The 144,179-nt window shown below is 36.3% G+C and overlaps 2 protein-coding genes across 15 annotated transcripts in view; both read left to right on the forward strand.

The window, feature by feature from the left end:
- MYT1L (myelin transcription factor 1 like) overlaps positions 1–7,607 on the forward strand; it is a 288,588-nt gene extending 280,981 nt beyond the window's left edge. For 13 of the 14 annotated variants that reach the window (XM_088530569.1, XM_088530567.1, XM_088530572.1 and 10 more), the window contains 2 exons: positions 4,351–4,494; positions 4,818–7,607. In XM_088530569.1, coding sequence (XP_088386695.1) covers positions 4,351–4,494; positions 4,818–4,958 — 285 coding nt within the window. In that variant the 3' untranslated portion in view covers positions 4,959–7,607. Of the gene's footprint in view, positions 1–4,350; positions 4,507–4,817 lie in introns of those variants that run through there. The other variant, XM_088530580.1, reaches the window with a different exon arrangement.
- Positions 7,608–20,592: 12,985 nt separating this feature from the next.
- Positions 20,593–89,534, forward strand: PXDN (peroxidasin). The gene is made up of 23 exons (XM_088530603.1): positions 20,593–20,819; positions 42,446–42,517; positions 44,090–44,161; positions 50,333–50,404; positions 56,860–56,931; positions 57,464–57,535; positions 59,545–59,714; positions 61,033–61,150; positions 63,220–63,389; positions 64,379–64,651; positions 65,686–65,802; positions 65,900–66,058; positions 68,296–68,408; positions 68,641–68,797; positions 71,369–71,477; positions 71,914–72,071; positions 75,941–77,444; positions 78,275–78,409; positions 79,684–79,892; positions 84,022–84,142; positions 86,575–86,707; positions 88,244–88,357; positions 88,890–89,534. The coding sequence occupies exons 1-23, from the start codon at positions 20,608–20,610 to the stop codon at positions 89,013–89,015; spliced, it is 4,458 nt and encodes a 1,485-aa protein (XP_088386729.1). The 5' UTR covers positions 20,593–20,607; the 3' UTR covers positions 89,016–89,534.
- The last annotated feature ends 54,645 nt before the right edge of the window (positions 89,535–144,179 follow it).

The following is a 144,179-nucleotide window of genomic DNA, read 5'->3' on the forward strand; positions in this document are numbered from 1 at the left end:
ACAACAAAATATATTTTATGAAATAATGACAAAAGCATGACCTGTAATGATCAGCTTTGTGTTTTACCTTGATGAGGATAGATATATACCTTATTAATAGCAGTTAAACTGTTGGGTTAGACCATGGTCACTTACATAAATTGCAATGTGAAGAAGCCCAGGTGAGGAACATCTTACCAGGATTGTGTTACAGAGGAAATCAAAATAGGGAAGGGAACACTTGTTACACTTCACCACACTAAGTGCAGTCCTTGGCAGCAATAATAGAATACTACTCACCGATGTTCAGAACTAGTTTAATCCCTTTTACATTACACATAAATCTGTTTTAAAAAAGGAGAGGGAAAAACCCTCTAGAATATTAATTAAAACCTCATCTTACTGTCATTCTTGACCAGTCCTAAAACTAGATGGAAAAGGAAAAGGAAGGAATTTAATTGAATTATTTTCCTGGCATTTTCCAATGTCCACAATAGCTTGTGGTTCTTTTTTCTTCCCATGATTTGAGCAAAAAATGAATAGCGAGATTTACAACAATTCTCGCCATTCATCAGCCCTTAAGTCCTACAGTCGTAATCATAAAATGATTATTGTGTTGATCTTGATAAAGGTAATTAGAGCTAACTCCTCCTTGTTTCTTCTTTTTCTGTTGCTTTTAGAAAAGAGTGCCCTTCCCATTGTCCCTCTCTTCCTTTTGTATCATAAATAAATGATAGGATCTTGCCCTTCAGCTAGGGTTTTCTTCAAATACTAAATCTTAGCCAAACTGATACTGAAACTGTTTTTTTTTTTTTTTTGTATGCCTGTCTTCAGGGTTCTCTTGTCATCATTTGACCTTTCTGGGATTTGATTTATTTTTTACACAATTCTGTGATTTGATCCAGCATAACTGTAATGTAATGAAAACAAAATCTGCAAAAATGTAAGGCAAGCAGAATAATTAGTGGCAGGACAAATTTACATACTTGTTTTGGTAGGATTTGATCCTAGACTTCGAAGTTGTCAGTTTCTAATATGAATTATTTATTATTATTATTATTATTTTGCTTAAGACAATTCAATAGGTGCTATTCACATAAACATTGATTTAGCTGAGTTTCTCTGTTTTAATGCCAACCATTTTGGCAGTTATATAAATGTTAGGTAAATCTGTTGGCAATCTTCTGTATTTTTTATTTTATTTTTGGACAGATTAATAAAAAATAAAGACATGGAGTTTCAGGGATTTAGCTGGGAGTTTTAGATTAAAACTTGATCTGAAATGAGTCCAGAAGCTGTACCGTAGTGATGTTAGTTCCAGCTTTCACAGCTCACATCATTGCGCATTCTTAGGAAATCATATAAGGGATTACTTGAGACCGCTTAGTAATTTTGGAATAAAGCTCAGATGTTATTTTACCATACAGTGCAAATGATGTTTTTCATATTTTGACACAACAGATTTTAAAAAAGAGTAAAACTGACTGTGGCACATACCTATTGTCATTGAAATAGTTAATAGAATCCTAGAAAACAGACGTAGAGGAGACCTCAAAAGCTTTTTTAGTCTACCAATCCCCTCTTCCCCTCTCCTAAACCAATCCTGACAGATGCCTGTCTAACCTGTTCTTTAATGTCCACAACACCAGATTCCACAGCTTCCCTAGGCAGTCCATGCTAATGCTTAGCTCAAATAAGAATCCGATTAACTACTGATACCAGGAAATCTCAGCTAAGTAAAACTTTGCAAAAATTCAAGAGCCTCAGATCTAATTTCATGCACTCTGCTGAAGGTAGGCAGTTTACATTTCCAACCTGTAGACTGTCACATCATAGTTACTATCAATCCATTAAGGGGATCAAAGTCAACACTCCCCCTTTGCAACACTAAAGTTATAATAAACAAAAGAAAGCAAAATGCTTGCTGATGCACCTTCAGAAAATCATTGTGTGACCTAATTTTCAATAAAATTTCATACTTGCATAACATACAGTAGGAAAATAGAATTAGTTCTGTGAACACTGGAATCAGCATATGGTTCATGGTAAATGGATTTATGTGCTATGGATGAAAAGTGTCAGTGAAAGTTTATCCTACAGCAGGGATTGCCTTCCATGTAGAATATCTTATATTTAACGCAGCATGAATTCAAACTGCAACCTTTTTACATCAAATTTGGCAGAAGTTTTTTTGTCTGAATAGTTTGTTTAAAGATAACAGGCAGAGCCAAAAGTATGAGAGAGGGAGAAAGGGAGAGAGACAGAGGACCAAGAGGGAAAGAAAAATTGGCAAATAAACCCATGTCTCATACAAGCAACAGATTATCCTGTCTTACATTTGAACAGTCTCTAGTTTTTGGTTAAAATGCCATGAGAGAAATTTCAGACATGAGGTAAATTAATAAAATAATTAAGAATTCCAGTTACTGATCTTAGGATTCTTTAAGAGGACAATTACTTGAGATTGTGCAATACACTGCTCACCTGCAACTAAATTTTCAGATAGTCAGTGTCTTATATGAAATTGTCCAAGAAAAAACAATCAGGTAGCAGTTCTCAGCTAGCTAAAAAAATCGATAAAATGTCAGTCCCACTTTAGTTTCTATAAGACAGCAGCGCTGTGCTATACTGAACTGGACTGTTGCTTTTTTCTTGCAATATCAGAAAAGTTTTTAGGGTAAATATCGCAGGACAGCTGACTTCAGCTAGCACCCATGAAAGATGCTTCGCAGTCCTGAATGGAATTGCTCTTGGGAGGCAAATTCCAAACAGCCCTCTCTGCGTCTGAAACATATGTTTAGAACATGTATCTGAGCTGTTCTTTGATGTACACAAATGGAAAGCATAACAAAAGAGGAGAATGTGTTCCCAATCCCAGCACTGAATATTTTTGCCTATTCTAAGATCTTGTAGAAATAGCCTAAATCAATTATTTGTGTAAAACCTGGGTTACTGACAGCTTGGATTAACTGCTACATAAACATCTGTAGTCAGTCAGAGCTACTTAGAGATTGTTTTATATGGCCACATCACTTGTCAAAGTTATTTCCATCAACTAATGGTCTGTATATCCAAAAGCAGAATAAAATGTCTTTGAGGCATCTAATGACCTGATTGTGCCATCGAATTCTTGAAATCTACTGACCCTGGTCAAATAGTCATAGAACCACTTCCTCTTCCGCCTACTATTACTGCACAGACCTGTAATCTTCCTGTCAACATCTACATTCTATCAGTCCTTTCTACAGTTCATTGTCTGTGCAAAATTAGAAATGGATAAAGCTCATATTGAGAATTTAAAACCTTGTATTCTTTGGCATTATTTCCTCTTCTCTGGCTTCTGTGGATTTTCTGTCCTCTTGCCAATGTACATTTTAACCTACACACACGAACACACACAGCGCACTTTGCAATAGCTGTTAACAGTTGTCATCCAGCATGGAAACTAAGGACAGGTCCATGGGGGAAGGTGTAGACAGACACAAATTAGTTTTGCGTGCACTCGCAATGGGAAGGACATAAACCAGTGCTCATCCAAAATCCTGATAGCTTTATTAGCCCAGTGCTTTGTACAGGCTTGAGCAAGCTGCCTCTCAGCAATGTTTATTAGTTCAAGTCTGTCACCTCTCAAAGCCGGAGCTAACCTGAGTCTCATCACTTGGGAGCACAGGCAGACCAGGCTCTCAGTTGTCTTCTCTCATACATGTAGTCATGCCCCAGGCACCCACTTCCCTGGCTACATGCAAATTTTCTTTCTTTCCTTCTTTCTGTTTTTTTTTTTTTAATACCTTCAGAATTTGTGCATACAGTTCAGTAACGTGTAATCCTTCGGCTTTCATAAACAGCCGTGTGAATTTGCACAGAATCAAATGATAATTGCAAAGAGCTAAACACTGGTAGTGAGAAGCTGTGCAGTTAGCTAAAAAGATATACATTGCAGAAAATGCAATAAATTACATGACCTACTGGCTTGAAATGTCATGTTAACTACTGATAGGCTCCAAAGAGTGGAAGACCATATAGGTCAACTTTATGAACTAATGTCATTAAGCCTTTAGATTCAAGAAGCTTATTTTTCTTTTAAAAGCTCTAAGCTGGCGGATTCAAAACTAGTAAATTCTTTAATTTTTACCAACATGGAAAAGACAAGCTATTCAAGTCATACAACATGCAGTTGGATCAAGAAACCCTTAAAAATGCTAAAAGTTGCAGACTTAAGCAAAACCTTCTGTTTTTTTTTTTTTTTTTTGTAGTTTGAATGAAAAAGTCTTTTTCTATTTCTGTGATATTTTGTTATCACTCCCTTCAAAGAGTGCATGCTTTATAACAGCTTGCCTTATATTACATTGTACACAAATTTGTCCATTTTAGATTACCACAATGGAGAGCAACCTGAAGACGATAGAAGAGGAGAACAAAGTAATTGAACAGCAAAATGAGTCTCTTCTTCATGAACTGGCCAATTTAAGCCAGTCTTTAATTCATAGTCTAGCTAATATCCAGCTACCACATATGGTAAGTGATTGAGAGCACAAGTTAAGGAATTTGGCGATCTTCAGTTCACTTCATACAATAGATGTCTTTTTTTATGTTTATGGTTCATCAACCAGTTGGATATTTGTGCTAACAACACTGAACCCATAAAGATACATTTAACTGCTAACAGAGACATGGAGGGCCTGTTCCAGTGTATCCTGTAAAATTAAGTAAGATCTAAATAGGCATTTTAAATATTATAAAAAATGGTGGCAATATGCCTTGATAATATGTTATGCTTAAATGAATATACAGTTAAGAAAATAAAAGTTGTATATGAACTACTATTTAATATCTCGTAGGAACCAATCAATGAACAAAATTTTGATGCTTACGTGACCACTTTGACGGACATGTATACAAATCAAGATCGTTATCAGAGTCCAGAAAATAAAGCCCTACTGGAAAATATAAAGCAGGCTGTGAGAGGAATTCAGGTCTGAACAGCTGCTATAGTGGTGAAAGTCTTGCTTAAAAAAAGGATGCCTCTTGTTTTTTGCTGCTGTAATTTACCAGAAAGTGTTATATATTTATTTCTGTTTGAAACAGTGTTATGCTTACAAGACTTCATAATGATTTTATGTCTTGCTTTAAAGATAGTAACTGCAGAATAGTTTTTTGAATACATTCACATTTTGTACGTTTTCATATAAGCTGACATAGTGTGATATGCCATGTAATGTTTATAGCTGCTAATGTATGCACATTTTTGGGGTATATATATTTCTGAAGAGGTAAGCTGATCAAAATAAATAGAGTGTAAATTCTTTTTAATGCTTTAGTGATTAAATGTTTTAGTATTTTGAACTGAAATGGACGAAAAAAAAAACAGCTTTGAATGACAATGTTGCGGTCTGCAGCCACTTTTTAAACACTATCATTTTGCCTCATGTTGGAGGATTTTATGGGATTTAAGAAATACATTTTGTGTGCATATTGTTTCATAGCAAGAATTGGTTGCAAAAATGCTTTATTTTTGAACAATGCTTGAAAATATTATGTGACTTTTGTTTTTGGAGGATGGTGTGTGGTGGGGGCAATAAAATGAGGTTTTTTGAATTCCAAGAAAATGGCATGGATTAGATGTAAGATACAAAATGGGTAATTTATTGTAAGACAACATCAAGCCATGGAAACTTGACAGAAGATTCAAAGCAGCTTAAACAGCACTTTTTAATTAACTTCTAAGCATTACATGGTATGAATATGGGAACTTCCATTATGAAAAGAACTATATCAGAGGTGGACTACGTGAAGATTTCAGCTTTTATTTTCAAATAAACTTTGGAGCCAACATTCTCTTATCTCTGCTGGACTGCTTGTGCCCCTCTGAACTATCTGTTATAGCACTGTAGTTCATCTTTCAGAAATCCTGTGTTTTCAATTCAAGATGGAGGACAATATTTTAAAATAAATATTGCCTTTTCACATCCTTAATTTTGGAATACACACAAATGATCTGTGTCTCTTAAAGTTACTGAACTGTATTCTTTGCTTTCTGTAGTAGGAATGCAGCTCAGTAAAGATTTTTCCTTTTGCTTTGCCAAGCATTTGATCCCATTTTTAGTATTTTAACATTTCTGTTTTGCTTTTTGTTGGAGAACAATCATTACTGCAGCATTCACATATGCTTTGTATTTGTTCTACTATTACCTATTGCAAAAATGAATGCAATCAAATTTTTAATGTAACTAAATATACTTCAGCACTTTTTTTGCTTTAAACTGGATCATTTTAAGATAAAACTTATTTGTACCTTCAAGATTTGATTGTTTTCTTCAAAATGACTGCACTATATGTATGCATAAGACCACTTTTTATTACTACATTTTTTTTAAGTAGTAAATTTGGTGATGTGTTGTGTTTTACGGATGTTGAATTTATTTAAATTTGATAGCATATCTTTTCCTTCCATGTCTTGATGTTATGCAGAAAGTACAAAAGTACTTTAAAATTTTGTTATGAAAAAGATGGGTTTTGTAAAAAATAAAATATTTTTAGCAGAACAGGACTTACAGGGTCATTGTCCCCACAATGTGCCAGTTGACTATTTGCACTTACCTTGCCCTATATATCCATACGGAGGTGTGCAATTTCTTGTGTCATTAGCCTTGTGACACTAAATCTGAACAAATTATAGTGGAAGCCATTATGGCGAATCCAATTAATATTGCTAAGGGAGACTACAGGGATCTCACAACAAATATTCTGATACAATACTCAACCTCGGTATATATATATATGTATAAATATATGTATATCCCAGCGGCACTTTATACTATTCACTGTACAAAAGCTTACAGTTTTCCACGAGGACTTTAATAACTAGCTGGGAAAAGATTATGTAATTACTTTGGGGCTCTGCAGTATCTTATCTGTACAGTGCCCTTTTTCTGTTGTGCTATTAGTTGTAGCTGCCATGCTCAGAATTGCCTTTTTGAGAGCTGAAGCAAGGTGCTTGTTGTTCACCTTCTGCCATATATATTGTACTTTTGCCCTAGCCTCCTTTTAGGGCTTTCATTGTTCATAATGGCATATGCATTTTTCCACTGCATTGTGTCTGCAGCTTCTTTGCCAATATAGTAATGCTTTCAGTAGAGTAATAGATAGTATCAGTTTTGGATTCTTATTGTTATCACCTATGTACAATGGAAAGGGATTTTAAGCACAAATCTGCTGCTCATCTAATGTTGGTACATAATATCAAATCAAAAGTTATCTGTGACTATTATATAGGGATCACAAAAGTGTCACATATTAGAATGCTGACCTTTCATATGAAATTATTGTGAGTCATCAGAGTTTATTTATTATAACTTATTGTTCATATTCATTTCTAAGTTAATTTAAGTAATCATTTATTAAGACAGAATTTTGTATAAACTATTTATTGTGCTCTCTGTGGAACTGAAGTTTGATTTATTTTTGTACTACACGGCATGGATTTGTTGACATTTTAATTTTGCTATAAATGTGTGGAATCACAAGTTGCTGTGATACTTCATTTTTAAATTGTGAACTTTGTACAAATTTTGTCATGCTGGATGTTAACACATCTTACTCTAAATAAATAAAAAAAATGTGTTGCCACATTTGTAGCACAGTGGTTCTATGATCACTTTCAACATTTTCACTGTATTTACTTTTATGGGATCTATAGCAGAGAAATCTCCAGAAGCATTTTCTTTTTTTTTTTTTTTTAAACACAGAGCCTTGTTCATTTACTCCTTGAATCTGCAAGCTGGATGTACAGCTGCCTCCTCTAACTGTGCAATCGCTGCTCTGCAAAAATGTGGAAAGCCAAGAAAAAGCAGCTTCTTCCAACATTTTAGAACTTCCTTGAAGTAAATTGAATAGATTTTCCTTAACCTGAATAGTAAAACTGAAGTATTGTGTGCAAAATATTTAAAATTAGGTACATCAATAATTAGGTTCGTAAACATGATGAATAAAATAGCTGAAAATGGTGGAAAGATTTTCCATTTCCTTTGACCCACACCAAGGACTCAAGTTGCTTTTAGAACAAGTCATCTGAAGGGGCAGATGACAGTGGTGACGTAGCACTGTCTGTGGTGGAAACGAGGACCTCCAGTAGCTGCAGCCATGTGCAACATTAGCTCAGGGTCACCACTGCAATGTGCCAACAGCTGGTTTAAATGGTATCATCACTGCTGAACCATCTCATTAAAAACAGTTTCCTGGAAAATAAACAGAACTAATTATGGAGGAAAATAAACAGGACTAATTACAAAGGCAAGTGGTAATTAATTGATTTATAGGTGAAATTATGACTTTACTGTATGCCTGGGTTCCTGTATTGAGTGTATGTTATGCCTAGCATTATTCAGTGGTATCAGTAATTAATTCTTTTTGATATTATCCCTGCAAGCCCTACTTCTTAATTACATTCCTTAGAGATTACATTCCTAAGTGACCAAGGCAGGAGCAGCTGTACAAGGATGAGGCTGTCTCCTTGTCCCTGGAAAAGGCTGGTTGAGGGAAGAGGAAGGTACAGAGAGTTCGGGACAATTTGCATGAGGGAATGCAAAGAAGATAGGCAGCTAAAATCACGGAGTTAACAAAGGACATCACAGGAAAAAAGAAGAAAATAATTTGGTATATGAATTTGAATATGCAAAATATGATATACATGTTTTGGGTAAATAACATTTTTTAAAAGCTGATCTCATATTTTTATTATCACTTATACAGGGTTATTCTTAATCACTCTCCCAAATTTGTTTCTTCTTAAGCCTATGGCATTATGATCATAAACTCATAGAAGGATTTTCACATGATAACTTGAATTTGTCCTCTTACTGTTAGACTTTGCCCAGAAGAAACATAACAAAATGTCAAAATTAAAAGGGGGAAAAAAAGAGAGAAACAGCAATAGGTGACCAGATGGAAAAAGTGAACATGCTTTGGGGTATAGTTGCATCTTTTCCAAAGATCTCTAGCAAATACTAATCCAAGGCATGAAGCCTAAACACATAGCTGGTACCCTATTGTTCTTCATATATCCACAGGGTATATGGGCTATTTTATTGCCATATCAGTACATGCTAGAGAGAACGAGGAGGCCAAGAGAATCTCAAGACCATGGAATAAAGGGAGAATGAAAGAAATACTGAACAAATTTGAGTATGAGAAAACTTTTAAACACGCAGAAGAACTCTTAAATGCCATTGAAACACATTACAATTTTTTATCAGAAGAGAAAGAAATTTAAAACATTTCTGTTGCATTAGTACTAAATAGTAAGATATGAGATGAATGAGGGTCAGTAGACAGTTCTCAGGTTGGGAACAATTTGTGGGGAATCAGAATTTAGCTCATCAAGACATATGGAGAATATGTCAAATATGTTTGGGGCCTAGCTTTTAAAGAAATAAACAAGAAGAAAATTCTCTGGAGTAATAAAAAATATTAAAGATTAAAGAATCATGACAACTTGTCAGCTTTGTTGTTACCCCTCCACTAAAAGCTGCTTAGAATGTAGAAATTGCTATACTACATCCCGCCGGAGATATTGGCGGGTTAAGATCAGCCTCTTTGCAGAAAAAGCCCTGAACTGCTTAGCAGGCAGCTGAGAGAGAACTTTCCCAAAGAGAAGTTCCCCTCTGAATCTCAATAAAAAGTTCTGGCTAGGGAACATAATACCATAAATCTCCTTTTAAGCTGTGCCACTGTTTTATTTCAACTATTTATTATTAAACATCTGCTCAGATGTTTTTTTCCTGCTCAGATATTTTTAATGGTATGCTTGAACAGCACATATTATCTGTAAGTGCATGTCCTTGTGCTTTCTACTTAGATTTACATGTCCCCAAGTTCCCCATGTGCAATGTATTTAATTCTCTGCTGATGAATCCTCCCATCTTTGGACACTCCTGCTTTTTAATTTAAGATTGTGAATTTGTCCCATTATTTGCCTCATTAGTACTAAAAATAGAAGGATGGATGGCAAAAACTATGTATTCAAATAGCTCTGAGCCCTTTCTTGTCGATACTTATAAAGAGATATTTCCCTTCCATTGTAAGGGGAGACTTGATGTCGAGTGGGGCATGTGAAATCAATGTATTCATTTCACATTTTTTTGCAGAGAAAAACAGATTGAAAGCTAGAGCAACAAGTTTTCATCACAAACACATAATATATTTCAAGGGAGACATTGATTTCAAATTAGAACATTTAACCCTGCTGACAATAGACTTGATTTCCTTAACCACCTTTCATGGGCTGTTAAGAGTAATTTGTGGATCTCTGGGGTTCGCGGACCACAGGTTGAAAATCACTTCTCTAGTAAATACTTCCAAATAAAAAGGTCAGCCAAGCTGCCTGTGGAAAGGATCAAAACAAACGAATCAAAGCCACAGAACGAGTACATAAGGTCAATAAAAAGCAATAGAAGCATGACAGAGTTAGACCATCTAAATGCAGTACATATGCTGAAGAAAGCAACAGCAAAGTTTAAAACATTCTTCTTTGGGTACAAAGAAGGACACAGCTGAATGTGGAGATAGAGGATGCAGATACTTCCAGGGGAACTCACTCAGAAATCTTTCTGGGTTTTTGAGATTCAACTGTGTAGCACTTGCACGTGTAATTCATTTTTTGCATTTGGCTCTGGGAGGCTGGGCTCAGCCGTGTTTGAAAAAAAAGTTGAACTTTTTTATAATTTTGGCTGAAATCAAGGAGGGCTTTCATCTTAAGTTAGTTTCAAATGGTCCTCCTGTTACGGTCTGACAATAAGAAATGCTTTGCTCTGGAAAGTCAAACATAAAGCTTCCCCCCCAAATTTCTGTCTCCCAATGCACATCTATTCTTATCAGAGCACAAATGAAGACAATTCAAGAAGATAACTTAAGATGAATGTAAATACCAAAAGACAGGTCTGGAACACATACTTTCTGGAAGATTAGTTCATTCCTTGAGAAAGAAAGGCAGTTCAGCAATTGAATTGCTGTAGAACAGCTAATGCAGAATATTTAAAAGGAAGAGCAAAATCTTTATTATATATATATATATATATATTTATATATATTCATATATATATATAAATGGATCCATCTATATATATATGCATGCAGATATATAATGTTTGAAAACACTGTGTATGATCTGTTGAGCTGCCTAGCTTTTTATAGTCATAATAAGTGTTATGACTTTGTATGGTTATATTCCCTTTGGCATTAACTAGTATAAAACAACAAGAATCCTTTTCAGGGCAGGTACGTAGGTAAATAAAGCAGAAGCAATAGCAGAATTCATGGTAAAGGTTGCTTCTCTAATTGGACATGCTGATTCAAGTGAGGCTGCTACCATGTGATGTTATCAGGATCTGGCAAAGCATCACCCTTCTGTGTCTTGTTTATACACAATCAGGAGCAGTTTGAGGAGAGGTGCTTAGCACCAGCAGAACTGTTCTCACGTGCCTCAGTTTGGAAATCCCTGATAAACTGGGATTTTTCAAACTGCAGTTTGCATTCACCCACTATTTCCTAAAGGATCTGACACGTGCAATTACATTCTGATTGCGAACAAATAAAATTACAAACAGACAAAAGGTAAAATATATGTGCTTTGTGTTGTTAATAGTTCTCTAATGAATGTTTTGTTTTGAATTTACAGTTTGATCTCCCCCAAGCTTCACTGAAATTCAGAGGAGCTGTGACTTTTCTGTGCAGGACTTCAAAACGCAAGTGTGTCAACTCCGAGCTGGCTTTGGTGAGCTCTCTCCTCTCGGTCAGCTCCATCAGTGAATACCAAAAAGCTTTTAAAAGTAAAAGGAACAGATTTTGAATAGAAGTCAAAATCTTACTTTTTTAAACAGAGAGAGCAGATATAGAAGACGGAAGAGAAATAAAACCTAGTAGATAAATCTCCATGTTCTCCATGCAAGCATGGCCTTGCTTTTAAGCTGGCCCATGACTCTGGGAGCCCTTTAAAATATAGTGGTTCTGTGGAAACTATATTATAAGCATAAGAATATTGTGATGCTAATATTAATTATATCAAGATTTATTTTTGGCAATGAAGTTTGATTTTTAGGGGTAGTAGTTTCTACTTGTGAGTTTGTTTCTCAAAACAGATTTTAATTAATTGAACTTTAATTAAATTATTAATTAAATAATATTTCAGTATAATTGGATATTTGTTATTTTGCTAACAGCTTTTTTTTTTTTTTTTTTTTGCTAAAATGCATTCAGTGCGTATTTATGACAAAAAAATATTTTCATTGTTGGGGGAAAAAAGACATGAGTTAATGTTTCAGTTTGAAATATGACATATATCATTCTTTAAATCAATGAAATATTATATATTCAATTAAAAAATCAAATATTTGCTTTTTTGATCAAACAAGCAAAATATTGTTTTTGATTTTCCTCTCTGATTTTCCACCCTTATTACTTCCTGTCAATCTTTTTTACTTCTTGTGTAGACAAAGGAAAGGAAAACAAGGAGAACAGCATGAGAACTGACAAGAAACCTAAAACAAAACAAAACACAAAAACAGAAAACAATTTTCTAAAGATTGCCAATTTTCTAATTTTTTTTGACAAGACAATGTACAGATTATCTTACATTTCAAAAGATAAAAGGAAAAAAAAAAAAAAAAAAAGGAAAAACAAGGAAAAAAAGGAAAGTGGCCAAATGTCATTTTGTCTAGTTGCACTGTCTGTGCAACTAGAGAAAATTTTACATTACATCCATTTGCATGCAAAAGTATGCTACTCATACATTGCTACTCATTTTAGATCACAGTAGTGGATTTTCTTCATTTATTTCTCAGGAAGGTTGGCTGGTTTGCTTAGTCTTATCTAAGCCTTGCCTTTGGGAAGAATGTTTTGTTCTTTGAGGGATCATTCTAAAACTACAACGCCAGGTAGCATAAAAGACAGACATGAAAGTTTGTAAGTAAGTTAATGAATAAGGTTTATTCCACATGAAGTTATATTTAGAACATTTCCACTAATAAGAGTTGGTAAATTTTGTTAAAATGTAACAGTGACGATGCAGTGACTTGTATTTTGATTACATTTTGGCTAGAAATTCAAGTTTTTACAGAAGACAAACAACCTCACTAATCTGAGTTGAAGATCAAGAACCTGATTGCACTGTTACTCAAACTGGATAATTCAGGGGTGCTCACCTGGCCACATTTTTGTTTGTTTTATTTTTAGCGCTTATTTATTGCTACTCCTCTTAGCTGGCTAAATTGACTAAAACAACCTCATCCTAACCAGAGACCATGTAATGAACAGCAAGAGAACATCACAGATGGCCAAAGGATAAAGATCACACCCCTGTGTGATTAGGCAATCCAGGGAACAATTAGAGGATGTCAGATTATCTGGAGGAAAAGGACAGGATGGGACTAGCCCGATCTGTCTGAACATCCACGCACTGACCAGCCAGGGAAGCATGGGAGACATGCTCTAGCTGAACACAGCCTCTCACCTCTGTGTGCAGGTTGGTATATGAGCTGAAGGTTTGAAGAACTTATCTTTGAAGTTTATTATTTTTAAAATCTATATTAAAACTCATTTTTCTAAACCTTCTGTTGAAATATCATACTATTTCCGTTTTTTGACAATCTTCAGTTATTAATCTAATCAAACTATTTTAAGTTGATGTGGGCACCAATGGTAGCAAACACAACCTGGAAAACACTGAGCAGGATTTCAGAGCTCTGGGGGATGGTGGAGAGAGGTCTAGGGGACCAGGTCATTTTCTCCTCCATCCTACCAGAGCAGGGAAAGGATGGGAGAAGAAAATGGGTACTGCAGGTAAAAACTTGATGCACTGCTGGTGTTGGAAGCAGGGATTAGGTTTCCACAGTCAAGGGATCCTGTTTGAAAATCAGTAACTGATTGGGAGAGATGGGATCCACCTCCCTAAATGCAGCACATGCAGCTTTGTTAGTCTGGTAAGGATGACTTCAAACTTGGAAAGCTGGGGGGAAGGGGCGAGTGTAGACAACACACAGTCGGCGAAACAGGGCTCAAATCAGGGTACCTCCAGCAGTTGCGTACAGCTAAGGAAGTACCTACAAAATAAGACTATGGGAATCCTCTTGTATCTATCCTGGGAAATCAGCCTGCTTGGACACCTCTCTGAAGTGCCTGAAGTGCCTGCACACCAATGCATATGGTGGGGGAAATGAACAGGAGTAATTAGAGATTTGTGTGGGAACACGGCTAAGTTCTCACTGCAGTTATGGAGACATGGTGGGATAGCTTGCATACGTGGAGTGCTGCCACAAACGGATGCAGGCTCCTTAGGAAGGACAGACTAGGAAGGACAGGCCAGGAAGGCAAGGTGGGGAGTCAGCTGGAATATATGGAGCTCTGCCTAGGTAGGGGTAGGTGATGAGTGGATCAAGATTTGATGGTAAGAATGTTGTTGTGGGCATTTGCTACAGGCCATATGATTAGGAAAAGGAAGTAGATGAGGTCTTCTACAGACATCTGGAAGTTGCCTCAAGATCACAGGCCCTGATTCTTGCAGGGCTCATCAATCAACCACCCTGATATGCTGGAGGAACAACACAGCAAGGCAGAAGGAATTTAGGAGATTCCTGGGCAGCACTGAAGATAGCTTTCTGACACAGATGATGGAGAAGCTAACAAGGACAGGTGAGTTGCTGGACCTCGCACTAACAAGGAAGAACAGGTTGGAGATGTGAAGTCTGGCAGCATCTTTGACTGCAGTGACCATGAGATGCTCATGTTCAGGATGTTCAGGATGTTCAGGATGCTCATGTTCAGGATGTTCAGGATGCTGTGAGGAATAAGCAGGATGAAAAGTAGGATCACAACCCTAGACTTCAGGAGAGAAGATTGGGGGATATTTTGGGGGACCTTCTTGGAAGTATTCCATGGGATATGGCCCTGGACGAAAGAGTGGCAGGAGATCAACATGGGTGAACAAGGAACTCCTAGCAAAGCTCAAACCTAAGTAGGAAGTGAACAGAGGTTCTCCTGGCGGTCCCCACTGGGCTCTTCCCAGCCCAGAGAACGGGCACAGTCCTCACTCATGCACTGTCCTTGTTTCCGTCTGTGAGATGCCTGGGCTTACAGTGCAGAGGTCAGCTGAGGCCTCTGGGCATGGCTGTAGTGCCAGTAATGCTCTGGAAGCTCTTTTGGGTAAGGAATTTCCTCAGACTGGGCAAGGGATTAAACTAATAAGGCCCAATTTCCCTTTATGCTGATATTAAGGAAAAGTAGCGTGTGGGAAAGCAGCAGCTTGTTGGTTGGACCTTTTCCTTTGGGAACGTTTCCTTAGTGGAGTTTTCTTATTCTCCCTTCCAATCATAGGCCAATTTTTCTGCTAAGTATGTCGGCTGGCTACTGAGCAAGGACCTGTGGTTTCCTACATTTTAAGCAGCTTGCCAAAGAAGGTCTTAATATTATTTTTCATTTTTATTTAATATTTGTTTTCTAGCATAACATTTAAACAGCCAGAAGGATAAAAAGCAGGTTTTCCCCTGGCACTCTCTCCTCTTCAGGCTTGGCTTCCTGAGCTAATGCAAATCTATGTACTCCAGTTTCCAGGGTGCTGTCTGGGACTGCTGCGCAGTATCAAAAAACAGCAGAAAGCTACTTCTGAGTTCCCTATCACACAGCTATTCAAACCCAAAGCCAACAGACGTTTCACTGATCATCAGATGATGGATTAGCAAGGTCTAATTAATTCCTGTGACTACACCTAAAACAGTCTGTCTTATCCCAAAAGAACAGGAATATCTGGCAAACATAGTAAATTACACTGGCTGATTTTATATATGACAAGTATCTTTCCTTTGGACAAAATATAGAAATAACAGGTAGCCTTATTGGAAGGAAACATTTGAAAAGTTCGAGGAAGAAGCCCTGTGACTTTTGCTAGGACTTTCTTATAAAGAAACTCCTATAATGCAATAGTCAAAGAAAAGCTTATCAAGTAAAGCAAAGAAAAGCTTATCAATGCTTTTATCAAGCACTTAAGGATTTAAATAACTGACTTGGCTCGCTCCCCAAGTTTAGTTCTCTGAGTTCCCCTTGAGAACATGCCATCCACCTACACCATGACATTCACTTTGCATGCTTGGTAAAAATAACAGGCACAGTTTTAGCCTTTCAAAATCAATCTCAGCTTTGCTTCTGAGGAAAGATTAAAAATCGGATGTGTTTAGGCCTTAGAGTCCTGTACTGGTATATTGTAACAAAAAAAACTCTATTTTTTTTTCTGATGCCTTTTAATGGGTTATATGATAACTTGTTCTTCTTAACTGTCTGTATTACCGTTAACCAGAATCGGTCTGAAACGATAGCCTGTGCCATGATTCTGTATCTGCTGCTGAAGTCAATAAAGAGGCGTTTTCATCATTAGGTATTTGAATAAATGTCAGTACTGTTCTAAGTGCTAGATATTAACAGTCAATAAACCATAGTCTTCTGATTGCAAACAAAACAAAAGAGCAAACAAACAAAAAACTCATGCAAAGCACTGCGAGTGTTTTGACATGTCTACAATACCTGATTTTGTATGCAGAGATATAACAGTAACCTGGAGATACAAATTAAACTGAAGAAGATTTAAGCCTATATTTCTTATACCTGAAATTTTAGGGGAAAAATATACAAATATTAATTATTTGAATTTTTAAAGTATTTTTTATTACTTCAGCAATGCAAGAGCTATTGAAGTAGATTACTGGTATGGAATAAAACCAGCAAGTGGCAGTATTTGACAAAAATCTAGAGGTATGCTGGAAACAAAAGCAAATGGAGCTTTACATTGTATATAACTATAAAGTTGTACACATATGTACTATAAGGTCATATATTCCTAACATCATTCAGAAAGAAATGACTCTCATTTTCAGCATAAATATCTATTTTTTTATGATCCTCAACTGGAAAGATAGGAAACAGAAGGCAAAATTCTCATGGATATTTATATGTAGGGTCAACAAGAATGACCCTACGCATTTTATAAAAATTCTTTTATAAAAACTGACTAAGAATAGAAAGTTGTATCAAAACCATTTGGAAGTTTAATTCATTAGAATACTTCCTTACTCCCAGTTTAGCAGAGCATAATAACCATATTAATATCATTATACAGTTTTTTAACATGCTTCTTTATAAAAGAAAAGAACATGTCCATAAACAAGACTTTTTTTGCAGAAAAGATGACTATATTTTAAAATCATAACAGAGGTTCTAAAAGCCAAAAACATAATTACAAAGTCAATTTTTTTGAGTGATATATACGTCTGTAGTGCTGAAAATGTATGCAAGAACCAGAAGACAGAGAGTTAAACTCCGTTCACAGCAGAGTAATTTTCTTTGCATTCCTTAAAAAGTACAGATTTATGAATACCATTGATGACCACACAGAAGAACATGCCTTTGGGCCTGATTTTGTTCTTACTGAAGTCATTGACCTGTTTTTCATTGCTTTCAGTTAAAGTAGCCTGAATATTTTGTTGCTCCAGTTTGTTCAGGCCCTACTTCTTAGTCTTAGTGTTGTTATTTTATTAGAGGGGGAAAAAAATAAAAAAGGAATAAGAAAAGATTTTAAAGTTGTAAAATCAAGCAGTTGAAATCTTAGGAAAAACTGAAAATTTGCTTTCTCCCATATGCACTTGCAATAAGATACAGTCTTCAGACACTAAATATTTTTTTCCACAAGATTCCTACTTTATTTAGATCAAATAATAAATCATAATCTTGGGATGAAACCTCCCTTACAATGCAGAAAGTTTCTGAATTACATTTAAGAATAGTTGAATTTCTAATTATTGGATTTAACTTACAACACAAAATCTCTCATATAGCTTTAAATAAAATGCATTTCCTTTTTAACCCACTCTTTAAACATTTTTTAAACTTCCCCTTTACTACTTGAAAAAGTATCTCAGAAGCTTATTTGGATCTTCATATTGACCTCTGTATTTTTATCTTCTCTTCCCTGCCAAAGTGACATTTTACAGACAAGGTGCAGATCTTGGCTTCAGAAGTGCTATATTGAATCTCTAATCAGCACTCTTTACAAGGAAGGAACCAACTGTCAGCTCAGCATCTCACTGAAAGTTGAGTTGATCTGCATTATATTTTAATTAGAAGCATTAATATTCTATTTAATGTCTAGCGCAGAGCTAATTGCGTGCCACCTCATACTCTGCAAGATTCCACAGGGCATGAAAAAACTCTAACCTAAATGAATTACATGTCATTAACAATATATTAACCAAGGATCTGGAGGTTACACATAATTTAAAGTAAACGGAAGGAGTGGTATTACTACTGCATTGCCTCATTAGAGTGAAAATATCTATGCATGTTTAGTCTTGGAATTACATATGTATAGTATAGACATTTCCAATGCATAATACAATAATCTGATAAATCCAAACATTCTAAAAAGAGTCTCTGTGCCATCTAAGCCATTGTAAATATATTTCATTTCTGGAAAAATAAAATAAAATTAAAGTACCAAACCAACACAAAATAAGCTACTATTATATTATCCTAGACCCTGTTAGGACCCCCAGATGTCACAATTCAGTGACATCTCTTTATGAGTGTGTTTAACTTTCTGTCTCTAAATGACAGAACCTTTCACAGTTCTGCTGCTTTTAGTATGGATGCTGCAGGAGGAATGATTTACAAAAGCCAATGGTTGCTCTGAGTGGCATTTCCAAGGCAAGACTTATGTCAGTACTTGCACTTTGGAGGTCAAAGGGGTCCTTTTGTTGGATAAGGAAAGAAATTTCATTTTCAGATTAAGACATCTGCATAGTCAAGACTGATTCTGAATGCAGAGGAGGTGATGCACGTAGCATCTACGTGCTGTACCAACTTGGAAGCGATTCACATTTTAACCTGTTCGCAGTAAAAGTTTCTTTCCTTCACTGTAAAATGTAGCTGAGTTTTGGTGTATGGACTTCAGAGCAACTTAGTCTGTTGAAACAGCTGACTAACCTCAGCCCTGCAAAAGTGCATTAGATGCACTTATTTAAAAGTGCATCTAATTCAGAAGTCACACTAATTTAGAAGCATGTCTTGCTCTTACTGTAAGAGCCTAGGAGCCTCTGACTACCCTAGAAACTATGCAGTTTCATTCCTGATTACAGATTACCGCTGGTATGCATCAGGAAGCTTGCCCTAGCTCGAGACGAAGATGCAACCTGGTATCTATATTTCCATCAGCTAATCCTGTTTTAAAAGTTTTTAGAGCCAAGTAGCATTTCAGAAAAAAAAAAAAAAAAAAAAAAAGCCTTAGTTAAATAGTATTTCTGTGGAAAGCAAACTACAGGTAAAGACCTATCCTATCTCAGGTTATATTCACCCTGACACTGGTCCCACCAAAGATTTCTGGCACTCACAGCAGCTTCAGTGCTCCGATTTCTGACACTAGGTATTTGACTTACACACACACACACACACATACAAAAAAATAAACAAATGGAGCACTTCCTGACTCATGCTAAAATCAACAGTTTTTACAGTGAGTAAGAATTGCAATAGTTCAATTTAGGGAAAAGTGGTCACTATATTTTTTCCTTGAAAAAAGGAACATGGGCACCCTGGGTTATTTCTGAGGTGGAACTGAGGATTCTGACTCCTATTATTTGTAAGGGAATAGATTTTTGCCACACTTAACAGGTTAGATATGATCAATGTTACTGTTGTGATAGAAATGATTTGCCAGTGTCTTTGCCTGGGAGAACCAAAGCATTGCACCCCAGAATTTGGACTGGAGAAAAGTTTTTGTCTACTTTGGGCCTGACACCATAGAAAAATGACAATATTTTTAAGGCAACATTAGAAACCTCCAGGGAAATCTAATTCTGTATCTCCACCACAGAATTTGTTTGGAGGAAGTGTTGGGATTTTGGAAGCAGAGGCTCTCAACGTTATTCTTGTAAGCAAAGCTACGTTCCTGTGGTTGCCTTACACCTCCTTGGCAGCGTATGCACCTACCCAAACATGTCAGCTCACCGTAATTCCAAGGAAATCTAGGAGATTTTCCTGATTCAGCAGCAAATATCACAGGACTAGGAGTGGAAAACGGAGGGGGTAGAAATGGGACTTGGTTGGGTGGAAGATAGTGTGGGGGCACCTCTGTGGTCTGTGCCCCGGCCGAGCAGGAATACAGGCGTCCAACGGCATCTGGGCTTGAGCAGCGCTTGGCGGGGAGTAGAGGGGAGGAGAAGGTGGATATTTGGGAATCAGGGCAGAGATTTTCTCTCCCTTCTCTTCTCCACTTTATATATATATATATATACACGCATATATATATATATATATATATATGTATATGTTTCTCTCCTCTTTTCTTCTTCTTCTCCCTTTCCCGTCCCTTTCTCTTCTCCCTATTCCCCGTCTCCTAGGGTGATTTCCCCTCTCCCCGCCGGGGCCGGGGCCGGGGGCCGGAGCCGGGGCGGTCCCAGCGCCGTCCCCTCCTCCATCCTGCGCGGGGGGACGGGATCGCCCCGCCGCCCAGCGCAGCGGCAGCCGCGGCCGGGGAGCGCAGCGGACGCCGGAGCGCTCTGCTCTTCCTCCTCCTCCTCCTCCTCCTCCTCGCCGAGCAGCATGGCCCGCTGCGGAGCGGCCGCCCCGGGGCTCTGCCTCCTGCTGCCGCTGCTGCTCTGCGGCGGGCGGCTCGTGCTGCCCGCGGCCGCGCAGCCACCTCCGCGCGGCAGCGTCTGGTGCCCGAGCCGCTGCCTCTGCTTCCGCACCACGGTGCGCTGCATGCACCTCATGCTCGAGGGCGTCCCCGCCGTGTCGCCCCAGACCACCATCCTGTGAGTGCCGGCGGGGCGGGAGGGCGGCGCGGGAGCCGCGGCCTTTGTCTGCGCCCGGCGGGGCTGCGCGGGGCTGCGTGGGGCTGCGCGGGGGCCGGGCTGGCCCGGGCCCGGCGCCGCGGCTGCCCGAACCGGGCGCTTTTGTGCCGGCTGCGCCGCCTGGTCGGTCCTTGCCGAGCCCAGTCACGCTGAACGCGCGCAGGGCTCGATTCATTCTTTTTTTTTTTTTTTTTTTTTTCCTTCTTACCACTCTGTCTGTTTTTGCCCCAATGCTAAGTGCAAAAAGTCTGAACAAGCACCGCGTGCTCTCTCACCCCGAGGCTTTCCGCAAGGAAGGGGTTTGCTCCACTGACCCGCTTCTGTGTTTCTTGGGATGAGGTTGGCTCTTTGCCGAGCCGCGTCCGCCGTGCAAGCGGAGCGGCCTGGCTGGGAGCAAGGCAGGGCCTCCCACCACACACCAGTGGGCGACTCTGTGGGATGCGCTCCGGAGGGATGTATAAAGCCCTGGCGTGTTCCAGCTTCCAAGTATTATTTAATGCAAGGAGCACAGCCATTCAGTGCGGAGCCAGTCGCTCCTTGGCAAGCAGTGCAGCCGTTTGGCAGCGTGTGATTAGCTCTGGAGCGCTTGTAAACCTTTTTAGGGAACAGTTCAGGAAGCGGGTGGTTAGTGTTTCTTGCATTTGAAACAAAGTACATTTACAGAACACCTTTTGCACTGAGATTACAGGAAACTGTGTAAAGCTAGCTTGGAGATTCATCATCAGTGCTAAAAAAATAAAAGCAATCTTTAGAATATGGAGTCAAGTCTTACTAGCTTGGTTTTGTGCTTGAGGTAGAAGGGGCCTACACCATCAAGAAGTATTAGATTGAACCTAGCCGGGGTGGAGCTCCCCTTACTGTGGGTATTTATAATCTTGAAGTGAGTCAGAGGAAAATGTATGAACAAAGCAAGCATTATACTGGTCTAAGCCCACTAATATATCAAATAGTGTGGTGTCCCAAATGTGAGTTATAATTCCAGTATAATGCAAGCTACAGTGCAGTAGGAGTAATGAAAAACAAATTATGAACTTATTTTTGGTGGGAGACCAGCATTCTTAAAACATAATAGTGGCCTTACTTCTTGTCTGGTAATAAGGGTATTTTATTTATTTATTTATTTACTTTTTTATTTATTTATTTTTGGCACGTTAAATCACCAACTTCAGTCATACTACTTCTACAAATAGGCAATTGTGCTACAATTCTGCTGAATGGCTCTGAATCCTAAGATAATCAGGCAATAGGAATCTCTGGGACAAAAAATGATAGAACTCATTTAATTATTAGTAGTGTGAAGGTGCTAGTTGTGTATAAGTAGCTAAGAGATAATATTGCTTATGTCTAGCTTTGGGATGCATATTAAGAATAATTATGTGTTATTCTTTCATTTGAAACCTCAGTCCTCCATCTAAGGCACTTAATGACTTTCTTTGTGGTTTACCAATTTCTTTTCCTCCTGACTAAAATTTGTTTTAAGATTCCTCATTTCTATGTAACAAAGTTAAGCCTTTTGCACGTGGCTCATCATCCGCAGAGGGATTTCTTCTTTTAGCAGCAGTTTTGCTTTTAAGTATGAAAATAAGCAACAGTACCTTTCTTTCCAGTTGGTATGCCACAGTTTTTCTGTATTTTGGAGACTGTACATTAAACACATTCTGTTAGTGTTGGTGACGGTAGCTGAAGTTTTAGAAATAACAGATTACTTCCAATTAAATACCTTTCTCCTTTAAAACATGGACTTATGAAATCCTGTGAACTGCTGATGAGCTAAGCACATTTTTTACTGTCATTGCTAAATTCCACATTATCTGTTTTATTTCTTCCTTAAGATATGTATCGACTGTGAAAAATGATTGGCTAGAAACATAATCTTAAGTTTTTCCTTGTTCAAAAACATATATTGTATTTTGCCAAGCACCAGTTTTGAAAAATGTTTCGTTCTGGGAACTGAGTTGGCTTTGGTCTATTTCACATATGATTTGTTATATGGATGCCATCAGCATGGGGCCACAACAGCAAGGCAGCCAGAAGTTTTTCCCCATTTATCAAAAATATCTCCTCCTAATCTCAGGCTCTCTTTGGAGGGCTATTCACAATGTTGCTAATATTGCCCAGGCTCTGTGACATGGATGGCAGGGTCCTGAGAATTGATTCAGATCAATACTAACATTCATGCAAAGGTTATGGGTGCTCTTTGCTTTTTTTTTTTTTTTTTTTTTTTGATAACCATATACATTTAATTGAATTCCCTGCAGTTGGGTCTCAAAGACTGAATGAGAAGGGAACCGAACTTATTCTGCTGTAAACGCTCAGTATGGACAGGACTAAAACTGACAAAAATTAACTGTTGCAGAATAGAGTGGATTTGATTTGCATGAACCATGAAACTCGAATTATTGACGAGAAAATTGTGCTCAAAGATAAGGGACTTATAGTACTGTTTGTCACACTCCACTGTTCTCTTATGAATAGAATATCTTTTGAATAAGTGGGTGCCATTTTAAGTTATCAGAGCTTTGTGGGATATATATATATATATTTCATTGTAATAATTCCAAGAGGGTAGTTATTGAAGGAAGTCACTAAAATTATATTGGCAGCAACAGTATCAGTTTCTTATTACTGCTTCTGTTCACACAATACCAACACATTCTACCAGTTGGAGAGGTTACAATGGCCACATTTTTTTTTCTGCTGGTTTGTAGTGAAAGTGTCAAGTGTCAATCCAAAGGGAAAGGGAAGTGTGTTAGTTATTTAATTCAGTTTCCAGACCACTGTATTCCATATACTTCACATTTTTCCCTAGCTCCATGATAACTGTAAATCTGATGTTGCATACTCAGGAGACACATTTGCATGTATGAACAATGCTAGTGAAAAGGATTATTCATGGTTTTCAAAAGCATCTATCTTAATACATTTTTTTTTAATTATTGCATTACACAAATCACACATCTGTTTGTAGTGCACATGAGTTGCCAAAGAGATGGGGTAATGGAAACAGAGTGACATTCTTCATGTCAGTGTTGATTTGTGGTAACATTATGCCTCTTAAGAGAGGCATTTAGAGAAAAGATACGTATGCCCCAGTGATGCATGTGAATTGTGTCAGGGCAGGAGTCTCCAGGCTATCAGAAGAGAATGATGCCTGCTGTGGGCAAGTCTGCCGTGTGCAGGTGATGCAGGGTCAGCTAGCAAAGCAGCATCCCCTTCTTCTCTGGAATATGGGGGACCCTGGGTTCCATCGGGTCTCTAAAACTCTCTTAGAAGACTTTCAGCAGATTAAGAAATTGAAATGGGAAACAAATACACTTGGAGACTGTAAAGGACAAAACGTTTTGGTCTCAAGTCAGGCCTGTGAGTAAGCTGCTGAACACTTGGCTGCTAAACATCAAAGTACATTTCGGAGGCAGTCAAGAGATATGACATTGTTATAAAACTCCGTTTAAAACATGGAGCTCTGTATATACTTAGGATTCAAAAAAGATGACTAGACATGAAGCTTTACTTGAACTTTGCAAATAGCTGAATACAGGCATAGATCTTGACAGACTCTTTGGGTGGGCAGCAAACCACATTATATGCCAATGGTGACTTACTTGAGTTGCACAAAGTGGGGGAAAGCATAAGTTTGTAAAAAAATCTTATTTCTTCCTTTATGGAAATTTTATAGGCGAGCACAGAATTCAGTCTGAGATTAAAACAGCTACCTTTTGATGTCTGTATATAGGAGGACCCTATAGCCATGGTAGGTGTATGGGCTTCCACTATAGCTACAAGCAGCCTAGTCAATACGGTCAAACAGTCAATAGAGCCTGGACCACAATTCAACTCACTCCAGAGGGGACACCTAGGACTCAATTCATTTGCTACTTATAAGTATATAGGTCCATTTGATTCCCTTTTGGTATTCTTTCTAGCCTCCTGCTACCTCTCCAAAAAGAATACAGGTCTCCCATTAGTCCTGTATTAATCTGCCAAGTCCCTCTTGCATAGTCTAGGATGTCTAAACCAACAGCAGACACCACTGTTTGGGCAACTGACTCAAGCTCCTAGAGTGTGGCAGCTTAATCTGCAGCTTCACATGGTGTTGACTGCTCTTTTGTTGACAACAAGGGGACTTTAAACACGTGTGTGTAGATGTTGATATGTATCCATATAAACAAAAGCTAAAAATATTTTCAGATATCAACAGAAAAAAGCTGGTTGCAAAAATCATAAGCTAAGGAGTCAACACAGAAAGTAATTTCCTTTAAATAATATTAACTGTTGCTAAAAGAAGATTATTTATACTGGTATACTCATTTCACTCTATCTTCTGAGTACTAACAAATCAAGTGGATGTTACAAAAAACACTAGCTACCTCAGCAAAGCAACTTTAGAGGATGTACAGGATGTGAACCCTGCTAAAACTATTCCCAGGAAATCTGTATATACTGCCAATGAAGTAAGGCAGGGCCAAAGAATGAGCACTTTAATGAGACGTTTGCAGGGCTTGGAGAACATGCTTGGTCATTAGCACCACATGATGGGGACAAAATGGCCAGGAGATGACATTCTGCTTACTGAAGGATGTTAGAGAAAATTTCATTTCAGGGATGCTGCAGAAGGCCCAAACAAGTATTTGTTTCAATAAGATATCTGCAAGTCACTAGACTGACTGGTGGGAAAGTATTTCTGTCATCCCAGCAACAAGTCAACCCTCATCAAATTCTTTGCTGAAGAATGGAAAAAAATCTGGATCAAAATCATGCCCATCATGTCCTGTAAATATCTCACTATATATTTAACACATACTAAAAGAATATATCGTATCATGTTACCACGAATACGTACTATTTTGGTTTGCATCTTTTTTACTAAGATGTATTTTTTTACCGATAAAGGCATAACATTTGAGTCTTAGAACATTTAATATGTATTTATTTCCAGAGAGATGTCCAAAACCACAGATTCATTTGTCCTATATATGACCTCTGAGGATGGCTAAGAGTGCTGCTTATAAACAGCCTAGAGCAAACATATAGAGGTTCTTCCCTGTTGCAACTTAGAGATTTCAGGAGCTACTGGTGATTTCAATATTAAAAAAAAAAAAAAAAAAGAAGAAGATGGATTTCTCCTCTGTCAATTCGTGTAGCCTTTTTTTCAACTAATTAACCCATTACCTTGTCCATGGCAAGGAGTTCTACCAAGTTGTCATCTTCTGTTGTTTTAAGCAATCTTTCCTTGTGTTGGAAGCAACAGTGAATAGTGAATCCTTCTCCTTTGTCTGCCAGGCATAACTTTATATCCCTGGATTCGAAGCTTCTTCATTTATCTCTTCTCAAAATTGAGAAGGCCTAGCCTTATCAGCATGGTGCTTCTTACCCTACCCTTCATCACCTGAACTACTCTTTCCCTGTGCTCTTGAGGTGAAGTACTAGAAATTCGCACAGTATTTGCATGGACCTGAGGTATGTGAGCTAACTTGGAATTTACAAAGCAGCATGATAGTCTCTCTGTTCATTTTCTATTCCTTTCCAAGTAATTTCCAGCATAACAGTTCCTCTTCTGAGCCACTGTTTCCATACAATCATCAAATGTAACTTAAGGTCATGTCCCTAAGTAGCACCAGTTCCAAGGCTCCATTTTATTTGTAGATTTTAGATAGTTTTCTCCATTGGAATAACTTTATGTTTATATATATTATATCTACATTCTAATAGCCACTCATGGAGCCCTTCTGCTCTTCTTCCTAGGCAGACTTTGTCTAAATAAGTGAATAACATCAGCAGAGCTTAGTCATCTTACTAGTCACTTCTTTTCCATTTATGAATAAATTGAACAGTGCAGATCCCATCACAGATCCCTGTAAAATTCAACAAGTGACCTCCCTCCACTATGAAAATTTAACACTACTTACTAGTAGTCTTAAAGTAGTAGTAGTAGTACTTACTCTTTTCACATTTATCTAGATTTTGTATTCATTTCTAGGCATGTCAAAAGATTGTCTTGTAATTCTCTAAGCTTTTGGACTATGATTGGCATAAGATTTTTTTTTCATTTGATCTACTAAAACATTAGAAAAAAAACTGTAGAAATGATACAGTTCTGTGGTCCATTAACTGCTGCTGTTTAACCCTCTAGTTGAAAATCAGTGCTTTAAATAAGTTCTCTGCCGTGATGATTTTGCTGACAGATAGCTCCAGTGCCTCTGTTGTTTACTCAGTTTCCCCTTCAAAACAGCAAAATGAAACATAACAAGTTAGATCAGTTTTCATCATTACTTTTGGGAAATCATGGTCAGGAGGGACACTAAAGAAAATGAGAAATTTATGAGGAGCAGAGACAAACAAAGGATTACTCACTGGAAAGTATAAAAAAATGGATCCTTGGGCACGAGCATACAAACTCTTTCTGTCCTCATTCCCAAAGAAGGTTGGTGGAAAAATAACAGAGACATGCCTTTCGTTTGCATCATCAGGAAGGTCTGGATCTGTGACACAAGGAGAGGAGTGAGCGTCTAGTCTAATGGTCTGGTAAACACATGCCTAAGAGAAAAATAATGACTAATAAATACTTCAGTCTCCTCAGTTTTTCCCAGAAGCTCTTGTTGACTTCTCTCCCAGGTGAGATCAATGCTTGCCAAGGGTTGAGAAGGGGATGTCACTGGCCAGCAGCAAATGCCTCCCCATGTGGGTAAAGGGCCTGGCTCATAAGGATATAAAGTTTAAATTAAAAGATTGAAAGTTTAGCAGAAAATAGGATGTATGGTGAATAAAGGAGAGAACAGTGTTTGGGGTAAAGGTGGAAGGAAGCTGTGGAAAGAAAGGCAACATAATACAGTGGAAGAAATTGCTATTGCTATGAAATGAAAAATAAAGAAACATTTGGAAAATAACCCAAGAAGAGAAATAGTGCATGTTTTATCCTTTGAGTTATAAAGTATTCTTTTTACCTAAAGATTTTACTCTATATAAAAAAAGCCAGATTAATATTTTGTGTGCTAATTCTATCTAGATTAATGTTTCCAGGCTCTTGTTCTATTTAATACAATTGAAAATCAAATTGTCTGAATTTTCACCTATCTAGATTTATCTGTCAAAATGATATATATTTTTTTCAATTATTTCATGTTGGATTCATATTACTTGAGACCCTTTCAAATCTTGCACTAGTTTATTCACAGTATTATTCTCCACTCCTATCATCTTTTTGTGACGGAATATTTTGAACACTGCACATTGAACAAGCATGTCTTGCAACTGTGTGCTTATGTTTAGCATTGCACACCTCAGCAATGTCCAAGCTTCGGCTTCTTCTTGGACTTGTTCTTTTGTGAGACTCTTCCCAAAAAACCAAACTAAGTGTTTGCAGGCTTATAGGCTCAGAGTTTGTTTACAGAAAAGGTGCATTTATAAAGATAGCATTTAAAAATCAGTAACACATGATAAATATTTATAGTTTATACTTTCAGAAGGCTCGATGTATATATTCATATATACATGTATATATGTATATATTCATAATATTTTGTGGATGTGTGTGCATTTATATAATGCATAAAGTATAGTGTCTCTATATATTTACTTTATATAATGTAGAGAAAGTCTCTGTGAGTATATATACATACACACACAGTAAAAGTGGAATGACTGGGCTAAATTGTCTTTATCATTTGTTCGATTTGGATTTGATGAAGGGAAAAGAAAACCCCTGAATCTTACAGGCCTTATTATTACAAACATGGGCAGAGATTCAAAACAATCCAAGGAGGTGGTGCAATGAGAACTGCCTGGGATGGAATGGAATGGCTTGAATATTTCCTTTTTGCTTCTTTTGCTTATCCAGCTGCCACATCTGATTTCTTTTTTGGTATGGAATTTTTACTATTGCTAATGGGAGCCAAGTGATTCTTTTAGGAAGAAAATTGAATGAGCATTTAAGTTATTGCAAATAACAGAAGTATTCACTAACTTTTTAGAAGGAGACATGAGGGAAAGACTGGCGTGGGCTCTCAGCTTCACGTCTACTCTGTGTTTACATATACCGGTTACTTGTAGCAAAAATTAGGATGTTTGAGAGTTTGTGCAGTGTCTGGCATAGACTCTAGATCCTTGTGAAAGCCTGGAAAAAGAAAACTGCAAATGAAATGAAAGCCACCAGCATATGCGTTTTAACTCCAAAATTAGTCTTCATATCTGTGACATTGGTGGGATCTGTTGTTGTTCAGACTTTTGGATATTTTCTTTTCTTTCCAGTTGCCACTCCCCAGAACTTGCTGAAAATTCTTGTTTCAACATTTTTTTTCCCTTAAATCACCTATTACACATTTGTATCCTTGCCTCTCTAGTCTAAAAAAGGGAAAACAACATTAATTTGCGTGCAGCATTACCTTAAGAGTAATGACTATTTTTCTCAGTTATATGCATAACATTAGCCAGATTGGTGGATTTAGTATGTATTTGTTAGCCGTTTGACTGACAGTTTTCTTCTTACAAAATAATAATTTATAGTAACTGAGTCAGTGCTTACTTTGACTTACCTCCAGGCAGTGTGAGCATCATAGCCATGGCACTGTGAAATCCAGTGCAGTTTTTCAGACTCCTTAACACATCTGTTAAATTCAGAGGCCTATAGCCTCTGCCAAGGTCTGCTATGCCCTAGGGAAGGCAAATACATTTTTTTGTCTTTACACGGTTTTGGCTGACCATATTGAATATAAAACCCCACTTCAAGATGTCTTACGATTCCATTTAATAACTGATTCAATAAGTCTGTCCCCCCATCTTAATCTTTACGCTATGTATGAATCAATCTTACAATATTTTGATGGAGGAGGATAAACATATTTTTTTCTTTGAAAATAGGTAAGACAGCAATATATGGTCAGTCTGATGTGCACTAGTGGATCATTCAAAAATCAACATACATAAAAATAAATATCTCATTATGTTATTTACTAAGTGAATGTAAAAAGCTGGAGCAGCAGCATGATGGCATAACAAGTAAAAAGGTAAAAACTGGTTTGCTGCTGGGAGGCTGCCTACCAAAGCAAGATGGCTTTTGAGCAGGATTATGGCACAGTTTAGTTTGAGGATAGTAACTGCAATTTGGATTCAGGATAAAAGCTTTGGTTCTTTTGATAAAGTTTCTCTGGGAAACTTGAGAGATGGGAGTATTTAAAATTATTTCAAGCTAAATCATGAATTGTCTGTCTTTTATCCTGACTTGATGAGACATAGATCTCTAAGCAGAGGTTAGAAAAGTGGAAAAAGTGCCCATGTAGGGATAGCATCAGGTTATGCAAATCAATTAAAAAAGATAGGCGGATTTTTATGTGTAGATGAAGTGTGTTTTATGCACAGATTGAAGACACAGCTATCAGGAAAGTAAACGATTGTTCTCAGGCTGTCTGTGAAGGTCTTTCTAGTGGAAATTTCTTTCTATTCTGTTTACTGAGTATCTGAGTATCTGTCAATAAGCTAAATCACTTGAAATTTCTCATATTTTAATGTATGCTGCAACCTGTTCCTTGACTGAGAAAAAGACGATTTTGACAATTTAGCCAGAAAAATCCTTGAGTTGTACATTTGTGTTGTGAATATTGTCTGTGATTTTTTTTATGTGGTATTGTTTTTAGGTTCATTCTGGAATAGATGGAGTAGTCTTCTGTTTTTCTTACATATTTTGCATACAACTTGCATGTGAAGAAATGCATACAAAATATTGGAAACACATCAAAATATGTCCAAAATGTAAAAATAGAGAGATTCATTGAAGATTTGTCTCTGAACAGTTTGGCAAAGTAGCAAGTGGCAGATGCTACTGCTCCAGCAAAACATTCACCTCCTTAGGCAACTCTACTAGTAGAAATTTAAGCTTTTACAAGTCTAAGTGCTAGGTTGGTGGCTTGTTCTCTTGAAGCTCTTAAATTCCACCTCAGGCATCTAAGGAAATCCCAGTCTTAGATTAGAAGTTGTATGTCTGTGGATTAGATGGTGTGTTTGTTCTTCTGACCAGCTTTACCACAATGATGGTTTAACCATGTTTACAGAGAATTTATTTTGCAGGGGAACTTGCACTTTGGTGAATGATAGTTTAAGGAGAGAATCTTTTGCACTAACATCTAAGGCATCTGTATGGCTATGCTCTTAGCAGAGTGGAGTTCTAATAGTTTATGTTTCCAAAACATGTAAAACTGTATTTTTGGGTGGTAAGAAAAGTTATAGGAATCTATAATTCATAGCTGAAAATTAATTAGTGCATTTTGTATTGAAATAGAGATTTTTTTGTGTTTGGCTGCAGATACTACTCATAAACATGATTCTGTTTGAGATGGCTCTTTATATGGTATATTGAAATACATTAGTCCAATATATTCAAGCAGCTGGTCTATTTAGTATGTTAATGCAATGAGTTCTTACTTGATTTGTTTTACTTTTTTGGACTGGAAACATTTGCTTCATTTTTAATTTGCAGAACAGATTATACCTCCTTTGCAGTTAAGTACCAAAACCACTTCTCTAGTTGAACCACAAATGGTACCTAAGTTTCTTTTGGTTGCTGGTGGCCAATGGGCCAACAGTAATTACTCGTTGATACGTTTGGTCTACTCTGGTCTCGAAGTCAGGGGAAAAATAAACAGGGAAAAACATTTGTTTTCACTCTGAGTCATTTCCATGATTTAGTTGAGTGTGATACTTCATAAACACTTGTACTTGCACCAGTGAAAATGTGGTCTGGAAAGAAGCAAGAAGCAACAGGAAAAAACAGCATTGGCAGGCCCTGCAACTGCAGGAAACACATGCTAACCATACCCTAAGGCTCTTCTGCTTGTCACCAAAACAGCCCTGCCCTTAGGGAACACATTAAAAATTTGCTGAATGCACTGTGAAGAGCCTCATTGTGTGCACAAAGAGGCCTTGGGACCATAAATTCCAGGGCTTACTTGCTGGAAAAATCCCATTACGCTCTCTCTTTAAAACTACTTGCCACCAGCTCAGCTCTTTCTCTCAGGTCTGCTGATGATCACCCAAGAACAAAAACAAAGAGAATTTTTACTTTTCGAAATATTTAGAATTTTGACTTTCCCAAATTTGTTTTTGATTAAGACTATTTTCAATTTAGTTGTCATGCTAGGTAGTATGTGTGTGATTTAAACATCTGATTTTTTTAAAATCAGGTTTTTGATTAACTTATTCTTTATCTTTTAGGGATTTTTTTTTTTTGCAATACTAACTAACTGTTCTAACTTTTAATCCTTTGCATATGGTTGAAAACATTTTTTTCTTTCAATGAAGATTTATAGAGAGTTCAAGTGAGATACAACCTTTTGCCAGTTTTTGTAGGAAGTATATGAAGTTGCTCTCTATGTGGCTCTTGTGGTATTTATATTGTCCAGCTAGTTTGTAACTGATAAGTGGTGATGAAAACAAGCTGAAAGATTTGTGTTCAAAATGAAAAAAATCAGATTAAATTCGAATTCTTAAACATTAAGGCATTAAGTTACAAAGACTGGAGTAGTTTCGGATGTATATTTTATCTGTTTTTTTTTACCAACAGCCTAAAACTATCCTTGTTGCCTTAGAGATAAAATGTATGTGTGTAAGCATGACTCTAATCAAACAATGTTTTATTCTTCTTCCTGGTAGCTTTTGTTCTTCTTTTAATATGATAAAATAATTACAGAGATATTACAAAATGCTTTCTAATTAATTGTTGACTTAGTACTGCCAATAGTAGAACTGCAAAGAAGATGATACATAGTCTTAGCCAAACAAATGTGATCTCTAGAGGCCACTCGAATTTAAAATAACTAACAAACACAGAGATGACTACTAACATGTCTTCGGAAATTTCACAACCAGCTATACCTTTTGCAACAATCTTCTTTTTTTTTTTTTTCAATGTTTTAGATGGATGATCCAAGTTAACCTTTTTTTTTGCAAAGAAGACAAAAATATGAAGGAGAAGAGCTGTAGACGTTTTATTTAATTCATTTTTTCTTTCCTAATTGAAGTAAAATGACACAGATATGGATATAACATGTAAAAGCACTGTGGTATATGGTAAGAAGTGTATGAAGTGTTGGGTCAATTTTTAATCCTTTATTTATTCTCTAGATACATTCTGCGAGGAGAATTGTTTCCAGATGATCAGGAAACACAAATGGGAAAAGAGTAGTAGCTCTAGCAATTGTTTCAGTCGTATTTTTGTGCATACTTGTGGGGGCGATGTTAGCATGGGCATAGCAAGATGAAAAAGGCAGCAGCAGTGCTGTCCCAGGAGGCCACTTAGTGGGATTCTGGGAAGTTGCTGCAAGGAGCCAGGCTGCAGCCAAAGGATAAAGCACCTGAATCTTTGGTATTTATATCAAAGTCAGTAGTTCTTTGAACATTAATAATAGAACATCCTTGACATCCCCTGAGAGCAAATATCCCCAAGACTTCTAACACCTCTGAGTATGTTTGAATCTACCATGGCAATCACTATGTAAAAAATAGCTGAGAAATGCATAACCGTGGGAAACACGTTTGGTTGAAATCCTCCTAGTGGAGAGGGAAGACTGACACATAGATTAATGATGAATAAAGGCTTTGAGTCAAATTTAGATGGTATTTTTAGATGCAGTAATTTTTTCAATTTTCCACATCCATTGGCTTGATGTTGATTCGATTTTGCAAGATCTCTGTTTGAACGGAAGGAGGCAAAAGGAACATTTTTAGTGAGGTTGTTATACATACTAAACATTAGTCTCTGGTAAAATCACTGGTAATACAAGCACACCTCTGCTGCCACAGTGAAACTGCCTATCCCGAGGAAAGAAAACTCCATAAAAATGGGGTGTTGGGGAAATCACACTTCTGTGCTGATTTACCAGAGGATTTTTCAGCCTTTTGCTTCTCTCCCAGTCCTTCCTCATGGCCGCATGTCGCAGTGGGCCTCCCTGCTGCTCAGGGCTCGGGCTGAGGCCTTTGCACAAACGGCCTCGTCCCTGGTGGCGTTGCGGGCTGCCTCTATGTGTGGGTCATGGTCTGGGCCAGTGGTGTGTCCATGATACCCCTGCAAATGCCCATAAGAGGACATATTTGCTCTCATTGCATGTTCATTTGCTTGCACCTGCATCCTGTTTTCTTGACAGGATGAAGGAACGAATCCTTACAGAACGAAACCAGAAAAATTCACTTTGCAAAGCATAGCCTTTGCGCTTATGTTTTCCTCCTTATGTTTCCTTTTTTCTTTCTTTTTTTTTTTCTGATGAGATTTTCATTTATTTTCCTTAATTACTCTCTAAGAAGTACTGCAAAAATATTAAATAAATGTTGATTTCCTCTGGAACTATTTTTAGAAAAATAATCAATGGTAATTACCATGTACAGCTAACTACTTACAGAGAGAGGCATCTGAAGAGATATGCATTCAAGCTGGAAACAGAATCGGACTATTCCATTTTTAACAGTGAATATAGTTAATTACTAAAATGATTTGCATTTCGTTGTATTTCATTCTTGGTCTCTTCGAATCACAGTTTTGTATTTTGCCAAAGGCACCTTTGGCTCAGTCAGAAATCATGACCCGTCATACGTGGGAAGTCAAAGGATTATAATCCTTAATGAGTTGCGTGATAGCACTGTTGATAACCTTTTCATTATTTGGTTTTAGGATTGAATCTCCCTGAGAGGAATTAAGACAGATTGCACATTTTTATGTTATTTCTCCAGGCTACACAGAGGGTGTTATGTCTGTTTCACTTCAGATCATCCTTTTAAAGATAGCATGAGGATTAGAAGCAATTACAGAACAAAATCTCTAATTTGAAAACGGTGTTTTCTCTGTAATGGATGGGCTTTGGGAACCTCTGAAGTAGCACAGAGCATTGATCATGCCAAGGTCATATTTCTGCATGTAATGCTTGTAAATTAAGGTTAGATGGCTAAAACTTTGAACAAGTAAACTCTACTGGAGTTTTATTAGTGGTACTACATCGCTGGTTGGAAAACTTGACACCAAAGGCACAGGAGGGATCTAAAGACTTAGTAAGACAATGCTATACTGCTTTTCATTGAGTTCACATTTAAATGTTTTCTTTTCAACAATAAAGGCAAAATAATTGTTAGTTAAATCAAATCCCTAGCTCTGTCATTCACCAGAGAAAATACCTGTAAATGTATTTTTAAGACTTACAAGCCTAAAACCCCTCAAAACATACTGCATAGTAGTGTAAATTGTCTATTACTTGAATTGGGGAATTTATGTGTTACGTGCATTAAATTCTGGGTATTTCCGTAACCATTGCTTTATGATCGAGGTGAGTATTGCCAAATGCGTTTGCATCCTGTTTTCGGATTTTAATAATTTTATGGTCTTATCGTTCACTTCTCTTACTAAACTTAATGCTATAGCAATTATTGACAATGATATCCACTTCCTATGTAAGAATTCTATTTTAGTTTTTGCTCTGAGAGGATGGTACCTTTATTTTATGTGCTGAGTGTGATTTACAGACACTAAAATGTCTCAATGTTAATTAGGAAAAATCACATATTGTATATAGTAATTAGTCTGGGGAAGAATTCATAAAGAAAAACAATTGCCAAGAAAATGGGAAAGATACAGCTTTGTAGAAGCTATCTCATTTAGGCTAAATCTTAAAATTAAGTGAAAAAAAATGTTTCTTCTGGTATTCCAGAAAAAGTTATGCTGTTTGTAGTGAAGATAAATATAAGTAGCGATACAGTTGAAAGCGGGTTTTGTTTTTTTAAAGTGGTGGACTTTTCTTTGTTTGTTCAACAAAGTGACACATTTTTTTACAGGGCAGTAGTTAAAGCAGCATTAAAGTGCCATTGACATCATCCAGTTACTGCTCTGACTTGATTATATAACCTCTTTTGTGCAATTTTCATGCTCTGTTCTGTTTGAATGTTTTTACTATGCTGATGGCTGTTTTTCATTTCCTGCTGGGATGACCTTGAATAAAAAAAGAGCAAGAATAAAGTAGACATAAGCAATGTAGTCTTGCTGGCATTTGCAGATCCTTTGTTCTGCATTGAGGAACATAGTAGTTTGGCATTTATGTTATAGGTTATTTCTGCTGGGTAGTAATTAATCTTCTACTGTTAGAAAAAAAATTACTTTTTTAAAACTTATTTTGTTCTTTTGAATTACTTTGCTCTTTGGCAAAGTGATCCACTTATGACAATTCCTATTTTATTGAAATATGTGAGGAGAGCAAAAGAAATGATCAAGACAATAGTCATTTTGACATAACTTTGGTATCCTCTTTCTTAAAAGGAAGAGAGAAAAGCTAGTTTTCATTTTTATCCATATTTGCTATATATCATGCAGCTGAAGAACTGTCACTTGTTGTTTTTTGCATTTGTTATTGGCAAAAATCAGCATTTTGTGAATACTTTTCTATATGAATAAAAGAATACATCATATTTTTCATCCAACTCTCTTTCAGACTTTTGATATCCCTGAGTTTCAGGGAGACTGCAGTGATGCATCTATCCTTTGAAAGCAGTTTGCGTTATTCCTGTTGATCTTATCAAATCAAAACTTTTTTTTTTTTTGTCACCTTATAGTAGTGCAGATTTTATTACCGCACGTATGGGGGAAGAATGTCAACTTTAAATAGTCTTCATTGGCTCTTTTAAAAGTATCTACCTTGTAGGGATGAGATGAGGATCCGTTCTTTTATCATCCACACTCTTAGCATGCAAGAGCCTTTCATTTTTTTAAAGGTACTTCTTAAGAGATATTTTAATTTTGCTGCTGTGGGAATTTTGCCTAATTTGTACTGAGGAAATATCTCTGATTGATAACTGAGGGAGTTAAATTCAAGATATTTCATGGCCTAAATTAATATCCGAAGTATTATCTTGAAAGCAGTAATGGGGTACTTACCTTCATTTCTAACTAATAAAAAAATTAATAATTTCAGTCAAATGTTGCAGCATTTTGCTCGGTAGTGAAGACTGAAGTCATTCATGAGTTAACTTCGTGTTTTAAACATCAGTATATAGTACAACTATGTTGATTATATCCAAAATGCTTTCTTTTTTTCTTTTCTAAAGCTAAAAGATACATATTTTCTCTACAAAGTATAAAATCAGATGCTTTAGATATAAGCAAATATAAATTAAACCTGAGTTTAAGTGCATAATTTTATTTTCCCCAGGTTAAAGCTGATCTTTTTCCTTTATTCTGTCTTGATAGGTACTATTTTTGGAGAAACACAGCAGCCCCTCCTTTGGAAATCTGTGGACTTTTTTTTTTTTTTTTTTTTTTTTTTTGCTTATTCAAATTTTCATGTAGTGTTTGTTAGCAAGTATGAACATGATTTATATCCTCTTACATCTAAGAATGGTGCACTGGAAAATAATGGTTCAGCGGAAATCTCATAAAGTGCTAGTGTAAAACAGCATTTAGGTGGTTCTGTTGAAAACTTCTAACATTATTAAGCAAATTAAAAATGCGTTTTGACTTTTGGGCAGGCAAAACTTCCGTAAAGTGTTGGAGGATCTTTGAACATTTACAGAGATCTTGTATAAATTCTGAATTACAGGTGATGCGGAACAACAGGTCTACCTGAAAGTGATTTACTAAGTAAGAGCATAATCTCATGTCAGTCACAGGATTAGTTAGGATTAATAGAAATAATGCTTGATTAGCCTAGCTTGATGGTAGTCTTATTTAGCCTCAACAGTGAAACAATAACTGATGACTATATTATTTAATATTTATTTTGTCAGTAAAAATGAACTATTTTTGCATTGATCTCTATCAAAGTCAGCAAAAGCTATAAACAAAAGACAAGATTGCACTTCATGCCTAAAATTTTACATCTGCCTAACAGTAAGTTCCCCTCTCATGCATTTTTTAATAATGGAACAAGAAGGTGTCCAATGTAAACCTAATTACCTCCTTTTTATTAATTCCAAGTTTTGCAGATGCCCTTATAGGGGGAGCATGCGATTCTAGCTGTTAAAGTTGGAAACTATCAGTGTTATATGTTGGAAATCTTGCTCTTGTACCTAGCAAAAGAACCTTCAGAATCATTTTTTGTTTAGATTTCTTTGCTATCTGTGTGTAGTGTTAGACTTTTCTACAGATGTTTACAACTATGGTTTCTGTCCTGTGGCCCAGAAGATAAATACCAATGGTCTGATTTTTTTCATCTGTCTTTGGTTTTATGAAGTTTTATTAATTTAAAAGGTTTTGCTTCAGTTTTAAGAGTACTGTATTTAATTCATAGAAGACTACATATATAATAGAAAACTTGTATAACCTGTAAAAATCAAGTTGTATGTGTAGTTTTAATAGTAGGTTTGATATTAGTCTTTGTAATTGCAGCATTTGGTAAGAGATGCTTATGTCCTGATTTGTCCACTGCATACATATATAATGTCACAAGAGGAACATGTTTAAATAAATCATCACATTATAAAGTGTATCTAAACCCATATGAATGAATTGGCTAATGTTATGAGTATATATAAAGAAAGAGCTTTTTTTGGTTTCCATTTTTTAAAAATTAAATACTTCAATATCTTTGCATCATGGCCAGATTTTGTGACATGCATTAGAAACGACAAATCAAAAGCAATTTCCTATATACACTCAATATAGCAATTAAATGCTTTTTTTTTTGGTATTGAAGATACACAACTTGATAAATAGGCTGTCATCTTTTGATGTATGTGACAGTAGCATGGGACACCATGCTGCCAGCCCTGCTTTTAATCAGCTTGATTTCAAATGCTTCATGATTTTGTCTGTCAACAGTTGAATGAACCAACTGAAACTTCCGAAGTCAAGCATGTGCAAAAAGGGATTTGAATTAATTTTCTTGAGAGGAATGCCTATGTATAATTATACACCATGTATAATCTTTTATAAAAATAATGAGATCTAAAGCCTTAGTTCTTCCTCTTATGGGTCCTTTTGTGACAAGGCAGTCCTCCCTCCTCCCCAGTCCTCACCCCCCTGGAAATCAAAATGGCACCTAATGTATTTTTAATAGATTTTACTTTAATTTCAGGGTATGGTCTGCTCTGAGTAAATAAAATAAGTTATTTCCTAAGCAGAGATCACTGCATTTTTAATAGAGAACAATATGAAACTTCTTTAATTTTCTTAAAAGTGGCTTGATGCACAAATTCAATATGATTGGAAGCTGTATATTCACTGTATATTCTACTATGTGATTCTCATACAGACACACACAAAATTGCACTAAAATTGTAAAGTACCACAATGAAAACATAAACTAGGGACATCCAGATATCAAAAACCTTAAAATTAGTTTCTCTAATATGCAACTGATGTTTTATTTAGGCATATTTACTTATATTGTGCTTATCTATACTGTGCACGCGCAGGTCGTCGTGGCGATGACGGATTCAGTTAAAATGCCCGTGAAGCAGGTGTTTCTTGCAGGCCTCCTGCCCACAGGACGTGCTGGCAGCGGGAGCGGCACGGCGGGAGCCAGCGCGGCTGCCTGTGCTGCAACGCGATCCGCAAGGGTGGCCAATTGCTAAATTGCTCGCGTGCTCCCTGGCACGCTCTTGGCTCCGGCACCCACGTGCTATCCCAAGCGTTTCTGGTAGGGCTCCACGTGCCAGCACAGAGTAGATGACACAGGGCCAGGAAAATAATCCGGAGTGTATTTAGTTTACTTGGCCTGATCTAAATGTTGTTTTGTTTGTGTTATGCGGGGGAAATGGAGTTCTTCAAAGCAGTGGGTTTAGCTTCTGTAGAAGACTGTCTGACTGAAGCGTATTTTTACAACTTAAGTTATTAAGCTCTGGAAGGTCACAAGAAGGAGGAAAATGGTAACCATTAGTATCTATGATGTGTTTGGTCATAGACATAAATAAAACTTCTAGGGCTGTATAAAGAAGGAAAAGTCATTCTAGCTGTAGTGGCTCTCCTTTTTTAAAAATATACTTGCATGTGGATGTGTTTGAGAACACTATAAAAAAAATTCTGTGAGGTAAAACCGAAATTTTCCAAAAGAAGATATGTAGTATTCTTTTGGTTAAGTGCTGTTTTTACAGGACAACAAGTTAAGAGGCCTTGATACAAGAAAATTACAGTAGCATACTTTTTAAATTATATTTTTAACATTATTATGGTGTCTCTATATGATTTTAAAAAGTAATTGCTTTCACTCTGAAGTGTGCAATAAAAGAAACAAAAAAATGAATTAGTAGTTAGGTACACCAAATTTTTGCTTGAAAAAAAGAACATATGACATTTTAGTTTGGAGTACAATTTAAGGCCAAAAACTTCAATCCTCAAAATCCAAGAAACCTCATCATGCTGATTGACCATGCATTATTTCAGCAAAACAAAATGGTTTAATAAATTGGGATCATATTGGCCTTGCTTGAGCTTCCAGTATTTTATTCCTTGCTTCAGTGCTGTCCTCACTTGTTTGGTCTTCAGCACTGGCTCATTAGGGGCTCGCACTTGTGTTCTGGCTTTGCTCGGCACTTTCTTTTGCCTCCATGCTCCTGGAAACAGGATTCCCAAAGCCAGGCAAAGATTCCTGCGGACTTATGGTCCCTAGTGGGGCAAGATGGTATTTTGGGCCTGACAAACTGGGCTTGTGTTTAGAATGATATTTATTTTTTCTTCATGACGGTAGAATTTATGGTTTAGTAGTCATGGTGTTGAAGGGTTTATGGTTGGACTCGATGATCTTGAAGGTCTTTTCCAACTATAATGATTCTATGATTCTATGGCATTGGTGAATGATGCTCATTTTTGTCATCTGCTGAAACTTTAATTGGTTTTCTGAAGAACTTGAGAGCTCTCCAGTTGCTCTGTGTCTCATAACTGTTATTGTGCTGAATTATTTTTGCTTCATAGATGTTTGTAACTTAAGGAGTGTGTCTGATCTGGGATATCTTGCAGAATATTTGCACCCACTCTAAATTTACCAACATGTTCATATTTAACAAGCTTACTTTGCCTTTCACCATCCATATCTTGAAATATTGAAGCATATCTTATGGCAGATTTTTGCAAAATTATGCTTGATACCAGCTTTCAGTTAGATAACTAATTTTTGTTTATGCTCTATTTTTCATCTACCTATTTTTTAAAAGTATAATTGCTTTACAGAAGTTTTCTCTAAACTATTTCTCTGATTTCTTTATTTGAATGGCCTGTATCACAACTCTTGACCTATGTATATGACTAATGACTCCTAATAACTACGCTATTTCCCTTATCCACCCAGCTTATTATCACGCTATATAGGAAAAGATAGTTTGACATAATCTCTTTGTGAGACGTCTATAGTGATTATGACTTAATAACTTTTATGTTCCATGTAAAAATAACTCACAAAGGAAAATTATAACAATTTTGAGAACAAAAGAGGTTGTGTGCTCTTGAATTTAAACGTAATTTGTGGTCTCTTTCTCATTTGTTATTATGGAGGACTTGGGGCTGAAAACTTAATGTAAAAACCTTAAATTAATGCATAGCAAGACTATTGAATTAATATATGAGGTCCTCTTTGAAGGAACATACCATTTAAATCCATTAAAGTCAGATTAACAAACATTTTTTTCTAATTTTACTGTAATTTTAGTAATAACTAAAAGTATATATATAATTATTATTTCTTAAAACTAATTTTACCATTATAGTACACTGAAAAGATTTTATTTATAGACACCAAATTCACCCAGCTCTAGGAAAAATGTAGCTGTTGTGTTGCCTCCTTCAGGATGGAGGTTGTCTTGCTGCCTGTGTGTGTCTTGCTGCCTTCAAGATAGTATTTTTCTGAGTGGATGGGGAAAGATGGAGAGGAGGGGAGATGTCAAGAGGTGGACCAGCTGCTGGTTCCCTTTGGCAGCCGAGGCTGCTTGGGGCTCACCTGATTGGAAAATTAATCCAGTAAAAGAAGTGGGAATGAAGCAGTTTGGCACCCAGGGTGGGGGCAGGAGGCCAGATTGCCATGGCGGTGCCCCATGAAGAGCCCTCCTCTGTCCTATCTCTCTAGAAAAAAATGTTTTCATCTCCTTGAACTGACCATCGTAAAAGAATATGCAAAAAGAGAAGGGAAATTGTAATTAATTAAGAAATGGATTTACCTCAAGCGCTTGGATTTGAGGATGTAAAGCAGCCTGAGGTGCGAAGTATCTAGGTCTCATTATGCAGAGTGAAGGAACAGAGTGTCTTAACCGCTATGAAAGCCATCTCATTTCTCCTTTTTTTTTTCCTGTTTCCTCTTTCTGCTGTTTGTTCCAGTGCATTATTTCCAATTAGAGTGCAAATGGAATGCAATTTAGTGAGATTTAATTCCAGAGCCCATTTCAGGCAGTTCCCTGAGGAAGGGAATGTCCATTGCGAATAGGGGTCCATCCCAGAGATGGATGTCAATGCTGCCCACTAAGCTGGGATATGTTCTGTTTTGCTGAAACTTCTTGTTAGACTTCTTGTTAATGTTAAAATTTGCTTTGCTTTCTTTGCTGGGCAAAAGCCATGGTTTATGGGCAGAAGATTTTTACTTAATTTGCTTTGTCATATGAAAAAAATACATAGGTTTTTCTAATGTGATTCTTTGTTCTTTACTCTACAGAGACCTAAGGTTTAATAGGATTAAAGAAATCCAGCCTGGAGAGTTTAGACGGCTTAAAAATCTGAACACACTGTAAGTCTTCTTTCAACCTAAGGTACTTTCTCTTTTTGATGTAATATAGTTGCTTTGATACTGTGCCAAATTTGCTTTCCCTTCATAGGTAAGTAGTCTCACAGATTTCAGTTGCAGTATTTACACAGGTGAAGGAAGCAAAATTTAGACCCAAAGTATTTGAAACATGCAATACAAAATATGTGCCTGTTACAGTAAAAAATCGAATTATTTACATCCTAATTTTTATTAAAATTCTTTGATAAGAAATATGAAGAATATAGAACTTTATCATTTTTTTCCAAAACCAATATCACATATTAGATCATGCAGTTACAACAAAGCCATTCAAAGATGTTCAGATGAACTGCAGTTACAAAATACTTGACAAAATCCATTCCCAGTGTTTCAGAGCAGTCCTGCTCTAGTGGATCAACCAGGACAGCTGAAGAAGTCGGAAGACTTTGTTCCTGCAGAACCTCCTTTTATAGAGGTCTCTGGTACCATATATTTCTGAAGAGAAATCCATCTTTGATGAAGATTTTTTTTTCACACTCCCATAAGACACTGAATATGTGTATAATCATTATAACTTAGTATCTCAGCCTTTCCCTCAAACATGACTCTTGGAAAAGATGTGTGCATGTTTCTCTTCTCTAATGTATTTATTTGCAGATGCAAGGAGGAATTATTAATGTGAAGAGTTGTCTTTCTGTTAAAAATACATAATTGTTGCTTGCAAATTTAGCCACCTGTTTTTTAGAACACAAGTAGCAAATGAAATGAAATAAAAAGCAAATGAATTGAGTTTTGCATCATTATTATGTATGTGTCCTGTAAGCATATAAAAACAATTTATTGAGACATCTTGGTGTTTTTAATCATGTCGGAAAATGATAGGACTTTCCCTCCAAAGTATTTTGTCCAAATCTATATTCCCTTGACATTTTCAATGGCTATTCCTCCGTTTAGTCACCTTTCATCACACCTCTGGTCATGCTCAGTCCCCGGTTATGCAATTCAGTTCTTGTCAAATACGCACCCTTAGGTTTTACCTGTCCAAAATCCTGAGCTGAGATCCACAAGTCCCAGATAGGTTTGGAATTTCATACATCTGTGCAATCAAATTTGGGAAGAAAGCTGTGAATACAGCCAGTTATGCTAACATATGATGTAAAGGGTTCAGTATGCAAAATATTGCTAAGAAACACTGTAGGGAAAGCCACTTAGGCACCTGTTAATAGGAAATCTCTGTTAATATCATTTTTATTGATTTAAACGCTCTGTTTAGACTTGGAAACAAAGTTTTTATGCTCCATTCTAACCTCAAAATACCTTCAAAAAGTCAGATCATTTCAGGTTTAGAGGATTTTTTTTGTCTGATCTTTATAATCTTTATAGAGTTCACACCTGAAAACTACTAAGAAACTATAGCATTTCACTGTGTTTCTGTCAGCTGTTATTGTTAAGGAACAATTGTCGTTTTTAATGCTACATTTATATTATATCTGCTGTTACGCATTCTGTCTTTTTTCTCTGATAGTTCTCTCCTATAGAATTGTCAAAATAATAATCAGTTGTTTATTTTTATAGGCTTCTAAACAACAATCAAATTAAAAGAATACCTAGTGGGGCATTTGAAGACCTTGAAAATCTGAAATATCTGTAAGTTAAATGTTTGTAACCTATGTATCAAAATGTATTTGAATGTAATTTATGAAATAGGAAAGTGTTTTGAAATAGGAAAGTGCTTTGAAAATCTGTGAAATTAAATTACCAGGAGTGGAAGAAGACAGAATTGTAAGCCTGTCTTTCTATAAATAGGTGGTTTGAGGTTTGCTAACAGAAGACTGGGATAATTGTTTATAGGCTGCTGGCTTTAAATGAGTTACTAACTCCTATTTACTGATGAAATTTGTAAAATAAAATTACTCCTTTGTAAAAGGAGTATATTGAAGGATTGTAACCAGGATAGATCTAAGGCGTAAGGATACAGGAGGGAAATAAAAATCACATAGATTTGCGCAGATGTACCACTTGGTTTTCAAAGCTGTGTTTGATTATGTTCTAGTCTCATTTTTATGTATATCATCTTTCAGTAATAAAATTGTTTACTTAGTATAAAGCTGGGGGAAAGAGAATGTTGAACAGACTGTCCCCAATGCATTATTAAAGTACATATTGTGTTTTTACAGGACATGTTTGTGTAGTGGAGATGATGTTTTGTAACCTTAGATGTAAAATAAGTGAATCACTTAGGGTATACTAATTCAGGATGACCAAATGACTTTACACTGCAAGTGTACAGAAATGCTGTTAGGCTTTTATTAGTTCTTTATCTTTACATGCTTTTTAATATAAATGTATTCAAACTAAGATAATACAATACATCAGCTCTGTTCAGCTCAATGAAAGAGTGAAAAGAGATTAGTGAACTGATACGCATATTTGTTTTCATACATAGGTGTAATGAGTATCTATATCCATATCACTAAAAGGAAGATGTTTTCCCTTTCCTCTTACTCCCTGGAAATTTTAAATATATAGTATAGAAGATGACTATAGAAGCTGCCTGTGGTAGCAGATTCATCTGGAGAAATATCTTCTTTAAAACCATCCTCTCAGTTTTACCAAAATAGACTTTTTTGCCTATTTAAGTGCATTGTACTCTAAATGTCCTGAATTGTACATCACAATGATCAAATCCAAGTGATTCCCAGTATCGGCAGATGCAAACATAGAAGGCTCAATGGTACCAAATGCAGCTGAGCTGGTTTCAGCTGAATAAGCACAGGCTAAGTGTATCCTGTGGAACAAAGGAAAGCAGTAGGAGTCCAATAGGATCATGTGAAATAAAAATTAGGGAGAAGGAGATTGTTAATAAAAGTTAAAAAATGTGTTCAGGATTTAATGTTATAGACAAATCTGTTGTGTTTTAGGTTTACTTACTAAGGGTGACCTGATCCTACGGATATTTGCAAATATAGCTTGTCCTGTTTCAGAGGATGAAGTTATTGGGACATTATGCTGCTTATTATTATAAGAGAACTGAAGTACTGGATTATAGTTCTCATAAAGTGTACTTTATTGAGTAATTTTAGAAAGCCTGTCTTTCTCAGTGGTTTAGATTTAGCAAAATATAAGTCTAATTGTATATAAAGAAACATGGTCAGTATCTGAGAGGGAGAGATCAAGATTTGTTCCTATATCTCTGCTGCATAACTTTTTTATGCTTTCAGAGAAAACTTTTTCCTGCAGGAGATTTAGTCCCAGAATTTTCAAATGATTCTTTATATTACTTGTATCTGAAATTGAGATACATTTATTTTCAGATTTGTCCATCAGGAGAACAAATATTGATGAAGATTAATGATCTTGCCATGATTTTCTGTACATTAAAAATATTAATGTAGAAGTATCCTTGTAGAAGTTGTCACTTAAATTATATATATATATATAAAATGCATATACATGTTTTGGAACTCTTTTGTTGTTGTTGTTGTTGTTCTTTATATCATTGAAATATTGAATATTGACAGTTCCCTAAACAATTTTGCATGGTTATGCTTTTTGAATAATATGTAATAATGTTTTTGAATTCATACACTAAAAGCTGGAAGAAAACAAATCTCATTATCATTGTTTTCCATGGCAGCCAGTGACAAGACAAGGGGTAATGGCCGCAAGTTGAAACACAGGAAGTTCCACCTCCATGTGAGGAAGAACTTCTTTCCTGTGAGGGTGACAGAGCACTGGAACAGGCTGCCCAGAGAGGTTGTGGAGTCTCCTTCTCTGGAGATCTTCAAAACCCTCCTGGATGCCACCCTGTGCCACGTGCTCTGGGTGTCCTTGCTGGAGCAGGGGGGTTGGACTAGATGATCTCTAGAGGTCCCTTCCAACCTGAACCGTTCTGTGATTCTGTGATTCTGTTTTGCTGGGAAACCAATAAGGTACTTATTCTGTCTTTCTGTCTTCCTACTTTCATGTAACTTGGAGTTGGCAGTATCATTCTTCTGTAAAGATCACAAAAGCATCAGTAGCTTGGACATTAGTAGCTGCTATATATTTTCTTCGTCTTTGCACTGTACTTCAGTAATTCAGTATAAATTTGCTGGTTATATTCCCTGTTCTTCAAGGGAAAATGTAAACACTGATTTCTAAAATAGTGTTAAAAGTTGTCTTCATATAGGCAAAATAATTGATAATTTCCTGATATATCATGTTTATGTGCATATATACAGAACACTATATATACCTTATTGTCCTCCTGTAAGTTGTTAACTGACTTGGGATTGATAGTGCAGAAAGATGAGAAAGAAAAGCTCCCCCAACATATAATATAGATGCATGCAGGTTTGTGGTAAATTGGTAGGATAATTCTTTCTGATCCTGAAACTCAACAGTTTACTCCCCAAGAAGGAAGATAACTGAAAGTTGAAGAGATGTATTATGGGTATAACATGTAGGGTGTTACATGATCTGGAATCAGCAGTTGAAACACTGAAGTTAAAGCAAAAAGGAAAGAAAGAATATAGGGAGAAGATATGGGGAAAATGTAAGTCAAATGTACTGTAGCAATTACCAAGAGCTTTTCTGGATAAGAGTAAGGTGCTTGATAGCTACAGAGCAGGAAGTTAGAAGCCAGTTTGAAAGAAGTGCTGGAAATAAAAATGGAAAACTAAAATTATTTTGGCAGAAATATTGAGGCATATTCATTTAATAAGAAAAGAGAAGGATAAGAATCCTATGAGAAAGCTGTGATAAAAGGGACTCAGAACTCTTGTTTAGAAGTATGAAATTATCAGTTTTGGAAATGTAGCAAGATTTGGTCTGCCTTTGATGAACTGATGAAGTGATAGAATTACTGACCTTTGTTGTTGACCTTTCTTACCTTAAAGTTCCTTATGCCTTCTGCTTATATTATGTTCTTCCTATATAATCTTCTGTCATTATTTCTGTTATGGTCAGATTCCTTTCTCCTTTGAATACCTCCAGTGATTCCCAGTCTCATGTCTTTGCATTGTGAGCTGTCTCCTTTGTATTTATATCTAAGTCTCCTTGCTATTTTTATTTACTTGTTATGTTTTACTCTACATGCTCTCTTATTGCCATCGCTTTTTACCTTACCACAGAGTCCTTATAAAGGCCTCAAAAACAAACAAACAAACAAAAAAACCCTTAAGACTAATTGACCTACTTCTCTGACTTATTCGTCTGGTCATTTCCAATCTGTATGACCAATTCCCTTGGCCACAATTGGTTTTAATTGAATTTCTGGAAACTGCTAGTTCTTTGTGAACTCTGCAGGGGAAAAATAATAGAAGTTTTAGCAAATAACATAGTCTCATATTAAAATCTACCCCTTGTCATTATAATTCACTGTTTTTTCATCCTTCTAAAAATGCTAAGGGTTTAGGTGTGCTAACAGGTAGGTCAGGTTACTTTGTTCTTATTTATACTCTAATTTAGTTTCCTGTAGTGCAACTGGGATTTTAAGAATATTTTTGTTAAAGATTGGTGTAATATTTGGAAAATTTCACTTGTTAGGCACAACTGAATTTTAAAAAGATTAATAGTTTTGTGAGGTCTACAGAGCTAAGTTTTGTATTCTGTCATATCTCTGCTCACTAGATAAAGTACATATATGTATATATATATTTTTCTAGTTAATATCATATCTATTTCTCCTCTGTGAAGCATCTACACTACTCTAAATTAAAGTGTGGTAAACAATCCTGTCGTAAGACAAAATTTATGGGGTTATTGGTAGTTTGTCTGTAAAAAGGGACAGCGATGGATGGAAGTCAGTGGCTTGTCCTGTAGCTGCTGCATGAGAGGGTTTCATCTTCAGCATGGAAAAAGCTTGTATTTTAAGGATGAATTTGAACTAGTTTCAGTAGATTTAAAGTTGAGGAGGGTTCAAATCTGGAGATACACTGTGGATGTACACTATACTTGCTTGTACTTACAAGCGTTTTATCAAATATATTTGAAACCACTCTTATTCACGAATCTGTTCAGAAGTTTGGCGCTTAAAGGAAACAACATTAATTTCCAAACTGCTAAGTTGAGTATATTGAAGAAAACTGAACTAGCTATTCAACTTTTGAAATTTTCCAACTAATGAGAAAATATAGTGGATTTAAAATTCTTGCTGCAGTAAAAGGCAGAAATTTAATAGAAAAACCCAATAGAAATCCCAATAAAAAAACTAAGGAGAGACAAAGCAGTAATAACATAATAGACAGATGTATCTGAGTTTAAGAAAATACCTGGATACTTTTGAGCGGCTATTTTTTTTTGAAAATGGAATCAGAACTAATTCTTCATCCAAAATAAGCATAATAACCCACTTTTCAGATACATTTCTAAGTATTTTTATAGACATTTCACATGGCAGGGTTTTTTTTTCTTTTTAAATTGTTTAGAATTTCGATCATTTTAAAAACCCCTTTTTTGTTTGTTTCCTAGTTGTTTTCTTATTGGAGGAACACTTTTTCTTCAGATATATGTCTATATTAAGCAAGCACCCTGTATCCATATATATTAATATGTTGGGATTTCAGCAACTACTACACTGAAAAATCTTTATATTCAAGAGAAGAATGCTACTCCATACTGCCTCCCAAAATTGTCATGGAGTAAACATGAGGTGCCCTCACCCTTTTTCCTCATTAGGGGCTATTGTGAAATACTGGACTTTCTCAAGACAGTATGAAAACTGCCACCAACTCCAACAAGGTCAATATTTTGTCTGTTGTGTTAAAAGAAGTTTGCAGTATTTCCAGTAAATTACTGAAAACTACAGTGATGCAAAAGCCCAAAAGACTACTAATAAAATGTCCGCTAATAAAATGATATGCAATCCGAAATGTCTTCATCCCTGTTTTGTAGAAATCCATCCCTTGTTAACTTAGTCCCAGATCATTTGTCAAATAACTGTGAAATAGGGAACCTGTAACCTAACACAAAAAGAGAATAACTGAATAAGCATTTTGTTGTTGCCTCTATTCAGAAATTGTAGTTACCATCTGAACTGTGTGATTTTTCTCAAACTCTCGATCACTAAACCATCATTACTGTTAAGAGCATGATAAACATGAGCACATACACTGATCCATCCATAAACTAGTGAATTTTATTTCTGTAAGAAAGGTGTAGTCAGCACATGCCAATATGCTGATATTCTGCATGTGTTTATTCTGGTTATATGATAAGTATCAAGAGAGCTCCATCTTTTATACAGTGATAAAACAAATGAAATACTGTTTTTCTGATACAATAGCAATATTCTGATTTGTATTTCTTTGTAAATATTTTTAAAGTGACACAGAAGAAGTTACAAAAAATATCACTTTCATTCTTCAAATACAGTAAAACAAACAAAAAAAATATAATTTGAAAATCTGTACCAGTGTTCAGATGAAATATTTTAATGAAAACAAGACGCCAATGGCATCCCCAGGGTATTTTGGAAAAAACAACATTTGATGCAATTCTGTTCCTTAAGTTGAATTTAATTTGACTTGAAAGCCCATCTAGAAACTGAAGGGCAAAGAAAGAGTGAGTAATAACAATGAGAAATGGGAATCCAAAGAGCTGTAGGGCCTACAGGGACCTGTTCCTTTTTTTTTTTTTTCTTTTTTCCTGGCAAACATTTGTGATGAATTCTCAAGAACAAAGTACTTTTTGTGTATATGTTTAGTTTTTGTTTTGTATTTTTTTTTGCTAATATGTAGGTGAAAAGCTGTCTTCATGTGTCAACTTAATTCTTCTTTTCCACCTCCATGTACCCCTTGTTTGTGTACTAATATTACTGATTGTTTCTTGTTTCAGCTATTTGTACAAGAATGAAATCCAGTCAATTGACAGGCAAGCATTTAAAGGACTTGCCTCTCTAGAACAACTGTAAGTGCCTTTTCTCTTCTGTGCTGTCCTCTTCATGGTTCCCTTGCAGAGGAACAATGCACGCCTTGGACAGTGCATTCTGCCTGCATGCTTTGCATGTCTGCACTGAATGGGTTGTTAGTCACATAGTCCTATAATCCTTTGCATGTGAAAAACAAACAAAGCAACAAACATGATCTCTGTGTCAAATTCCTCATTTCTATGTTTGTCTTTCATTTGTGATTTGCATTCCCAGTACCCCTGTATATGTTTGTGCCCCAAAATAGTTTGAAGAAGTAAAATTGTGGAAAATGCCAAAAAGCAGTTTGTATTGTTAAGAAATAGACTCTAACTTCACGGCAATCCCCTTGACTGCAGCACATATTTTGTTTTATGACAGCATAACTAAAGCCAAATTAGCCTCTTCAATTCAGAATAGATTTAAAAATTAAAATCTTACTGTTATTACAGAATCACAGGCACAGGGCGCAGGTTACATGTTAATGCAGCTGTTAATCATTGCCATATAAGGACATTTAAAACATAAGAATATTTCATTTGTTTGTAATGTAGCTATTTCATATATCTATTTAATATATTTCATATATAAAATCTGTTAGAAATGAATGAAAAATACAGTCAATAAGCATGACAAAAAAAGATTGTATAGATTTCCATTAACTATATTTTGTGTTATAACTATAAAGCATCACCATACACTCATTACGGTAATGCTTAGAAATATAGAAAATGCTATAAATACATAGATATTTCACAGTCTGACTACTGCCTAGTTAAAATACCAGAGTGAAAAGTTCTGTAGCATATAAATCTGGGTGGGCAGCAACATCTTCCTTCCAAGCCTAATACGTATCTTGAAAATTCTTGACAGTTCTCTTTATATTACAAATTTTTATTACATGTATCAGCTTCTGTGTTACTGTAAGACTCCAGTGGACATTAGTGGATGGAGTGTGTTGTATTTGAAATAAAACAACACTTCAGAAAGTGTACCAAATCATGCCAGCTCATTTTAGAATGAAATAGATTCCTTTTGAATGGAGAGCTTCTATGGAAAACATAAGTGATAATTGTAGAACATATAAATAAAATTGTCAATTGTTTCGTTAATGCCTTTCTCTTCCTCCTACTCTAGAAATGATTACTGCAGCATATTGACAGCAACTGGTAGGGCTTACTTGCATGATAATAGCAATTCTTATTTTCTTTGTAGAATTTTAAATATTGAGGTCCATTTATTGAATTATCATGCTTCCAAAATAGTATTCTGATATGCTGCAAGTGGAAACAGGTGGATGTTTTTTCCTGTGCTCTATGTTACGACTGAAATACATAAACCACATAGGAATACTAACTCATTCTTTGTGTAGTTTTCAGTCTCAGTTTAGGCTCCCTGGCCTGCAGTAGTATTATACAGAATCATCTTAAGCTCCAACTCGAAACATCAATTTTATTCCATATAAAATTAAGTTTTAAACAAAATTTGAGTTTCATCTCTAGCTATAGAGTTTGGAAATGAAGCCTGACACAGCTGCTGTTCTATGACTGCCCTTGAATATCTGCATCACTTCCTGCAAGAAGGACACATACAGCTGTTCCTTTGAGCTGCCTCTCAGAATGACTGTCCTGTTAGGTTTAAATTATAAAAGTTTTTCATAGGTAGATGTTAAAAAGGAGTAGATGGGAAAATATGAGTTCAGGAAAGCAGTGGCTTGTCTGGAAATAAATTTCACAGACGGTATTCATTAAGATTTGTAGCTTATAGAGAAAGATAGGCATCTTTAATATAAAAGTAGGGTCTGACTCTGCAAGGTCTGGTTCATCTTATCTTTGGTCAGATTCTGAAACTGACTTGTACCAGAGTAAACACTGAAAAACCTGGCACCTTTATATACTTAAAACAGACTGAGGACTTTAGTCATTAAGTCATGGCAGGTCATGAAAGGAGTAAGTCAGGCAATTAAAAGTTGCCACTTACTACCAATTCAGACACTGCAGAAGATGTGTTTGGGACGAGAAAATATGACACAAATTACAGAGAACTTGCATTCTTTCCAAACATTAACTTGAAGCCAGCCAGAGCACCTGTGGGCATCTAAAACTGCTTCTGTTTGCTTCTGTTTAGGAAAAAAAAAGTCCTACCTGCAATGTCACAAATACCTGGCTTGGTAAGCCACAGGTATTTTGTATTTGGATCCCCAAACTGCCCTAAATTTGAAGCATGCTTGTATTTGTTATGTGGCTTTTCTTCCAAGTAGCAACTATGTTTTTGGGATCTCAGCTTAAGAATGCTTCATCTACAAGGAATAAAAAAGTTTCTTTGAAATCCTTAACTAAAAGGAGCCTCAAATACTAATCAAATATTAAGTGTTAGTGCTATATCTAATTTTAGTGGAAAACTAATTATACATATTCTTTTGTCTTTCATATTAATGTCCTAATTTTGCTCTTTATAAACTGTTAAAATAATTTTATGTTGTTTATATGTAGGTGTATTTGAGGAGATTAATACATAGTAATGTGTTCTTTTACATACAGTGATGTAGTTTCTTCTATTTATTTTATTCATTTTCCTTAATTACATTTTCAGCAGGTTTGAAATGTTAATTTACCTTTCTCGAATATTTTTAGAAAGTTGTTGCATTAAAATATGTATGTACACATACGTACATTTAACAGAAGAGCCTGCGTGAGCATTGGACTAAAATCTCATTACATTTCTAAAAATAACTGTAGTAAGAAATAATGAATAAGAATAAAATAAAATAAAAAACAAAGGAGCTGTGAGAAGTGCAATATATCTCTATTATTCTAAAATAAGATCAGCCAGGGTCAACCAACATAAATGACTGGGAACAGACATTTATCTAGCCTTATTTAAAAAGCCTTTAAAGAGAGGATTCCGTAATCTCCTTAAGCATCCTGTTCCAGTACTTTAAATCATTATTATTATGTCAAATCTAAATCTCCTTCCTTGTGGTTTAAGCCTTTTGCTTCTCCTCATGCCTCTGGGCATGGAAAGTTCTTTGATAAATGCAGGAAAAAACTGTTCATTCTCTTTCAAGTAATCAAAATGCCAAATAAACTATTTAAGTACATAGATTATACTCTACTAATGAATTTCAAGTACATTTTTCAAAGATGGGGAGATATTATTGGAAATGAACAATAGGAGTCTATACCTTAAAGGTTAATAGGCCCATTATTAAAGATAATTCTCAGTAAAAATATCCTACAGAAGATATAATGCTAAATTCAGTGTTGTGAAACAAGACAGATGCCACTAAGATGAATATTACCTTGCATATTCATATTCCAACTTTAAAAGTAAGAAATAGAAAATCTGTATTCATTTGGTCAAAGCTTTATCTTCCTTTAGACATGCTGGTTTAGGATTTGATTTCCTATACCTATTTCCTCTTCTCTGCTTCCTACTTCACAATAGATTGAGAATCGAAAAGGGGGACAAAAGGGTCTCACAAAAACAGATTTTTGAAAAGCATACAAAAAGATTTTAAATCAAATTCACTACATTACATGTTATTAAAAATAGCAGTATAATGTTCTGAACATACAAGACATGCCAGTGTGAGGTACATGTTTGGATGTATTTTCAGTCCAAGAACTTACACTAATTACACTCTTAAAATCCTTTAAATCCATTTGTTTGGCTCATACAAGAAAAGGATATAAGCAATAAATCTAAGTGATAACATATGATTAAAGTTCAGGTCATAGCACCAATAATTTTCAAATTCTTTTTATTCTAGATTTATAATGTAATCTGGATTCTTTTCCACTTCTTTTTGAGTTGCACTCCCTGCTAATGAGTTTCTACAGATATTAACCATCTTAATTTGTTTATAAATTGCTTGAGAAATTAGAACTTTTTTGAGTTCCTACTTTAAAAACTCAGAAATCCCAACCAACTAATCATATCAAGCAGTTAGTTAGGAATATTTCCCAGTTGGGCTTCTTTTATTTATTTATGTATTTATTTTAGCTTCTTTAGACTTTTGTAGTGTGCTTTAATGCCTGAATTACTGCTGTGATTGTCTGAGATTATAAACAAGGCAAGATTTATAACAGAAGTGTTGTTTTAATTAGATTGATTAGTATGGATGGAAAAAAAAAAGATGAGTTTTCAGGCACAATAAGCCACTCTTTATGCCTGAAACTAAAACAATAGCCTTGAATACTAAATAGCAGTTATGAGGTGATGCTGCAAGTGTAACTAGGGGTTCATCCATTAAATGGACAGTGCCATGTGCCCTCTCTTTCTCTGCCTTTGCTAATCTTATCTCTGATTCAGAGACTGAGAGAAGGGCTTGTGTGCCTGGGAGCTTATTTTCTAGCCCTGCTAGTTGAGCTAGTAAGATGTATGATTGTACTTGTCGTGCGAATGCCAAAGAAATAAGACAAATCCTGAATATCAGAAATACGAAGATTAATTGAGAAGCTAAGATTACTTTTGCAAGGTACTCATATTTGATAAACATGCAAGAATGTATTATTAAAACATATATTAAATGTATATTATAAAAAAAGGTTTGCTGTGCAAGAGGAAGAAATAACTGTATGCAGTTATTTCTAGTAAGCTTCTTCAGAAGATATAATGAGCTGTAGTTATGTCTGCTTTCCTCTATCTGTGCTTTTCTCTCACTGCATTTGAGAGAATGCTGCTTTTTCCCCTCCCGAGCATGTCCTAGGACGAGGTGATGCTGGGGACAAAGGAGGGCAGAGCTGAGACTGTGCTTGTGCTGCCTGCATGGCCAGCTCTTGCCCGAAGGAGTAAATAACAGCTCAGTGCTGCTAGTCTTTGCCTCAGAGCTAGATCTCCATGCAGTCTGCCTTCTTTCTGCTGTCAGTTCTAATGAAACTTGCAGGAAGAAACTGCCTTTGAGACATCTGACTTTGAAATTTAGTTGAAATTGTCCCATAGCTTTGAAAAGGAGATGATGCAGACCTAGCATGATTATGCATTTTTTGTTTCCTTATAAAAACAGGATCAGAATCTATTATGGTTACGATTTATCACAGAAATGGCCACAAATTGCCTTGGCAGTGAGCAGACTTAACACTCGGATGTGTCCGATCACATTCGTGCTGATTTACTGGCTTTTTCTGCTCTCCCCATTGCTTGCTTGCCCTTTCCCTGCACTGTTGGGAACTGGTCACTTGCCAGGCACGTGCCTGGCTTCACAGCTGCACGCACCTTCCAGAGCTGTGAGTAACTGGGAATCTCTGCCTGCTCAGATCAGGGGTCAGAATACGTGCAACCGTTCAGTACAAGGGAATTCCTTTGTCCTTCTCAGTTACCATGTTGAGGGATTGATTTTCAGGCGATTTTGGGGTTTGGGATTTTCTGTTTGTTTTTAAATGATGGGCTTTGTTATTCTTCAGCCTACTGTTATTTCTATGCATGCAGGTTTTTCTCGATATGTGCCAGGGTATAACTCAAGAGGCAACAGCCAAACAGGAAGGTTTAGGAGTTTGGATACATTTGGATATAATCAAGATCCAAAGTCTATAAATCATTTTCACAGTTCCTTGTGCAATTCTCTCAATTACTTTTTTTTTTTTCCTTCTGCAAAGCTACAGAATACTTACTCAACTTGGTCAAGACTGGTATGGCTCTGACCTTGCAATCTTTACCTATGAATAGCCCATTGTCACAGCAGTTACAGACTAATAATCTGCTTTATTATCTTGTTATCTCAGACTTTTTCAGTCTTACTGAATTAATGGCTGTTTAAAATTAATAGCTTACATATGCATCAACAAACCATCAAACAGAGCATAGCTGGGTTGGCTAACCATGCATTGATCACTTTGTCTAAGTTCTTTGTCTAATAAGAATTTAATCAAAATAAAGCTATTTTATTTTACATTTTTTTTTGTCTATAGCTTTTGCAAGCTTTTGTAGCTTTTAATACATGAACTGAAGCAGACTACTCTTTGAAATCTTTAAAATTTTTCACTCAATATGATGATAATAAAAACACTTGCCCATAAAAAATGCTGTAAGTATAAACTTTAAATGTTTTCTAACCAAGCCACGTTTTACCTATTTTTTTATTAAATATATTTATTCATATATGCATACTAATAAAAAATGGGCTTGACAAGGGCTCAAAGGTCTGGTAATTCCAGAATCTCCAAAATAATAGTCTTCAAGCAGTTTTTTTACGTGTGTATGTACACACACACACAGAGGCACTCACACAGACGCAGGCTTATTAGGTATATAGAGGTCTATAAACCCTTCTTGTAAGTCCCTGTATCTGCCGTATAAAAGCACAAGATTCAGATGCTATCAGAAGAAAGTTAATGCCATTACATCATTACCTTTCAGTCATTTACATGTGTTAATAACATCAAAATGCTTTGTAATATTTCAGCTTAATTAAATAAACTGTTTCAGTATTTTTCTTTTTTGTTTAACATGTTTTCAGGTATCTGCACTTTAATCAAATAGAAACGTTGGAACCTGAATCCTTTACCCATCTTCCAAAACTTGAAAGGCTGTAAGTTTGTTTATCTTGGGGTAAGATACAGAAATGTCAGCTCACTTCTTTGTTTGAAGTAGATTGAATGTTTGAAACCAAAAAATAATATTCTTACCTTTCCTGTAGATAATATTTAATCCAACATTGCAATTGTAACTACTAAGTAGTTTTTGCCAAGAATATCTTGGTCTGGCCTTGGGTTATATTCTGGGACAAAACTATTTGTCAAGGAGTTACAATTTATGTTTGGCTAAAATATATGTATTGAGAAGCAGGAAATTTATATTGGAACTCTTTTTCTTCAAAAACTTTGGATATGTACAAACTCCACTTCTTTGATTGCTTTGTCATTTTATGGCTTTTTTCTCACATGGACACATCAAATACACCTTGGAAGCCATGTGAAAACTGGCAACCAATGAGTCACAAAAGTGTGTCTTGTTTTGTTTTCTATAAAATTACTTTCTCTTAAAGGAGCTTCAGAAGAATGTGAATTGAATGTGAGCATTACATTATATTGTTACATGTATCTTTCTGTGATTTTTAACAGATTTTTGCATAACAACAGAATAGCTCATTTGATTCCTGGAACATTTAGTCACTTAGAATCGATGAAGAGACTGTAAGTAAACTGAATTATAATTGAATAATAATAATAAAAAGATTAATCTCATTATGCTGTATCTGTCCTGGCAGTGTTTACCTTCCTTGGCAATGCTTTTCATCATGTAATTGTTCAAAATGTTACCGATTTTTTTTTCCAAAGCTGAGCTCCAGTTGTTTACTTGCGTAGATTCAGACCCTTGCTTCCCGTCCAACTGTCTTTAGTGACTAAGTCCTTTTGTTTGTTTCCTGTCTTGGAATTATTTGTAGCCTTATAGTCTTGTTCATTAAGAATCCATTGTTTCGTAGACTAAATAATATACGCAGCTCCTTGATTTTTTTTCTCTCTTGTCTATGCCTTATTGGATGAACGTTTTATGATCTCTTCCAGGAACTGACTTTGCTTTTCTTTTCCCTACTTGAGTATATTTTTTTCAGAGGTCCTCAGTGATTTAAGAACATAGATATTATTTTCAGAAACAACTCCACAGGTCAGTTCTTCTTAAAATGCCATTCTCTTGGAAAACTTGTATAGAGGCTTCTTAGTTCCACAGTGGCCGTTGAAAAGTTTAGCTTGAACTTAAGAGAGTATGGTTAGTGCCATAATAAGATTACTTTCAGAGGGTTTTCCGTCATGGATTTTGAATCATTGATCTAGAGTAAATGCTCATGATCAAACTTAAATTGTCCAAGAACATCTAAGACTACTCTTTGTATCAGAGGCAGGCTTAATCTTGTATCTAGTCACATTTTCATACCCCCTTCTATCTGAGAACTATTGAGGGTGTGCTGTGCAGTGAGTCATAACATTAACTCTATAAAAAAAATCACAGAGGAAATTATAGGAAGGCTGTTCCTGCAGCTGTGTTGATTGAGGGCAGTTGAGCCACTTGGAAAACCATGCCTTTGCTTCTGGAGGGAAAGAAGAACAAAAGTCTGGATGCTGTATGCATCTTCAAGTCATAGCTGCCTCACTCATGCTGCCTTACAAATCCTGTGGAGCTGAAAAAAAAAAAAATAGTTGCTTCTTCGCATAATGCTTTGGTAAAGTAAAATTTGAATTTTGACCATGGCTGGAGATGGGCTAAATTGGCCAGTGTTTGGTCCTTCTACAGCTCATCATTAAAGATCACATCATGACTCTCATTATTCAGGATTTAAGTTCTACTGACAAGACACAATGTGCTAGAAGACATCTGTAGAGTGGCTTTCAATATATTTGTCTGTTCTTGCATTTGATTTTTGGTGAGAGAACAGAGAAGAAAAAAAATCAAGGAATTTGCACAACAGGGAAATATAGTCTAATCAAAATATAATCAAAGACAAAATAATTGGGGTTTATCTAGCCCTAAAGATATACCAAACAGAAGCTCCATTGTCATATAACCTTATGCCCACTTGCATACGATTAATATATAAGAACAGATTTCTATAACATGACTTAAAGCTTCTTTTCCTCACAGGGCCCTCCACTACAAAGTCCAGTGCCCTACATAGTGTCAGGGACCATCACTACTGGAATGGTCGAAAGAATTTATGGGTGCTCATTATCTCCAGTAGGCAGCTGCTTTAGGTAGTGACTGGTCCACTGAATACAGTGGGAGCTTAATGCTTAAATGAATAAAAATGCGAGTTCTTGCCTCAGTATGAACTAAGAAGTTACTGTAGTAATAAATTTTAAACAGAAAAAAAAATGTGCAGAAACATGTTGCTTTCTGAAGCAAGGCTTATATAAAATCAGTTTTATATTCTTAAATGCTGAGATAAAAAAAAAATAAATATTGAATATGGCCTTGCTGTGTTGAACTTTGGCCTTCCTGTGCAATATGGAAAGACCTGCAGGAAACGTATGTGATTTTGTAATAAAGGCTTCATACTTGTGAGCAAGTGACCATCAACTATATTCAAAATAATGTGTTGTCTGTATTCACAGATAAAGGCGCTGGTACTATCGCAGAATCTTTTTGATCCAAAGAAAATAGTTCCAGCTTGTTAACATGTACTATGGCTGCATCTTATTTTATGTAGGCGTTTAGATTCAAACGCTCTTCACTGCGACTGTGAAATCCTGTGGCTGGCAGAGCTGCTGAAGACGTATGCGGAGTCAGGTAACGCTCAAGCAGCCGCTACCTGTGAGTATCCACGGAGGATCCAGGGAAGATCAGTGGCCACGATTACACCCGAAGAACTTAACTGTGGTGGGTTTGCCCCTTAATGCTGGCTTCTTTCATGTGTTCAATGTATCCAAGCCATATTTGATTCTTTTCTTCTGTTTCTGGCTACTGCTGGTTGATACTGATTGTTTCTAGAAAATTGAGAAAATTGAAAATGTTTCCTTTTTTTTTTTTTTTGGTCTGTTTTTAAAAGAATCATTTTTCCCTCAGCCTATTTTCTGTACAACAAGGACGGTCATGTTTGACATTTGTCACTGCAACAACACAGTAAATTAAACATGATCATAGAGAAATATGTGCTTAAATTACAGATTTGACCACAAAAGGGCTGTAAAGTAGGCTCTCTGGTACTGTGTGTATCCTGTATGCCCTTCTGTATGAAGGAAATCCAAAAAGAAGCTTTATGGAACTGCTTCTAGATTCATAGAACTTAACCATTAAAACTCTTGTTGACGTTATTTGAATCAGGGTTAGGTCACTGGATTTTTCTTTCAATTATCTTTGTAAGAAATGTTCTACACAGCAACCGAAGTCCTCTGTCCCTGAAGGATAAAAGGTTATCACTTTTATTATAATCCTTTCATGCTTCTGTGTTCCCTTAGCCTGGTAGTGTGCAGGCTGAGTCATGCTGCTCCTTACGCAAGCGCTCCAAGTCTTTGGGCTGTGGCACCTCTCTTGTTATAAAAGGCAGGTTTCTTCCATCATATGATGGTGTTTTGCATTTCCAACCATGTGAGAAGGTCAAAGAGTTAAATAATTGCCTTGTCCTTTCGGTTCTATATTGCACAAAGCTGTTTACAAGAATTATTACCATAAGCATCTACAGGGTCCTTGAAAAAGACAGCAGAAGGGAATTTGATATGAGAATAATTCACCATGGCACACTCCCATCTCTTTCCACATCTAAGGATTCTGAATAAGGAAACTACAGGAAGCAGGCTGGACAAATTATTCTGTAGGAGGTAGGGTAGGCACTTATTCTGATTGAGAGGAAGCTATTTTAAATGGCTCCTGTGCTTGCCGCTTTAAAGTTTTTTCTGCATAAAAAAATTGAACCTTTGTTCAAATAAATAAAGCAGTTACATTAGAGCCTTATGCAAATTTGCAAAATCCATTTCCAATTCTGCTAAAAGGTCCCAAGAAAAGATGTAGAAGGTCAGAAATACAGGAACCACTTTTATATATAGAGAAGTGTAATCCTGATTAAGTGTGTAAATATTTTAACTTAAAACATTTGTGAAAAATATTTTTTCCACCAAGTATATGGAAAACTTACTATTTACCATCCTTAAGTCATTTTAAGTCAAGTAAGAGTCTCTTATGTATTTTATTGTTGATATAGAGAGGCCAAGAATTACATCAGAGCCTCAGGATGTGGATGTTACCTCAGGGAATACAGTGTACTTCACTTGCAGAGCTGAAGGCAATCCTAAACCAGAAATTATCTGGCTTCGAAACAAGTAAGTTGAAAAGAGAAAGAGAGAGAAACTTGATGTATTTAGGTTTGTCTGGATGTGTCTACAATTCTCGGTGCTTGTTGATACACATTAGATTCTAAAATATATGTAATACTATCATCAAAAACATATTGTAATGAAAAGAATTGTATGAAATAATTATGTCCTAGATCCATTTGATTTGTAAATGAAAATTTATGAGCTGAAAACTTCATAAGGTATTTTATGGCTATAATACTGTTCGCTGGGTTTTCAGATGTAATACATACACAGTTGCATGTACATAAGTATCAAGTAGCACAGTATAGACATCTTGCACATACTGAGTTTGTGAATTTAGCTAGTATTTGCATATTCTGTGTAGATCCAGTTTTATTGTATCTCTGGGCAGAGTGATAGTGACTTGTTTAAAGGGATCCAACTGGACAAGAGGTAGGTTTTAGAGCAGGTCTTTCAGCCCAGCTCCAAACTAGTAAATTTTTCCCAGAAATGTAGCTTCATCCCACAACAAGGGAGGTGCAACATTTTCCAGATTCGCCAGAGGGAATGGAGGGCAGGCAAGTTTGTCATAGGGTTATAGAGTAATTCGGGTTAGAAGGGGGAGCCCAGGAGGTCTCTACTCCAAAGCAGGGTCAGAAATGAGATCTGACCAGGTTGCTCAGAGCTTTTATCTAGTCAAGTCTTAAAAACATCAAAGGATGGAAAGAACACATCTTCTCAAGGGAATCTATTCCACTGCTTGTTCTCACTGCTGAGGGGTTGGAGAGGAGGCCTAAAAAAAACCGTGTGTCTTTCATGAGCCCATGGGCTAACCCTGTGCTGGGTTTTTGCTAGAGCCCAGCCCAGAGCTCTGACTCCCTGCAGCAGCTACAGGAACGGCGTGGCTTAGCCAGCTACGTGGCAGCAGAACATCTGAATTTATGATGATGGATACATAATTTCTGAATATCACATTAGTTTAATTAGGTATAGGCTTAATAATTTGTGTCTATGAATGGAGAAATGAATTTGGAATAATAATAAATAATAAGTATAGTATATTGATTAAATAATAATAATAAAATAATAAATACGATAATATAATAAATATGATAAATCATGCATTTGGAAAATGAATTTTCTCACATTCTATATTAGCAAATGAACTAGCAAATTTTACTTACTGATAAAACAGAATGATGTAGATTCCTTCTGCAGCTGTTGTGTTGGTTTTCGTGAGAACTCCATGTGTAGCAAGAGTATAGATTTTATTTTAGAATTTGTAAGGTATAGAGCCTTAAGCTTGGAACATATATTTATTTCATTAAAATTTTCTTTGGCTTAACATTTTTATAATAAACAAAGAAAACATGTATTCAGAATACACATATGAAAGAGTTTTAAGAAGAAATTTGAGCTTGGGGTGTGGAATTATTGACTCTGGCTCGTTTCCTGGCTGCATGAATGAGAGCAAAGCTCTGCGCAAGGTAGTTGAATGTGGCAAGATTTCAGTCAAAAGACCTGTGAGTGGTATGTTGAATAGATCAGCAGTCACTCTGGGTTTTTTACATATGGGATAAGATCCTCAGCCCTACACTGTGCTTTTTTTCCATCAAATAGTGAAGGCTGGTGTGAGAAACTATTCCTTTAACAAAAAGTCCTAAATCTACTTAGGAAGTATGATGTATTCGTGACATAGGCTAAAAAATGCAACTTTTGTTCCAAGCAAGTAAAAATTATAACCAAGTTCATTAATGTTCCTTAAGCAATGCAGTCAGTGAAGGGCACAGAGTGGTTTTATAGCAATTAAGCCCATTCTTACTACAAAGTATCTAGAATTTTGAACTTAGCCATTGTATTTCCAGCTGAAATATTTGAAATTGATTTGCCAGTTAGAACCGCTTGCATGCTTTTTTTTTCTATTGCTTCTTTTCTTTAGGAAAAACACTAAAAAGTTGTTCTTTTTTCGCTTTACATAATAATATTTAATTTTTGCAAGTTATTCTTTTAATATATTTAGCTTTTTATTATTTGAAAATTTTCTGTGCTTGTGATTTAAAGGTTTAACTCCAGCAGATTGCTTTTCTTCACAGTAATGAGCTCAGTATGAAAGAAGATTCCCGTCTAAACTTGCTGGATGATGGCACATTAATGATTCAGAATACTCAAGAAACAGACCAAGGCATTTATCAGTGCATGGCAAAAAATGTGGCTGGTGAAGTCAAAACTCAGGAAGTTACTCTTAGATACTTTGGCTCACCAGGTAAAGAATACAAAGTCTAATTTTTTTTATTCAGATGCAGAATTGTTTTGATAGTAAGACTGCTAAATATTGTCTATACTGGCTCTGGTATGCTCTTGATGTTTGGATTTCTTGTTCTTACTAACAAGATTATGAAGTTTTAATATCCCTAGGACAAAAATGAAAATCAGCCTGTTAAATAATACTGTTTATTGCTTTAAGTAAATCTGATGTTAGTCATGTGGATTAGTTGTTAAAGTATATGAGGAATGGAAGAATAGACTTTTGCATTATGATGTTGCTCGATGTATTAATATTCTGTTTGAATATGCTTCATATTTGAAATCTATGAGCTCCAGTCACACGTGAAGGCTTTGGTACATACAAGGCAGCAGTGACTGCACAGCTAACTTTGTAGGCTATGCATTTGTCTAGCTAGTGCTTCATGTTTATAAGTGCTACGTTAATGTTCAGAACTGTGTTTTCTTTCAAATTCCATACATTACTGTCAGTAGATTTTGTTTTTATGCTCATCACTAGTTAAATTTAAAATATCATTGCAATTTACAAATTTAGTTAAGAAGAGTTGTTAAAATGCAGTTTAATCAGCTTTTTCTTTATGTGCACCAAGTAGTGCTTACTAGTCAGTTTGTTTTCTGGGTCTCAGTGCCTCTGTTTCTGAAAGGACCTTTATAAACACTAGTAGATTAGAGGAAAGTGCTCTAAAATTGTTTTAAAGGGATTTGAGAAAAATATCAGGGCAATGGATATACCTAAAATCAGACATACTGGGGTATATACATAAATTAACTACATGCCGTTTTATTTTTTTCTGCTGATGTTTTTAAATGTTCTCAGCTAGATAAGGACAGAAGAGAGACAGAGTACATAAGATTAGAAGTATCTTGGAACAGACCGATTATAAAGTTTCCCCAAACAATCGCAATATTTAGGCACATTACTGTTACGCTGGTTAGGAGTCATATTTAGACATGATTCTTTTCTCACAGCCCGGCCAAGTTTTGTGATTCACCCACAAAACACAGAGGTGTTAGTTGGAGAAAGTGTTACTCTGGAATGCAGTGCAACTGGGCACCCTCAGCCACGAATTACATGGACCAAAGGTGACAGAACCCCTTTACCAAGTGACCCTCGCATCACCATAACTCCTTCAGGAGGACTTTACATACAAAATGTAAAGCAGGAAGATGGTGGCGAGTATACTTGTTTTGCAACTAACAGCATAGATAATATCCATGCAACTGCATACATCATAGTCCAAGGTGAGTGACCTCAAACTTGGCATGACATGCTGTAAAACATATTATCAGACTTGCTTTACTTCAAATTACATGGCTTTTGTACAAATGTACAGTTTTTTGTGGAACTGAAATATGTTCTATAACAAGTAGCATTCCTAGAAGTTAGGGTTTATGCCCATGGTATTTGCAGTGGAATTTTAAGCATAGATCTGTCTCACCTGTTTTTTTCTGGGCACTTGGGCAAATGTGGCTACATTTTCTGAAGAGCTGCATGGAAATTATCACTTTCAGCTGAGTCATTAGCATAGCTCTTCTGCAGAATGGAAACTGATATTTGTAACTCACTGTGATCACAATTATTTTGGCGTTGCTTCTCTGTACTATGCATATAAAGTATTTCTGGAATGATAAATTGAAAAATCTTCAATATATGTTGAATTTTTTTTTCCAAATGTTTCAAAGCTGAATCTTTTGCTTGCAAAAGCTTTTAAGTACCTTTTAAATTTTATTTTTACCCTCATATATCTGTATTTGGCAAACAATCTAGATTGCAAATACTCTGCCAATCGGTACATATTTTCAAGCTATAAAAAATACCTTGCTACACAGTTTGCTCATTTTTGTTCATTTCATGCTGTCTGCTCATTTTCCTTTTCTATTAAGCAGAAAAAAAGCTACTTAGACTGTTTTTATCTTACATGTTATCTGTAATTTAGATGAGGTTTTTGTTGGTTTGTTTGTTTTGAGAAAGAACAAGGTATTTTTAACCTTTAACCTTGTTTTTATGGGTCTTAGATACATCATATTTTCGATCTATTGAGGTAGATTTTAGCACAATATGACCCTCAAGTGAGGTAAGAGCTCTAAGAGATGTTCATGTATTTAAGAGACAAATCTGTCCATTTTTAATTTCTTCCCTAAAGAGATTAAAGTATGAAAAAGCTATTAGGGTTGAATTGCCACAGATATGAGCTATTCAAGGCCCACATAAAATTATATATAACTTCAGTCAGTCATGCATTTTTCATGTGTTATAAATATTTTTTTTTCTATAGCTCTACCTCAATTTACTGTCACTCCTCAAGACAGAACAGTGATTGAGGGACAAACTGTTGACTTTCCTTGTGAAGCTCAAGGCTATCCCCAGCCTGTTATTGCCTGGACAAAAGGAGGTTAGTTTCTCTTCCTCCTTTTCCTCCTCTTCCTCCTCTTCCTCCTTTTCTTTTTTATGTTGTACTGCTATAACAAGCAAAAATTGCTTTGTTTCAGGAGGCCAGTTGTCTGTTGACAGAAGACATTTAGTTCTCTCCTCTGGAACTTTAAGGATTTCCAGGGTTGCTCTGCATGATCAGGGACAATATGAATGCCAAGCTGTCAATATTATAGGATCTCAGCGAACTGTTGTATACTTGACAGTGCAGCCTAGAGGTATGTTCTCCATGTAGGTATTTACAGTTGCTGAAAAAGTCAGATTTATTTACTCTTAGGCTAAAATAGTCAGTAATGTGCTTGGTCCTTTTTTATGTAAAAAATGTAATTAATAGCAGTTATATCATTTTAATGGCATTGTACTACATATGAATATGAAGTAGATTGAATATATCTTTGCTCAGAGTTAGGATATCTTTTCAGACAGATGTTAAATAGTTCTTGGATTTTTCTTCTGAATTTTTGCTGAATGTTACATTACTCTAAGATGCTGTTTTTGAATGATGCGGTATCTTATAATCCTTTTAATAAATTGAGGATGTTGAACACTATGACAGCGTAGCCCTATGCTGGACTCTCTCCAGCAGCTCCACATCCCTCTTGTACTAGGAAGCCCAGAACTGGACACAATACTACAGATAATGTAGTTAACGTAATGTTTTGCTGGGCAGAACCAGTACCTTTTTTTTACATCAGCAGAATGACCTTCCCAATGAAACATCCAACCATATATGTTAAATAAACTAACACTAAGGAAAAACAACCATCTAATTGTTCTTATGCTGTTCTCCATGTAAATTTAAAATAAGCTACTTTTAGGATACAATGGAATCATGTTAGTAGTTATACTTTAGTTAAACTTTCAGTTGAACTCATTTCTTCTTAGTGACCTCAGTTAAAATGGTTTTTCAATAGAAGGAGATCAAATATAATCTCCTGGAGTTTAATTTTTTGTCAAAGATTTTCCGTTGATTCCTGTTAGTTAAGAGTAATAATAGCCTTAAGAGAGATTAAATAGTCAAAGAATAGTTTTTATTCATTGATATAAAGCTGTTGACTAAAATTAAGTAAAATGAATCTTGGCTTTATGAAATGTTATACTCTTCTAGCTGAGTTAAACTTTATTGATCTTGAATAAAGTTTGATAAAACGGGCATGTATATCTTAGGTTGCAAATTACAGCTGTCAAAAGGTAGGAAATACAAGACTGAAGGTTCCATATGTGTTTTGAAGTTGGATCTCTCCTTACATTCACTGCAATGTTATTTTCAATTGCAATATAAAAGGAGAACAGGGTCTAATAGAAAAATAAATAATGAAAGAAATCTAATATAATTAGAAGTCTAGAAGATATCGAACGTCCGATATCAAGGACTGTTCGTATTAGGCATGCTTCATCAGTGTTTCCTTCTCTTCGGTCTCTGTGGATAAACCAGTATTAATGTATTAAATGGTCCAGGTTCACTGGCCCTTGGCATGACACGGTTTGTATCCACAGAGCTAAAGTCTCCTACATCCCAGGGCCAGACTCCTGCATCCAGACTTCATATGTAAAATGGTTCCTGTCCCTTGATAACCCGACACTCCATCTGTAAAATAAATAGATGGGCCAAAGCCCTGCCAAGGGCCATACCAGCAATATGAATTACACGAGGGCCAGATTAGTTTGGCTGTATAAATATAAGTTGTGAGGCCAATTACTTCACCATGAAAGAATGATACTCCTTTCCCTATAAAATACTCATATGTTATAGCAGAAATACAGTTCTTAAGATCTTTATAATCTGTTTTATGTATTCCTCATGATAATATCTGAATGCTGGATGTAAATGTCAATGTGAAAGGAAATTAGGATAAGAAAATGCACCACTTTTCTTTACACTGGTTTTAGATGAGTGTGTACCCTGTTCATAGAATACTTAAAATTGTAGGTCATGTTTTAATATTTAAAGCCAAAGGTTCATTGATTTCAGATACTTAAGAGTTCTGTGAATGCTTAGCACTTCAGCAAGTCAGGCTGGGGCACTCACAATTGAATGGATTCTGGAAAGTTTCACTTTTGGCCTCTGAGAAATCTCTGCTGTATTTAAAAATATATGCTTTGACAGAAGTTGATGACATTTTCATACTTTGTTTATTTTCATGACTTTATTCAAATTTAGCTATTTAAAGAAAGGTTTAAAGACTTTTAGGTTAAAGAAAAACTTTATGTTTTTCTCAACTAATAGCTTACATTGCTAGAACAGGATAGTAAAAAAAAAATTAGCCTGAAGCAGACATCAGGCATAAGGAATTTTATCTCTAAAGTAAAATTATAACCAACGAAAAGCTTGCAAATGAAGCAATCTTATAAAGAGAGAAGTTGGGTAAATTAAAAAACCAAGCAGTCCTGACTTCTTAGAGGTTTTCCACAAGCTGTATTTTTCACCATTTCAGTGTGTAATTTGTTTTTTCAGTGACTCCTGTATTTGCCAGTGTTCCCAGTGACATGACAGTGGAAGTTGGCAGCAATGTTCAGATTCCATGCAGTGCCCAAGGAGAGCCAGAGCCAGTAATTACATGGAATAAGGTAATATATATTTGTTTGGTTGCTTCAGAAGGTCAGTGGCCTTTGCATCACTCCATAACTGGCTGTAAGGATTTGATGACTGCCTTGAATGCACCATATAAATATAAAGCATAATGTAAGTTCTTGTTGTTTACTAATTCACTCTATGGAAAAGCAGAAAGAAAACACAAGTTCATTCTCAAAAATAAGGAGTGGATATATAAGAATAACTAAAAAGTGTGCTTTGCTGCAGGATGGAGTACAGGTAACTGAAAGTGGAAAATTTCATGTTAGTCCAGAAGGATTTCTTACTATTCGGGATGTTGGAACAGCTGATGAAGGTCGATATGAATGTGTTGCCCGGAATAGCATTGGATATTCTTCTGTTAGTATGGTGCTTAGTGTTAACGGTAAGATTTATAAATCGGTAAGCGTTACAAGGTAGATTAGTTTTATTCTAATTGTTTCGTTGATAAGATGCAAAAAGCTAGTTTAAGCTAACTGCAGCTGCTGAATTCCTTGTTCTATTTTTTATATTTCTTCTTCCATAATCCTATCATTTTTTTTTCATTTAATTCAGGCAAATATTGGCACTCAGATGTGAATAAGATGGGAATAAGTCAGACGTAATATGTCTAAGACATAAAACTTCAAAGCAAACAATGCTTTGAACAACATAGTCATACTAATCTCCTCTTTAGATAATATTTGAACCTATTAAAGTAGTTTACTAGTCAAATGCATTGCCTAATCTTTAGGGATAAATGGGCAGAAAGTCCTGTGATGTTCTTAAAGGGGAACTTACACTAATCAGTTGAAAACTAAGTCGCTAACAAATGAGAGAATATTCCTAATCATTTTAGGAATCTAATCTATCAAAAAAAAAAAAAAGTTACTTGCTTCAATCTGGAAATATGATTTCTGAGATAAAAGTTAGATTTTCTCAGTGAGAAAGTTTCATTTCCATTTATCATATCTACAAATGTAAGGGAAATCCACAGAGTTTGAGCTAATCATGGTTACTCCGGAGATACACAGAATGAAACAGTTCTTAAAAAAAAAAAAAAAAAAAAAAAAGATTAACAGAACAATGAGGGCTCTGAAAAATGAAATGTTGAAATCAACTATAATCCCCATGAAACAAGTTTCATTCAATTAGTGTAAACGTCAACTTCTGTTTCTCATCTGCTGAAACTGCCAAAGTTCTGTGATAGCCAAAGTACAATCTGCTGCATTTAATGGAAATCTAGTGGGCTTTTTTTTTGTAAACTGTATCATCCATAAGCCTATGAAAGGGAAACTCCCCATGATTTATCTGCAAATGTGCAAATGTACAGCTGTATCTTAAACTGTGAATGATAATTGTTTTTAAAATAAGTATGTGTTATTATTTCTGTATCATTGCTGTGTAAATGAAATCATGCAGAGAGGCAAGAAGGCAAGAGTTACCAAGCAAGCAGCACAAATTACAAATGTTCACATAGCCAGAAGCATCCAAAAAACATACATGTGAAGATTTCTTTTAAGCAAAGTTCCTGTTTTCTGGATGTTCCTAGTATATTAAAATCTTTTCTCAGTATTGAAGTGGTGGGGTAGGTTTTGCAGATCAGGTTTAATAATGTCTGAAGGAGGTTTTCTTTTGCCATTTTCTTCTGTCCTTTGCTGTTGTTATGTATAAATTTATGGATTAAGATTAAAGCAAAAGACTTAAAGATTCTTGCCATTTTTCTCTCCCTTACAAGAAAAAAAATCTATTTTTTAACATTTATCAGTCTAGAAACTGAACTGCCTGCAGCCAATACTTCAAAGAAAAATAAAGCACTATATAGTTAAACTTTAACTAAAGCTAATAAATGAACTCAACAGTCCCTAATCAAACCCAACCACATAGCACCTACCTGGAGCAGAGATTACACCTATAGCAGACAGTATTGGGGAAGGAAACCAGGTACTGGGTTTTTATAATATATAATGTTGAAGTAGTAAAAATGACTCATGGTGCATAAGCAGTCTGTGAAACAAATGAAACTATGGAAGAACTTGTAATTAGGAGTTGCACAACCTTTGTGGAAAAGGTCACTCTGTTTGGATGCTGAGGGAGTATGTTGTCCCACACAGCTGGGCTTGGAGCAATCACAGCTTTACCGTGCAGCTAGATGGTCAATTCTGGCTGCCCAAACTCAGAGACAAAGCATAAGCTGACAGCTAAAATGAATAATCAGATATTGCTTTGAAAAGAAAAAAAATGTCATGGAAAAAAACTTGTAAACAACAGTTTTATGCTAGCTGCTTTTGTACAGCTGTTGGTTTTATTTCAGTGTATTTGCTTTGGACTTTTCTCCTACTTTAGCTTTCTTCCTGTCTGACTTTTCCAATCTAAACACTCCCTCTGGAAATTGTTAGCAGTTGCCCCTGGATCTGGTAGTTCTTGGTTTAGGGTAAAAGGAAGGTTATTAGCCTTAGATATGTTGTATAAACATCCAGCTGCAACTGAACACTTCTTTACAAAGGCAGATGAATGAGCCTATGCATTAGAGAGCTGGTAGTATTACAGAGAGTCATAAATAGCCTTTAAGCATTTGATTTTTAACCTAATATTTTAAAGCTAGAAAAATGTGTAACATTAGTAGAAAACAAAGTAAATAATGGTGATAAAAATAAGCAAAAGATTTATAGTCCTTTAAAGTAAATGTGTATTCTTTGCTAAAGTAAACTCAGACTAGGAACAGGATTGATTAGCTATATGGGGTATATACATATATATAGCATTTTAATTATGTTTTTCTGTGTTTTTTTTTTTTTTAAATCTCTTCAATTTATATCAGGTGTATATATAGGTGTGTTTTAAAAGGCAAAAATGAGTCTATAAGTAAGTTGCTTTGATGCAATATCTTCCTAAGCTGTGTCTAGACTCTAGTTTGTAGAAATATCTTTTTGTGTGTGGTGATTTATGCATAATATATGAATTCCTGTTTCCATAGTTCCTAATGTCAGTCGAAACGGAGATCCATTTGTACAAACATCAATTGTGGAAGCAATTGCAACTGTTGACAGAGCAATAAATTCAACACGAACACATCTGTTTGACAGGTATATCCTTCTTTTTTAATTGTGAAATTAAAATTAGAATATATTAAGGAAATGGAAAAATTAGTAAACAGGAAACCATTTTTTTATTTAAATAACAATGTAATCATCTGGCTAGTTCTGGGAATATTAGCAGTTTTGTTTGCAAAGAGTCCTACTCTTTAAACAATAAGCTGTGGAGACAAAATTTTTGCCTGTCAAGATCTTAGTTCACTGTAACACTTTTTTCTGGGGAGATAATGTGTTTTAAAAGGCTGATAAATGTTTAATTCCATGTTCATTTATTAAATATATATATTTATTTCCTTTTGCCTTCCATTTTGAGATGAGTGACCAAGGTATGTTCTAATTATGTCAAGTTGCAGAATTTTATAGTGTGTAGTGTTGTTATTTTGTAATGCCTGTGTACATTTACTATCTTTTTCAAATTATCTATTAGTCGTCCTCGCTCTCCAAATGACTTGCTAGCCTTATTTCGATACCCAAGAGATCCATACACTGTTGAGCAAGCAAGAGCTGGGGAAATATTTGAAAGGACATTACAGCTTATTCAAGATCATGTACAAGATGGTTTAATGGTTGACCTCAATGGAACAAGTCAGTACACTTTCCTTGTTTTTCTGTGTTGAAGCCTATTTGTCTTCTTAAATCGTTATACTTCGAGAGATTAATTTTCAGAGTAGGGGTCCCACCTGCAGAACGATTACGTTGGAATCAGTGGAGTGTTTAGCTTTGCAAAATTTTACCAAATATATGCTTGCTCAATTCAGTCCTTGGTTTACACATTGCTACACTGTGTTTTAACTCAATTTGTTTGACCTCTGCTAATAGAGTATGTTTATTTTTCCTCATATTGACAAATATTATATATGTCCATATTCTTTCTCTGCTCGAAGTTGGTGTATCCAAAGTGCATAAAGCTTCTAGTCTCTTAACCGGCAGACAGATTAATTCAGCATTCATTAGGACTGCTGCTTTAGGAAAAACAGACCTTTCTGTTATGTGTTAAAAATATTCAATATTTTATTGCTATTTCTTAAAAAATGTATTTTTTACTGCCTTCATGCCTTACCAAGGAGAAAGGATGATACAACGCAAAAGTTTTATATCCTTTACAGAACAAGGTTTCTGCATGTACCACAATAGTATTCAAAGAATTTGTGCACTCAGTTTTTTGGTTGTTTGTTTTTGTTTTGTTTTGTTTTAAGTATAGTATTGAATCAAGATAGTTGTTTCCTTGAACTCTGTTCTGATGCAATAAAAAATACAGCTTTTGCTACTTTTATAAACAGCATAAAATGTGAAGTTCACTGTTACTACCTTTTAGCTATTGAACTCCAAGTTCAAATGCATAAACTCCAGATGGAGAGTATACAATTAATGGGTATAGATTTGTGTTGAGATATGTTTGAGACATAGGATTAAAGCATTTGGAAGTAATGAAGGAGCTTTAGGAGAGCTTTTGAGACTTGAGACATAGCCAAAAGCTACACTGAAAATCTAGAGGAAATATTTTTACTTACTATATTTCTTTTGATGCTTATAATTGATCATTTATTGTTACTTCCGAAAAAACTTTAACTCTGACCCTGAACTAGGCAAATATTTATGAGACCAAAGACTGCAAGCTTTGTGGAGTACTATATCTGCTAGTAAAAGAAGCTTCCTACTCACTATTAGAGCTGAGCATATAATTGGTGATGAATAGTTTACCAGAAAAAATACTCAAAATTCTTTGAAGGCTTGTGACCGACTTTAATCTGGTTCTGATTACATTCAATATGCTTGCACATGCATCTAATACTCATAAAGTGCAATGCAACAGTTGAGATTTGATATGTAAGAATTGGTTAATTGCTTTTCATTTAGATTCAAAATAGTAAAAGTAATCTTTCTAGGGTTTACCAAAAAAAAAAAAGCAAAAATGCGTACAAAGTCAGCTTTCTATGATACTGGAAATTCTGTTCACAACCAGAGCCTGCTTCTGAAAACTGCAAAATCCATGGAAACCTGGCATTTTTTAGTATTCATACTTCTCCTTATTTGGTTATATTCCAAAATGCAAAGCCTAATGAAAGTGTTATTTACCACTTTTGTATTTTGAATATTTGGGGAACTTGACAACTTTGTATTCAGACACTTTTTTTAAAGTAAAATCTTGGAATATCCCCAAGATGATGAAGCCAAATTCTTCATGGCTTTGCCAAACAGCATAACAAGGAGAATGGACATAAATTGCTGCTTGGGAGGTTCATGTTGGATGTTAGGAAACACTTTCTCTATGAAGCCCCAGAGCAATTTACCTAGAAAGGCTGTGGAGTCTTTGGAGGTTTCAGAGACTCCTAAACATACATGTTACCTATGTTTAGGTGAGAAGTCACTCTCAATCAGTATTTTTATGAGCATATGAACATCTTCCTTGCAGTTTGAAAAAAATATATAGTTAATATTATGTGAATTGAGCTAGCCAGTTTGTAGTATGGGAATGCTTAGAGGCCAGCTGGGAATGCTTGGAGACCAGCACTTTAGAAAGCAGAGCCAGAGTTAGTGCCTGCAGTGCATGGGGTAATTGAGGGTTTGAGACCTTCAATTTAACAGCCTTCACTCTGATCAGAAAGCCATCAAATCTAAACTATAGATTTGGACAATGGACAATTTCTGAGCAGAGAAGCTGAGCCTTTTCTTTAAATTGGTGATGAGGCCATCCCATCCAAAAGTTTCATAGCTGAGTTTTGCTCACAACTTCATTTCAGAAGTGTGAGTGGAAAACAGGATAACTACAGCAGACAAATGTTTAGACTACATAAATATCAATCATAGGAAGAGAATTTCATGGTAAATGAAGATCATTTTAAAAAGGTGTTATTGGAAAGGAGACATGTTTTCCTGGGTGCGGTTTTAGAACTAAACTGCCCTAGTAATGAGTTTGTTATCAATTTATTTATATCAATAAAATTCTCAAAGAGTACTCAGATGCCACTTAACTGGTTTTGCTCTACAGTTCGAATTTCCAGAGTACATATTTATCAGAAACTGAGTAAACACAGAACAGCACTTCTTTTGCCTTCTGCTCATTCAACTTTACTTATGCCTACAGATTTTCCAGGTCAAGAACCATGGCATGATGGTTCCTAGTAAGCTAAAAGTATATCTGTATTTTCAAATATACTTGACTCATATACATAGCATATCTATAGATTCACTCAAGGGGTATCTATATTTTAGGTCAGCAGGACCCACTTGAAATGAATCTTTCTGTTGTCCCCACTTACTGTCCTTTGGTTTGAGTTGTCATGAGATCTTGGAGAGCACGGATTCTTTCAAGTGGTATTAAAAATATGGTCCACAATTACATTGAGTCCATGAGATGAGCGTAGAGCTTTTCAAAGCAAGTCTGTTGCTATCATCTGCTCGGCACAAACTATCACTCCACAAACACCCTTTTATTGCTTCATACTACCTGAGAATGTAGATCAGCCCAAATCCTTTTCTTCTTCTCTCTTTTTTTTTTTTTCTCGTCTTTTTCTTTTCTGAAATAAGCATTTTAAGAAAATTTACTTTCAGAATCACACCTAATAGGCATCATAGACAAGGCCCAGCCTGACTGGATTCTTTCTACTCTTCATAGACATCCAGCGAACTACCAGCAGGCCTTTATAGCCTTCAGTTTTTCCACATGCTCTCATACCACTGCAGAGATCATGAAGCATATACCCTCAGTCTGAAACTCCAAAAACACCACTCTAATGAGTTGCAGTATGTATTATTGAATCCCTCTGAACTGAATAAAAAACTGCAAAAAAGTACTAAGTATGCTCTTGTCCGGCAGATGAAGGGTATAAATCCCAGAGGAAGCCTGTGTGGAGTGCTCTGCAAACACTAGTTTGCTTTGAAGTGGACTATCCTGAGTAATGTGTGAATTATCCAACACCACTTGGCCTAGAGATCACTCCTAAATTGCCTGTGAAGATTTACTTTGGACTTTTTTGTTTATTTTTTTTCCTTACAGTCTTGCAACTTTCACTGGAATAAAGCAAAACTGAATGGTAATACATGTAGCAAATTATCAAATCTCAAAAGATAAAGTTTTGAGATCCATCTAAATTTTACTTTTTGAAAAGGTTTACTGACATAGGGAAAATTTTACAATTCTTCTCAGTGAGAGATTATTATTTCTGAAAGTATTTCTGCTTTTCTACACAATCAAAAAAGAAATGAGCTCTTTTTATGAACATTTATAAAAATTCTACTTGATTTGTCATTTTACAAAACTTCCTTCTGACCAATAGTCATTTTCAAATGACCTAATGCTCCAAATAAACATAGATGGTTGTTCTTTTTAAACAGTAGTGATATTTAATTTTGTGGAAAATGTAATAAAGTAACATTCACAGAAATCCTTCCTCTTCAGGAGTTGTGAATCTAAGCAGTCTTTGATTTTCTTTCTCTCTCTCCTTTGGTTTCAGGTTATCACTATAATGACCTTGTATCCCCACAGTACTTGAACCTGATAGCTAATCTCTCGGGCTGTACAGCTCATCGTCGAGTGAATAATTGCTCAGATATGTGCTTTCACCAAAAGTACAGGACACACGATGGGACTTGCAACAACCTACAGCATCCAATGTGGGGTGCTTCTCTGACAGCCTTTGAACGTCTGTTAAAATCAGTCTATGAAAATGGATTCAATTTACCTCGTGGAATTGAACCCAAGAGACTCTCCAATGGATATTCACTCCCTATGCCTCGTTTGGTCTCAACCACTCTGATTGGAACTGAAACAATAACTCCGGATGATCAGTATACACACATGTTGATGCAGTGGGGGCAGTTTCTTGACCATGACCTCGACCTCACAGTTGCTGCACTAAGTGAGGCTAGATTTTCTGATGGTCAACACTGCAGTTCTGTTTGTACGAATGATCCTCCATGCTTCTCAATCATGATACCACCAAATGATCCCAGAGTTAGAAACGGTGCACGCTGCATGTTTTTTGTACGCTCCAGTCCAGTTTGTGGAAGTGGCATGACATCTCTTCTGATGAATTCTGTGTACCCACGAGAACAAATCAACCAGCTGACTTCATATATTGATGCATCCAATGTGTATGGCAGTTCAGATCATGAAGCACTAGAAATCAGAGACTTGGCAAGTCAAAGGGGTCTTCTAAGACAGGGCATTGTACAGAGATCTGGGAAGCCTCTTCTTCCATTTGCTACTGGTCCACCAACAGAATGTATGAGAGATGAAAATGAGAGTCCAATTCCTTGCTTTTTAGCTGGTGATCAGCGTTCTAACGAACAGCTGGGTCTTACTAGTATCCATACATTGTGGTTTAGAGAACACAACAGAATTGCCACAGAGCTGCTGAAACTCAATCCTCACTGGGATGGTGACACAATATATCATGAGACACGTAAAATTGTTGGTGCAGAAATGCAACACATAACATATAGTCACTGGCTACCTAAGATCTTTGGAGAGGTAGGCATGAAGATACTTGGCGAATATAAAGGTTATGATCCCAGTGTTAATTCTGGCATAACTAATGAGTTTGCAACTGCCGCTTTTAGGTTTGGTCACACACTTATTAATCCTTTTCTGTATCGACTGGATGAAAATTTTGAACCTATTCCACAAGGCCCTCTACCTCTTCATAAGGCATTCTTCTCTCCATTTCGGATTGTAAATGAAGGAGGCATTGATCCACTTCTAAGGGGATTGTTTGGTGTTGCTGGTAAGATGCGTGTCCCATCACAATTACTCAATACAGAATTAACAGAAAGACTCTTCTCGATGGCACGTACTGTGGCTTTAGATCTGGCAGCTATGAATATTCAGAGAGGCAGAGATCATGGAATTCCTCCCTACCATGATTTTAGAGTTTACTGTAATCTTTCTTCAGCTCAGACTTTTGAAGATCTGAAAAATGAAATTAAGAATCCTGAAATCAGGGAGAAACTTAGCAGGTGAGCTTAAGGTGAAGAAAAACACTTATCTACCTGTGCATGTTAAATTAGTAATTAAACATCTTATCTAGAAGAAAATACTTGTTAAGAAAGGGGTAAAGTCATTTTTTTCAAGAAATTTCCATTGATATCAGTAAATAGATGCAGAAAATTACCATAAACAGTTAATTTCTCCACTTCTAGATCTCTATGAACAACATGAAGTTAACATGGGTTATGATCATGAGAATATTAATTTGCTATATCTGTCTTTACAAATACTATTAAATAGGAATATTCTTTCACTATAAGAAGTATTTCATGCTGAACTTATGGAAGTATTTAGAACTTCTGTTTCATCCGTTGCATACATTGGATAAATGTAGCAGGAGCTTGGTTCACTGTTTTTCTGTGTATGCTACTTTCACCATAAATAATCTGTCCTTCTCTAAGAGCGTCAATATTTGAAAACAAGTTTTCAGTTAACTGCCATTTCTAGGTACTCTTTATAAAATCAAATGTAGAAAAGAGGCTTAGCTAGGATAAAGCAAAAAGTGTACAGAGGAAAAGGAAAGAGAAGCTATTGAACATCAAAAGAGATAGCTACTGGAAAAACAAAATCATGAGCTAAATTTGTAGGCCTCCTGTGGTGCTGCTTGGGTATATGATCCAGATTGCAGTTTTTCTTGTATAGACCCCATAGGATATCCACAAAAAGATGTATTTTTTTGTTGAAATTACTGTAATTTCTCCTGTGAGTTATTCAACTCTCTTGCACTTAATTTTACCATATCCTCATCATTTTGTAAAAAAATATATTAAACTAAATATTTGTGGTTTTCTTCTTACAGATTGTATGGTTCACCACTGAACATAGATCTATTTCCTGCTCTAATGGTAGAAGACTTAGTTCCAGGAAGCCGCCTGGGGCCAACTTTGATGTGTCTGTTAAGCACACAGTTTAGGCGTATTAGGGATGGAGACAGGTAAACTGACATACCATGAAAAAAAAGTAATTTAAATTGAGGTTACTTAATAACAGTTACAATGTCTTGTTTCAAAAGCAAACCTGTTTTTTTTTTCACTTTCATTTATGATTTGAATGTAATTTCCAAAAAAACAAGTAATGGTTTAAAACTATGTAAAGTCTTCAATTAATTTTCTTTTAAGTATGTACTTTTTATGGTGAATATATTATGCAAAGCTCCATAAAGTACAACAGGCAACACATACTGACTAAACATGGGACTGGGAGCTAGGAATTCATGAGTTTTCTCTTACTGTTTGTTCAAGTCAGTTGAATAGTCAAGTTAGCTCTACTCTTTTTTTTTTTTTTTCCCAAAGGATAATTCTCATTCACTTTCATTTGTATTTAAATTACAGTGCATAAAATTTGAGCTGTGCAAGATTGCATTGTTGGCCAGCAATAAACAATTTCTCTGTGTTAGGATAGCATAATATGTTTTCAAATCCTGGGCAGTCGCTAAAAATCTTTTGTTATGTAATGGCTAACTTGTTTTTTGTAGTAGTGTGTTACTTATTTTTTCTTTTGGTTGCAGATTTTTTGCCTTTTTCTATATCAAAAGTGAAATGTACTATTTGAAAAACAGAGCATTTCCTAGTTGAATTGAAATTTACGGAGCTTACATCAAGTCTATCGATAAGTGTAGTTACAAAAATAGACTTAAACAAAAAAAATAGTAAATGCAAGAGTCTGAGTTATCTTAATAATAATAATAATAATAAAAATAACAGGTGTACTAGCTACTCTTGTAGTCTTCTCAGCAATTCCATCAGGAAACCAGGAAAGTTTTCTGGAGAAATACATATACAGTAATTTAAGACTTTATCTTAAGGGACCTAGAAAAAAAGATACAATTCAGTTTCCTAAACTGAATTTAGTGCTAAAATGTCTAGTTTAGTTTAGTGCTAAATGTCTAGTTTTAGATGCCGCAAGATAGCCAAGATGTCCAGTAAGACCAGAAGAGATGTCAAAGCATCTGCAGAAGATTAAGGCCCTCCTAGAGTGACAGATGGAGCTGGTGGGAGGTTTCTGAAGTGACATCAAACACTTGTGTTGAGGCCTCTGAATCACTGCCTGAGGTACCATATGAAGTCCTCAGAGAATGGGGTACAAAAATAAACACAGCATTATAAGATCTCTGGAGAGCTAAGCATATAACTTTTTTTTTTTTTTTTTTTTTTTTTTTTTTCCACTAGCTAATCCATGTAAGAACTTGTCTTTTCTGTGAGATTACAGGTTATGGTATGAGAACCCAGGTGTGTTCACTCCTGCTCAGCTCACTCAGATCAAGCAGACTTCTCTTGCCAGAGTATTGTGTGACAATGGTGACAACATAACCAGGGTACAACGTGATGTCTTTAAAGTGGCTGAATTCCCACATGGATATAGTAGCTGTGAAGATATTCCCAAACTGGACCTCAGGATGTGGCAAGATTGCTGTGAAGGTCTGTATACAGATGGATTTTGGTGTACTTATGCATGCTTTATTTGTTGTATGTTTATCTATCTTAATAAGATATCTTAACTGTATTTCACTTTCCATTAAGATGTTTTGTATGGTTAAAAATTCAATTTGCAGCATAGAACATTACTTTTAAACTTCCCAATAGAAAAAGAGGGACAAAGACAATTCTCATTTACTGAAGTGTATTCTTTGAGGAGTTTTCTATTCATCTGCCTTTGTACCAAGGGCTGGATTCTGTGTTCGTTTGTGCTCATCACCTATGATGACGAGCCATGCCAGCTTTTGAGATAACATTTGATCTTCATTCATTGCAGATCTATAGAAGATAGAGGTAGAATATTGTCCCTTGTTTATTAATAGGGAATAAAGATATAAAACAGTTACTACAATCATTATTTAATTAGCGATCATGCTATATTTTGTATTAAATAGATATATTCTAAATATAGCACAGATCTGAGCACTGAGAAGGTGTAAGTAACTGCTTTCCCATTGTCTTCTTTTTGTGGATAAGTATTCATGTTCATCGTCCTCTCCTTCAAAAGTTAGGAGAATGGGATTTTTTTAAAAAATAGATGCATTTCATGGCAGAGCCATCTGGAATTATTCCTTTGAAACTTTTGTCATCTCTCCTTCATAGAAGAAATATTTATCTTAGAAACTTTATATGCATGATAAGATAATCTGATTAATGGAGATTTAATACACTGAGTGGTGGTAACCATATGATTCACTAACTGTTCACCCTCTTGGGTTACTAAAGAAAAATCTTTAAGGACCTCTTCCAAGCAGACAGAATTATTGAGAGCTGCTTCCATCTATAAAATGACGCATCTTCCATGTGTTAAGGGAAAATAAATCATTCCTTTAGAATTCAACTCTTAGGTCATAATAGAGGCCTCTTGTTTCAATGTATTATGTATTTTCATTGTCTTGCTAGAGTTTGCATCTACTTTCCATAGGTTTTTGTTGACATAATTTTTGAAACAAAAAAATATATATCCAAATATATCCAACTGAGATGTCACAGTATTCTTTCATGTTGTGGCATCCAGGTTCAAATGATGACTGCAGGAGGGCTCTTTATATGCTGTTTCTAGTAACTAAACCAAAGTGAAGGCATTATCTTTGCTTACATCAGACTTTCATTCCTGATCGAGAGGAGCCTTCTCTACACACAAATAAGTTCAAGATTGGGGCTATATGCTGGCTGTCAATAAAATTACTTCTTTTTATTCGAAGGAAAAGTGCATTAAATTTTTTATGGGCGATAATTTTGTGGTTATATATAAAATAAAAACTGCCATAGTTGGTAAGACTAAAAATCATTAAGACTAGTATCCTGTACTGCAATGATCAGATAAGCATGCTGCTTAAATAACACAGAATAATCATTTCTCAAAAAATGTATCAGTAGTAGCTTATCTCCTAGACAAAATCTTCTAGAATCTTCTCAAAATAATATTAACATATGCCAGAAGCATTAAGAGAAAATCATTTTTAATCCTTCAAGCATTCTGCTGTAAACAAGTCAATCATATTCTACCAGTTCAGGATAAGTTTACTTTGCCATAGTGCTTAAAACTTGGCAGGCAATTTCACCAACACATTAGTTACATCATTTTGTAAAAATTGTAAAGCTGTTCTGTGAAATTGTGTTGATTATCTAAATGTTATGTTATCACTGAGCCTTCTAGAGCAGATGTTATTCTTGGAATAACCTAGTGATTTGAGCTATTCAGCTGTCCAGTATGTATTTTCATTCAAGAGTGTTACTACTGGAGAGTATTACTAAATTCAATGCAGTTAGAGAACTGCAAAAGAAGTAAAACGGGCAAAAGAAGTAAAAAACTATAGAGTGCTTTAAGAAATTATCTATCTGCATTCACTTCTCAACTCTTTTGAAGTCAGTGCAGAAGTTAATGAAATAGTTGAAAGGTGAATGGCGTTAATTTCTTTCTTACACGGAAGAATGGCAGTAATGATGGCTACGGCAATCCAAGTCAATTTAAAAAGTAGTTTCTTTCTCTGGCATTGTGACTGACCATGATGTGCAGTACATACAGAGTATGCCTTAAAGAACATGAATTGCTTTAAGAGAAATAAAATATGTGTATTTGTTGTTTTTCATGTATTTTAATATTGAGAACTATTTAAATTATATTCCTTCTCCACAATTAAAGTACTTGATATCATGATGATGTAATTAAAATTGTCCTAGATTGCACTAAATTAACATTTAAAAGACCCTTATCAATACTATATCATTGCACTTTATGTATATTTAATAACAGATCCAGGTGTGCAGCTGTCAGCTTCTTTAAAAAAAATACATCTACTTTTGTTATCCTTCCTGTTTTGATCAAATCAAAATATTTTCCACATAAAAAATGGAATATCTTCTTAGTTACAGAAGCTGCCTCTTAGATTTCTTGAGTAAAGTAAATATTTATTTTTTAAAAAAGCAAGGCATTATTCCATTTTAAAATAATAATACTGGATTACCTTTAGATTTTAACAAAGTTTGCTGACTTTCCACCTTTTTCCTTTCATCATTGACAGTGAGGACAGGGCACCCAACCTTCAAATTTTCCAAACAAGTAACTTCTAATGCTTTTTTTTCAGTCACCTTAGAGATTTTTTTTTTAAATGTACTTAGTGCCATGACTACTGTTAGAAGAACTGTGTGGTTAAATTGTATCCAATAGTGATATCTAGATACTTTCTATTCCCAGAATTGAAATTTAATCACTACATTTTTTTTTCCTATCAGTAATTCTTTAATTGATATTAAGCTGTAGACAAATTAAATTGCTTCCTAACAGGGAAACGATAATAGACTTATTTAAATAAATGTCCAATGTTAATAAAAACATAGTGTTTTGATATAATCACAGAGAGCAATCAGTGGTACTGTTTTATTTTCATTTATGTAAGACATTTGTTCCTCAAGTCCCTCAACTCTTTCCTTCACTTTGAAGTTGTGTAATAATTTTTGTTAATACTTTAGGTATTAGATCTAAATATTACCAAATTCCAAAGTAATGCTTCCTAAAATGTTCTTGTCTTCAGAATAAATTTGTTCTGTTGCAAATTAAGAGTAACAGTAGGGAAAATTACTTCTTCCACTAGTTAATGGCTTTTGTGACTCATTTTGCTAACACTAGACTTAATTGGGCTACGTTCATGGGATTCTGTTTTTAACTTCAGCTTCCATTTTCTTAGCAGTTTCGTTGCTTCTAACTAGCATATTGTTTGTTCCTGCCACAGCCTCGCCCATTTTAATTTTTATTCTTAGAGCTTCTGTGAACAGAAATGAAAAAAAAAAAAAAAAGTAGTATTTTCCAAAAGTGCTGTTTTCTGTTTTGTTTTGTTTTTCTTTGCTTTCTTAAATGGGACTCCTTCCGAATACTAATGATTTTTGGAAGGCAAAATAAAGCAAACTATAGGAAAGACTTACCTCATCCTATAAAGACATCTTCTTGGGAATCTTAGGAGAGGAGTTTTGTCATAATTATTCTCAGGTTTGAGACATCTACTCAACATTGGAAAGTGTATCAGGGCTTAAGTGACTGGTGATAGCTTTCAAATCCCTAAACTTCGAAATTGAACTGTTCAGCCAGTAACTGTGCTGTCTGCAGATATTCTCCAGGATTTCATTAAGGATTTGCCTCCAAACTTCATGCATAACAAATAATAATATCTGCAATGGTTAAGGAAGCAACATGCTATGATGCTTTTTTATTTGTTTGTTTGTGTTTTGATAATATTGTGCTACTCCATATGTAACAACTAATTTCCAAAGAAGACAGTAGTTAAATGCCAGAGAAGTAATTACGAGTGTGGACGTTTTAAAAGTGAAGTGATCAGATAAAATAAGACTGATTGATATACTTGGGAAAATAACTTTTATTCCTTTGTTTCACTCTGAAGATCTGATCTGTGAACATAGTCAGCTGCAGTCAAACAGATTCCCGACAGGACCAGATTGAATATATGAACCATCTTTGCCAATACAGAAATATTTGTAAAGCCATATTAATATTATAACTCCTGATTTATAGATTTATAGTTTAGTTTGTAATGTGTAATTTCTTTTCTAATCTCAGACTGTAGAACCAGAGGACAGTTTAATGCATTTTCATATCACTTTCGCGGAAGACGTTCTCTTGATTACAGCTTTCAGGAAGACAAGCCTTTAAGGAAAATGAAAATGTCTAAAACAGTAAGGTGAGATTGTTTTTTCCTTTTTTTATAAGAAAAAGGAGTATGAAAAGGATTTCTTTACAAATTATAATGAAGTTAAATTTCTTCTTTGAAAATGCACACTACTTTTTTTTCCAGTCTGTCTTTACAAGTTTATGATTAAGGTATTTCATTTTGACACTTCCTCATATCCACTAACAGTAAAAATCACTTTTTTTTCAAGCTCATTTTTTTCTAAGATTTTTTGTGTGTGTGTGACACAGTACATTACTTCAGTTCTTCCTGTGTTTTCAGGAGAAAATCTTTAATGAAGCTTAATTGTTGGGATTAGGAATCCCACAGTCCTCCTGTGCCTACAATATCCAAACTGTTTTGAGAATTATTTCCTTTTCTCCTCAGAGCTGCCAGGCCCTCATGTAAAATAAGAGGGAACCAAGTGCTGGTTACAGTAGGATGGGATTTATACCATTTGATAATGATACGGGTTGCTTCTAGTACCAAAATACTCCAAGCAGGAATGGAGGAGTGCAGTGAACAGATAATGTGGTTTATAAATCCTTAATTCTCAAAATTCTGTAGTGGAGGTGGGGGGAGTAAATCTGAATGCCAATCACATATAATTAACTATGTAATGTCCCTATCATTTCTGAGGAATTAAAACTTATCTGTGAAGTAGTGGAATAAATGGGATTGTGCTCAGGCCGAACTTTTTGTGACACATGGAAAAAAATTGAACTGAAGTTCAATAATGATCAAATTTGATACCCTTTCATATTATCCTTGTCTCCATATATCCTGCGTTCGTTTAGCAACTAATATTATTATTACTTCTTGTATATCTGGTGCACTGAGAAGAACACTGCTTACATTCAAACAGAGTCTTCCCACTCAAGGCAAGGAAAACAGCTAGGTAGATAAATAGGTGTAGTGTGTTTGTTTCAGTGATTTTAAAAACTTATGAATGTTGTATCTGCAAAGATAAACCAGTGATTTCACTTCACTGAGAGCTGGAAATTGACCTTCAATAATAAGAGTCTCTAGATATTTAAGGCAAAATGCGTATCTTCTAATTTTGAACAAAAAAAGGCAGTGACTAAGAACTAAATTCCCTATATGGGCAGCAGAAAAAGAAGGTTTCTCTTCAAACAACTTTTAAGGAAGAATGTTTCATTCATCATTGCTGGTGAACTTAATTACTTACATAATAGCTAAACTATTGCAACATCTTTCATCAAACATTCACTTTTCATGCTCAATTTTGTGTTTAAGCTGCATTCTTGGTTAGAAGAGTTCCGTTTTTCTTCTTCTTTTTTTTTTTTTCTTATTTTAAATAACTAGAGCAGGTGGGGAAGATTAAATTATTATTTACACAGTAACAGCTGGTTTACTTGAACTTTGGCATGTTGTGTGGCTTAGAGTTCCTTTTCATTAATTTAGATGAGAAAGTATGTGAAACTTCGTCGCTTGAACACCTGCCAATTAGTGCTGCTCTAATTTGCTCAGAAAGACTATAAATCATGAGTTCTAGTTTGTAAGAGAGTACATCTATGCCAGTTCATCCTTTGGGTATCACTTAGCCCTTGCGAAGACATACTAATAAATAGGAATGCTTGGTAATGTTAGTTTAGATTAACATGAAGATTTAAAGATCTTAATGATAAACACTTAGTTATCCCTATTTTTGAGTGTATGCTTTTTTAAAAGCTTGTCAAATAAAGTGGTGAGTTATGGGTAATTCCTTCGATAGGCTTATATATTTTTCCTACTTACATATTGAGCTGACTAAGACAGTTTAGTTTTGTAGATCTCTGATAGAAATAAACTGGTTAGTGCAGTAGACAGAACACTCGCATATTGTGTGTGCTGTAATCTGTATTGATTTCAAACATGATTTGAATTGAACACAGATGTCTGTCTGTGTAGAAGTATTTTTTCTCATTTATTTATGAAAAATATTTTCCTTTTTAAAAATGGTTTTATTTAAAAATGTGTTTTGCTAATGATCATTTAGAGGAAGAAACTATTGGAATGAACTCAAATTATTTTAGTAACAGTTCTTGGGCTTTGGGCTGATTTGTGTTTAAAAACTCAAGAGATTGATTGGTTCTTTTCACAGTGAGATTAGGGTGTTTTTAAATTTAGAATATCACTGCTGGAAATTTTATGTTTCCATGCTCAAAGTACATATATTATTCTTCCCAATATAAAAAAATTCCTTTCACTAGTGACATAACAGTTATCCATAACTTACCTGTTCTGAGCCTGTCATCAGCACTGCTGGGTCTGGTGTCCTGTTGCAATGCATACAATTGTTTGCTGCTCTTCTTTTGCATTCTTATTAAGTGTTCAAAAATATCTAGGCAGATAAAAGTGTGTTTTATCTGTGTATGTGTGTATATATATATATATATGAGTATGTGTATCTAATATCCTGATTTACTGTTCATTTATTGTAGTTCTGTGAAACAGAGTAAATATTTTCTTAATGCTACATCAACATCTGATGAAAACAGAAACATGCCCATAGTGAATGACTTCAAAGAGTTTGTTTTGGAAATGCAAAAAACTATTTCAAGCCTCAGAAACCAGGTAAGGTGTTCTAATGAATAATTTCTAACTGTAGATTTAGTATACAATGTTTTCAAAATATCACTCCGCTGATAATCTTCATATTTACCTGAGGGGAGAATGTAAAGAGAATGGGGCCAAACTCTTCTCCGTGGTGACCAGGGATAGGACAAGGGGTAATGGGTACAAGTTGAAACACATGAAGTTTCACCTCCATGTGATGAAGAACTTCTTTCCTGTGAGGGTGACAGAGCCCTGGAACAGGCTGCCCAGAGAGGCTGTGGAGTGTCCTTCTCTGGAGAGAAGGACCTGCCTGTATGTGACCCTGTGCCACGTGCTCTGGGTGTCCCTGCTGGAGCAGGGGGGTTGGACTAGATGATCTCTAGAGGTCCCTTCCAACCTGAACCATTCTGTGATTTAGGCATACACAGAAGTCAAAAACATTTCAAGCAAAACAGTATACAATGCATAGTGTGTTTTTAATCTTCATTTGTACACACTTTTGAAATCCTACTTACTTAAATATTCTACAATTTATAGATTTCCTTGACTTTGAACTTAAAGTTGTAACCATTCTAAATCTGGAATTATTCTTTCTGTGGATATAGTATTTTTTTTTTTCTTTAGGCTTAGGTGGATTTTAAGATTTGCAGTGAGTAGAATTTCTCTAAGTAAAACTGTGACTAAAATGTAAAGTTAAAAAGCTGTAATATGCCTAACGACAGTTGTAAACATAGTTAAGATTGAGTTCAAATAAGGCTTTTATGCTGTGGCATAGAAAGTGTCTTTATTCAGAATAACTTCGCTATAGTAGAATTTCATTTAAAAAATGTGTGCCATAGAGGGCAGATAAATCCAAATAGGGCAAAATCTTTGCCTAGAATACTTAAGTTCCTTCAGAGCAACTTCACCATTTTTTGAGAGATATGAATCATAGATTCATTTGTATAGTAACTTGAAATCATTTTTGGTGGCATTATTTAATCATTACACTCGTTACAATTTTCTTGTTTTGATAGTGGAATCACTATTGTAGGTCAAATTAAGACTTAATACATTTCTACTGGTTTTATCTTTTTTTTTGTTTGTTTTTGTTTTTGGATGCAGAAAAGATCTGGAGGTTGTTTAAAAATGTGTCCATCTGGTTAGTGTTCCCAAGAGGTACACAATAACCAAGCTAAACTAATGATATAAACCTATTTCATGATTAAGGAGAGAATACAAAAAAAATCTTTTATTTTACTTCCTTTTCATTTAGACATACTGATAGGTTTAGTTTTGTCCTTCCATTCACATCAGATACAGCTTGATTCTCTTTGTATGCTCTAAATGCGTGTTCCACTGGCAGGAAAAATTACTTTGATAGTATTCTTTTGCAAATGCTGTTTCTATAGATATTAACTTTTCCAGTTTCCAGTCTTTCAGTCTTTTGAAAACTAAGTAGTCAAAAGGAAAAAAAACAGAAGCAGTAGTTAACATAGTCCAGCAAGAAAGACAAAAACCCCTACACAAATAAAAAACTTTGTTTCAGTTTGGTTCTTTTTTTAATGTTTTCAGATAAAAAAACTTGAATCACGTCTCAGTAAAACTGATTGCACTGATGAGAAGGGTAAATCATATTCCAGCAATGAAACCTGGAAAAGGGACCCTTGCACTGTATGCGAATGCAAAGTAAGTATGGTGAAATCCATTTTCGGGATCAACTATATGAGGTTCTGCTTCCAAAATGGTGTTTATAGTTTTGTGTTGCAAATTTCTTTCAACTTGTGTTGCAAGCATCTAAATCCTTTTTATGCATCATCAGTTAATTGCTCCAAAACTGATACTGTTCTGATATCCCAGTGTTGAAGAATCCAGCGTTTACATCCCTTTCTTTTTTCCATAAAGTTTTTGAAAAGGGCTGTTAAAAACATTAAAGTCAGTAAAAGCTCATCTAGTTTAGTACTTTTTTTTATTTCTTTATCATGGTGATTTTTTAAAAAATGTAGTTATAGAAATGTTTGGGTACTTGGGAGCCTGGAGTTTCATGGATGAATGAATGTTAGATAAAATGATATGCTGCTCCACTAAAGAAGGTATCTTACAAATATCAGTTTATACCAAAATTATGTGGAATTTATTCTTCAATAATGTAGAAAACATACTTCTTGTTTTGAAACTGTAGCTAAATGTTATATTTCTGTTACTTTTTTTGCTGACATAGGTTGGTCAGATTACCTGTTTTGTAGAATCATGCCCACCAGCTGATTGCGAAGCGCCTTTGAAAGTTAAAGGAGATTGCTGTCCAGTCTGCTTAAAACAAACTAATAGTAAAAAGAAGAAACCATAAGCCTTCTTTTTAAGAATTTAGGGTGCATCCTCATCAAATCATATCAATGCCTGCTGATGGCAAAACAGGTAACTACAGGCTTAAAATAACAGCAAGAAACCAAAAATCAAGATTTACATGACAACCTTCTGATGGTGCTGTAACAATGTAAGATAATGTATCATTTTATTTTCTGCCCATAAAGGTAATCACAATGCAAAAAATATCGAAAGGGAAATAAGCAAACAGGTCAAAGTTAATTTTGTGTTAATTTTCTCAGGTTAGACAAACTCAAACTGGTGCTACTTTAAAAGAACACTGTCAGGCAGTTTTAGGTATCCAGAATGACTTGGCTTAAAACCCAGCTATAAAAAAGGAGCGACAATAAAAGTTTACTCTCCGTCTTCAGTATGAGTCTGACTTGATGTTTAGCTCATTTATTTTCTAGTAAATGCAGGGAAAAGAAAAAGAAAAGATTGCTGTGCCCAGAACAATGCCATATAGGGCCAGTTTCTGCAAATCACCTATGTATGAACCTCCTGTTGAATCACAGTATTAGTTCTGCATATAGTCAAGGAAGGAAACAGAGAAAATTGCCTGCACATTTCCACGTCCTCCTATTAATTTAAGGAGAAAAAATAAATGAAAAAAGTCCTCTAGAATTAATTGGAAAATATAAACAAACATAACTGGGAGGTTAAAAAAAAAACAGCAGTTGAATGTATATTGGAGATGTATTTAACAGTGTGCTTCACTTTAGGGAAAACGCGTGACAGTAGCATTTGATCTTAAAATAAGTATAATGTTTTTTTATTGTCAAAACATACATAATTGCTTGGCAAGTTTTTTTGTTTCATTTATTTTAAATCACTGTAACATGACCATCCATCCTGTTTGTAAACATGCTTCTCTTGCTCTCAGATCAGTTACATATATGTTTGGCCCTATTTTGAAAATATGAAAACATGTCACATGCCATTTTGTATAGAGAGATACCTACTGATTCATTGCACATATTGTCAATAGACATATGTTCCTGATTATATTGTGGCACTGTTTTTGTGGAAAAAAAATCAAAATGAAGCATCATGATTAATTGTGGATTGACTACTTTTTCTGACAAGGTATTTGATTTTGTTACCTTTTTTTCCAGTTTCAACTAATGCATATATATTTTTTACCTCAATATTTTTATCATTCATGTTAAAAATTGTCTGCCAATGGACTTTATTTCCCATTTAATAAATGTTTAACATTATAGAGTATATGTTTATGCTAGCATTTCAAAGTTTTATACTTTTTGGAATACAAACTGCATATTTTTGACCAGGAATTATATATTATATTCAGTGAAGGACAACTATCATACCTCATTTTACAGATTTTTGTGTTTATTCATAATTGATTTTCTCCCTAAATACTTAATATTTTAGAATTTTTGTCTCACTCCTTAAGTTCCAGTCGGGTTTAACTAGAAACAGAGCTCTTTAGTTATTCAGTTCATTCACTTATTAATTTGTTGTTAGAATTAGTGAGCAGAGCTTTGAGTATCAAAGAAATCTGCACAAAATTAAAAATCTATGCCGCAAATATTTCAAATTATATAAACAATCTGAATACTTAATTCTTGCATGGTAAATCAAATACCTGTCTAATAACTAACTTATCACAACAATATGAGTTCCACTATATTTTGGCACCTCATTTCTACGATTACTAACATCAATAATTTCTAACTTGATGAACTGATACCATGACACAAAAGTTTGGTATATCTTTAAGGCTTTCTACAGAAACTTGTTTCATAGTATAGTAAGAACAATATCTACATGTGAGTGGTTTATAAAGATGTGTGGTAGAGGTACATGTGAAACTTCAATTTATATTTTTAAAGAATATTTTAATTGATTTTATATACAATGACTTGATTTATGTAATTTTCTATTTTAATACTTTTAGAAGTTGTGTGTGGCGAGCATGTATGAGTATCATATGGTTTCAAGAGGTTATCATTCCTGTATTTCTTTGATACTCTGGTATTTTGTTGACTTTTGTTGAAAGTCCAAGCCACATGTCTCGTACTGTAAGTCCAACTCAGATGCAGCTCCCATTGACCTAAGCAGAAATTCCTCAAAGAGGAAGGAATGCAGAGCTAAACCAAATATAATTTAACTGTCTAAACAGTTAAGTAAATCAGTAATACATCCAGTTGGTTACCACTTACATTCTTTTATTCCAATTTTATATTAAACTCACTCAAGATTTCAGTATATAGGAGAAGAGAGTTTCCATTTATACATTATGAAATCGTAACATATACCTGATTATTCCTTGTCTCCAGCTTCCAGAATAAAGTGTTTTCCTTTTTCATTGTTCAGTGTTTATTCATATGGTATATAAAAAGGGCTAAAGAGTCTAGATATGCTTAAACAAGTTAATATTGAGTTACCTTTCATTATCCAACTGATTACAAACTATTCAGGAAAAAATGCTCTTTATCCAGAGGTTAAAATGTACTCAGTCATGGAGTGTACTAATTCAGCTCTCTTACAGTGTCTGCAGAATCAGCATTGATTTTAACATTTCCAAAACAGTGGCTAATGGCTAGATGACCATTTCCTCAGTATCCACTGTGAGAATATTGCTGTACTATGTTGCGAATTTTACATATTTATTTTCTTTTTTGAATGTTACCTAAAGCAAAGTCTTCGTTGTTTTTATTTTAATCAGTAAATTTACCAAAGAACTGTTTGCACTGTATAATGAATGCTTTTCAGCTAAAATAAAGTGGGCCACATTTCCAAGTAAGCCTGGTTTCTTTTTGATATATATCTAGTTTAGGTTAATACCTGACGATTCTAATATGTAATATGTAGTTTATTTTTTAAAAAAGTATTACTTATGCAGAATAGTCATGATCCGGACTTCATTTCTGAGAATTAATAATCAACTAATGAAATAAGTAGATCTCAGTTCTTTAATGTTATTACATGTGAAATTAAAGTATCTATTTACTGTTCTCTGTTCTAAGTGATAGGAAAAAATGTGTTTGCTCAGAAAAGGATATTTAAAATTACAATTATTTCTTAGCACAAAAGCTTATTTGAAATTTTTCTTAGTGTTAAACATATGATTCTATAATTTTTATTCCAAATAATTAGCAGAGAGAGATCTCTTGATGGCAATATCATAATACTTACCCACAGCCAGCTTTTACAAAGTTACTTCACTTTCTTCATCTCTTTGAATTGTTCATCATGAATTGCCTTCCAGCTGATTTCATGTGTTTGATTCTACATTCATCCTTGATTTCTTTCCACAAATTGGTGGGCAGGTTCATGCACTCTGTTGTCTGGAGTTGGCTGCTGCTGGAGTACTGAGGCAGTGCAGATACAAGCAGTGGGACCTTCTGCTGCATGATCTGCTCTCTGATGAGATTTTTGATGTTTTGGGCAGTAGCAAGGAAACAGGACTCTTGCCTCCTTAGGTGGCAACCCAAGAAGAGCAAAAGTGAGTGGATTAGGATGCTCTGCCAATAAGAGTAGTCTTGAACCATAGTCTTTTTTGTGCATCTCTGAAATGGGTCTCCTATTGAAAAGAGATTCCTTTAATACCTCCTCATGTTTTCCATCTCAGAACATGAACTACTTCTGCAGTCAGGATAAATTACTCTCATCTTTTGTTGGCATATTGGGATCTCTAGGTAGGTTGCTTTGCAAGCTGTGCCTGCAGATTGATCCAATTTTTCATGACTAAATACAAGGATATCAGGATACAATAGCATTGCAGTTAATAAAATTCTAGGTTTGCCTTACAATGAAATGGGAGAAATTAAAAATTTTTTAAAAAATTAAATGAAACACAGAAGTTGCAATTAAAAATCATTTCAGACCGCTGTTGACTATTTCTGCTTCAGTGTAGTCTGGCTTTGAATATTAAATAAAGCAAATCTAGAAAAGTAGAACCACAGTAGATTAATCTCTCTGTTTTCCAGGATGTTGCTGAAATATCCCTTCTCTTCCACAATGTTAAACAAGTTGTATTAATTACCATCCTATTAAAAAAAATAAAAAAAGAGAGAGATAAATTGGATTTTTTTTTCTGCAAATTGAGGTAGGATTACTTTGACAAAATACTGGCAAACATTTTCTTATAATTTAAATGAGTAGCACATGCTTCTACATACTGAATTCCTAAGTTAATAATGTAATAATAAATGTTTAGATTTCAGCTCTTTTCTGGTTTGAGTGGGAGTGTTAAAATGCAGCTAAAGAAAATCTTCACAGTGAAGAAAATCTTTTTGGTTTCAGCCGTAGGAAAAAATAGAAAGAACTTTACAACTTCGCTAACTTTTATTAAAAAATAAAAAAAAGAAACTTGTTTTATAAAAAGAAATGCACTGCTATAGTCTGTCCTTTAATGATCTGAACTCTTTTTCCTTTTTTCTTTTTTTAATCCCCTCTAAATCACATACTTTATTTTTCTCTCATACTCTATCAAATTAGTAACAGCGGAATATTCAGTTATGTTAGGACTATTCTGTTGCTTTATTGTGGAAATTGGAATGAGGTATTAAAAGCTGGTGTTTTTGAGTATTTTTTTTTTAAATCAAAACTTCTGCCTAGTGTTGGTGTAATTTCCCCAAACCAGGCTGAATATTTTGTATATACAGGATAATACAATTATAAAATTACCAGCAGGAGATACTGCTTGCTGCCTTCTCAATGCCTCTCAAGGATGTGGGGTTCAGTTAATTATATTTCGGATTGAACTACACTATTTTTTGTTATGTACAAGAAAAATGATATCTGATATATAACAAAAAGCTTGTTCCATGGCATATGTCAACAACAAATAACCCATATGATCATTCATGGAATTCATTCATGAATTCATGAATTCATCTGTATATGTCTCATTCCCACTAAAATTTTGTTTACGCTCTGAATGAAAACTTAATGATTACTAAAGCACTAAACCCATAATAAATTAAGAAGTTCCTTTAGCTCAAGCATTATGGTAAGGTATCCATATAGAGTAACAAAATAATCAGAAGATACTACCCTTACCAGCTATGCATTATGATGTACCTAAGAGAGAGATGGTACTAAGTCATGAAAAGGCAACATTATCTGTAAATACCATATTTCAAAACCGACAACTTCGCAAAAATAGACTTATTTTGCAGTTATCCTGGCTGTTCCATTCCATGCAATAATTCCCAGTATTTCCTTTGCTTTCCATTCCCCCACTTCGCCTGCTGTGGCATTGGCAGAAACCTTCCCTCTCTTTCCTGTGGAAGATGCTTCTCCACTGCATAGTGTTGTCCATGGTCCTTTCACTGACCGTGTGCATTACAGCCTGGAAACAGACACCGCAGTGTACAAATCACATACATGTAAGTTAAAAGAGGCTTTGGACAGACATATTTAGCTGGAAAGCTGTGAAATGAGTATCCCTGTTTAGACTCAGAAATGGAACAGAAATTCATATGATAAAAGAACAACCCTAATTGCTGCACCGAGTTCATCTGTCTGTGTCTGATGCTTCCCTCAGTAATCCAACCTCACCTTCCCACAAGTCACATGCTTTTAAAATGTTGCTACACTGACAAAAGAAATCCCATTACCTACTTATATCTTTATATGTTGTCTGCTGTTTACCTGGCTTAGGAATTGTTCTGAGAAAAGAGGAAATATTGTTGAGTATTTTGGGTGGTGAGAAAAAAGTTTTTTTTTTTTTTTTTAATGAATTAACCTGTGAGGGTGGTGATGCAGTAGACCCCACCCTCCTGAGACATTGCCTACATGTTTCTGTTACGGAAGATCACTTTTTCTTCTCCATCCTTTCAAAGATGAGATCTGTAAATATGAACTCCATTTTACAGGCAAGAAGTTTGTTCGGGGAAATTGTCTGTTGAAATCATCCCAATACTGGTGACTGAGACCTAACAGGATGCTCTGAAAGAGGATTCAGAGGTTTTTCCCTATACTTCAAGACATTAGATGAAGGGACGCATTTGAGTTCCTGTCTTTGCCCTGTGTTTAGGTGACAGATTCAGCACTGTCTGTTATGATTTTTTATCATTTCAGTTACACAGTTTCAAGGCACTAAAAGTAGATGCTGACCTGAGGACTCGCTCTTTTCTAAAGTGCTGTTGCTACAGAAACTGATCATCTTGCTGCATATGGAAAGCATAGATTTCTTTCTCTCTGCTTCTAGCAAGTGTGACAGCTTTCATAAAATAAAGAACAATTCCAATTACTGAAGGAATACTCGAGCTGTTTTACTCAAGAATTTTATCCCCCTCGCTGGGTGAAGTTATTTTTTCAAACTGTGCTTTTATTTAAAACCTCAAAATACTGTCACAGAAAAAGAAAACTTTTTTAATGATGCTTTGAGGAAAGGGCCTTCTTGATTACGGTGCAACCACGCAATGACCAAGGATGTTGTAAAAATGGAATAAATGTTTTCATTCATCTGAGCTGGCTCGTCATCGCATGCAGCCTTACTGATTGCCTGGCTATTCTCTTCTGTTGAGGATATCTGACGATTTCCATGGGACTATTAGGATTTTCTTTTATATCAACAATCAATCCAAGCAATAACAAGCAGTAGCTGCCTTAAGGTCAGAAAATATATACATGTATATATATATTTTTCTGAAGCCTGAAGTCGTTAATGTGGTTTTTAAGACCTTCATATTTTTTTCCCGTTTTCTCAAGTGGACTACTACCCCAAATCCTGCCTCACAAGCAGCTAACGTTTTCCATCTGAACTTTAGATGAACACAGAAGGTGTGCCACCTTACTTGTTTAAGATCAAGGATTTTGCATGTTTTAAGCAATAAAAAGGTTTATGGCTCCTAACTACTGTTTTAGGTTAATAGATTTTTAAAGAAGTCAATGCAGTCTTGTCTAACATCTGCCTGGCACATTAAACTGAGTTCAGCCAGTGTTTCTCATATTAAGCATCTTAAAAAGACATGCAGTGTAAATTAAAATATAAAATGTAACTTCTGCATCAACCTAGTGTAAATTGTAAAAGTGAGTTAATTGCTTTTGCAAAGAATGTGAGTGTGTGTGAGTTTGTGTGTGTGCTACTGTGCTCAGCTTCTCTTCGGGTCCTGTCCCTCAGGTTTCCCTTTTACACGCAAAATATATTATGCTCCTTTTCCCTGTTTCCCTCCTGCTTCTTTTTTTGTTCTTTTTAATTACAAGGTGTTTTTTGGTGTTTTCAGAGTTTAAGGAGAATGTCTTATTCATTGCATCACACCAAGAACTCATGTTCAGCCAGATCCCAAAGCTGTTAGCTGTCTTACAGTCCCCAGCTCTGTAAGCAGGAGTCACATTCTCCCCTGTATTCTCCCATAAAGATCTTGTGTTTCACTATGATCAGTTATCATAATAATAACATATAGATATTATATAAAATATATAAGTAATTATAATGAGCTCATTTTAACAAGCAGTTCAGATCTATCTGTAGTTATTTTAATTTTCGTTGAAATCATGTACTTATGTTTTCAAATCATTTTATGTGGTACAGACATTCTGGTGCAGCTACACGGGAATCCCTCTTGAAGTTCTTTGCAGCAAAATATCTGCCAAGTATCTCTGATCGCCCTGAGAGAGCAGAGAAAGAAAGGAAAAATAACAAAAGGTCTTCGTCTATAGGGACGAATTAAAAGGCAAAGGGCTGATCACAGTTGCTATTGTTTTCTCCCCATCTGCTGCTGTTTATTTCAATCTATATGCAGTGTTTAAAGGTATTATAGCTTTGAGAGAAAGAGAGAATGGTTTTGATAGAAGAAAGTAACGTACTGTTATGGTTGTGTGTTCTTGCTGATGATCTTGTGTCTCCTTTCCATTTTAGGCCACAAGCGTGTCTGTACTGCAGGCAGAGTTCTGGCTTTAATTTAAGTTAAATTCAAACAGGAATAGCCTGCACTTGTGAAAAAGCAGAAAAACATGGTTGGGGAAAGTTGCAAGCTTAAAGAGTTTGGACATTAAAGGGTTTGGTACATTAAAGTATAGCTGTGGTCAGCAGTTTGCACCGCTGGAAAATAAAATGCCTTGTTGGCTATAGAGCAGGCCTGACTTGCAGATGTGAGAACTCACCAGTGCCAGTGAACATCGCTGCAGTTCCCAAGAGCTGTTCGGATGCAGATGGAGCCCTGAGTTCACTCAATCCCTGCTGTCTCTCTTGGGACTAATGCTGTCCATGCCAGGCATGTGGGTTTTGTGTTCAAGGGGCTGAGTGGAAGGGACTGAATCTCTGGACCATGCACAATTTCTGAATTTCTTTGATTTTGCTCTTTCCTTAGAAACACTATTTCCACTCTGCCAGAAGCACTAACATTAGCAGCAGTCAATGGCTACAACCAACTTAAAACCACCGAGTGTTTTGCTGACTGGCTAGATAGCAGAAAAGTTGCTTGTTGTTGTTGTTGTTAATCACTACTTCAAAAGTCAGAATGAAAAAGTCATTTTACAGCAGAGAAAGAAGGCAAATAGCCCAGCAGCAATCAAACATAGCCTTCATAAACCATGAGCCCAGCACTCTGTAACTGTACACACAGAAAAGCTATATTTGCAACTCAAGAAAAATGAGGTATCCCAAAAAACATTTATAACCAATTTCCTTATAAAATTTTCCTAATTAGATTGCTAGGCATAGTATATAACTATGTAACTATAGATATGTAGCTATAGGCTAGGGGCTGCATTTCACTGAAGGAATTTAGTTTTCTGGAAAACTTCAGGTTTGTCATTTTATAATCAAAACCTTAGTGCCATTATGCTTGAAAATAATTCTTTTTTTCTTTCTTTCTTTTTTTTTCCCCCTTTGTTTTCTTTTATAGAAGACCATGTATACAGGATCTATCCTTGTGAGTGCCTAGTTACAAGTGAGATTAAAATCCAACTATAAAATAACTTATCTTTATTTGGCCAGATTTCAGGAAATCATTCAGTCTTCAGAGAATATCTGCAACTCACCCAGTAGATACACCAAATTATCCTGGGCAGTTTGCCAAACTGTCAAGTTGATGGCTGCTATCTTGGATCGCAGTTAGTGCATTTTGGTCTACAGTGAAGATTCCCAAAGCTTACACTGTTACATCAGTCTTGGCACAACACACCATGGAAACATGCAACAGATTACATTAATGCATTATTTTCTCAGGCTGGGAATAAAAATTCTGGCAGTCAGGCAGAAAAACCACACTTCCCTTTTGTCATGTAAACTTGAGAGTCAATTAGTTAAAATATCTTCACAGAAAACATAAGTTTCCTGCAGTAGATGGGAAGGAAACATGGAATATGGTGATCCTTTACTGTATATATTTTAATTATGAATTATATCAGAGTGATTGTGACTGTAATTATTAAGTATGAGAATGTACTTACTTATACAATGCATATGACATTTGCTATATTTGCTATCCCTGTCTAATGAGCTCTGTAGTCCACCTGCCTCCCTCTTATATGACATGAAGGGACCAAATAGGACAAAAATTCAGTTATTTTGAAGGAAATATTTGGAAAAAAAAGCGCATGGAAGGAAGGGGCTTGTTTGAGGTAGTTTAAATGGAATTAGTTTTGATGGAGGAAAAGGATTACTGAACATCCGGCAACTCTTATTAAATTCCTCAACGTGTTGAATAATCTCTAAAATAAACTTCAGAGAATCCTCTTTTTAAAATATGTTTTGAAAATAATTTTATATCATGAAATAACTAAATGTTAGAGGCAATCTAAATGAGGAAAGAGAAAGCAGTTTTCAACTATTTCAGTGAAGCTATGAATTAGCCCAAGTTAATGGATTTGAGGGGAGGAGTTTTCACTGTTAAACACATGAAAATGGCTTGTTTTTTTTTTGCATGGATAGTTTATTGGACTTGAATGCTGCATGCTTCTAGGGTTCATTTATCTGAAATCCTCTAAAGAAGTCACCAGGACTGATGGATGTTTAGGAAGGATGTCTGATTAATATACTAGCTGCAGGCTCTGCTGTCTCCAAGGATCTGGGCTTCTCTATATTATCTAGATTCTAAAAAATATGCTGACTGTATCAAACCAGGAGGAGGAAAAAACATGTCTCAAACATTGTCCGACTAAATCTCACGTGGTTAATTGAAGGCAGGATGGCCTTGCAGATAAGAAATAGGACAGTTTTATTTTGGGTTAGTTTTTGGTGTACTTGGGAATTCATTTAATCTCTCAGTGATTAAGTCTCCCGTATGTAAAACAGAGATAATAATGCAGGCCTTTTAAAAGTCGTTTAAAATGTAATGAAGCACACAGGTCTTTCTTCTATGTTATTTCCCTTTCCTGTCACTTTTTTACTGCACTTTTCACTTTTGCTATATTTCCCTTTATTTTGAATAGGAATTTGATTGTCCAGGTGAAAAAAATCTACCTTTTATAACACTTCTGTGAATTTGTAGACAGAAAGGAAAGTTGAGTCTTGGATGGTTTGATTGAGCTTACAATGTCTGAGGGTAGCCGATAACGCTCCTGCTGCACTTCTAATTTCCCACCAGCTGCTCTGAAAGGGAGAACAGGTGTTAGAAATTACATTCTCTGCCCTTTTTTCTTCTTTTCAGGTACATGGCTTAGGCCTTGTGGAGGATTAGTAACAGCAGGACAACACTTATGCATATCTAACTTCTTATTATATAATCTATTGCTTCAAAGATAAATCCTCAAATCACTTGACCCTCAGATTTTCCACTTAAAACTAAATCAAAGACAAAATAAGGTTGTTTTTTCTTAGCTTATGTAAAATAATTGCTTACTGATTAGTTATTGCAGAGCTGAGTATGATTTGAAAAACATCACAGAACAACCCAGAATTTCACTGAAACAAAGCATACACAGTATGCTGGCACTATAGCAGCTGCAATTATTATTTTTTTTTTCAGTTTAACTTTCTGAAATGTTGGATGGGTATTAAAGTTCATCATTCATCAGATTTTCCAATTTTTAAGACTGCCTTAGGCTTGCATTCATCTGGAAAACATTGACTTAGATTGTTTTCACCCTTCCTTAAATTTCCTCAGGAAAATGTGGGATCAGAGGAACTGAGACTTTCTTCCACTTTCCCAACATAATAAGGCTTCTGTGGACATACAGTACCCAATCTCTCCAACAGAGAACTCTCATTTAAACTCTGTACCACAGACATCTTGATAAAGTCATAGAGGTGTCCTTATTCACACACACCGCATGAAGAGTGGGCTGAGAGACCAGCTCTCTGCTGCAGAATACAAATTCTTTTGCTGAAGAACTTGAATTGCTCATCTAACTTGAATTGCTCCCCTCTAAAATGCTTCACAGCTTTAATTCTGTTTCGGAAGTTCAAGTTGGGATTTCCCTATAAAAAGTTCAGCAGAGATTAGATGCAATGCAGCATTGCTAGATATACTCTTATTCTTTGTTAGTTTTTAAATGCTTTATCATGTTTCATCTCATTTGTCTACTTGTTTTTATGAGATGTTCTTAAGATAATTAGCATCACCCTTATTGCACTGCAGCAGACTTTCTGACAATTAATTGCTTGGTGCTGTAGCACTGAAAGTAAATTTGTATTAAAACAAACTCCTAATAGGAAGAACAACCTTCTAGTCATCCAGATGCTGTTGACAAAAAATATTGTGTACAACAGACGACACAAGATTACTATAATGTATATCAAATACTTGGAAAACTGTTTAAAGATGGCAGCTTTATGGGAAGTACCATTATAATTACAGTCATAGATGTCCCTGCAAGAATTCTTTTGACAAGAGAACAGTCATTTTGCAAAAATACAAGCTCATAGAAACAAGGCCTGACTTTATTACTAAGAAAGATAATCAGTTCTGCAGATAGGTATTGAAATAATCAATAAGACCTTAGAAAAGTTATGTGTTCATAACTTTCACTCAGTCTGAAAATTAATAGACCTTTGCACATAGATAACTGGCATAAATCTCCAATTTAAGAAGAGGAGGGAAGAGAAGCATGAGTAAGAGTGTTATCAGGTAAAGGCAAATATTCTTTCAAATATATAAGCTGTATATTTTGATGTAAATTACACTGATATCACCAGATTTCCCTGTCTTGGCTTGTCTTTCCAAATGCAGGAGCATGTCTCTTTTTGATTGTAGTTCATTCTTTCAGGTGCTCAACTCCTGAAAAAAAAAATCCAAAATTTGTGATGGATATTAAGCCTAATATAATTCATAATGAGAGTTAAGCTACTGAGAATGGGGTGTACTAAAAAGAAAATGATGATTAGTAAACTACCTAAACTAATCAAAATGGACACACAGAGAAAACAGGGTTGTGTATTCAATACCATCCCTGCCCCTTATATTCCATTCCCAAAGGCGTCCAAAGCACCATTTCTTGTTCCAAGAAATAGCACTGAACATACAGTTTAGCAATCCCTATAAAAAAGCTACTTCTGTGAATCCACATTTTCCTTTGTATAACTGAGAAGAAAAGAAAAGAAAGAAAGAAAGAAAGAAAGAAAGAAAGAAAGAAAGAAAGAAAGAAAGAAAGAAAGAACGAAAGAAAGAAAGAAAGAAAGAAAGAAAGAAAGAAAGAAAGAAAGAAAGAAAGAAAGAAAGAAAGAAAAAGAAAGAAAGAAAGAAAGAAAGAAAGAAAGAAAGAAAGAAAGAAAGAAAGAAAGAAAGAAAGAAAGAAAGAAAGAAAGAAAGAAAGAAAGAAAGAAAGAAAGAAAGAAAGAAAGAAAGAAAAAGAAAGAAAGAAAGAAAGAAAGAAAGAAAGAAAGAAAGAAAGAAAGAAAGAAAGAAAGAAAGAAAGAAAGAAAGAAAGAAAGAAAGAAAGAAAAAGAAAAAGCTACTGCTAATTTTCAGCTACTTGCTAACACTTAATTTAAAGTGCTACTGAGGCTTTATCTTTTAGTGCTTTTATAGTAATGTGATGACTTGTGAAGTGGCAGAGGAATATGTGAGAGGCTGAGAACTACGTGTTGTCTCATATTAAATGTTCATGTCATGTGAAGAAATTCACAGCAAAATCATGTAGAGAAATAAGAACACATTCATGCTAAAGCTAGGCTGTTTGAGTGGCAAGACGAGCTGGTTGCAAGCCAGGGTGGTGATGCTGACATGCTGCTGACTCCAAAGGACCAGGAATATGAAGCTATGTCTCCGTGAGTACATATAATTTTGACAGGCTCTGTACCTGCATTTTACTGCTTTGATAGAGAGAATCTGCATACTTTGGTTCATGCCAGCTAGCACATTCCTCCAGACTAGCATGATCAGGCCAATTAGTTTTAAAGGATGTGTATTTTTAGGCATCTTTAAGGAATTAATGGACTTAATGATGCTTGCAATAAGCTGCACTGCTTGAAGACTACAACAGCATCTAATTACTACCTCAGATGACAATCCCTATTTGTATCTAACCCTTCAAATGGAGAGGAACATACTCACCTCACTGTATCAAAGAAAGATATAAAATAAAAAAGTCAACACATTTCAATGAAGTGACAGTTTTAAAATGTAATACATTTTCTCACATATCACATAAATTCTATTATATTAATCCATTATCTCCAAAGGTATCTACTAATCGTCACTTTTTGGCAAGTGTCTGATATCTATGGATTCTGGTCAAAATTTGTGGGTATTTTCCAATGGCTACAAATCCTGGCTTCTGTGCTGTTCCCTCACCTCTAGTGCACCCTTCAGCTTACTTTTCTTTGCTGGGCTGTCTCCTTGGTTGTTTGCTCTTTTTTTTTTTCCTCTCCTTACATCCTTAAGTCCTCATCTTGATCCTTCCACTCCTGTTAGCTTTTTATCCCATTCCCCTCATCTCACCCCCACCTTGGCTCCAACTTTGGCTTAGCTGGAAAAATCAAGTATGTCAACAAGCCCCAGTAGAGCACTTTTGAGTCTAACATAAGCAGACATTTCCTGTAAACCTGATACCTGGATTATTTCCATCTTACAAGGATGACAAATGGCTCACTAAATAATAGACTTCATAAATACATTATCATTTCAATGAAATGTTTTGTATCATTTCTGAAAAGGCAGTAAGAAGTGGAGTGCAATGTCATTCTCCACTGAGCCTCACAGCTAGACCTAGTTTTAGGTTCATGTAAAATGCTGAAAAACAAACTGCGACATGATATCATCACCAGATGTTGGATATATAACTTGATGTATTTCTTGTGGTTAATGGGCTGAAGAGCTGATCAAACCATTACTCCTCTTTGTGTAAAACAGCAATACATCTGTAAGGAATTGCATTTGGCCCTCTGGAATTTTCAAATGCAGCAATGCAGTTTTGCAGATGTAGCTGATATACCACTAAATAATAAAGATTCAGGCTTCTGGGAGAGTGAGGAAGGGAATATGTTCTATATTTTATCTTCTTAATATTATAACCAAATAGCTCTAATTGCAGTGGTAGGCTTATAAAAGAAACATTTTATTCAGTTTATATTTTAAGAAGGGGCAACTACTTCTATCTCCTTGATCCCTTCACATAGCATTTGCCATGTAAATGTCATGATATTTCAAAGATGAGATAAAATGATGTGGTGAAATGTTGGTCTTACACAATTGTTAGGCCACAAAAATACAAGAGTTTTATCACTGATGCATAAATATTTGCTGCAAAATCATATATTAATCATTGCATTTTAGTCTCTAACAAGGAGAAACAAAACATTTTTGCTTAATTTTCATTTTTTGATGATAGATGCAGATTGTGTTCTTTGGAGTATCATAGTTTCAAAGGAAAAAAAAAACAAATTTTAGTGAGAGCTATAGATCTAAAACCCAGTTCTCTGGAAATCTCTGTGTATATGCCTTGGGTTTGAGCTGCAGCACATAAAGGAGCCATAACGTGTAAAGGAGCAGTGCTGCAAAACTTGCAAACACATCCACTTGCAGGATTGCCTCTTCTAGAACATAACCCAAAGATAGATCTCATTGGTAGACTTCCAGCTTAGAGTGTTTAGTGAGGCAAGTAGTTTTTACATTTGCTGATGAAATATGTATATCTTGGACAAAATCTGTTTGTTGTTGTTGTTGTTGTTTGTTTGTTTGTTTTTCCCAAATATGCCTTTATTCCCAACAATAATTCAGAAACAGCTTACCTTGTTTGCCTAGCAGTGATGAAGTTTCAGGTCAGTCTTTGAAATAAATTCAGGCAATGCCTAAGTATGCTGACATTTTAAAAGACTAAGTTATTTTTTTTCTGTCGTTTAGACAAAAATACTTACGCTTTTCATTTTCATCAACAAAAGGGGAGGGAAAGATCTATCGTTTCCTCAAATGGTTCTTCTCACCTGATTTCTGATGAGATAGTGTGAGGAAAACAATGCAACTTAGATTGTTCATAGTTTACAGGATAGCTTATTTGCATGGTAAAGAACATTGTACCTGTGCACTTCCAGCCTCAGTCCTCTGAAACAAGGTACATGGGATGCCTTGCTGCAGAAAGATGATTTCTTTAACTGCAATCATGAAGATTTACTCCAAGACAGAAGAAGAAGAGAGGAATCTGTAGTAAAGAACTGGCACTGGTGTTTCTATGCCAGGGACAGACCTCAGGCACACCTTAGGTGCACTTTAGAGGCTTGAAATAAATTTCAGGCTTCTGTAGCAATTGTAGGGTCTATAACAACTCACGGCCTCTGCATATGGGGAAATTTATTATATGTTGTCATTAAGACAGCTCCATACGGTAAACTCTGTCTTGAGTCAAATGTGGCCATTCTCCTTCTGGAGGTGACCACTGACTCTCTGAGGCCCTGCAATGATGTTTGAGCAGAGCAGCACTGCAATAACCCATGCAGCTCTCCCCAACGGTAGCTGGTGCTTTGCTCTTGCTGTGGAGCAGCTCATGCCTCCATGAAGGCCGTGAGCTGCTCACAGGCTCAAGGTCTTGCTCCAGCCAAGCTCAGATGCAGAGAATAAGGACTACAAGCTCTTTGGCCGCAGAGTATGGGGGGAGAAGCGAAGCAGGATTTCAGCAAATGATATAGCTGTACGTGAAGTTGATTGATTGCCAGCTAATCTGGAGATTTGCAACAAGCAGGACAGCCCTCTGACTGCATAAAATTCCATGCTTGGGGCTGCCATTTGGGCTTGCCTACTTTTTGAATACATTTTTTGCTCTCAGCCTCAAGTGTTTACTTTTCCCAGTAGATGAATTTGAGAACTTTAAAAAAGAATCTGTGAACCTCCTCTAACTCCTGCTAAAGCTCTTTACTTTCCATTGAATTATACAATAAGCTGGACATTTTTCTCTCTTGAAATACGCCCCTCCAAAAGACGACAAAAAGCAAGCTACTGTGTGTTAATTTGAAGGCAAGTTTCCTGCTATTTTTTTTTTCCTTGAAAGAAAGCAGCAATTATAAATTTAGTTGCTTTTTTTGCATGTTAAAAAATCAGAAATACTTTCTCTCTTATTAACTAGAGTGGTTTGCAGACACTAGGGAGTCCTCACAAAGCAGCTTTTCTCAATATTTTACTTTTTTCCAGGTGGCTGAGGAAAATAATGCATCTGTTTCAAATCTCAGCAGACCCACACATTGCAGACGTCACCACAACCCTAAAACAAACATGCTGTGTAAAACTGGAAATGTTTCAAGAGTTCCCACAATTAGGAATTCATCTGCTCTTCACTTGAGAAATATAAGAGCTTGGAACAGATTATCTTTTCTAAGCAACCTAATTGTGAATAGATTTTCTCCGTTGTGCATGTGTGTATGAAGGGATAGAAAGGCAAGAGGATAGACAGCTGGATTCAGCAGTCTCCAGTGCTCAGGAGGTACCCAGCAGCTCTGAGATCCACGACTGTGAGTGAGGGAATAATTTACCAGCCCCAGGTTTTAGTCTTCTCTGGTGGTTTGAGCTGTAGTACCCACTGATTTAAATTGTCAGCAAAAGACACACGAGGAGAGAATGAGTTCTCAATAACTCAAAGCAGATCCCTTCTGCCAGAATTAACTCCCCTGCTTACTTTATTGAAGCTATTTATGCACTATTTCACCAGGAAAATCCCCCCTGTGACACACGTCATATTTTCAAAGAAGTCCTGGGAAATCGTTATGACCTCACTGTGGATATTTTAGCTGGTGTCTGCCTGGGACATGGTTGACATCATTCATTTTTCTTGTGACAGGAGATTTTAGAACAGAACAGAATCTTTTTTTTAAAAAAAAAAATCAATATTTAAGCAACAACCAAATATATTACTCCTAAAAATATAAGGTGTTTTATTATGATAACATCATTTTCATGTTTTTTTTTCCTAATCCTTTATCTTTACAGATAATGTATAACAATTTTCATCTCCTCAGAAGTTGCTGCATTTTTAAGTCTTTTGTTCCTAGTTTTGAGCAATAAAACATGCTCATACAAAATGACTGTGTCATATAATCGCCTTGTTAATTTAGTATTTTAAAATCTCATGCTTTGCCAAAGATCCTGGAATATATCTTTACTAATCAGCACAATAAACAAAAAACCTTTTAAGAAATCTAAAAAAGACCTTTATGAACAAAAGGTAAATTATCCGCAAGGGAAATGGCAAGATATATGAGAAAGTAAAGAGAAAAGGGAAAAGAACAGAAACAGAGGTCTAACTGTATAGTAAGATGTAGGTTGTTGATACAGCCAAAGCTTTTTATGACTTCTCTTTAAAGGTGACTGTGTAAATTATTTTAAGTAAGTCACATACCTTGAACTGATGCCAGCCTGTCTCTGTTTAGACTTTCTTATTTTTAAATTATGCCTGTTTTCAATTTCTTTTTCATTGTGGCCTATGTTCAGTCTTTCTGTATTTCTTTTCCCTTATTATACTCTTCATTAGTTCTCCTCTTATTTTTGGCCAGGAAGTGTAGAGTGAGATGGATGGACGAGAGCGGTAGTCCTTCAGGTGCCTTTGGACTTGAGGCTCTCCCTTGGTACCTGCTGCAGTGAAGGAGTGAACAGCTTTTCTCTTGGACAGCTGAACTGGAAGCCCAGTGTAAGATGCTTTGAATACCTGCAGTCTTCTTGTCAATTAGCAGTGAACTCTTCTAATCCAGGGACCTCCCTCTTCCTTTGACATACTTTCCCAGTGCCTCTTCTGGCCTTCATGAGCTCCAGTGAAGCTGGAGAAAGCACAACGTTGAAAGCTTTTTTTTTAATTTTCTGATTAGTTATGTATTCATGTGAGTGAAGAGGCACTGTTCATTCTCTGGTGACCCTGGAGACTTAGGGACTTTCACTGAATTCATATGGACAGACCTCCCGCATCTTGCTAAGAAAAGTAGAAGATCTGTTTTCATAAAGAGGAGAGGAAATGTAAGCGTGACAAAACAGCTTGTTCCTTCCTTTGAAGCTCTGTCTACTTCTTCCATTATTTTTGTTGCTGCTGCTGCTAGTGTGCTTTCATGGCCATGACCTTCCTGAAACTGCTGAGATCTCTGATGGACACCAGCAAACAAGAAAATGCTGCAGAACTACATGTAGGGGATTTAGACTCCCAATGACCTCAAAAAAAAAAAAAAAAAAAACCCTTGTAATGAGATTTTATATATGCCTAAGAGATTAAAAGTTTAATTTTTAGATTTAGGGAGCCATTTTGGAGAACTGGTAGATGCTGTTAATCTAGAAATACAGTTCCACTCTATGAGTTACATGGATATGGGTATGTCATGCATATACCTTATTTTTCATCTGAATTTTTTACCTGAATGGAATCTGAGGATTTCAAAGATTTGTGAACATGATTTGAGTTATGAGATGTAGCCACTAAGTATAGCCACTACAATGCAGGCTACCTGTGCCTTGTGTATGTTGGTACTGCTGTATTACGGACATAATGTGTGTATGGTTCATTGCTAGCGCGTGTTTTGGATCCACCAGAGCTGCTGAAAAGCTACATCTCTGCTCAGACATCAACCTGTGCATCACATGTACAACGGACTCCACATGTTCTGGGTCTGTGCCCAACTCACTCCACTTATGCTATAGGGTGCTGCTGAGAAAATAGCACTCAGAAACTGCCTAAACTGCAGTTTGCCTAACCTGCGGCAAGGGGAAGGGAACTCACAATTCTTCTGGTCTCAGAAGTTTCGGTGATCCATGTGCAACCCAAGTCGCACAAAGAATATTCTCTTTAATAAAATGAGTGTGTTGGATTTATTCTTCATCCTTTTCAAGCAATGGAAAAAATGTATTTCAGGTGTAATGAGTGAATGATGAGGTGAAGAATTTTCTGTATTTGTATTTAGAACAAGTATTTCCTGGATAAGAGGTGGCAGGGGGGAGGGTGGAAAGGGGTAGTTACAGGGACTGTCACTCTTCTGGTAAACTGCAAATGAGAGACGTTTGAGTTGAAAGCCTGATGCAGGAAAATCCCTTTAAGCAATCATCTAGGAAAGGATGATTTTGCTGGTTTGCTGAGCATTGGTAGGAATACTCAGTTATTTAGACAGTGATTAAAATGAGGTATAATATTTATCTGGCTTTGAACTGCAGGAATAATCCCACATAACGCCTTGCTTTGCTAGTTGCTTTAGTCTGACATATGTAGAATTACAATTTATGCAATTTAGTTCCCCAAAATGCTGCTGCCTGTTACAGATATTAATATATTGATTTACGCTAGTATAGCAATAGTAGCATAACAATTCTGTATAGGTACATATTTTTAGAAACCTTATTTAACATATATTATTTTAAATGTGTGGTCCAGATAAGTTAAAATGAAAAGCCATGTTATGAACTTTAGTTACTCTGCCAGGAGTCCATCTTCCCCAGCCAGTTCCTTCAATTCTCTGCTTAGCCTTCATGCTCCTAACCGTCTCCCTTTCCTCAGTGCTGCTTGGGAATATTTCCTTCCTGCTCTCTGACCTCCCTACAACACAAGCAGCTTAATCCTCTAACTTCAATACACCAAGCTGATCTTTTATACATCTGATTATGAACAGCTCATATTTTCTATTTGTGAAAATTCAGGTGAGATATTGCTAAGACAAGAGGACTGATGGGAATGGTGTGTATATATCACACAGTAATAGGTAGTACTGCCCTGGAGTAAGGAAATCCCACTCCTCCTTGGTGGGATTGGATGCACCAGTAGCTTGAATGGACCCGTGGTTTGGATGCACCTCTGAAGATGGTTGCTACCTAGTGCTGAGCAAAATGAGAAGACAGCCAAGGGAGAAAGTGAGCATGTAGGAAAGGAAACAGCACCATAGCCACCTACAGCACTTTGGAAGCCTTTGGAGACTTGCTACTCCGTAGTAATTTTACTGTAATTATTGAATTACTTAGAGCCATGGGACTTTGTTCAGAAAAGGCTATACAATTCAGAACCCTAAAAGATGGGTAGCTAGTCTGTGGAAGCTTTTGCAGTAGCAAGGAAATATTAATTACAGCCTGAAACCTACTCAAGTCCCATCATAAACCACAGCTCTTTATTTTTCATCCCCTTTGTGACACTTGGATCTCTGTTTGCATACCTAAAGTTATAATCACAGTGTACATTATTGCTGGTAGCCTGCAGAGATCCTACGTTTTCTTTGCTGCAGTCAGGAAGGGTCTGTTTTTCTCATAACATTTTTTTCCACTTGTCCTGAGAACAACTTATTGCTCCAGTGGTTACCATAGGGACTAGAGTTTCAGAATATTCTTCTACAGTGTTTTTGCAGGCTGCTCTAAGACTCTGCACAATTCCAGTAGTGTGATACCATGTTATCTTTGTTCGTTTAAGATTTTATCTCATCTTTTAAGGAAAAATGCATTCTGAATTCTGAACAAGTTTACAAGAAGTAACAAGTATCACTGGCTAGCTCATTTCTTCATTTGCCTTTAAAGAAATTTTTTTAAAAAGAAAAAAAACACAGTAACCAAAAAAACACACCGTAACCCTTTCTGAAATCTCTAGATTAAGCTAATAGAGTTCTAATTACTTTTATGTAATTTATTTCCTGTCCTTCCCTCATAGACTTTAAAACATACAGATGTGCTCAAGATTATAAGAAAGTTAACACAAAAGCCACTTCATTACTGTTCTAGGAGTAATGGAACAAGAATCCTTCCTTGTTATTAGTCATTAGATCAAAGCTACATTATACAGGAATGTTGTATTTATATTCAAAACTTGGATTTTATTCAGTGAATGGCTTTAGGCCATTAAGGTACTTAAAGTCTGATTAAGGACTTCAATGAAAAAAAAAAATACTTGACCCAGAGTTCACAGTTATTTCTGCCTTGTTTTGCTGGAAAAGTAAGAGTTTTTCAAAAATAACCCAATGGAATGCAGTCCTGCTTATTTTTCAGTACACCTAATCAACACCAACTTATTCGGGATGCCTCAGTGCTAGGGTGAAGATGCAAAGCTCTTTAAATGATCCTCAGGATACCCTACAAAATTTCAGGCATATAAAATCACTCAGCAATTTAGAGAATCTTACCCTATCTTCACCACAGTGCCCTCTTTGGGTGGAAAATTTCTTTAAATTCTAGTGTAGCTCAAACTGTAAAACTTCTACCCTTAGCATCAGGATTGTCTGTTAAATACTTTACTTGACACTTGATAGACTTCAGTGTAGTAATAAAAAAGTATTCCTTTTGGAAGTAAAACAAATATTGCCAAATTGCCAAATATTGCCCTTTTTTCTGAAGCTCATCTTCTTATCAGAATAACTATAAAATATCTGTCTCAAACCAGGCATTCTCTGAAGATCTTTGCAGAGCCAACCCCATTTTCTTCTGCTGCTCAGAACAGAGGAAGTAGTGCTTCATTTCTGGGCATGGTTATGGGCAACAGAGTGGACCCAAGAGAAATGTCCTATTTACTGAAAATAAAAGGGGAGTTCTGTCTCAGATGTGCTTACAAAAGACATGCAGCTGTATACCGTACAGTGAACATCCAGATTTCCCATTTGCTCTGCAGGCTAATGAATTTTAGCTACGTGCTGCAGAGATGTGCCACACTCCACCTACCATAGCCTTTCCTGCTTGTGTTCTCTGTTTGAGTCTTACATTATACTTTGGATTGAAATATGTGATGTGCATTTATGTGAAGAACTTCAGATTTTTAATATTTGCTGGACACTCAGCAGGAACCAGCTTGTGTGCTTAATCTGATAAGACTCCACATCCCTGACTCTGTGAAGCTGTTCGCACTATGAGGTTACGTGAGAATTCATGCATACTTGGATGCGTTTCGCTTCTAAAAATACCATACTCTAATGTACATGCATGCTGACAGCAGAGATGCCAGACATTCCTCACTACTCAAGGGTTTCACATTGAATGTGTGCACGTATGAAAAAGAAACCAGTTCTAGGAATCGAACTGCCTCCCAGTAAGGCAGCATTTTCTAAGAATTATTTTAGTAGCATTTCTTCACTGTTTGTCTTTAGATTCTTTGTTTCAAATAGTCTGCAGTTTTAACACACACTACAGATCTTCCACTGCCCTTGGCTGTTCAGGCAACTTGACTAACTGCAGAAAGAAGCAGAGAAGTGACTGAGCAGAGGGCTGCAGTTAAAGAAAAATTGCTATTGAAATGAAAGTGAATCTGCTTCCTTGCCAGACTTTCCATGGACAAAAGGGTATTTGTTTTCCATTTGGTGCCCATGGTGGCATGGCTTTCATTAGAGAGTTAGCAGGCCAAGGTTACAGCTGTACTGGATTGCCAGTCAGCTATTGCAGCCAAATGGTCTAAGGAAATCCCTGAGAGCATAGCTGTCTCGTAGTATGATGAGGAAAGGAACATACAGCGAACAGCTTAGTCTGTGCTTGGGGGTGAAGTAGTGAAGAAGAGATCACCAAGACTAGCACAGAATGCAAGTCAGGATTTGCTGTCACTTAAAAGAGCTGTACATCTGATAGTCAGTGCTTGAAAGAGCAGATGATAGATCAAAACACATCAGTCGCCAAGAGAGGAGGAGAAACATTTGCATTTACAGCTGCAACGTCACTCCTGTGCTTCAGGTTTCCAGTAAGATCCCAAAGCTAGAAAAGCCAATTTTCCATTTAAGACGCAACCACATTCTGAGAAAACAATAATTCTCAGGAGATTTCATGAGATTTCTTCCAAAACCTCATAACATTAAAAAAGAGTGTTGGAACAGCTGGTTTTGCCACTAACCCAAATGGTAGTTCTCATAAGATTCTGAGTGTAAACTTTCACGATTAAGCCCTCAGCCCATCTTTACTAGAAAATATATCTGTTATTTTTCTACTGCTGCAATTGTTTACTTTCTGTAAAATTCAATATTTTTGGAGTAAATTAGTACCTTTATTGAATTTCATCTTGCCTGTTTAGAACCCTCAAGTGCTATGGGCAGTTAAATATTTTACCGATGAATGTCTCTAAGGGCCCTAGAATTTCAAAGGAAGAGAAAAATAACATACTCTTGATTTAACATTCACCTTACTCGTTTTAGAGTATTAACAGGTCCTACTAGACATGCCCAGCCTCTTGCTGGGCCGAGGACCCCATTTCAGCTCAGCCTGCGGCCTTCTGTCTCTGCTCACGTCATGTTACATATGTGCCTGGCTGAAGCCCTGACTCTGGCCTCATCTCCTGGACGGACTTTGGACCCAAGTTGTAGCCTTGTCTCTAGCCCTTTCTCCAGTCCTGTCTCCTTTCACTCCTGCCTGGAGCCTCTGGATGGCCCCACACCTGGTTCATTGCTCACAATGTTGAGGCTCTTGATGGACCCTGTTACCAGTCCCAGCTTTGCCCTGTGTTTGGCCCCATTGGAATACCCCATCATGGTCTGTGCTGAGTCATCCTTTGCCCACGGCCCTGAGGAAACAGCTCGCTGCTCCCTAACCCCAGTTTTTCACTGGGAGATTTCTGTTTAAATAGGATCATATTTGTATGCAGTTCTGCAGCAGTATTTAAATCTCAGCTAGTAATTACAATCCAATTCTTATTTTTAAGAAAAAAGAGATGTCCTAGCTTCTTTATGAAATGATTTGTGTTTCTTGCCTCAGTTTCTGATCAGGCATCTCTTTATGTAGTGTAAACATTCTTTGTACAAATGGAAACTAATATCTAGTATAGGGAAAAAAAGTTACAAGATTGGACAGTCCTCAGTATTTGGCAGTAGTTCCACATTTCCAGAGAGTCTGCTCCTGCCAAAAGACTAGCTCATGAGGGTGACCTAAGCAGAAGTGATGGACTAACTGCCTGCATGGAATCTGCTCCTGATGCACGTGGTTGGGAGAAGAAATCATACTAGCCAGAAGTGTTTAGCAGGAATCTGCACTGGAAATGCCCTTGGGCCTTTTTTCCCTCCTCTCTGTTGCTCTTAAAGGCAGAAAAGATTGAGTTGTGCCAAGTATCCCTCAGGCCACAGTTTGCTGCAATGTCTGCCTGCTTCCACACACCCTGTCCTACCAGCACTATAAAATACCTATATTGTTAACAGAAATTAATGTGAATTCTTTACCTGTTCGGCATGCATGTCAACACCTCTATCCCAAGACAGATATTTAATTTATAGGCCAGGGCACACACAAGCTTACTCCTATTTAACAGAGAATTCTAGAAAATACATCCCAACAGTACAAAAACCTGTTTCTCTTGGGGAAAGTCTGTGCTCTCTTTGCTTGAAGGAAAGAAATATTCTTGGGGGCCATGAAGCACTTCTTCACCTACTTAGATATATACCTCCTGAAACATTCACTATGATGTTGCCTGATGTTGATCAGTGAAAGACATGCCAGATCTTCCTTCTATTAGTTAATCCTTTACTTGAGGACACCAACCCAAGGTCTTGGCTCCAACTATGAAGCTCTTAAAGGGAACAGGAAAAAGCACCACCTAGGTGCTTTTTGAGAAATGACTAATCCTTTCCCTTGTCTGCAGCTGAAATGTGTCATCAAGTATCTGATTTGTCTCAGGCTTAAAAGTCAGAGGGAGGCAATGTTATGCCAAAGCACACTTTGAGCACTATCCTCTCCATTTCTCCTGTACCGAGTGATATTGTCCTGGTTAGGATTTAGAATCGTAGGTGATCAAAAGTTATGGAAAGTAGTGCTAGTAGTGCTAGGAGAGAGTAGGGCACATCAGGAGGTGGTCAGCCCTGCTTGGGATAAGTAACCCAAACTGCCGTTAGTCTAACCTGATAACCATAATGAGATCCATCTGTCTATCCCAGCATTAGTTCTAGCACTCTCCACCCAGTGGTGGGCAAATTGTTTTCTCTTCTTAGCCTTGTGCAGATTAACCAATCCTTATTCTGCTTACCTCTCAGTATGTGTTTTTAAGATCTTTAGCCATTCCGTCTTGCTTATGTGAACTGAACCACATCCTTCTGATCTGCAGTGCCCCTTCATGGACACAGCACTCCAGCTGAGGCTATGCCACTGACAAGTGGAATGAAAAAAAGGCTTCACATATTTTGCAGACAGTACTATTCTATCTATCCCAATATATTAAAGTTTTTTTTCTTTTTTTTTTTCCCAGCATAATACTGAATCATATTCAACTTGTGACTCACTGTAGTTCCCAGACTGTTTTTTTCTGTGGCACCAGAGAACATATTTTTTCATTCTGTCAGACTGCTCTTACTCATGTCCAGAACTTGATGTTCAGTCTTACTGAATTGCATTGGAGTCTTACTGAATTGCATTGTATTCTTCTTCATTTTCTCTAAAATTGTTCATTCTTCTGTGAAATGGCTTTTAGCACCACTCTTGTTAGCGGTAAGCAAATAATGCCACTGTCACTGATGCCTCCATACTGCAGATAGCATTTGCAGTGCCAGTTTCATAATTCTGCATTAGGACAGCACAGACATGGAAGGCACTAAAGCCACCACAACTTAGAAGTTTATTTGCAGATATCTACAGGTTTGTTAGGGGTCTAAGCTTTCTAAGCTTTCATTGCAGTCGAGAGTTTTTCCGGCACAATTTCAGGATACCTGAGGGTTATTTTCTTAACCAGACCAGCACAGTGGTTCCAGAGTGCCTTCTCAGAAGCCCTAGACTGTTCCAGACATGCACAGCAATGACAAAGGGGATACGGGATATCTGGGAGGTTCTCTGTCAGCAGAGATGGCAGCAGGAAGTCACACAGGAAATCTTAGGACACCTCGAATAGCTCTAGATGCCTCTGATGAACTGAATCAAGCCCTGTGCCCCCTGCAGGAGTGACTGAATTGCCCTCATGCTTCACTAGCTCCACACTATATAATTGAAGCTTAGCCTATTGTACTGACAGATATTTAGGTGTCCTAATTGTAAATTGTAATTTAAGACCTTCTGTCCTAACAGGAGGAGGGGAGTGGGGGTAAAAGGGGAACACTTGTATTTTGAACTCATGTGAGACTGCTGCAAAGGATCCTGTCATGCTCCTTTTCTCCTCAGAGAAAAGGGCAGCAGGAAGTGAGAAGGAAAAGACAGGGATTTCGCTACAGGCCTGGGGCCTGCTGTCTCAGTTTAGAGACTTTCTTCTTGTTATGGAGGAAAAGTAAAATCCATAATGAATGGTAACTTTGATTTTCCTATGAGAAGTATTTGAAGGTGCAAGAACTGATAGCACGTATTTGGTGATGGATACACAACCTCAGCTTTGCTCAGTTGAGTTACTTGGCAAAGTCTAAACAGTGACTGGAATTTTTCTTTCAAGTACAATGATCTTTTAAATTGAAGATTAATGAGGTCTTCACTTGGCAAAGCACTCTAGGAATGACCAGTGTTCCTTAAAAATTAAGCATGTTGAAAAATCCAGTTCTAATTCTTTCAATATCTCCTTGTGTTTACTTCAGAGAAAGTCTTATAATTTTCAGTATAAGCAAAACAATAGGACTTCCTTTTGACACATGGAAATAGTACTGCAGTGACCTGAAGGATTCAGATCCTTCAGCTCTGAAGGATTAGATCTAATCCTTCAGGTTATTTTTCATTCTAAAGGAGGAAAGAGGTTGGAATCAAATTCTGGTTCGTTAAAATCGCAAAGATTTTGCAATATTTTAGTGTTAGAATTGATGGCTCTTTCTAGGTATTGCTTTCAGGATGTCTCCTTAGTATTCATTCAGCCAGCTCTTTGGACTCATTATAGAAATACCTTACTCCTAGTCACAAACATCAGAAAACATTTACAACATGGAAAATAGTGTTTAGGTGTCCATCAGTTGCAAAGTACATATAAAGAGATTAAGTTTAGCTGATAGTTCTGTATTTTATTTAGTATCATTCAGCCAAATAATAAATTATTTTCACCTATCATCAAATCATTTTGACATACTAAAGGAAAACTTCTAAACCATGGCATTCATAGAACCCATGCCACAGAAGTATTTTTTTCCAGGCCCATGAGAATCTATCTTCTGTAAAGAAGTTTTTAGCCTGTCTTTGGGGGATGTCTTGGCTCGCTGTGCCTGATTCAGGGGGTAGAAACTGCATCACAAAGAAGAAATGATCAGCAACAATGGCCAGGGATTCCCAAGGAATGTGACCTTGACAAGCTGAAGAAATGGGTCAACAGGTAAAACAACAGGCCAGTAAAAACAAATGCAAAGTCCTGCAAATCCTGCACGTAGGACAGAACAGCCCCAATCATTAGTATAGACTGGGGAGTGATTGGCAAAGAGCAGCTTCTAAGAAGAATTTGGGAGACTTGGCAGGCAGCAAATTGTCCATGTGTCGTCAATGTACCCTTGCAATGCAGGGCCACCACATACTGATCAGCATTGGCCAGATGGTAGTGAGCAGGTGAGAAGAAGTGACTATTCCCCTCTATTAAAGCTAAAGTGTTGCATTTAGTTTTGGACCACCTAGTACAAAAGAAATATTAAAAAAGAAAAAACAGAGCAAGTCAAATAGACATCTACCCAGGTATATAATGATCTGGAGCACATAAAGTATAAGAAGAACCTGAGGAAGCTGTGTCAGTTCATCCTAGTGAAGAGAAAGTAAAGGGGAGGTAGGTAACTTCAGTCTTCAGTTACTTAAGGGGAAAAGACAGGTCTACACGGTTCTTACATACAGACAGTGGACGAAGGAAACAGCCACAAATTGCAGCAGCATAATCACTGTGGAAATGGTTAACTGTGAGAGAAGGTTGCTCAAAAAGACTATGGGATCTTCATCCTAGAGACTCTCAAGGCTCAGCTGGGAAAGGCCTTGAGTAAACTGACCTGGCCTGAAAGCTAGACCTGCTTTGAACAGGGAGTAGGACTGGACAGCCTCCAGAGGTACCTTCCAACCAAAATTAGAATAAGATTCTCAACAACATTCATGTCCTCAGATGTTAAACAACACTGGATTTTCATTTATTTAATTTTGATTTCACATCATTTTTAATTAAGGGATGGAGGGACAGAAGAAAAGGGCAGAAAGCATCAATAACTGATGGCATTTGCTTTTGTTTTCTCTGAGAAAGCAAACAAAAGTCTAGGAAAATAACTGAAAATCATTTCATTCAAACTCCCTTAATTAAGATGAATAACTTTTTTATCCAGCCTACTTATCAAGTTGATGATATGTTTATTTCTTACAGGGAACTTTTCATTGTCCGCCATGAACTGAGGACTGAGAAAAAAAAAAAATTGTTTTCCTCGGTGCAGAGTTCAAAACTTTGGACAACTTCGCCTGCTCCCTGTGGAGAGAGCTCTTTTTTAAACTGCTGTAACAAATACTCAGAACTAGGCAAATGCTCTGCATGTTCCCACTCAGGCAAAACATAGCCAGCTTGCTGGATCATGTTAGGAATCACTTCAGTGGAAAGCGTCTCCCCTAATGCAACTTCCTTGCAATTCATTTACTTAAATAGCCTTCACATCATCTGCATTCACCATATTCCAATGAGTTCCTGAACAAGGAGAGGGGAAGGCAGAAAGGAGTCTGCTCTTTTTTCACAAGATCCTGGCATAAAGTAGAAATGTGAAGAAATATCCACCATAGGAAAAAGGTTCTTTGGTTCCAGCTGCTCTATTATGACAGCTTGAGCCATTGAACATTCTGTCTTCTAGTGAGCTACTCCTTTTCCTGTCTTGTTTTCTCCGCCCTGAAACCTAATTTGTTGGCTCCATCTTCACTTCTGCCTTCCTTCAGACATTTTTTCACAGCCTGTTCTATAGCTTTGCTACCTTTCTGCTCTAATTTTTGGAACATGGCTGTGTGGATACTCTTGGCAGGTCATGATCATTAATCATGTGCCCGCATCCAACCTGCTTTGCTGTAAAACCTCTCTGAGGAACAGATACAGTAGGATTCCAGTAAGAAGCTGGTTCATACCTTAACATCTGAGGACTTATATGTATCTTTCTGAATCTTTTCTGTCCTCTGGATATTTTTATTATTCTTATGAAGGTCCAATTTTTTTTGAATATAGCTAAGCCATTTGGCTTGAATAATGTCATGTCTTGTGAAAATGTATCCATTCTTCACAGCCCATAAAACATATGGGAATATCTCACACCATAAAATAAATTAAAATTAACAAAATTCATGCACTGGAAACAAAGTTAAATGCAGTGTTTAGAGGGAAATTCTGCTAAAATTGGGGGCAGGAAAGAGAGGATGATCTGGATTGCTCTGTTTAGCACAGGGTAAGTGAACAGCACTGAAGAAAATGTGATGATTCAGTGTTGTTAAATAGAAGTAATAGCATCAATCCCCAAAGGAAATAGCTTGTTTTTAATCCGCATATTCAACTCCCACTCACAGCAATAACAGCTGCAAATGAAGATCCAGTGTAACATAAAATTGTATGTATGTGTGTTAACACAACTGCTTCTTTACAAGCAGTATTAGAAGTATATGCACTGTGTGTAACAGAAATGTTCCTCATTCTGACAGTATTGATCATATAATCACTTAGAGAAGATGTGGTCCACAAATCAAACATATCAGAAATGTATGTATTTGAGAGAGAAAGCAGAGAAAAATAAAAACAACTGTAAAATTGTTTGTGAGCAGGCACCAGAATGCTGTCTCAGCTGGGTGCTTGAGCAACCATGCTGTGAAATGATGTTGTCTCACTTACTCAGCACAAGTTCTGGCATACTTTGGTGTTCAGCATTTTGCGTTCAGAAAGGAATTTAAGATAAGGAACTCCCCCTTCAGGTATTCCATGTTTTTCTGTTTACAGATTTCTCTTGTGAACGGAGTTGAGCCAAGAACTCAGATTTCTGCTTTCCTCTTGAGTGCTCTAATCATTAAGCTGGTAGGCTGCACTGTGAACAGTGTGTCCACTGAACATACTTACCTGGCTTTGTCAAGAAAAAGCTGTGGGTAGATTGGACCCTTGCTCTGTGTAATTTTAAAGGGAAATCTAGTCATCTAAACTATTCGAAATGGTTCACCTTAGGAGATGGATGGGCTCTGTGTGTGCTTTGAGCTGAGCAGAAAGTCCCCCTACCTCTATAGCCGTGAGGAGGTCTCTCCATGCATACCGGGCAATTTAAGCACTAATTCTGGATAGATAAAGTTCATGTTAACCTGTATTACACTTGAAATGCTCTTCAGATAGACTGTACCATGAGTTAATGAAATGCTCATTTTATAAATATAATAGTGTCATTATACGGGAATTGTCGGACTGGAAAAGTCGGCAGCTCCCTGCTCCCTAAGCTTGAAAGACCAAGAGAAAACTGCAAGTTCTGGGGTTTCTGCACATGGTCTTTTATAATGGTATCAGATCTGTTTTATATTGCCATGAAATATGAAACCAAGGGACAAAAAGAAAGCAAAACAGATAAAAATGACTGAAAAACATTCAAAAGAAGAGGCATGCTGAGGCTTATACACGTGTCTAAAGGAAGGTTATATTATCAAGGTATCAATAAAAAAGCTGGGCAGAAAACTGTCTTACTGTATCAGGAAAAAGCAGAGTTTGAAAATAGTCAAATAATGTGACTTTGTACTGGGAACAGCTACAACTCATAGCAAAAAATGTGAGAGGTCATTGGCTCCTGATCTAAGAGATTGTTTCTCAATCCGTCTTTATCTGAACTGACACAGTAGGCTGCATATTTATTAGGAAACTAAATGTGCCTGGGACTATCCTCCAGCATTTAGGCCAAGTGGCATGAGAGGGAGGGATTTTGTAGTATCTTAGTTGCCCAACAAGGCCACTGCGTGCAAACTAGCCTTCAAAAACAGTCCATGACCTGCATTAGCTCTCAGACCATGCTCGGAGATTGGTGGAAAAAGGTGCCAGGAAATGTCCTAAGTATTTTAGCACGTCCAAGTTTCAGTGCTCAGGAATGTTCCCTGGCACTGCTTGATTTATTAATACAGATGTAGCAAAAAGTCTTTTGCTTTAGATGCTTATGGTAACACCTGAGACACAACTAACAAATGATGAGCTCCATGCAAAATCAATGTAAAGTATCCATAGGAAGAATAACACAAAGGATGGAGAAGGTGGTAGATGAGAGGAAAGATGAAGGCTGCAGTTAAAATTTTATTTTTTTACTGGGTAAATATCCACAAAATAGATACTGATTAAATAACGTCATTCCAACCTTCAGGATTCTATGATTTAATTTTAAAATTTTGAGACAAAGAATTTTGAGATTATGCTTTTAGAACTATAATTGTGAAGACATTATACCTAATCCTTCTGAAGAAATACTGTGATTTCTTCCAAATGCAAACAATATTGCACAATTCTTTCAACCTTTTCTGTATCATTCTATGGACCTACTGTTTCTATAGAATGATAGTCCAGTACAGTTTTAATTCTTATATACTGTAGTGTTATTTCTTGCTGTCCTGTCAATTTCTTTGTATCTCTTTGCTTCACATTTTCTAACTTCTAATTTATATAGAATCAGTTGTCCAATTTTCTATCTATTATAGACTTTGTTCTGTAATTTCTTTAACTGTTTTCTTGCTTTTGTTTTCATTTTTGTTTTAATCAGATTTCTTTCACAATAATATGTTTCTGGCTTTGCAGGGGTGTTCTAAAATGACCTTAACTGATTCCCAGTTATCATATGATTTCTCTGCTTAAATATTTTCTCCCGGTTGACTTGACTCAAAATTATTTTCAGTTTTGGGAAACATCTCTTTTCAGAACACTATCTGCATATATTACTACTTTGGATTTTATTGTGCTTGATGTAGCAACTGTAATAAAACTGTAATTATTTTAACTACATTTCTATTAATTTTTAACTATAAGACCAATTCCTCCTTATGTCTCAAAATGAGATTTTACCTTGTTCTGTATATGCTGTTGCTGCATGGAAGTCCTGTTTTATAATATATTCTGAAATCCCATGGTTGTTTAAGTACTGGCAGCACAACTTTTTTGCATGCCATTCACAGTGATTTCTCTATATAATAGATTTATTCTTCTTGCTCATTAGATAGATATTTACACATCCAGTTGTCCTGTTCTATAGAATAAGTTGGAGATTTTCAAAACACAGAAAGTAATTCTCCATATTGTACTTCTTTTAAGGCATTGATCCTTAAACCTCTAAGATTACCTCTGGTGAAAAGAGTTACTTTGCCAAATAGTTCTTCTTATACAGGTTATACACCATGAATTTAGCACTATAATAATGAATGTTTTCATTGCACATCCAAGATACCACTTCTCGCTGCAAGTAAGGAAGAAAACAAGACCTAGATCACATCTGGTGGTGCTCTCCTACCAAAGTTAACCATGAGATTGAATTTAGAATTAGAATTCTGTTTTCAATTTATAGGCAGGTAAGCTGAATATGTCTGCTTAATTATTTGGACTTCAATTTTCTTCGTTTTAGAGCTCAGCCGTATTTCTAGTAGAGCAATAGTACTCTTTCTGTTGACTTCATGACAATTGCTTTGTCACATATCATCTATAACTTTTATTGGTTTTCCAATTTTATTTTTGTACTTTCATATTTGTTGGTTTGTTGTTATGTAATAAGTGCTATTAAGTGCTATTGATTTGGAAATATTCACATTCTCTGCTCTTCTCTCTCAGTAGTAAAACTCATTCTCTTCTACTCTCAGTGTTCTAAAACACATGTGAAAACAGACAGAGATAAAGGGAGCTTATTTGTACCTTTAGGGAATGATTGACAATACAGAGAGGAATCAGTATATAATCTAATACATAATTTTACTTGTTGGCAGCCTATTGCAGCAAGTAATAGGAAAATGAGTGTGAGCGTGTGTGCTCTATACTACCATAGTTATTACATAAGTTTAGATAAAATGAGTGTTTTGCTAGAGGAGCAATAACATGCTATAGAAGACTTAAAAAGAGTGCCTAGGGAAGCAAATAAAGCTTTGTCTAAGGAATTTCTCTGCCAAGCAAGGGCAAGTAGAAGAATTTTTTTTACACCTTAATTTCTTGAGCAGGAAGAGAATAGGACAGAATTGGGCAGGGAGAAAAGGGACATGGAGACAAATTTTCCTGTTTCTTTTGACTGCACTGTCCTCAAGAGTTTGTCTATTTTAGTTACATTCTTATTTTGATTAAAAATGAGATTGCCCATAGTTTTGATTCTACTTTTTATTCTTTTCCTATGCATCTAGCAAGATTAATGTTTCTGCAGTATAAATATCAAATCCTGCCCCGTAAAAAAGAAGAAGGAATGCAAAAATCACAAGTGTTTTTGACTGATCTGAGCTTGCACTTTATGTTGCAATAAGAAAATATCATTAGAAATCCATTTTGGAAGTGCTGCATACACAAGAACAGGAGACTTGTTGGCCAAAAGAACTCTTGAAAGAATTTTATTAAGATATGTAAAAATATCAGAACCACCACACAGGAGCAACTATAAACTAATTGGGAGCTATATTCATAGCCAGAACAGGAGCAATTAAGATTATATATTTGTTCTTTTTGTATGTAAAATTGGCTGTTTCCTGGAAAGTCTTAGCCTGTGAACTGTAATTCACTCTGTAATGTCAGCTGAATTGCTAGCTCCCATTCACATATTAATTCTTTACAAATGTTTTTTGGTGCAAAGACTCAAAATGTTAAACCTTGAAAAATGCTCAGACTTCAAGGCACAGTTTGTCTTTCCCTCTCGTGCCTATTGCAACTGGATGTTCTTTTTTTTTTTTTTTTTTGACTAAACAATGGGAAATACCTTCTTACTGTGAGATTTACTGCTCCCTACAAATATCTGATGCTTAACCTTGGCAGTCATTTTATTGAAGAAGGATGCAAGAAAAGTTTTTGAAAGTTCTGGGACCCTTCTCATCTGCCAGCTAAAGGATTCCAGCAAAGCCTTTCTTGGCCCCACACTGAGAGTGTGGAAGTTATAATTGCCCATGTGAATACTCTCAACCAAAGAGAAACCTGAATATTGAAAGGGAATTGATAATATATCATCCTCAGAGATTCTAGGTGAGAGTTTCGCTATTCTTGTGTTTCATAGTATTTTTGTTGTCAATAATGTTTTCTCCCCATTTGTTTTCATTGGATAATTTAACTATACGGCACTAATCAAGCAGTCTTAGCCATCCATTAAATCTCCCCAAATCAAAATGTAACAATATGATTTCCTATTACTTCCTATGTAATTTCTAAAGATTTGCAACAAATGTGCAACACACACCAATGTGTTCTTGGCAGTCCTTCCATTCACCACATTTGGGCATGAATCAGGCACCTACTGGTAAATCAAAACATTCTCTTTTGGGGGAATATTTAAAAGAAATACACAAAACTAATCTCAATATCGGGAAATTATAATGTGCAACAATAGGCTTTTTGCTAACATAAAGTTGTAATGGACGTGAACATAAAGACAATTCCACTAGAATCAGTGGATAATGTTTTTTAAAGTCTTTTTTTTTGTAGTAGTAGTAGTATTGTAGTGTCCTAACCTTATTCATTGAAGGCACATTCTTTTCCATCTTTTGCACAAGAAGTCTATACAGACAGACTTGCATGATGCTATCCACTCATCCACTGACACTTTAGTCCTAGAAAATACTTCTCGAGATCATGAAGAGTCTGAAGTCAAGAAGAGGCTATGCACCTTGCAAGGAGAGAAAGGAAGAAGTAAAACACTATTCTGTGGAGGAACAGTGGCTGTGCAGGTAGCAACAACATGTGTTAATACTTGCAGAATGACCAAGTAGGTAAAACTTCATAATTCTTTGAGCAAGAAGAACCTGAAAAACCCTGCTTTGAGTTCTTGGGCATAAGAGCTGTGGAACATACGTAACTGAGAAAGGCTTCTTACGCCAATATTTGCAAGGAAGTAAAGTTTGTATGAGCTGAAAAGCTGCACCATATATTTTGAATGTAAAAAGTCTGTTACTTCTTGTAACTTTGGGCTTTATAGCTTATTTTCTTTGTGTAGATCTAGCTGTGCATGGCATAAGGGAAACCTAGCTAATGATCTGAAGATTAAGGAGCAAATTACTTCCCATGGTAGACTTTCAGTGTTGGCAGAGAATCACATGTTTGTTTTGAGAGTAAAGCAGAAAGAAACCTGATTGTGGGCCAATGGTAACTAGCCAATTTTGTCTCCTCCTACTTTTTGCACTGATTAATTTATGTTATGTATATTGTATATCAACCAGCGTGGAGCACAATAAATAGATAATTAACAAAAAGCCCTGTGATCTACGTAAAGAATCAGTTCAATTTTACTTTATTAACAAATAGAAGAAATGGGCATTCAAGACTAGATGTCCTATAAAAAAAGGTTTTAACAGAGAGAAAAATCTATATAAAAATCACCCATGTGAAGTCAAACTAAAAACTGGTGAAACTGAACAACTAGGCAGTAGAAATTTACTCATATTGCAAGAATTTAGATTTAGCCGGAGAATAAAGCTAGATGCTTGGCCACCACCAACTTTCTGCCTACCTGCACGATTCCAGATTTTGAACCTTGAACTGAATCACTGGGGTTGATATTTTAAACTCAGCACATTTTAGAGCTCATTCAGCACATTTATGTTAACATGATTGCAATAATTTGCTGTTTTACAATAACACACATTGCTGCTGCTTAAGTAGGAAAGTATCTTAGAGGTATTGGAAGAGTGACTGTGTGAGGCAACCGTTTATCTGACATTTGTCAATATTCTTATGAAAGATGAAGATCTAAAATGTTATGGGATCAGTTTTAAAGATAAATTAAATTTACAGCAGAAATCTCACTGAAATTATGCATAGATTCAATTGGCAATAGTCACTTGACTGTACATTAATGTTAATCTGGAAGTTCTTTTCTTTTTACATCTAATTGTGAAAATAGAGCTTATACCTAAAGAAAGTGGCATGTGTCCCTGCTGGTCTATACAGTAAAATTTTTGTGCAGACTTCTTGGCAAGAAATCTCTTTTTTCAATAAAAGATTGCCATGGACAATTCCATTCCAATCTACTCCAAATATTTTCTGCCAAAGTGGCTTTACTCCAGCTATTATGCAAGTATTTTTTTTTTGAATGTTGCCAGAATTAATTCTGAAGTCTTCTTCTAGTAGTAGAGAAACACTGGATCAAAAATTTTAGCACATCACCTTTTCTATACTTTACTGTATGACAGGATGATCTGATTGTCAGTCAGAATAAATCAACCTAATCCAAACCTGAGGATTTTTGCCAGCTCTGATCTAGTGTCTTGTCGATTCTTGACCTGTCTGTTAAAACAACAGGTAAGTTTGCCAAGTTGGACCATCTAGCTTCATTTGTATGCTTATATGTTTATATGGAGAGAGAAATGTAGGCCTACAGTATCGATCCAAAATGCACTGTTTTTCCTTTATTTTGGTGTCCCAGATAAAGAATCTTTTCTGATATGAACAGGATTCATTTAATTGTGCTCCTCCCCTGCAATTTTTCTTGTCTTTACACCCAATTCATGCAATTCAAAACAGCTGGCTCTGTCATTGTTTGTTCTGGATCTTGAGTCAGCGTCTACAGGAGTCAAACTCCCACTGACTGCTGTGACAGGAGATCAATGACCAAAATAAATAAATTGGAGTATTAGTTCTTCACAGGGCCACACAGGATAAGATGAGCACACAGAAACATTAGTCATTATGTGGAATGGATTTTTTCTGGGAATGAAGCACGTAGGATGGTTATCAGAGCTTTTATCATGCTATGTTCTGTAGTAATCATGCTTTTCCATTGCAAAAGTGTTTTTATGAGCTGAGTTCTTACCAATTTTCGTTTCAATATGACCTTGCAAATTTCCCTGGAAACCTTTGTTACTCCAAACTGTGCCTGAACATATATCTCTTTCTCCATTAAGTGATTAAAAAAATATTGCCTGTATTTACTAACATGTGAAAAAACAGACTAACAGAAATAAAACAGAAAACACTAAAACATTTGGGATCTGATCATCCAAAGCTTACTCAAAAGAATTGAGTACACTTATTGCATGCTGAACAATTTCAGCATTGACCTCATCCCTTGAAGGTTGGAAAAGACTGGATGAGAGACTTTTTAGGTGACTTCTGGAATTTAGATGTCTCAAACTTGGTGCCACAAAGCTTAGATATCTTAAAACAAAAAGCTATTCTGCCATTATCAGGGCAATTTGCCAGTTGGATGCAGGTTTAGTCAAGAATTGTAGTCACCCAAAGACCATTGCAAATGGTAATGTCAGGGAAAGGGAAAGTTTAAGGAAAAAAATAGTTCTTCACTCTTCCTATTTAAGCAGATGAATACAGTTCCTTCTTAATCTTTCCAACCTGTGTCCCATGATCTCGTGTTTGTGCTTCTCTTGCCATATCTTTACTTCATATATGAAACTGCTGTGGACAACATCATGTTTCTTGATAGCTTGCAGGCCTGGGATACTTGTATTATCAGTGCTGCCAAAGAATTTGGATCCATATGTCCTATATCATTAGTGTACAGTACAACATAAGCTGGTGTCCAGTTCTACCAATTTAAAGGCTGAGCTGATAAGACATTGCCACTTAGGCAATGGGCGTAGGCTGCCTTTGCTATAGCTGGGTGGCGTGGCATATAAGAAGCTATACTTTTATATTATACAAGACATTAAAGTATGAATAAAACACTACAGAACAGAAAGATATCAGTATAGTATCAGACTTCTTAGAGTTAAAAGCACATAATATATTTTTTTGCATGTTTATTGTCCTACTTGGCATTTGGATTTCTGGTTTTCTTTTTCTGATTTTTATGAGTTCTTCAGCTCTGTAGAAAGCGTATTTGTTCTCTGCATCACCTCACACCCATGGTCAGTGGTAGGACCTCATAACTTTACCATGAAATAATTATTACCCATTCTTTGTGGTTAAATGCTTGCTTCTGACACAGAATTTTGCCATCTTCTCTAATAAATCTTACTTTTTTCTTTGCTGCAGGCATCAAATAGAGGTGACGACTGCACTTTGTGTCCTGGGACCACTCCTTATTAGAGAGCGCTTCTCTGAGAAAAGATTTTTTCCTCATTCTGTTTATCCTTTCTCTCACTAATTGACAGGACTTTCAATATTTGTTTCAATGATTTCAATTGGCTAAGTGGTGCTGTACAGTTGTCTTGAAATGGTGCCTAGTCTTCCCATAGCCAGTAAGAAACCGGTAGCAGATGTGCTCTAAGTTCTCACTTCCACTTTGTTATTTTGGATTACACATTCTTTACAGCCTTTTTTCTTCTTCTTCTTCTTCTTGCAGCTTAATCCCAGTTTTTTGGTTTTCTTAATTTGGCTCCTTTTACTTATCCTTTCATAAAGACACACATCTTTACATACAGGTTCCCTGTTTCCTTAACCCAGGCCAACATACTGAATGCAAAATTTTTCTACCACTTTTTTTCTCAAAGGATAAATTTTTATGAGCTTGTGGAATTTGGAGTGAAAAAGAGACTGGTATGTAGCACATATGGGGAGTGAGTTTTAAATGATTTGGAAGAACAAACTTCCTGATATGTTCCCAAACATAGCTGATGCTATGGTGGTGCTTGGCCACTTTCATCTCAATAGTGTAACATGTATCTCCTCTAATTCCAGCCAAATAGACAGGAAAGTTATTTCTTAATCCTGCTTTTAGTATTTTCCTTTGTATTTTAGTCTTTTTAGTAACTCTTGTTGAGTCAAATTGGAACCTTTTTGGTATGACATAGTGACATTAATGACATAGAAACTTTTATGAATGGTATAGACTAAGATCTGTCTGAAATGTAAAGGGCTGACTTTGCAGTCATTCTGGAACATAAGCTTAAAAAGGTGACTGTCCCATTATTTCTAGTAAGAATAATGTAGACAAAACAGGATTTGAAGCTATTTAGGTGGGTTTTGATTTCTGAAACCAGAGGTTCTCATGAACCTGAGAGGCCTTCTGTGGCATGAATCATATGTATATTGTCGGAAAGAGTCTCATGATTTGAAGGATAATCTCACTTCACATGGTTTGTGGGAGGGGAATTTTAAAATACATTCAGTAAATGACATTAACTACAGTGATTACAAATATGCAAACAAACACAAAGTCCTGTGTGAACTGACCCTCAGCTTCCTGTGGGAATGATATCTCAAATGGATTACATGTGAGCCCACTGAGCACCCGCCAGGATGACAGCTGAGCAGGAAGCTATGTAGCAATACTGGCTGCCGTCTGGTTTCATACATATCGTGGTATCTGCACTTAGCCTGCTGTCGGAGCAGAGACGGCAAAGTTATTTTGAAAGGCAGCTGTAAAAGGAGCCTGATGTGTGATTCTTCTAGGTTGTTGTAACTTTAGTGGTAAGATGCTTTCTGAAATCCATTTTATCTTTATGTCCAGTTTTATGGCCCAGTGACTTTCGAGTTCAGTGTTAGAAACTGGTTGTTTCCGTGCTGTATCTTTAGTGGATTACTTGACAACAAGGAAACCTCGTCTTAGAAGTAAATCTCTTAGTGTAGGGTAAAGAGTGGGATTATAAAGCTATGTGTACGAACAATATAATTGGACAGACCCAGCTCTAGCTTTCTGGCCTTCTTTATGTGAATATATATTCAGAATGCATTATATTGTTTCATCAAAAATGGTGTGTTTAGAGATGATATGCGAACAGATTAAAATATTCCTAGTCTTTGAACAAATATGGCCTAATCTATTCAAATAAGAAGGAAATCTAGAGATGATCATAGAATCATAGAATGCTTAGGGTTGGAAGGGACCTCTAGAGGTCATCTAGTCCAACCCCGCCCTGCACACACAGGGTCACCTAGAGCACGTGGCACAGGACTGTGTCCAAGCGGGTTTTGAAGAGGTCCAGAGAAGGAGACTCCACAACCTCCCTGGGCAGCCTGTTCCAGTGCTCTGTCATCCTCACTGGCAAGATTTTTTCCTTAAGTTCCTGTGGAACTTTTGATGCTTCAGTTTCTGGACATTACCTCTAGTTCTGTTGGTGGCCACCGATGAAAAGAGGCCAGCACCATCCTCCTCACTGCCTCCCTTGAGGTACTTATATACACTGATTAGATCCCCTCTCAACCTTCTTTTCTCCAGGCTGAACAGGCCCAGCTCCCTCAGCCTCTCCTCATAGGGCAGATGTTCCAGGCCCCTGATCATCCTTGCATTGGACTCTCTCCAGCAGCTCCACATCCCTCTTGTACTGTGGAGCCCAGAATCGGACACAATGACCATGAGGCAGACGTGTCCTCGTGGCCAAGAAAGCCAGTGGGATCCCGGGGTACGTTAAGAAGAGCGTCTCCAGCAGGTCGAGGGAGGTGATCCTGCCTCTCTACTCAGCCTTGGTGAGGCCACATCTGGAGTATTGTGTCCAGTTCTGGGCTGAGTAGAGGGCAGGATCACCTCCCTCGAGCTGCTGGAGACGCTCTTCTTAACGTACCCCGGGATCCCACTGGCTTTCTTGGCCACGAGGGCACACTGCTGCCTCATAGTCAACTTGTCGTTCACCATGACACCCAGGTCTTTCTTTGCAGAGCTGTTCTCCAGAAGGTCAGTCCTCAGCCTGTACTGGTGTCTGGGGTTATTCCTCCCCAGGTGCAGGACCTTGCACTTGGCCTTGTTGAATTTCATGAGGTTTTTCACCACCCAGTTGTCCAGTCTGTCCAGGTCCCTGGATGGCAGCACAGCCCTCTGGGGTATCGGCTACTCCTCCCAGTTTGGTATCATCAGCAAACTTGCTGAGGGAGCACTCTGTGCCTTCATCCAGGTCATTGATGAATAAATTGAACAGGATTGGACAAGGACTGACCCCTGGGGGACCCCGCTAGCTACAGGCCTCCAACTAGACTCGGCACCACTGATCACCACCTTCTGAGCTCTGCCATCCAGCCAATTTCTAATCCATCTAACTGTCCACTCATCTATCCCACACTTCCGGAGCTTCCCCAGGAGGATGTTGTGAGGGACGGTGTCAAATGCCTTGGTGAAGTCGAGATAGATGACATCCACCGCTCTCCCCTCATCTATCCAGCTGGTCATTCCATCATAGAAGGCTATCGGGTTAGTCAAGCATGACTTACCCTGGTGAATCCATGCTGACTACTCTTGAGCACCTTCTTGTCCTCCATGTGCCTGGAGACAACGACCAGCATGAGCCGGTTCCATCACTTTTCCGGGGACGGAGGTGAAACTCACTGACCTGTAGTTGCCTGGGTCCTCCTTCTTGCCTTTTTTGAAGACTGGCGTGACATTGGCTTTCTTCCAGTCCTCCAACACCTCCCCCATTCTCCAGGATCTTTCAAAGACGATGAAGAGCACCTTAGCTATGACATCCACCAGCTCACGCAAAACTCTAGGGTGCATGGATTTGTGGGTATTGAGTTTCTTTAGGTGCTCTCTGACCCAATCTTCCTCTACCCAGGGCAAGTCTTCCTCTCTCCAGGCTTCTTCTCTTGTCCCTAGGGCCTGGGGCTCTAAAGGGCTGCCTTTGGTAAACACTGAAACAAAGAAGGCATTCAGCAACTCAATTCAGCTTTTTCTGTGTTATTTGTAACCAGGGTACCCACCCTGTTCACCAGTGGACCAATGTTTTCCCTGATCTTCCTTTTGCTGTTAATGTATTTGAAGAAGTTTTTCTTGTTATTTTTTACATCCCTTGCCAGATTGCGTTCCAAACGTGCCTTAGCTTTCCTTGGAAAAGTATGATGCATAAATCATATAGAAGTATGATGTATATCAAATAAAAGTCAGTTATCAAATCAAATATCAAATAAAGGTATGATGTATAAATCAAATTCCCTTTAGCTTAATTTCCTTCATTTTTTTCATTAATGATGCCTTTAGGATTTGCACTTACAGGCAATTTGTTGATATGAATATGGTAATAGTGATTTACATTTCAAAGAAGCAACAAAAAGGTCCAAATAAGATTAGGAAAATTTTAATTTGACTGTGTTTAGCTTTCTTTTCCAGATGAAGAAATAGAGGAAGGAGTGAGTATAAAATTTTGGTGAATTCAAGTGAGACTCAGCAAGCCAAAGTTCGTTCAAATATTGAAACACTCAGGGAAGATGAATTCTGCTCTGAGTGTCAGCAATGTTAGGTTCCTCTTTGCTTTATGTTCAAAGAGTCTGGTAAAAAAATGGTGACAACAAAGTCTAAAATTATTCCTCTTCTGTAATTAGTTGTTTATTACATAGTGTCATAATTAAAAGAGTAAATTAATATTCTACATTTGCTGGTTGTGAAAACAGTTGATCAAAGGTATCAAGAATAGTCTGCAAAATTAACAATCAGAATTTTCTGAAACCTTTTTAAGTGAAAAGATGTTTTAGGGGAAGGAAAAAAACTTTGTCTCGTTTTGACTTTACCTTATTTTAAAGAAAAGGATTTTCTTTAAAATTCTTGATTTATTTATTTATTTTTGGCTGGAAACATGTGACTAAAACTGACTGAAATTAAAGAAGAGAGAGTTCCAACAGAAATTTTCCAAATAAGTTGAGCTATGAATCTTCTGGCATCTACTACTTTTTTATATTCATACTGTAGATGGAGCTCAGTGGAAAAGAGATTAATTGAAAAAGAGACTTTGGCAAACCAGCCCCAAAACTCATGGAGACATTAGTATGTCATGGCAATTTCCTTTCATAGGTACTTTTACATCTCTGAGAGAGCAGAGTACACTAGCTTTGGAGTGTTATTATGCCTACCTTTCCCAGATAGCCCAACTTTCACCCTGAAAACCATGCAACTGTTAAAAAACAAGTCACATGGAAAACAGCTCTGCCTAGCCCTGAAGCACAGAAAAAAATAATACCTAAGATAAGAAAATTGTTATGCAAATCTTATATATTGCTAAAACTGTGACCTATTTATTGTATTGTATTTTCTAGGAGCAAGTTTACAGCTAAATCTGAGTAAAATACTCCAAGCAAGTAGGTCAAAACCTGGGGAAGAGGGGCCTTTTTGGCTAGAAGGTGGCATATTGGTGGCACATAATCAACTTTTTATCCGGCAGGACCTACTGTGTCAAGCTTCAGAACAGTCTGAAATGTTCCAACTAGAGCACACATGACACATGAGATAGAGCCTTGCTCTGAAGTTCTCTCTCTTTTTTTTCTTTCTGCAACTACCACCTACCACTGCATCTTATTTCACATTATCTGAAGTGATATCTGATGACCAAGTGTTTGGTCTGTAGCCCTAAGGTTGTTTTACAAAGGTACATGATCTGTGGGCATAGCAGAGCCCACAGATGTCTGCTCTATTCTGCATTATAAGGAATCATCAGAAGATATTAGTAATTCATTGCTTGATAGCTGGGGAACGATTTGATATAAATTAATCCCGAATGTCATCGAGGGGTACTGAATAGTATGTATGCTAACAGCTGCCAATTGTAAAATAATCATTTATGCTAAAATCTGCAAGATGCTGAAGAGAACAGAGTCGTTTGGCGGTATAAAACGTGTGTGTGAAGTACAAGGATTTCCTGCTGACATTATTTTTGGCCTTTTCTGCTTTGTACATTGAATTGGTGGCACTTCATTCAGTGTGTATTTTTCTTGAATAACCTAAGAGAGAGTGGGCCAAATGGAAAACTGTTTAAAGGTGTTGTTGATTTAGTTTGGGGGTAAGTTATGTGATTTACTTCATACTCTATTCAAAGTCAAGTTGTCTGTCATATTTTTTATCAGTATTTTATGATGTACCTTTTATTCAGTGACCTTCTCCTTTTGATTTAGCCTCAGGTACATATTATACATAGATAGTATGAAAACTTTATATTCGTTTTACTTTTATTAAGATGTCTCAATGTGAAAATTGACCTAAGCCCCTCTCTTAATTGAATATGTTATTTGCCCTTCTGAATGTCTGCAGAGATGAGACAGATCCTGTATCTACCTTTATATGTGCTATAAGCAAAGAAAGAGCTCTGCTCCATGCAGCAACGTAATCTCTCCTCAGTTAGAACAATAATTTGGATTGGACTCAAAAACATCCCTTTTTCTTACCGTGAAAGGAAGAAGCTTTGAGATGAGCAGCACTGTAAAACTCCTGTGTGACACATTTGAAAAAAATGATTAAGGATGTTATGTAAACATTGTGTTCTAGTGTTCTGCTGAGGAAGGAGCTCTCTGCTCCCATCTTTTGGTGAACAGCAGGAAATATGTTTTCTTTGTCTATACGGTGCATTTACCAAGGGCTGCATCAGGTGAGAGGCTCCAGGTCCTATTAATACAAAAGACATACAATGCTTCATTCAAATAGAGAGGAGTTTTCTTACAAGTGTCCCAGGATATCACAGATGCAATGTTATTTTGGGAGTTAAAATTCACTTTATTCTTTCCTGCAACAGCCACTGATATGATATCTGAAAAGTATACTTGGAGGAAAATTCTGTCAAACTAGCAAATATTATTTTCCACGTGATTTCTCAGCCTTAATCACTGCACAACTGGAAAAAAACTTCTGTGTGCAGATGCTGTGGTCTTCAAGTGCTGAACTGGACAAAGTATTTCTCCACAGCGTGTTGACTCATCTGTGTGACTGTGTGTCTTCATTCTATTATTTCATCTTTTTCTCTTGGAGAAATATTCCCAAACTCTGCATTACTGCCTGAAATTCTATCTCCCTGTCTCTGCATATGACATTACTACTATCTGAAGTAAAGAAACGAAACAAGTCCTAACCCCAGTGGATTGCAGTGAAACGGAAGAATGGGAATTCTGAACCAGGCCTACATTATTTAAAGTACAGCTGTGACGGAAATAAAGAAGGGAAGAGAAATGTGGGAGGATGAGTAACAAAGTCAGAGCAGTGTATGGAAACTCTTCAAGTTACTCAGGGGCATTCTCCACCTCACAAGAAAACATGTTGGTTAACTTCTAAAATTTCCAACAAATTATGTAAAGTCCTTTTCTGTATCTTTGCGAAACTAGCTGGAGGCCTGAGGCCAGTGATGTCCCCCAGGGATCAGTACTAGGCCCAGTGCTGTTCAACTTGTTCATCAGTGACTTGGACAATGGCACAGAGTGTACCCTGAGCAAGTTTGCAGATGATATTAAACTGGGCGGAGTGGCTGACACTCCAGAGGGTTGTGCTGCCATTCAGAGAGACCTAACCAGGATGGAGAGTTGAGCAGAGAGGAACCTCCTGAGGTTCAACAAGGACAAGTGCAGGGTCCTGCACCTGGGGAGGAATAACCTCAGGCACCAGAACATACTACATGTTGACTTGCTGGAAAGCAGCTCGAGAGAGAGCTATTTGGGAGTCCTGGTTGACAAGAAGTTAACCATGAGGCAGCAATGTGCCCTCGTGGCCAAGAAGGCCAGTGAGATCCTGGCTTGCATGATGAGGAGTGTTGCCAGCAGGTCGAGGGAGGGGATTCTGCTCCTCTACTCAGCTCTGGTGAGGCCACATCTGGAGTACTGTGTGCAGTTCTGGGCTCCCCAGAAGGGATATGGAACTTCTAGAAAGGGTCTAGCACAGAGCAACAGAGATGATTAAGGAACTGTAGCATTTCTCTTATGAGGAAAGACTAAGCGAGGGGGGCCTATTTAGCCTGGAGAAGATTGAAGAGGGGTCTTATGAATATGTATCTGAGGGAAGAATGCAGGCAGGGTGGCACCAAACTCTTCTTCCTGGTGGCCACTGACAGGACAAGGGGTAATGGGTACAAATTAGAACTTAGGAAGTTCCATCTCCATGTCAGGAAAAACTTCTTTAGTGTGAGGGTGACAGAACCCTGGAACAGGCTGCCCAGAGAGGTTGTCGAGTCTCTGTTTCTGGGGGTCTTAAAAGCTGCCTGAATGCAACTCTGTGCCACATGCTCTAGGTGTCCCTTCTTGAGGAGGGCTGTTGGACTAGATGATCTCTAGAGGTCCCTTGAAACCTTAACAATTCTGTGATTCTGTGATCTTACTGGCTTGACCATGTGTCATTGACCCCTGCACAATAATCTCAGTGTACAATTTGATACAGCAAGTACAGATGTCTACAATCATCTATAAAATAACTTTAACCCTTATCCAAGGGTCTGGTCAGTGATCCTGTGGCAAATTGCTATGTTTTCGCAAACTAATCTTTTTTTTTTTTTTTTTTTTTTTTTTTTTTTTTTTTTTTCCGGGAAAAGCGTCTTTGAAATTGGCCTTTTTTTTTAGCTCTCAAGCGGAAAATTCCCTGTTGCTATGTTCTCACAGGATGTTTCTCCGCAAGCAAGTGTATTTATAGTAAATAAGAAAGACATGAATTCAGATTTCATTTACCTTGTTCATAAGTGTGATAAAATATACAAACACTAAAATTAATATCTTGAAAAGCCACCCAATTGTAATAAATGGCATTTTTTTTGACAGAAACAACTTCCACCTTCCAAAAAGTGGACTCTGTAAATTTACCAAGACAAGCCCATATATTAAGGAAAATAAAATCTCTCTTTATCTCTGAATCTAAAGGGGACTAGATATAGCCTCCAATTGTCACAAACAAAGTCTTCAGTTTTACCAGTAATCAGCTTGATTAAGTGTAGTTAGATTAAATGTCATCACATCCCAAGGGAATTTTAATGGGGATCCTGATTTAGGACATATGGTGACTGGTAAACAGAAGGATGGTGTCAGCGAAATAAACAGACACAAAAGTTTCCCTGGGCACTAATCCCTTGCATAAACTAATGAATTTAAGTTTATATTTAGTAAAAAAAAAAAACTCTTTTCACAGGCTAACAGCCTGAGAGCAAGTAGCAGGCTGTGCGTTTAGAAACTTTGTTTGGACAATATTGTGTCCAGATGCACTTTCTGCAAATAAACGGAGCCCAGAGACTGAGGTTTTGAACTGTGAACCCTGAGGAGATGAGACATAAAGGCTGAAGGCCTGGTGCCTGATCCCAAGTTCCTCAGGATGCAAAATGCAGCTTGAAGGTCTGCTGAAGGCAGATTCATACAACCCAATCTTTCCCAGCACCACAGCATGGGATAATATGTAGGAGGACTTCATGAACAAAGAGCACAAGGAAAGTTGGATAGTATAGTAAGATCAAGAGGGGTGTTGTTTTGTAGTAGGCAAATTTCTCTCTACAAGCATGAGTACAAATGGAAAAAGCCTGCAATAATATGCAATAGATAGTAACAGTACAGTGGGAGTCTGGAGCCAAAATAGTAGGTGATGCTTAGTTACATGTAACTGTTAAGACGTTCTTTTACATTGTGACTTAACAGGACAGGGAATATCACAATCCATTTGTAATACAATTACAGAGACATTTGTTTTGCAAATGTTTGTGACTAGTGTTTGAAGACATTGCAGTCAGCAAATCCAGTTCTCACTCTTCACCTACCTATCTACAGGTAGATACCTGTAAGTGAAAAATCATGAACCTTTCCTTCCTTACGCCATGAGAAATGAATTAAATATTAAAAGATGTTTACAAAAAGCAAGCATAGTGTTAATGCTTTCAAAATAACAAAATGAAACATATTCTTCAGACATACTCAACACCAGCTTAATGTTAATTTTTTCCTTTCCTATTGAAAATCATATCCCTTCGATAGAAAGGGCTGATACTTTGTTACCTGTGCTGACTTTCCCTTAAGGTCCCTCTTTGAAGTCAGGCAAATCCTAAGAATGGCTGTGAAAGTGTGAGTAGACTGATAATGCAGGAAAAGGGAAACTTTCAATTATTTATCCATTATGGAAAACAACAGCTGCTCTCCCACTTTGTCTCCTTACATTTCTGCTGAAAAAACAGCAAGGATAACTAAGCACACCACAGAGGAGTTACTGCATTGCAGCCCTTTAGCCCCATGAAATCTTTTGAGACCTGTGTTCTGAATTGCTGGAAGGTGATCCCATTATGAGCTGTTATAAGAAAATCAGAATATTCCATGTTATGGGATAATTGGACTTTTTTCAGCATATCAGATCACTAAGTAGTGTGGAATAACTTATTAATTGATGTAATATACATTTTTCTTGCACAGCATATTTTTAAACCTGGCTTGCTATAACGGACATAGAACAACTGCCTCCTAGAGAATGTATAAGCAAAAACAGGGACACAATTTGAATCGATGTTTTTCAGGGTAGAATTTTGTACACTGCTCTTTGTCAGTAACCAAAAGGCAGAAAGAAGAAAGTATTTTGTTCTGTTGTAATAACCTGAAGGTAGCGCAGAGGATGCTGGATGTAGGGCAGAAGAGTGTGGCAAGAGCACTAGGATGCTAATGTGTGTATCAGTGTCAGATAGAATTGTCCCTCCTTCATTACTCCTTTTCCCCCCAGTAGACCCTTAAGGCTATTCCTTCTTTTCTTCATATGTTCTGGGGATCCACAGACTTACTAAAAGGTTATGCTCTGTTCTAAATTTAATGAAACAACTGCAAAGCGAACACAATGGCAGACAATAGGCTTTTCAGATACTGAAAGGCTAGCCAGGACCTTCCTGAATTCGTTCTACTTAATTTTAGACATCTGTAATGTGAGTATCTTCCCTCAGACTAGTCAGGCTTAGTTCACCATCAATTAAAAGAAATCAACACTTTGGAAGTTGGTTTGAACTGACCTCATGCATATCTGTGCTGAGGTGGATAATTTTTCTGGAAATCACTTATCTTCTTTGCTATCAAAAGGAACCTAGGGTGAGCAACTTGGAGATAGATGTATACCTCTGATATCTGAAGTTAAACTAAATGAATCTCATCAAGGTAGTCCTTTGTGAACTAACAACTCATACATATAAGTTATGTGCCATTTTGCTGTGCAGTGGCACAGCTAATAGCTAGAGTATGAGATCTTTAAAAATACATATATTTTTTTCCAAAACACTATTCATAGTAGCAAAGATGTATGAGAGCAGCTGTAGTACCTACAGTGAACATGAACTCTTCCATTCATCATTAGTTAAGTCAAACTCAAATTAATAAAAACTTTATGAATACCTTTATAAATAACGCAAGCTCAGTTTTGAGTAGAAATGGCACTGATAATTGAGTGCAGATGGTTTAGTTCTCTGGTCAGCTAAGAAATGAAATAAATGAGAGTGACCTTATAGAAAGGGAATTACATCATCAGAATGCACAAAAATATTCATGCTCCCTATGTAAATTAAACTAATTGACTGTAATCCACTCTGTTAGGTATTTGAGTTTAGTCACAAATGGGTAAAGCCATTCATTCAAGACCATGCGACTCACCTAACATTTGTCTGATGTTAGACCTGGAAAGCACTCATAGTATGTGCTTTGCAGAAGTTTATATTTTTCACTCCACAGACTGTCCTTGCACCATCTACAAGCCACTTTATTTATTGGTTTGATAATTTACTGAATTCAGTTCAAATGTTTAGTTTAAATATTCATATATTAAGTATTTTATAAAAAATCTTAAATAATAGGAGAACACTATTAGATTGCTTAGATATAAGACAACAAAACTGATAGCAATGATTTAGAAGTCTGCTAGTTCACCCCACTTGTGCCCAGGTTTCTAAGTCCAGCAACTAGACTGAATTATTTTAGTATAGATAAAATGATAATGGCTTAAAAGTGTAAAACCAAAAGGCAATTTGAGTGACCCTAACTTTGTTTTCTCTGATGGTGCTGTTCTGAGTCACTGAGATGCTCTGGAATCACTACTGATTGCAAGATGTAAGCCAAGCTGAGAGGTAGGCTGTTCAGTTTGCCTGGCTTCCTATGAGCTCATCTATCAAAAATACTTCAATAAAAAATAGAAACAATTTTTCTTAGACTCTATTTTTAGGATCTCCAGAAAGCCCTTTATATAGGAATGACTAAAAATTTGTAAGAATTGATTTCTCACCTCACTTTATCCTTTAGTCTTCTTTGGAGTTTCACTCACCATAGCAGACCAAGAAAAGGATTGAATCAGGCTTACTCCTTGGCACTTGACTGATGCCATCACAGTCCATATGGGCAAATGCCTGCTGCTTGGGCTGGGCTTCTCAAAAGATGGACCCACTCTGATGGTGGAACTTGGGGTTCCCTTCCCTTCTCTTTTCCATTTCTTTTCCTTTTCTTTTTACTTCCACTTTGGCCTCTGATGGTTTAGAAAATAATGCTCTGCAAGTTGGAATCACAGACCATAATAAGGAAGTCTACAAGGCAAGTGTTTATGCTAGTCATCTAAGTGTCCTTTGTCCTGGAGTGTAATTCATCTCATCCTAAAAATATCTGTAAGTCAGATAAATGTGTTTCGTTCTCTCCATTGACTGCCCATGTAGCCTGTGGGAGTGGTTACATTTAAAGAAGTGATAAATTAATTTTGCCATTTTAACACAGATTTCTTTCCTGAAGAGAGCTGAAAAAAAAAAGATGAATGCTCAAGACTCCTATTTCAGCACAGGAGAAAGCTGTTTTGCAGCCTGAAGATTTTTTATTTAGCAGTTCTACTAGATGATGGAACTTTGCTGGTTGCAAAAAATACCTTAACTGCTCAAAAAATGTCCTCTCCCATAGCAAAAATCAGCATATTCTAAAGAGACTTCTTGTCAGCAATGATTGACATAAAACAAAAAGAAGTCATAGAAAAATTAATGCTATGCTCTGCCAAATAATGTGAATATATGGTTATTATTTATTTCTCTGCTTTGTACACTGGAATGTGTGCTTGTCTTCCTAGCACATGAACGCTACGTTCCAAGATTTTTATCTATTTTTTATCTTGAAGGCAGCTGAAATTGCCTCTCCAGATGTTATTAAATAACCAAAGCATGCTGTAATCAAGCAGCCTCATTCCCTGGAAAGGGAAATAATTTCCTGTACCTTATTTACATATCTCTAATTTCTTATAAAGCTTGCAGAAGAGATTTAAGACAATGGCAGCTGATGCTGTTTTCCCACTTAAGAACAAATAGTTTGAATTCTCTGCTGCCATAACCCCATTCACTCCCATCAACTAGCCTCCTGGGAATCCTGTAAGAACAGTTTTAGTAAGGGTGAGCTTGGCACTTTGTAGTGCAAGGATTTAGCTATCCCACAGGAAGCGTATAAGAAACTGGGTGGAAAATTGACATAACCTTTGCTTCTGTGAGCTTGAGAGCACAGGCAGAAATAAATGCATCTCTTCTAAGAGAACCAATTGTGTGTTCTCTTAAATGCTAGCAAGATACACATACCTTTAATTGGATAATATAACCCTTGCACAATCCTCATTACCATTTTAAGTACAGCTTCCATTATATATTCTGAAACAGTAACTTCTAGCAATAAAAAGAAATGTAACACCTTAAGATATTGGTCTTGAAACATTTGACACAGACTTGGACACTTTCAAGTAGTCTGGCTCAAAATTAAATTTGTTTTCAAGGAATTAAAATTTCAGAGTTTTTCAGTTTCTTCAGTCTTGCTCCACCATATTTCTCTCCCAAACTGAACAGTACAAAGTTAAGCAGAACATAAGTTCTGCTCTCCCAAAGTAGTTTTTCTCTCCCAAACTGAACACTGCAAGGTTAAGCAGAATATAAACCAGATCATAAAATAAAAGCACATGAGATTATCTATCTAGCTAGCTGACATATTAGTTTAATCCATAACCCATCCTTTATAGCTGTAACCAGCAGGCAAAATGTTAGAGTAAAAGTGGGACAGAGACATTAGAGAAATTTTCTCTACATTATTATTGTGAATGCATACATTCAGCTTATTTTTTTCTAAATTGCTCTATGTTTGAGCATATTATCTTAAGTTTTGGCTGTCCAAACAACAAAGAGGGAAGGAGAAGAAAACTAAGACAAAAAGAAAAATCCTGAAAAAAAATCCTTCTTTTATGTCTCAAAGGAACATAGGGCAGGTTCTGTAGCTTAACATCGGAGTATGAAATATGAGAAGTTCCTCTACTCTTTTTCCCTATGCATCATTAAAGGCCAAATCTAACCTCAAAATTAATTCCCTTGAGTCCCTTGCAAGTTGGTTCTGTGATATCCTATTTCAAGACTTTCACCTCCCTCCTTTTTTTTTTCCCCAAATGAGGCCTCCTTAATGTAAGATGAAGCTCTACAATAACTTTACAACTCAGCAGACATATCCTCAGACTTAGTTTGTCTTGTTTTGTTGCTGCAACATAACATACAGATGGTTTATTATGTACAATCACTCCCAGTTCCCTTCCCTGACTTATGTCCTAGGACATTAACATTAGAAATTATAAACCTTAAGTGCATTAACATTTGAGAGTTTTCATCTTAGGAGTCATGTAGTCTCAGTGAAAGACATTCATTAAAAATAATTCACTCTCGCAACAAGTAAACTTTCTCATTAATGTTCCTTAATGGTCAGGGGAAGGAATGAAGGAATAGAAATGATAATAGAAATACAGATAGATAATATAATAGATCTATAGATAATAGATAGATAGATAGATAATAGATAATATAGATAATAGAACTTAATAGAAATGACTTGCATTTATAAAGCACTTTTGCTCCAAATATTCAAAAGTGTATTTAAAAGATGATATATGGTAACATTTGTACTTGGGCTGTTTTTTTTTTTCCTTCCCAAAAAGAAAAGTATGTATCATCACAGGAATTGAATTTTGAAGGACAAATGATATATCATCACAGTGTCTCATTAACTTCTCCTAAATATGACAAAAAGGGCCCAGACACCAAAAGAGACCTAAGCCACTATGGGACTATTTAAAATGAGCACTTAGAAATGTTGCAAAACACATTTTATATATATATATATAGAGAGAGAGAGAGAGAGCATGCAAGTTATTATAAAGCCATGAAAAGTTTCAAGTTAGAGGTCGTACTATCTGGAATGGGAAATCAGTAGAAGACCAATAAAATTTCTTGCTGTGCAACATATTACTGTGTAAGTATATAACTAAAATTCATTTTATTTCTTTGGAGAAACAAATCAAAATATATTCTGGGGATTTTAGGGTTGCGTTTGACTCACCTATTATGTGTATTTACCATTTCACAGTTGCCAGATTGTTGGTGACAATATGGCTAAGGAGTTCCATTAATTAGTAAGAGAATAACTTTTGCTTAGGAGACATGCTTTGAGATATTTGAAGTCACATTTCAATAATTCACTTACAATCCATGCACTCTAGTAAAACGAAAGCATAGGTAAAGGCTGCAACATAAGGAAGACAGGATCTTTTGAAGTCTCATTATATCCAATGAAATAGATGCTGGAACACAGCTTCAACTATGGTGCCAAAAGCAAAATCCGGAAAGGCCATGTGAATAGTGTTATATCTTTTACCTGCTATGTATTTTTTTGTTGCATCTTGCAAATATTTCCAGAATTCTGTCACTAGGTATGCTCAGTTGTACTCTGAAGAATAAATGCTCTTAACTTTGACTGGCAATAAGCAGAATTTCTCACTGAAAAGCTGACTTACACAATTTGCGATATGAGGAAATGGAGTGTGTATAAAGACACATTTCCACAAGAGACAGAGAATACACTTATTATTTCTCTACAAGGCCCAGTAGCATAAGTGCCACAGTGGTGAAAGCAGCAGCCTTTGACAAGTGACACCCAGCATCCTGGCTTGCAAGCAGCCAAATGGTGTACAAACTGCTTAAGAACCAAAGACTATACAAACTAGTCACAGCGGGTCTACTCAGAAAAGCCATTATCCTAGGAATCTCTTTCTTGCTGAACAGATCCATTCTTTAGTTCCGTCCCACAACTGGAAAACTGCCATTGATTTCAGCAGGCTTTGAATAAGATGTAATGCATATGCTTATGCCTATATGCTTATGCTAGTGACAACAATAAATTCTTGATGCATGTTACTCCTTTTAGCACTGCAGAGCCAACAAAGGGCTCTGAGTGAGGGAGCGGGATATGAGGAGGCTTGTGCTTCCTCAGCAGATCTGTCTCCTCCGCTGTGATCACTGTTTCCTTGCTGCTCGTGGTGATTATAAGCCAAGAAAAATCACAGCTGTTGCTCTAAAAGCCCCTTTTAGCAGGGTAAATCTAATCCGGTGTCACTGGTAAGACAATTAACATGAAAGTTTCTGTTGCTGATTTAGCAGCCTTGCTTTTAAGAAGCTATCAGACAGGAAGCTCAAAAATATGAAACTACATTAAAGACAGCACCTTCACATCCTCTGCTTTAGGAGTGAAAAAAAAAAAAACGAAAAAGAAAAAAGAATAGAAAAGAACCAGCTGTCATTATAGTTGCTTTAATTTGTTCAGGATTCACATTTTAGAAATGTTGAGGAGGATTCAGAACACTCTTCTAGGTTTGCATTTTTTTTAATACACAATCCCCATTCACAACAGGGGCCCAAAATCTGAAGATTTCTTTTTATCACGATTTCACCTTGCAGAAAATTCTAAGTATATCTTATCATGCTCCAGTATACAGTTATATTTTAGGACACAGAAATGGCAGGCGATTTGTGTGCTTGAGCAGAGAACCAGCCCCTCCTCAACAGACAAAAGAAGATAAGGATAAGTAATTATATTGCAATGCTGCCACTTACTGTCTAAACAGGAAAGGAGTCACTTTCTGATTTCTAGTAGAGGCATCCAATTGTGTTAAAGCCAGGAGAATTGAAAACAGGAAAATAGCAGTTTTTGTTTCCCTTACCTATTGAGAACCTAAGGTCTTCAGAGCAGGAACTCTCTACTGCTGTGAGGTTTTGTGCAACTGGAACAATGAATGCAATTGGGATTTACAGATACTGTCCTAACATCCTAATTTAATGGAGAAATCAAAGACAGTGAAAAGACATAAACACAGTCACAGTGTTACACTATGCAGCCCTAAGTTATTTATGGCAATTGGTGCTTTAGTAATGCAGATAGAACTGAACAGCAAAATAGAGGAGGATTACATAGGAGAGCTAACTGATACTTCTGAGGAAGGATGACTTGTCCTGTAGAATAAAAGTAGCTCTAAATGGCA

Source organism: Tinamus guttatus, unplaced genomic scaffold (assembly GCF_059628265.1).
Source record: "Tinamus guttatus ecotype Peru unplaced genomic scaffold, ASM5962826v1 Tinamus_guttatus_pri_ptg000383l, whole genome shotgun sequence".
Lineage (NCBI taxonomy): Eukaryota > Metazoa > Chordata > Aves > Tinamiformes > Tinamidae > Tinamus > Tinamus guttatus.

Bases quoted from the DNA above. Each gene is read 5' to 3' on its own strand.
- PXDN (XM_088530603.1), top strand. From the start codon at position 20,608: ATGGCCCGCTGCGGAGCGGCCGCCCCGGGGCTCTGCCTCCTGCTGCCG. The intron at 79,893-84,021 runs GTCTGTATACAG...TTCTAATCTCAG, and splicing joins GTGGCAAGATTGCTGTGAAG to ACTGTAGAACCAGAGGACAG. The intron at 86,708-88,243 runs GTAAGGTGTTCT...TAATGTTTTCAG, and splicing joins TTTCAAGCCTCAGAAACCAG to ATAAAAAAACTTGAATCACG.